We start from the raw sequence: 144,179 nt of genomic DNA on the forward strand, positions 1-144,179 counted from the left end.
CCTATAATCCTTATGTTGCATCTCCTAATTGAGTCGGATAATTCTCGGAGAGTTTCTTCATTTCTTTTTAGTCTTGGTTCTCTCTCGTCCTCTGTCTGCAGCATTTCTATATTCCTATCCTCCAAATTGCTAATTCTGTCCTCCATATTATCGACCCTACTGTTCAGAGAGTCCAGATTTTTCTTAATCTCCTCCATTGTGTTCTTCATCTCCAGTATTTCTAATTGGTTCTTCTTTATAGTGTCAAGCTCTTTTGTGACATAGCTCCTGAACTCATTGAATTGTCTATCTGAATTCTCTTTTAACTCGTTGAGTTTTTTAATAATGGCAGTTTTGAAATCATCGTCATTTAGGTTATAGATTTCATTGTCTTTGGGATTGTTTTCTGGGTACTTATCATTTTCCTTCTGTTCTGGAGATTTAATATATTTTTTCATACTGCTTGATGGCATGGATTTGTGCCTTCGCATAGAGATAGAGTTTAGTCGCTGCTTCCACTTGTTGCGACTGGTGTGTGTGTGGGGGGGGTGGGTAGCTGTTTAGACTGCACCAACCAGGAACCCTGTCAGCTGTTACTGACTGGACCTGGACCCCTCCTCGTAGTCACAGTGGTCCTGTGGGGACCCTCAGCGGTTGTGGGGGCAATCGCAAGGGGGCCTCAGGCTGCTGGTGCCTACTATTGCAGCCCACTTGGACGCGCTCCCTCCTTGTGGTCTGCAGTGGTATTGTGGGCTTTCCCATCAGCCAGTAGCAGGATCACCTATAATCTCCGCTTTGTCCCTAACAGAGCCCACAAGATCACACTTGTCCACTATAGGTCCCAGCAGAGCTATGGGTATCTTCTGCAGTCTGTCGTTAGCTCACCTAGCTGTGCTACTTTTGCCCCAGGGCCTTCCCGCCTTGCGATTGCCAGTCAGGACCTCTCCACTAGTGCTGTGCAGAGGCTTTCACTGAGGCTGATGTAAGAACCTGAAGATCCCCCCTGGGCTATGTAGCTCTTTCACCGGAGCTCCACTCCTCCCCACTCCACTCTCACAGGATCTCTGGGAGCCCCTTCCCTCATCTGGGACACGGCCAGAGTCTGTGGGCCTGGTGGTGGCTTGTAAGCTGCTGCCTTGTGGGGAATTCTGCTCTGGGGAGCTTCCTGGTGTTCCAAATGCTGGGCGGGGGCTCCCTGCTAATGGCGAGCAGAGGCTTCCCCTGCAGGGGGGGTGTGGGATCCCGGAGCCTCCCCCCCCCTGCCGCAGAGCCGGGTGCTGGACCTCCAACCGTGTCCCCAAGCATGTCTACGGGAAGTCTGGGCACCGTCTGCACCGACCCGTGCGCCGGAGACTGTGGGCCCAGCAGCAGCTTGCGGTCTGGTGCTGTGCTGGGGAATCCGCCAGCCGGGAGCTTCCCTTTGTCCTGGATTCTGGGCGTGGCCTCCCTGCTAATGGTGAGCAGAGGCTTTCTCTGCCAGGGAGGTGTGGGACACCAGAGCCTTCCCCTGGGCCACAGAGCCAGGTGCTGGAGCTTCAACCGTGTCCCCAAGCACATCTACGAGAAGTCCGGGTGCCCCCTGCACCGACCCATGCGCCGGAGACCATGAGCCTGGCAGCAGCTTTCGGTCTGGTGCCGTGCCGGGGAATCCGCCCGCTGGGAGCTTCCCTTTGCCCTGGATTCTGGGCATGGCCTCCCTGCTAATGGCGAGCAGAGGCTTTCCCTGCTGGAGAGGTATGGGACCCCGGAGCCTCCCCCTTGGCCGTAGAGCCGGGTGCTGGACCTCCAACCATGTCCCCAAGCACATCTACGGGAAGTCTGGGCACCCCCTGCACTGACCCGTGCGCCAGAGACTGTGAGCCCAGCAGCAGCTTACGGTCTGGTGCCGTGCCGGGGAATCTGCCCGCTGGGAGCTTCCGTTTCTTCTGGATTCTGGGCGGGGCCTCCCTGCTAATGGTGAGCGGAGGCCTTCCCTGCCGGTGGGTGCGGGACCCTGGGGATTCCCCCTGGGCTTAGGTGTAATTGCGGGGGGGCTTGGGTAGGGCTGTTGTCACCTGTTTCCACCGTCGCTCCACTGGTGAGCGCACGCTCCCACCCTTGGTGTGTGGCGATGCTATGGGGGCGTCCACTGGAAGAGAGCCTCCTGCAGGAACTAGGCCGTCCGGGGGTCGGGGGTCAGAGACTTTTCACCTATTTCCACCTCCTCCTGGGGGGAAGTCCATTTGCCTTCCATTGTATAGTAGCACGAGACTTAGGCATCTTGAGATGCTATCTGGATATCCTTTGTTAATCGGTGAATGTCCAATTAATGTCCAATTAGTTGTGGATTCGACGGGGAGAGACAAAGACGACAGCTCACTCTGCCATCTTGGTCCCGCCCCCTGTCATTAAACTTTTAAAATGTATTATTTGCTATTTATTTTAGATGAATTTTCAATTCTAATTGTCAACTTTCACAAAAAACCCTGTTGGAATTTTGATTGGGTTTATGTTAAATTTATAGACTGACTTGGAAAGAACTGACATCTTTACAATATTGAGTCTTCCCATCCAGGGACATAGTACAGGCACTTCTTGCTTTGCATGGTCCTGCAGGACTGTAAAAATGACCGTGCAAGCTAAAACCATGCAAAATGCTATTAATAATCAGTGGGGAAAATTATGATTGTTTTGTGATCTTCAAAAATTTTGGTCAAAATCTTAAAAACTCTTCTATTGTTGGCTATAGATAGATAGGGAAATGAAAAAAATAGTAAAACTAGTATTTATTTAGTACATTGCAATTGAAAACATTAGAAACATTGAGAATTAAAGTGTTTTATTTCTTTGTAAAAATCTTATCAAGAGTAGCTTGAACACTGCTTGCCTTCTTTCGTGTCATATAACTTATAATACAGACCAAGCATCTTTTTCATTAAAACCACAAAAAGCAGGAAAAGAGTGAAAGACAAAAATAGAAACAAAGAATAAGGGCAACCAGTAGAAAACAGTATAATACAGTAGATATTAATCCACCTATATCAATAATCACTTTAAACATCAATGGTCTAAACATACCAGTTAAAAGACAGAGTTAATCAGAGTGAATCAAAAAACAAGAGCCAACTATATGCTATCTAGAGGAAACCCACTTTAAATATAAATATAAGGACACATACAGATTAAAAGTAAAGGGATGGAGAAAAATATACCATGCTAACACTAGGCAAAAGAAAGCTGGAGCAGCTATATTAATTTCAGACAGAGCAAACAACCAAGTGAGGAAAATTATCAGGGATAAAGAAGGGCATTACAGAATGATAAAGAGGCTTACTCTTCAAGAAGACATAATATAATTGGATATAATTATAAAGTAAATATAATTGACATCTATTGGCTATTTTACCCAACAACAACAGAATACACATTCTCCTCAAGCTCACATGGAACATTGAACAAGACAGACCATATTCTGGGCCATAAAACACAAGCAATTTAAAAGAATAGAAGGCATATGTTGTCTGCTCGCAGATCACAGTGTAATTAAACTGGAAATCAATATTTGGAAAATGTCCAAATACTTGGAAATTAAACAACACACTTTTATATAACACACAGGCCAAATAAGGAATCTCAAGAGAAATGAAAAAGTATTTTGAAACAATTAAAATGAAAATACAACTTACCAAAATTTGTAGGATGCAGTGCTTAGAGGGGAAATTTATAGCATTGAGTGCATATAGTAGAAAAGAAGAAAGATCTAAAATCAATAATCTAATCTTCCACCTTAGGAAACTAGAAAAAGAAGAGTAAATTAAATCCAAAGTAAGCAGAAGTAAAGAAATAATAAAAATTAAAGCAGAAATCAATGAAATTGAAAACAGGAAATCAATAGAGAAAATCAACAAAACCAAAAGCTGGTTCTGTGAAAAGAAGTAGTTTATCAATAAATGGATAAGCTTCCAGGCAGTTTAACTAAGAAACAAAGAGGGAAGACACAAATTACTAATATCAGAAATGAAATAGTGGATATCACTCTGATTACATGGACATTAAAAGGATAATAAAGGAATACCATGAACAACTCTATGACTACAAATTCAATAACCTAAATGAAATAGATCAATTCCTTGAAAGACAGCATCTGCCAAAACTCATACAAGAAGACATAATCTCAATAAGCCTATGTCTATTAAAGAGATTGAAACAATAATTAACCACCTTCCAAAATAGAAAGCACCAGACCCAAATGGGTTCACTGGTGAATTCTACAAAACATCTAAGGAAGAAATTATAGCAATTCTCCTACAATCTCTTCTGGAAGCTAGAATCAGAAGGAATACTTCCTAACTCATTCTATGAAGCAAGCATTACCCTCATACCAAAACCAGACAAAGACATTACCAGAAAAGAAAACTACAGACCATTATCTCTCATGAACATAGATGCAAAATTCCTCAATAAAATATTAGCAAATTAAATCCAACAATATATAAAAAGAATTATACACCACTACAAAGTGGGATTTATTCCAGGTACACAAGGTTGGTTCAACATTCAAAAATCAGTTAATGTAATCCATCATATCAACAGGCTAAAGAAGAAAAATCATGATCATATCAATAGATGCAGAAAAAGCATTTGGCAAAATTCCACAGCCATTCACAATAAACACATTGAACAAACAAGGAATAGAGGTGAATTTTCTCAACTTGATAGAGGGCATCTATAAAAAACCTACAGCTAACATTATACTTAATGGTGAGAAAAGAGAAACTATCACTAAGGTCAGGAACAAGGCAAAGATGTCCTATCTCACCACTGCTTTTTATCATTGTACTGGAAGTCCTAGCTAATGGAGTAAGACAAGAAAAGGAAATAGGAGATGTACAGATCGAGAAGGAAAAAATAAAATTGTCTTTATTTGCAGATGGCATGATTGTCTACACAGAAAAATTCAAAGCAATTGAAAAAAAAATCCTGGAACTAATTATCAATTATATTAAGGTTGCAGGATTCAAGGTTAATATAAAAAAGTCAATTGCAATTGCATTCCTATATACCAGCAATGAACAGTTGGAATCTGAAATTAAAAAAGACAATACCATTTGTATTAGCATGCAAAAAATGAAATACTTAGGTATAAGTCTAATAAAATATGTACAAGATATATATGAGGAAAACTACAAAACTCTGATGAAAGAAATCAAAATACTAAATAAATGGAGAAAGAGTCCATGTTCATGGATAGAAAGACTCTGTACTGTCAAGATGTCAGTTCTTTACAACTTGATCTATAGATTCAATGCAATCCCATCAAAATCCCAGTAAGTTATTTCGTGGATATTGACAAATCGATTCTTAAGTTTATATGGAGAGACAAAAGATCTGGAATAGCCAACACGATAATGAAGAACAAAATTGAGGGACTGACTACGTCAAGACTTATTTATTATAAAGCTGTAGTTATTAAGACAGTGTGGTATTGGCAAAAGAATAGACAAACAGATCAATGAAACAGAATGAAGAGCCCAGAAACAGGCTGATATACATACAGTTAGCTAATCTTTGACAAAGGAGCAAAGACAAGACAATGGAGAAAAACAGTCTTCAACAAATGGTAGTGGAACACCTGGATATCCACATGCAAAAAAAGAAAAAAAAGGTATAGACACAGACCTTATATCCTTCACAAAAATTAAGTCAAAATGGACACAGACTGAAACATAAAATGCAAAACCATACAACTCCTAGAAGATGACATAAGAGAAAATTTAGAAGACCTTGGGTTTAGCAGTGACTTTTTAGATACAAAACCAATGGCATGATCCATGAAAGAAAATTGATAAGGTAGACTTCATTAAAATTAAAAACTTCTGGTCTGTGAAAGACAATGTCAAGAGAATGAGAAGACAAGCCACAGATGGGGAGAAAATATTTGCAAAAGACATACTGATAAAGGACTGTTATCCAAAATATATAAAGAATTCTTAAAACTAAACAATAAGAAAATGAACAACCTGATTAAAAAATGGGCAAAAGATCTGAACAGTCACCATACCAAAGAAGATATACAGATGGAAAATAGGCATATGAAAATGTGCTCAACATCATGTGTCATTGGAGAATTGCAAATTAAGACAACAATGAAATACCACTACACACCTATTAGAAAGGCCAAAATCCAGAACAGTGACAACACCAAATGCTGGTGAGAATGTGGAGCAACAGGAACTCTGCTTTCTGCTCAATTTTGCTGTGAACCTAAAATTGCTTTAAAAAATAAAAGCTATTAAAATAAAGAAAAACCCTCAATGCACAGGGCTTAAACACAGATTAGATTGTGCTGAAGAAAGAATTGGTGGGTGGGGATTAAGTCTGATTAGTTTACCCAGAATAGATAAAGAAATGGAAAATATACAAAATTGAGAGGTATGAAGGATAGTTAGAAGGCTTGACATACAGTTAGAGCTCCAGAGATGAAAAAGGAGAGGCAATATTTGAAAACAAAATATATGAAAATTTTTCAGAATAGCAAAATTGCATATTTCTAGATTTAGGAGCCTCAATAAATTCTCCAGCATCTAAATAAAAAGAAACCCACAGTTAGACCCACCATGTGAGAGCATCCAAAACAAAGAAAGGTCTTAAAATCATCCAGCAGAGAAACAAAAGATGACCAAAATGAAATGATAATTTGACAGCCAACTTCTCAACAGCAACAGTGGAAGCTAGAAGACAGTGGGGCCAATCTTCTCCAAGAACTAGGAGTATTTACTGTCAACCCAGAATTTTGTATCTAGTGAAACCATTTTTCAAGAATGAGTGTGAAAGACATTCTAGGGGGAAAAAAACACTTGAGATATAACTCAAAGACTGGACAACAATTAGTTGTGTGAGTGTGAATGTGTGTGTGTGTGACTGAAATTAAAGTATTCTAAAGTCCTTGTATTGTCCAGGTTAAAGCTGTTTATCTTTAGACTTTATTGAGTATGGATGTCTTCAGTTCTAGGTAGCTAGTAAAATAGAAACAGAGCGTATAACTTTCCAGTAAGAAGATTAAAAGATGGAGGAGAAAAATCCTTGATCACATGAAAAGAAGATCAGAAAGGAAGAAAAAACCAGAAAAATGCAGACGAATAGAAAGTAGAAAATAAGATGTTAAAAACACCTACAAATATATAATCACAATAATAATAATAAAAAGGAATAAATTTGCCACTTGAAGGAGAGCAAGTGCTGGACTATAAACACAACAAAACCCACTGACGTGCCACCTACGAGTGGCAAACCTAGAATGCAATGACACAGAAAGTTTGAAAGTAAGTGAACAGAAAGATTTTTTAGGCAAATAACTGAAAAAAGATGGCGTATCTGTATGAATATAAACAAGCAAAAAGCATTACACAGGGATATATGGTTCAACTCACCAGGAAAATATATAAATAAATTTGTTCATGCTTAATAAAGTGACAATATGTAAAGCACAAGTTGCCAGAAAAATTAAAAGATATTGACCGATCTCAAAGGAGATTTTTTTTTCTTTTTCTTTTTCTTTTCTTTTTCTTTTGTTTTGCTGAAGAAGACTCTCCTTGAGCTAACATCTGTGCCAATCTTCCTCTATTTTATCTGTGGGACGCCACCATGGCATGGCTGATGAGTGGCACAGGTGTGAGCCTGGGATCTGAACCCGCAAACCGGGGCTGCCGAAGTGGAACGGCCATACTTAACCACCATGCCACTGGGCTGGCCCCTCGAAAGAGATTTTAACACATCCTTCTTAATAACTGATGACTCAAGCAGACTAGATATTAGATATTAGACTATGGAAGATTTGAGCAACGTGCTTAGCAAGCTTGTTCTAAACAAGTATAGTACATTGTACACAAGCATACATGGGTCGTTTATAAAAACCGACCATGAAACAAGCCATAAAAGAAGTCTCAACAAATGTTAAAGGCTCGATTATCATTGAATTTGATAATTTCAGTATCATAACAGCCATTGTTCCTATGATCAAATAAAATATGTAAAACACATAGTGGAAGCTTAAATGTTCATTTCCCCTTTTGAGATCTGCTGTAAAATCTTCTATCAGATTCCGTCATGTGGCAGGTTAAATGCTGTTTTCTGTAAACTTGATCAGAGCCTGTGGTTTTAATTGCAATTATTCTGTTACCTGGGTCTTTGCCCTGATGGCAACATTATGCAAGAAATTTTGTCGTCTTTATGAATTACAATATAGGATTACTATCTTAATCCCATACTCCTTCTCCCTGACTCCTCCCCAGGGTCTGTACTTCCCCCACATCTGTATTTGTGACTAAACTTTTCATAAAAGGAGAACAAATTCTGGAGCCTTTTCAGGGCTGACGTAAGTAGTGTCGCTCATGTATAGGCAGTGTGCGTGAAGACCTTTCTGCAAGACACGGAGATTCTGTGCCACTTGAGTGAAAATTGCACAGAGCTCCTGATCTGGTGCCTGGGCCTGTTGAAAGCAAACTCTCCCCCCAAGATTAGGCAAAAGCAGCCCAGATTTGTAAGATTCCTGACCAAAGAGGCCTTAATACTGGATTTCCTCTTGGATATTCGTACAAGAGAGATCAAATTGGACCCATCACATAGGCAAACAAGGAATGGAAACAAAGTGCATTCAACCCTTTGCTCCACACTAAAATGGTATCAGTATTCTGACCACAAAATCAGTTAATTTTCTTCGGTAGCTTCCTTCTCTACATAGGGCCAGGAAGTGCCATTAAGGTTTTATACGCAGAAATAAACTCAGCCAAGGGTTGGCTATACCACTATTTGGATTATAGTGGTACTGGGTTCTAAATTATTCTTCTCAAGTACTTAATGCATTTCCTGATCTGCAAATCAAGTGGTAATTTTGATCAAGGTAAGTAAGATCCAGATAATCCTTGTGAGGGATCTTTTGTCCTGAACCCTATATGATTGGTTCACTATCAGAGGTCAGGTTAGAGCAACCTGGACAACCTCGTGTGGCCCCTTTGTTTTACCTCTCCTCCTCAGCCCTAAATGTCCAAATCAGTCTCTAACAAAATTATGCCATTAACACCTTTCCTGTGTTGTCCCAGAGTTCCGCATAACGACCAGGCTTCGGTCAGGTCTCAGAAAAGCTATGTTTTTACTGCATCCGACATCAAAGAACATCATAAAACACAAACAAATGGGAAAGAGTTCCTATGCATGAGAGATTGAATATAAATCATTTACCTTCTATCCTATTTTAGGCACACGCTTAGGAAAAATTTAGAGCACCTTACCAGTTTTAGTTACTAAATATTTTGGTTTTAAAATCTGAATCGACTTTTTTGTTTTAAATGTCAATTTAGGGCTTACTTTTTTCCAAATATTAAAATATCAGATTAATCATCTTCTTTAAGCAGAAAATAATGCATTAGTTATTTATTTTCTACCCACTTTAAGAAGATTTTGAAGTGTTTTACAATTAAAAAGAAGAAAAAACTATGGAAATAAAACTAAGAAAATCTAAAAGGACTCTCAGAAGCCAACTAGAAAGAGAAGAGAGAAGGGTAACAGGAAATTAAGGTAAATTGATTATTAAAATTGAGCATTAAATTTATCTGAGGGAAAACATTGCAGGTTGAAGAATATGTACAATTGCCTTTTCCTATCTCTGACTTTTTATTTATAGCATACTTAGAGCAGTAAAATAGCAGAGACTCCAAAAACTATCTAAATAACTTTCCCCCCCAATTACTATGTTATTCAACCTTTAGAAAAGCAAAAACAGAGCAGCGTTGTGTCCAGGACCTCAACCAATGGAGCGACCATTTTCAAAAAAACTGAATTCCCTCTGCCTCTCCTGTTTTTTTCTTTTTCCTCTCTTGATTTTTCTGAAAATTGTGAAGGTCGTGGAGGTGGAAATGGAAACTATGTCAAGATCAACAAGACTTTAGACGTCGTTGGATTTTGAAACCTATTTTTAAAACGTCAAGTATATTATGAAATAGTGTTGACATCACACTACATACACCGCTATTTCTAAAAATACCGTCTTCAGGAAATTTTTTTGACTTTTATTAATTTGATGCTTCTGAACATCATAAAATGAACATACATCATTTTAGTTAACTTGGGAGGAAAGATAAATTCCATTAAGAGGAAATACATAGGAAAGATATGTCCGTTTAGGCAAATATTCTAAATTCGGCGCTAGGTTAATGGCTATGAATGTACTGCAGCAACAGTGAGCCGTTTTGCATCATTTCTAGTCTGAACACTTCAATATTTTACCGAGAATGAACAAGACGCCACGAAAATAGAGCCGCGGAGACGCACTTGAGGTTAGAGGGGCGCGCGCCCGTTCCCTAGGCCACGTTGCCCCTCTTTTTCTGCAGAGCTTTCATCAGATCCGACATGAAATCCTGCTCGCCGCCCCCTCCCCCGCTGGCCGGCGCTGGGTTCTCCTGCCTCTTTGGGGGAACCGGAGGCCTTTTGGCGACAACGGGGGACGGCTTCGTGGCTTCGGGGGCGAAGGCGGGCGGGGGCGGCGGCGGCGGCGGCAAGGAAGCCCCCGCATCCCACGGCGGCGGGGGAGGCACGAAGTTCGGGGGCGCTTCGTCAAAATCGGGGGGCGGCGGGGGGAGCTCGTCGTCCTCCAGGGGCGGCGGCGGCGGGGGCGGCGGCAGGGAGTCGTCGAGCAGGGGCGGGAGGCCGCCGGCCGCGCCCTTGGCGGGCATCACCGGGCTGCTGCTGGTGTCTGAGGACCGTCGCACCGGAGGCGGCGGGGGCAGGCTGGACTTCGGGAGGTGCTGGGCCCTGGGCGTTCCTGGGTCGTGGTTACTAAGGGCTGGCTTCTTGTCCTTCAAGAAAGCAACAACAGCATTATTCTTGACAACACAGCCACCTTGGGGGTTGACACTTCCACTGATGCATAAGATCTCACTGCTTTAGGCAGCGCCTGCCCCCGGGGGTGGGGGGAGCCCCAATCCCTCAGTCCCTGAGACTGCAGGTGTTCATGAGCTAGGTCATCTTCGCTCTGGGATAGAACGACTCCACGTGGCCTTTAACATTATTGCCAATAATGACATTATTATTTAACGGTATTACCTGGTGCTAATCTCCGACGTCTTCTGTACATGGAAGACTTTGCCCTATTCAACGAGGTGTTTAGGATGTTTAGATTACACGTCTTCCTCCTCGGAACCGCCTTACACAGGCGTTACTGCTGTCGTTGACAGAGCTTTAGTGGTATAGAGCTTAGCTAGTTGTGGGCTTACCTCAGTCTTCACCCACCCTACAGTCAGCCTAAGGCAACTCAAAATGGAAGCAAAATGGCTCTCCTGGCGGTCCCACTCAGGCCTTGGTTCTCAGGACAAGCCACAGGGGCCAGGGCACATGTAGCCCTAACATTTTTCTTGGTCTGAGTTGAGCTGGTTGGGAAGCTCAGTTGTCAGGAGCAGGTGGCCAGTAAAATTGTTATGCTCCTGTACCATACTCTCAGTGGCACAGGGGTGATCCCCAGACCTTCCCCAAATCTCCTGGCTGAAATGTCCTACTTTAACACAAAGAAGATGGAGAGGAAAAAGAAATTGGAAATGGTTTTCTCTAGGCTACAGCTAACCTTTGTGCAAACCTGAGGACAAAGGATCTCCCTCCTGGCAAAGAATCGTCTGCCTTCTCTGGTGTCAGTGCTTCCTTGCTTGCAGGCTGAGAACAAAGGTGCCTTTTCCCAAGACTGTGGGCTCCAGGAAGGCGTAATTATATGCTTCATTCCCTTTGGCTTCACGGGCTTTTAGGGAGGCAGGGGGTGGACCAGGAATCTGCACACCTGGTCTATAGCCTTAGATTTACCTTTGCTTAACTGTGTGAAAGTTGGCTGGCTAATCAGGTATTATACAGACATCATAAGCCCTATTATTATTTATGTCTCAAGGTTATGATGAGATCAAATGAGATAAATGTGTGAGTGGGTTCTGAGGAATAAAATCTGATGCCTGTGTTCTTGGTAGAAACCAGAACGCCAAACTTGGTCAAAGGTTGACAGAAGCACAGTTCTTCTGCCAACAGTGGAACAGATAATAATAAATTATATCTCTATAATGCAACTTCCCCAGGAGTTTCAGGCAGCTGAATTGAATCCCTCTGTTTTAGTGATAATTATCATTGCAATTTACATTTTATCAGGCTTTCATTTTCTTTCTTTCTTTGCTTAATAACCTCTCACCACTAAAGATTAAATTTAGAAGTTTTTTTTCCTAACAAGGTGCCTTATGATTGAGTTTCTATTCTATTTAGTTTATTTGCTTAGCATGATAAGCTAATTAACTGGTGATGTATTTTTTTTTTTTTTTAATTTCTGAACAGGCAGTTTGGGAATTGGTGTTCACACACAGTTAAGTGATTTCTATTCTGGGATCCTTTTATTGCTTTTAGCATTTTAAAAGGTTTCTTTTCAGTTGGCATTATAGAAATCATGGAAATTATAATAGCTGAAAGCATACTGTGTGAGGAGATCATCAGACTTGAGAAGAAAACGAAAATAATAGAGAAACAACTTTTAAAGGTCTGCAATGGTTGTCAAAGATTATAAGAAGTCCAATAAATACAAGACTAAATTGTTTCCACCACTGGCTGATGGACAAAATGAAGGCATGAATGAAGTAAAAAATTACTGAAGGTATAGTTATTTAAAGTTGCTTTGAATCACACATGGGAAATATTAAATGGAACTTGTATAGTCATTTAGATGTTACCTATTGGAACACCAACTAAACGATCCTTTTTAGCTGCAATATTTAGATATATTTAAATGACTCTTCATTAATCTCCTCTAGTGAGAAAAAAGTTATGAGGAATATTATACCAGTTTGATTTTTCTTTTCCTTGTTGAGGAAGACTGGCCCTGAGCTGACATCTGTTGCCAATCTTTCTCTTTTTGCTTGAGGAAGATTGTTGCTGAGCTAACATCTGTGCCAGTCTTCCTCTATTTTATATGTAGGATGCCTCCAGAGCATGGCTTGATGAGTGGTGTGTAGGTCCATGCCCGGGATCTGAACCTATGAACCCTGGGCAACTGAGGCAGAGCACGCAAACTTAACCACTACAGCACTGAGCCAGCCCCTTGGTTATTATTTTAAAAATGTGTTTTCCTTCCCCTTTCCCTGAGGATGTGTGTAGAACAATAACAGAATAATATAAGATGCACATGTTATAATGGAACCCTTTTAGTATCTTCCAATCTGGTTTGGGGCCCAGTTAGCATTTAACATAGGGCTTCCTACTAACTGATTGCTCTTGTTCAGAAAAAATAAGTAAAAATCCCAAGGGCTTAAAACTCAGGTGCCACTTTCAGAGAGTGCTGAAACCACTTGACTCAACCAAGAAAATCACTCCGTCGAAATAAATGTAGCTAGGTTAAAACTATTTACCAATCCACAGCATTAAAAAAAAATTCCTACATTTTCCTGAAGCAGTGTGGTCATAGTTGATTCTAACTTTCCACTCTAGCCTATGTCACCTTAAGACAGAAAAAAAAAATAAAACAATTATCTAAATGAAATTACAGTGCCTTCTTAGTTGTTGGAACTGTATTTTCTTTTTTTAAAAGAGCAGTGATTAGCAGTGTTCCAATGGTTTAGAACGTGGGCTCACAGGTGACAGTCTGACAGAGCCGTGTCAGCTGCTCTCTGTTCTTACCTTAGGCGTGTCAACTTGTCTGTCTGCTTCGTTGAGAACAGTGCTCACAGAATGTGCAGCCTGGGGAATCTGACCATTGGCCTGGGTGGTACCTGTTTTAAGTCCTGAGAGGGAGGAAGAGAGACAAGAAGAGTGGGCAAGGCATGTTTAACGTTCTTGAAAGTTAATCTGAAACTATAGAGCAGTTTATATCTTCAAAGCAAAAGAGGAGGATTCCCAGCTACACAGGCCTTACGGAAAATCTGAGCTTCTACGGCAAATACTTCATGAGATTCAGCAAAACCTTCTGGAAAGGGAATGCCTTATACAGGCTACAAAATCTGCTTTGACGGGGGGCCTAGAGAGGAGTATGTTCTGCTTTGAAAAACTTTTTGGTAATGGGTGACTACACCTTGAAAACTTCTTCCTAAAAAAAATTTCTCTTGTTGAAGATTTTTCTGAAATGTATGTATGGGGTTTCATACCATGCTGAGTACAGGAACGATTTTTGAATATTATCCTCCACAGAAAGTATTCCAGGCACAAAAATGGCAGAGGGCATTGAGCAAAATGTGCAGACCCCCGATATACCCTAGAATTAGATTTTTTCCCAGAAAGTCCTGATATGCACTTTTTTCTTTTTTTCCCTTTCCAACAAAAGTATGACTAACTAAGGTTTCACAGTTTTAAGAGAATCAGATAGAAGAAGCTGTATATTATCTCTCTGGCTCCTCAGAGAACATTCTGGAGAGGATGGTCAGCTCCACACATGGATGCCATTTCTCCAGCAACTGAACTGTCACCCAGCCTATGACATGAGCTCTTCTCCTCCCCCAGTGGACTCCGAGATTGGTTTGGCTATGCTCAGTCCCAGCTAATATGTCAAATATTTATGAAATGACTGTTACTTGCTTCTTCAAATATTTTCCTAATATTTTGAGAACCCCATTAATCTACATAAAGCTCAAAGAAGGCCGTTAAAGACTTCAAGAGATTGGGAAGACGGTAAAGTTTGATGAGGAATAGAATATTTACAGAGTCTCAGAGTAGCTCTCTACAAATTATTAAGTACAAGATCAAAAATCTGTACAGGAGACAAACTGGACAACACCTTAACCAAGTGGTCAAAGTTAATGTTTCCATTGAGGGGGAAACGGACACTGAATGCCTCCGATGGTGACACCCTGAGGAGGACACAACAGCTCTCACGTAGTATTCCTGCCAAAATGCATAACCTGAAATGAATTATGAGGAAACATCAGACACATCCAAATTGAGGGACATTCTATAAAATAAATGGCCCTTATTCTTAAAAACTGTTCATGTCTCGACAGACAAAGAAAGGCTGAGGACACGGTCCAGATGAAAGAGGAATAGAGAGCCATGGAGACTAAATGCAGTATGCATCCTGGATGGAACCCGCGCCAGGAAAAAACATCGCTAGAAAAGGCATTGCTGAGACAACTGGCAAAACTGGGATATGGACTGTGGTTTAGGTAACAATATTCTATTAATATTAAATATTAAATTTCCTGAATTTGATAACCGTGTTATGCTTAGTAAGAGAATAGAGAGAATAGCTTTGTTTTCAGGAAATACACACTGAAGATTTAAGGGGCACGATATAGTCAATCTACTCTCAAATGCTTCACAGAAAAATATACACACGTAGAAGGGGGAGTAGGGACAGAGAATGACAAGGCACATGTGACAGAGTCACTATTGATGATCTGCGTAAAGGGCACACGGGAGTTCTCTGTACTATTCTCGCAACTTTTCAGTAAGTTTGAAAATATTTCAGAATAAAAAAGATAATTCATGTCCATCTATACCGTTAAAAGATTGGAACAGGCTATACCAGCTGTCTCTATTGTCACATTTTTCACTATAAAATCTACGTTCCTCATCCAGCAAGGACAGCTACCTCCTTCTTCAGAGGAGGGCCTCGCTTGACGTCCTCCGCACGCCCCATCCGTGCTGTCAGAACGTACGTGATGTGCCACGTAAACACGAGATCACTCTGTGTCTAAGGCTTATTAAATGTCTCTCTGATTAGCCAAATCTTTGCTCTGGAGGTTGGGAGGTAACAGGTGTAAACATCTTAAGGCCTTAAGGCGTTTATATTTAAGACTTTTCATAAGGCCTGGGCACCGTCCCATACTGTGCCCGGGAGATTTCAACATCTTAGATTGCAAAGTGCTCAATCTTCTCATTTCCTTTGGTCTGTTCTTTTTCTCCTCCTCCCTCTAGTACGTATTCAGAATCCTTTCTTTATATATAATGTAATCACCTTTGTACAAGGTAGACAGAAACTGAAGCTGAATATTGAAAACTATTGGGGATATTTCTTTAAAGGGTACAAATGATATTTTCTTTTTGCTTCCTTTGCCCAAACACATACACAGGCTGATTTCTCAGCAACATAGTGTACATTTTATGTAACTGGGATGTCCTGGTGTTTACCAGTCTGTGAGAACACCTTTATAGTAATCTCCCAAATGCTCCCAGCTGCCATCCTCCCATTTACCAGGAGGTCCAATCTTTTCCATGGGTTCTCTGCCCCATCCTGAGATAACCCATGGGCACCCACAAAACCCATATATTGTGTAGGTGCCAATGATTAGGGATCTAGGTTGTCATAGGTTCTCTGTATTAGTAGTCCCCGCTGTCAAGCAGCAATACAGCCTCTCCCACAATGATGTCTCACTAGGAGTCCTCAAAGGAATCAGGAGTTGGAGGTTTATTAAACATATATGAGCCCCGCATATTTTACAGGACTCAAGTGCATTCTAAGGGGGGACCAACTCCCCCCCATTCTTAACCCACATGGTTTGCGAAGGGCCAATCCCACCACTCAACCTGGCAAATAAGAGGATGGCATCCTCTTGGGCACAGCAAGACGGTTTAGGAATGACCATGAAATGAAGCCCTCTGCTTTTTCAGAAATGGTGCATTCTCTTTATACTAAGATTTCTGACTGTGTGAAAAATGTAAGCCTAGAGAGTCAGTGGCAATCCCTGCCGCCTCATGGACAGTGCCTAAGAAAGAGACAGTATCTTGAGAACATCACTTAACCCCTGGACCCTACTGTGCGTGAAAGCAGCCTACCCCTAGACTTCCTAGTTTTGTGAGTTAATAAATCTCTCCCGCTCACTTTTTGTTACTTAAACTAGATCGAGTTGGATTTCTGTCAGTTGCCATGTAGGGAGTAGCCAGTAGGTCAGAAGAATGGCCTGGGGCCCCTGAAGTGTGGCTGGCATCTGAAGAAAAGGCAGACTTGTTGGGGACTGTGCCATAACCTGTGGGGTCTGAGCTAACCCTGGTGGTCAGCATCAGAGTTATACCTCAGTACCCCCATTGGTGTCAGAATAGGGGACCAGAGCATGCATGGAAGAGTTGGCCCTTAATAGGCGGTAACATAATGGACACAGGCTAGGATGGGTGTAGATGCAGGTAAGTTGTTGGGTTTGGTGGTGGGAAGCTAAAGGAGTTTCCCTTTGATTGGTCCATTTTCTCTGCTGAGAGTAAAGGGGTTAGGGGTTGAAAGTCTGAGGAGAGTGAAGAACATTGGAAACAATTAGAGAAACTAGGAGATTACGTTGACTGGAATAGGTTTTCTCAACATTATTGACATTTTGGAATGGAAAATTCTTTGTTGTACGGGGCTGCCCTGTGCACTGTAGGAGAGGCCGCTTCCCTAGCCTCTACCCATTAGATGATGTGAGCACCTCCCAAGGTGTGACAACCAAAAACGTCTTCAGACATTGCCAAATCTTCCCTGGGGGTCAAAGTCACCCTTGGTTGAGAACCTCCGGTCTAGAGAAACATATTAAGATTGATAGGTAGTATTAGGGGCCCAGGTGTGGTTGGTGGCCACAGATCTGTGGTGGAATCAATGTGTCTATTGTGTGTAGAGCCCTCTGGGAGAAAAGGTTGTCTCAATCCCTTTCTTTACCACTCTCTCCTTTCCTCACTCTCTACATTTACTAGGTTAACAGTGGGCAGAGTCACTGTGGGTAAAGGGCAGGCTCAGTCCTTTTTTTCTCTTCGTTTCTTCCTTCTTCCCTCCCTCCTCTCTTGCTCCCTTTTTCTTCCTCCTTTTATTCAAATCACTGGTGTTACAATTGCATCTGGCTAGTGTTAAGACTGAGACTTAGGCAAGAGAGAGGTCTATTTCAGGCTTCAAGTTTAAACCACATGCTCTAGCATGTTCTTCCGGAGAACCTTGAATTAGCAGTTATGGACACTAGCCCAGCTAATCAAAATGTAGAATTCTGTGTGCCATGGTTCCTTGCATATATATCTCTTTTTCTTGGGAACTTCACAGGAGGTATGCGTGTGGCTGGATATGGGATCTGTGGGTACCCGATCATAATAGCATCTCGTAGCATCCCCAAATCCCCAATGACCTCTGACATATATACATAAATGGTAGAGCGAAGGCCCTGGAAGGAGGGTGCTCTGTTTCCACCCCAAGTGGGTGGACTGCAGTTCCGTTCTGATGCCGACCTGCCAGAGTTAGCATCAGACTCCACAGTTTTAAGGGCTCAACCTCCGCAAGACTGCCTCGACTTCAGGTGCCAGACCCCCGCCACTTCTCACCAGCCCTCTGCAAATTCAGGAGTTCCCATGCCCCAACTCAAGTTCAATAATTCTCCAGAACAACTCACAGAACTCAGGAAAGTGCTATACTTACGATTACAGTTTTATAATAAAGGATACATACAGGGCAAGTTCTGGGAGGGTCCTGAACCTGGAGCTTCCATGCCCTTTCCCTGTGGAGTCAGAGCACATCAGCCTCCTGGTACATTGATTTGTACACCAACCAGGAAGCTCCCCCAAGCCTCGGTGTCTATTTATTGGGGTTTCATTATGAGGCATGATTGAATAAACCCCTGGCCACGTGGCCAACCCCACTCTCCAGCCCCCCGGAGGTCAGGCAGTAGAAAGTTCCAACTCTCTAATTGCCGGCTTGGTCTTTTTGGTGACCAGTCCCCATCCTAAAGCTCTGCAGCAGCCCACCCTGAGCTACCTCATTAGCGTAACAAAGACATTCCTATCACTTAGGAAATTCCATGGGCTGTTGCAGCTGTGCCAGGAACTGAGGCTAAAGACCAGATATATTTTTTACTGAACCACAGAGGCAGTTTGTGATCTGAATGAATACAACTGAATGCCAAGGAGGAGTCCATTGAGAGCCTGATTGGATATGGCTCTTCCTGGTTGCTGACCACAAGCCAAACACTTCCTGACAGATCCTCAGTCAGGCAAGCCAGGCTATGAAACTTGTCTAGGTGAAGTATGATTGTCCGGGCAATACACCAATTGTGTAAGTCTGGGAAAGGGCTGATATCCCAATCAAGGTATCCCAATTGTTCTAAAACAGTCCAGCTCATAATTAAATAGCTGATGTGTCAGCTTGATAAAAGGGAAGGTGATGCTAGTGAGAAATAACTAGAACAATTACAAGGCTTGGTGAGAAACAACTATTTGCTAAAGCAAGGGATCCCAATTTCAGAGAAAAATGCTCAGAAGAAAAAAATTCTTTGGAAAGGAAAGGGATCTTAGAGTTGCCCCCCAAAAAAGAACTTGGAGCCATATGGGCTCACTCTCATTGAGTGAGACTTGAGGCTACAGTATCTGCTCCAGAAAGAGTCCAGGAGTCTTTACTGGAAAGGAGGCCGATGCCCCTGGGAGAGATGCCCCAGATGGTCTCAGGATGCCTTCCCCATCTTGGGAAGGCAAAACTTGATGGTCCAGGAGCTTCAAGTGGTGTTTCCCTCTCAAGCTGAAGACTGATAGAATTAGGATTCCTTCTACAGTCATTGAAACCCAACCTTCAATCAATTTCAGCAACCCTTTACTTATTAACTCAACAAATATTTATTATATAACAGGCTTGTAAATTCTGGGAATGCAATGTGGAACAAGCAGAAAGGACTTTGTCCTTTTGAGACTTAAGAGTGTAGTGGAGAAATAGGCAATAACCAAGTTAACAAATCCATAAAATAATTACAAATTGTGATAAGTGCTCTGCAGAAAACAACCTGGCATAAACACTGCAAGGAAACTCACCTTTCACAGAGCAGCCAGACCGGACACAGCTAAGGAAAATATTTTTAAATGTTGGGTCAAATCTACCTTACTGCAATTTCCACACTTTCAAGCTGGTTTTACACTTTAAGGTAGCAAAGAACACACATCCTGGTCTTTGATATGACCATCCTTTAACACTGGAAAACAATGACCAGGACTCTTCTGCTGTAAATGGTTCCAGGTGTTTCAACCATTATTTATCTTAAAGACAATGTGCTTGAATTACAGCTCAGCCACTGAGAAGATACTAGATACTAGCTTCTCCCAGCTTCAGTTTCCTCCATTGTGGAGTGGGAGTAATGATCTGTACTTTGCTGGGCTATTGTAAGAACCAGAAATAGCAGTATAGGTAAAGCTGTGCATAGTATCTACTCCATCCCTCAGTGTCCTGTCCTCTGTCTTAAAAATACAAACAAGTAGCTGTTACACTACCTGTAAAATGTGATGCTCAGGATTGGGTACAAGGCTCTAGCCATGATATTATGGAAGCAAAACACCAGGAAATGATCTCATCCTTGGGGTAGGCAGTCTGCTGGGTACCAGTGGAGTTTTGGACAAATACAACATTTGTACTGTGATGAGACACAGCTCCCTACTAGCTAAGCCTAAACTGGTGATCGCCATCATATCCACAAGCATATCATGAAAAAAGTGGTTAAAGCTTTGCTAAAAGTCACTAATAAGGAAATAGATACAGGTGTGTGGGGGGAGATGTTGAACCTGACCATCAGAAAAGAAATGTATTCTGTATACTGTCGACAAAGTTCTGTTTCTATAAAATGTGTTGGATACGTCTGAACACAAGCTCTGAGCTTTGAATGGGGGTCAGAATATCTGCTCTGCACAGTACCTGTGGAAGGCGGGGCCAGTGTAGCTGCGTTGCCAGTGCCCATGTTTGTCCACCGGGAGGCGAGCCCAGCCCTTGCCATGGCCCGCTGATAGTTATCATAGAGGGTCTTTCCATACTAGGGAGGGAACACAAGAGAAGCAAGAAAGTAATGCATTTATGCCCAATTCTGCACTCAATTGCAATACAAGTATTGAGAAAAGAAAATACTTCATGACTACTCTTTTTACTATTTCCCCGATAATTGCTTTTAGTATTTCAATAAAAAATTCACAAAAGTTTTTGCATGTATTAAATAATTTTCCCGATTAGTCAGTTAATACTCTTACCTACCCATTAGAGGGGAGCTTTAGCAATGAAATTCTGATTACACTTCTTTATGAAATTCTACCACAGATTACATCTCCTGTTTCTTAATTACACAATACACTTGCAAAGCTCTCTACAGATAAATCTCCGAAAAGTTTCATGTGAAAGTAAACTCTTGATTCTTAGGTCACTGGAGACGCCCATGTTTGTATCATACTCACCTATTTAAAAAACCCAGTGGGCAAATAAGCGAGATAATATCGGCGGCATTGACCCATTAATGGCATTGACCCAGTAAGAATGGATCAGCTGTTTCACAGCAGCACAAAGACTGGACAGAGGTCAGGAAGTTGGTTAGCAAATTCACGATAGGGTGAGTCCATATGCTCTCTCACCTTGGCAATCCTTATTCCGGTAACCCACTGATTTAGAGTTCTTGCGTCGTCACAGCAAAGATATTTGATATACTGGGACTCCTTCTGAATTTGGGGATGCTAGGAAACAAGTCATTTCAAAAAGACCATTTAGAATCTCTTCAATTATTAGCACCTGTCAAAAAATTTTTAAAACTCTAACAATGCATGAGATTTCCTGAGATGGTGGCAAAAATTACCGGTAGCAATTTTAGGATTAGGAAGAGAGGTACTTTTTAAAATGGGCTCAATTTTGAAAAGATTTAAGTCATCTGTGACATGATTGATCATGAGAGCTTTTTACTATATTATCAATAATAATGTTCATTTCTGCTTTTTTAACTCTGAAAACCGTCACACCTGTCATGTCTCTACTCTCACAAGAAATCTGAATCGGTTCATTTATCAGATAAGGGAACTTACCTGATCTAATTCTTATGTCATGGGATTAATGCTTTTGCAACTCCCAGTCAGTCCCAGGGTTATTTCTGTTATCAGGAATGCAGGGTTTCACCTTTTCTTAACTGTCATCTCCTACCCAAATGGGCCATTTTGGCCTCTGGATGGATGGCCTGGAGAAGGAAGGTTTGTCTATTCTCAGGTGGCAATGAGTTGGAGCACTGCACTAGGAGTCATCCAGGATTTCGAGGAGCTCATAGTCAAAGGGAACAGTGATATGGGCAGGCACAAAGGAGAAAGAGACACAGGTCCCTGGTCACACAGAACACCCTGCGCTCCTCTGTCTTAATCCTCATTGCCCTTGTAATTTCTGCTTTATGTCTCTGTCTCTGATAGACTGTGTGCTCCGTGAGGGTGGGAACTATGTTACTCACTGCTGAAGAGTCCCAGGGCTTCGGCCATGGCCTGGCGCATGGTCGGTATTCCAGGCCAGAGGTGAAAGTAATTGTTGAAGGAAACAAAAATCATAAGATTTCCTGTTCAGCCAGAAGTCTTGGGGCCATAAGATGAGGGGCAGGCAACCAAATCTAGGTTCTAAGATGTGTGCCATGTGAATTTTCATGGGTCATTGTAATTTTTAATAAGCTTTACTATATAGAAAAATAATTACCAACCATAACCATCGTGTGTATGTGTGTGACCACCTCTCTCTTCTTCCTCCAGTTCTCAGAGGAGTTTGTTAATCCTGCTAGGATAAGCATAGATCATGGTGGTGCTGACAGTGACGTGGAATGCCAAGAGAGCTGGAAGCCATCCTCAGTGGGCAGGAGAGGATCAAGCTGTCCAGTTCCTCTCTTATGGGATTGCACAGACCTCTCCACTTTGCTTTTGCTTTCAGCCTAATCACTGACCTTCAAGGAAATGGCTATTTTCAAAGTTGATCTAAGCCAAAGGCATTGTGCCTTTGAACTTCAGTTCGAATCTGAGAAGCAGCATCTGGCCTAGTCACCCTGCTGGTCTTTCTTTTTTTTTTTTGAGGAAGATTAGACCTGAGCTAACATCTGCTGCCAATCCTCCTCTTTTTGCTGAGGAAGACTGGCCCTGAGTTAACATCTGTGCCCATCTTCCTCTACTTTATATGTGGGACGCCTGCCACAGCCTGGCTTGATGAGTGGTGTGTAGGTCCACGCCTGGGATCCAAAATGGCAAACCCCAGGCCCCTGAAGTGGAGCGCACAAACTTAACTGCTATACCACGGGGCTGACCCCCTGCTGGTCTTTCTAATGACCCAGCCAGCAGGAGCCAGTGGTATTGCTGTTTTTGCCCAGGGAGGATAAGAAGACCCAGATAGACTAAGAGCTTGATGAGAGGTTAGTAATTTTTGGTTTTACAAATGAGACAACCGAGGCCCAGAGAGGTTACTATATATCTTACCCCATGTTCCTCTAGAACCTTGGAATCTCTTGTTCCATCACCTAGAATTTCTGTATTTATATTAAGCTTTTAAGCCAAAGTTTCAGACTTCAAAGATAACCACAGAAAAATTAAGAAATTATAAAGAATTCCTCGTTTTGGCCATTTGAATCAACTGAGGAAAGTCTACCTTCATACTTTTACCTTTAAATAGACCACTCCCTTTATTTAGGTCCTTCGGCCCCCAGGATTTGCATCATTGTCGCTTGAAGACCAGTCAGTTCCTATTTACTTAGGTACCACATGTTCCCTCGCCTCCCAGGGTGACACCTCCACGGTGGGCTCCCCAATGTTGCCTGTAGTTTTCCATTCTGGCCAGCAGATGGTAGCAAACACTTCTGAATGGCTGCCACACATTGCCTTGTTACTGGGGTTCAATGCTTCCTCATTAATTCTGAATGTTAGATTTTATTTTTGCAAATGTTATCCCAATGATCATCCTCTTTGGAGGCCCTTACAAATCGAAAATCTCTATCAACTCAGATAATGTGGCCCAACAGCAAAAAAAAGATTTGTTACGTTAATTAACTGGAAGCTCATATTGATGAAAAGTATCCTAAACTGAGGATTTCTTCCCTGGGTGGAATGTGACATTCCACACATGCCTGCAGCATTCTCTTCAACAATAAAATTCCCGAAGCCAAAACAAAGTCCTTGTCTTTCAGCACCAGAAACACAGCTCCCTAACTGACAACAGCATTCCCGGTCTGACTGTCATGTAAGGCGCAAACATGGGTCTCTCCAGCAATTTAATGTTTATAATTGTTCTTAGCAAGCAGTTGTTATTATTTTTTTTCTGAGACATTTAAAAAGTTGACATTGTTGCCTTGGGCTTGGTATATTAAAATTTCTTGTTTGTTTCCTTTTTGGTGCATGTCATGTGAGAGCCAGGTTCCCAGGAACAGACTATAAATCGCACTGTGATTGCAATGAAATGCACAAAGCAACGGTCTGTCAGAGGTGTCCACTTAAACAGCTTAATGAACAATTTCTTAAATAAGTTATTTATTCAACTAGGGTAAAATTTAGTTGTTCCCTTACACATAGTGGCTTTGAGCATAAAACAGAGGCAAGACTCTTGAACTTGAGTCCTAACAGTGGCTCCTCCTATGATGATGAGAAACATCTACAGACCTTGGTTCATTCTCTTCAACATTAGTGGAGCGAATCTTATCGATTTCCTTAAACCACATGTGTACTATGAACGCATATGGGAGAGTTAAGCATCAGATGACCTTGAAGGTCTCTTGCAATCCTCAGATTTTATGATTCTAACATGAGCTACCTGGTGGGCAGAAGGCTCCCTTCTGTCTCTCTTGTTAATGCAGAAATCCTCTAAGCTCCCAGGACATCATAGAGCAAGTCACTGTGCTTGTTCTCCTGTCATGTCTTGGGACCTCGCCAAGAGGCTTACGCCCTAGCTGAGCCTTTTGCTGAAAAATTATTTGCAAAGGAGTTTCAGGAAAAATGCTGGTTCAGTGGCATGGCCAGACTCTTCTGCAATTGGTTTGATTGTTCCTGACCATAAAAAGAGAGAAGCTCTCTTAGGACATGCAGCCCAGCACACAAAGGTCAGGGCAATTGCAGAACATTGCTGTGAAAACAGATCTTACAGATGCCCTACACTTACAAATGAGGAAGCTGAGCACCAGGGAAGTGAAGCCATTTGTCCAAGGCCAAAGGCAGTGGTAGAACCACGACTAGAACCAAGGTCCACTTGATTCAACAGATACCTGTGACTGCTAAGAAATATACCAATCCCCAGGTAAATAAAGATGAGTGAGAGAGGCTCACACCATAATCAGGAATTGGTGGCTGGGGGTGTTCCTGGGGGAGACACGTGTAGACAAATATGTGATTACTCTACGACATGGCAAATTTCATGGTAAAAGTTTGAAGACAGCCTGAGAAAGGGTCTTGGGAAGAAGTGGTAGAATGTTGTAATACATTCGAGGAATGTCTAGTTCTGTGTGGCTAAGGCTGGGAGCCGTGGAAAGAAAAGGCAGAAAATAAGCTGGAGAGGAGCCTGAGTTAAGGGCCTTGTGTCAAACTCACATCTGGACTTGTCCTCTAGGCAATGGGGCATCAGCCATTTTAAAACAGCCGAGTAACACAGGCTGCTCTTGGCAGCTGCGTGGAGGGTGGACCTGAGTGAGGAGGAAGAACACACGAAGAGTGGCCGGACGAGAGGCGTCTCTACTGGAAATTCAGAAGAACTTGATGATGGATTAGATGAGAAAAGAGCAGAGGAGGGAAATCAGGGATGATTTCTCTATTTCTAGCTCGAAAAAGTAGGTGAGTATTATATGTTTAATTGTGTCCCCTCGAAAGATATGTGGAAGTTCAAACCCTGGGTCCCTGTAAATGTGACCTTATTTGGAAATGGGATCTTTGTAGATGTAATCAAAGTAAGATGAGATCATACTGGCTGAGGGTGAGCCCTAATCCTGTATGACTGGTGTCCTTGTAAGAAGAGGAGAAGCAGCACAGACACACAGAGCAAAGATGGCCATGTGATGATGGAGGCAGAGACTGGCAAGATGCAGCCGCGATCCAAGGAATGCCAAGGATTGCTGGAAATTGCCAGAAGCTAGGAGAGAGCCGTGGAACAGATTTTCCCTTAGAGCTCTACAGAAGGAACCAACCCTGCTGACACTTGGATTTTGGACTTCCGGCTTCCTGAACTGTGAGAGAATAAATTTCTCTTGTTTTAAACCACCAGGCTTATGGTACTTTGTTATGGCAGCTGCAGGAAACTGAGTGATGGTACCATTCATCTTGAGAGAGAAAGGAGTTTGTGACAGCGGAGAAAGAGTTAAAATCACCGTCTGACAGGTTATGGTGGAAGCGCCCCTTGGATATGTAGTTACCTCACATGTGTGGCACTAGGAGAGAAGGTGAGACCATTCGCTGCAGATTGGGAATTATTAGCATGCAGACGATAGCTGGAGCTGTGGCTGCAAATACGGTCTCTCAGGCAGAGCAGGAGGAGTCTGGTGAGAACCAAACACAGAACCTTGGAGAACATTCCAGTATGTGTGAGAGGAGGAACTAGCATAAATGGAGTAGGCGCAGGTGAAGAGAGAGAAGTGCGGGCTGAGGATGATAAAATGAGGAAGTTGTCACCAATGCAAATAATGCCAGAAGACCAGAAGCCCGAGGACTGGAAAAAGCCATTGTTCATTGGGAAGCTCAGTAGTAACAGTTTCAGCAGAGGCGGGGGAGGGGCCTGCCAGCGTGCAAGCTCCACAAAGCCAGAGGTCTCTGTTTTGTTCACTATGTGTCCCATGGTCTTGAATAGTAGTAGGCTCTAGAGAAATATTTTTAAATGAATGAATTATACTGACAGAATGAAAGCTGAGGACATTCAGGGCATATTGCTTTCTCAAGAAATCTGAGTTGGGGCCGGCCTGGTGGTATAGTGGTTAAGTTTGCATGCTCTGCTTTGGTGGCCTGGGATTTGTGGGTTTGGATCCCTGACACAGACCTAGCAGTGCTTGTCAAGCCACACTGTAATGATGTCCCACATAAAATAGAGGAGGGTGGCACAGATGTTAGCTCAGTGACAATCTTAAGCAAAAAGAGGAAGATTGGCAACAGATATCAACTCAGGGCGAATCTTCCTCAGGAAAAAAAAAAGGAAGTCTGAGTTAAAGGGAAGGCAGAGGCCAAAGGTGTTGCTTGAAGAGGTGGGCAGATCAAACTGAGGAAAATGATTTGGAACCCCAAATCAAGGAACATTTGAACATATTTGTAGCCCAAGGGGAAGAATTCTCTGGAGAGAGGTTGAAGATGCTGAAGCAAAAAGGAGTCCCTGATTGTGTGGTCCCCGGGGAGGGCTGGCTTTAGAGGAGGGAGCCTTTTTCCTCTGACAGACAAAGCTGGAAGGATGATTCCTCTGTTAGATGGGTTTAGAGGTAAAGAGGAAAGAAATTGGGGTGACTCAATCCATTTGTTTTCTATATTCTTTTTTTGTTTTGAGGAAGACTAGCCCTGAGGTAACATCTGCCACCCATCCTTCTCTTTTTGCTGAGGAAGACTGCCCTAAGCTAACATCTGTGCCCATCTTCCTCTACTTTATATGTGAGACTCTTACCACACCATGGCTTGACAAGCAGTGTGTAGGTCCACACCCAGGATTCGAACTGGCAAACCAGGGGCCGCCGAGGTGGAACGTACGAATGTAACCGCTATGCCACCAGGCTAGTCCAGAAGGAGGCAAGCTATGCTGAGTGAGGGGTTTGAATATGAGAGACCCTTTGAGAAGAGTGTAGAAGTTGTCTGGGGATGAGGCAGAGGATTCAGAGGAACAGAAATCAGGGGGAAAGTTGCTGAAATCTTTTGTGAGGGCAGGAGCTGACCTGGAGGTCAACAAAAAGCAGACTGAAGACCCAGAAGGGAATGACTTACTCAAGTGTATAAGCCCAAATGTGACCATTGTTGAGCAGGCTAAAGGGAAGACAAATCTAGTACTAAGAGAATGTGGACCCTAAATCCCAGTTCTAAGAAATTAAAGACACGAAGGGAAGACAGTTTGTTGGCGAGAGAATACACTTGATGTAATGAATAAGTATGAATGACCTTGACCAAGTTCATGAACCTTGGTGAGTTTCTGTTTCCACATCTCCAATACAGGGGTAATAATACCCTCCCTTGAAGGGTTGTTGAAAGATTAAATGAAATAATCTATGAAAAGGACCCAACATGGTGCCTGGAACATGACGGGACACGTTATTATTAATATTAATGATGGAAGCAGGTTTTGAAGGGCACAATGCGGCAGGGGCTTGATGTGCATTTCTGTTCATTGATTCATTCATTGGATGTATATTGAGCATTTACCATGCATCAAATCACTGATCCAGGCTCTAGAACAAAACAGTGGATGCAACAGAAAAAGTCCCTGCACTCAAGACGTTTATATTCTATTAGGAGAGAAAGCCAATAAAAATACAAAACACTAAGTAATGTAATTTCATATTGCGAAAATTCCTATGAAGAAAACACAGCAGATTAAGGGGTAGGGAGCGGGTGAGTGATGGAGCCGAATTCCAGCACTCTTTCCATGATACTCCACCGCCTCGTAGCAGAGCTTGCTAAAAGCGTATTTTCTCCTGGAAGATCTCTTTCACTGCCCCATCACATCTAGCCTCAGAATGGAGTGAGGAAGAATTCACAGGGGCTGGCTCCGTGGCCAGGTGGTTAAGTTTGCGCGCTCCGCTGCAGCGGCCCAGGGTTTGGATCCTGGGCGCGGACATGGCACTGCTCGTCAGGCCACATTGAGGTGGCGTCCCACATCCCACAACTAGAAGGACGTGCAGCTAAGATATACAACTGTGTACAGGGGGATAAAGCAGGAAAAAAAAAAAAAAAGATTGGCAACAGTTGTTAGCCCAGGTGCCAATCTTTAAAAAGAGAAAAAAAAAAACAAAAGAATTCACAAAGGAGCAACTTCATCACAGTCTCAGAATGAGAGCGTGCATCAAAGAAATAGTGCAAGGAAAGAAAGGATTATTGAGGACTGAGTCCTTTCTTCAGATTCTGGTATCTGGTATCTTTCCTGTGAGTACAGACACCTCTTAGGAACAAGTGATGTCTATATTGCCTTCTGGGAGTGTGGTCTTGAATCGAAGCGTCAGCATCACCTGGGAACTTGTTAGAAGAGCAAATTCCTGGGCCTGATCCCAGACCCCCTGAACTTGAAACTCTGGGGGCCCACCAAGCTGTGTTTCAACAAGCCTCCGGGTGATTCTAATCCAGACTGGAGTTTGAGAACCATAATGGTCAATAGAAATATTCCCCTAATACTAGAGTGCAGTAATACTTACTACCATTTATTGAGTGCTGACCATGTTTCCAAGACATATATTGTTTAATGCACACAAGAAGGGTTGGGTATTCTTATTTCTTCCACTTTGTAGAAGAGGGCAGGGAGACTTAGGGAGTCACAATAGTGTGCCAGGTGACCAGACCAGGACTCAAACTCTAGTCTTTCTGACAGCACTCCCCATGGACCATCAAAATCTGTAAACTCGTACTGACTAAGAAACTTCTCAGCTGGACTTCTCAGTCAGTGTGTCCATGGAATCATGCAATCTCTTTTTTTTTTTTCTTTTTGGAGGAAGATTAGCCCTGAGCTAACTACTGCCAATCCTCCTCTTTTTGCTGAGGAAGACTGGCCCTGAGCTAATATCCGTGCCCATCTTCCTCTACTTTATACGTGGGACGCCTGCCACAGCATGGCTTTTGCCAAGCGGTGCCATGTCTGCACCTGGGATCCGAACCTGCGAACCCCGGGCCGCTGAGAAGCGGAGCGTGCACACTTAACTGCTGTGCCACTGGGCCGACCCATCATGCAATCTCTTAATGTGCTTCCCCATATCCTGAATTCCTTCGCAATGTATGTACATATTCTTTGAATTCTGCAAATCTGCTTATCCTAATGAAATATGTGAATATCAAGACTTTTTTTCTTTCATAGTAGAGAGAAAGGGAAGTAAGTGACCAAAATGTTCACAAACAAATTAGGTTCTCCAAACTGTGACAGACCGTTTTGCTCAGCAAATTAATAAATACGCACAACATTTTGGGAAGGAACTGAGAAACATGCTTAAGAGCAAAATGAGCAGAGTGATTGCTCATAAAGAAATTGGCTTGAGAACAGAACTGATCGCCTGAGAAAAAAGGAAATGCACATTCTGCTAGGGCTTGCCCCTGACTCTTGTTCCTTCCCAGATCCATCATGCCGGCTGGCGTCTCCAACGCTGAGCCCTCTTCCCTGGTGGGGTGGCCCCCAACTCTCTCCTGAAGATTAGGTCTTGGAGATGAGGGTTTTAGAAGTTCTAGTCTAATACCCTGGGAGTCAGCCCTGCCATTGGCAGTGCTGCCCAAGATAACCTGAGTCCCAGTCAGATAATTCAGTTCGAGCCATGAGTCTAGGACCTAATCCCAAACTTGTGAGTCAGTGGGACAAACTGAGTTCGTGCCCCGCTCACTGTGTCTAAATCTGCATCCTGGGAACCTCTAGGTCTGACATCTTATCTTTCTCTTGCCAGACATCCCTGCTTCGGCCCCTGGACCCTAGCCTTGGAGTTTGGGCCCTTCATCCCTTCTGCAAACTTTCACCCTATTTGTCCATTCCAAAGGGTATTTCATCACCAGCTGGGCCCTGGCTGTTGATGATTAGAGTTAGAACACGTTCTAATACTCTGAGTGTAAAACTTGACTGTGCCGAGGAAAAACGAAGATTCTTGGGCCCCATCCTTAAACATTTGATTCAGTGGGTCCAGGGCCCTGGAACCTGTATTGCTAACAAGTCTGCAGTTTACTGATCAGCATTTCAGAACCTCTCTCCAAAACCTTCTCCCTACTTAAGAGATGTGGGCAACACTTCAGAGATGAAGTGCACTGGAACGCCTGTATGGAAATAAGGGCCTTCATTTTGGTAATTTCTCAGAGTCTCAGGATTCCAAACAAGGGCCATGGGGTCAGATAGGAACACAAGACACCATTGAAGGGCAGCTAGCAGTGCAGGAGGGGTGGGGCAGAGAAGATATTTCATGTCCTAGCAATCAGTGTCTGAGAGAATGGCCTCCGAGCCACCACCTGGTTTCTCATCCTGACTCGGCCACTCCCTGGCTGGGGAGTCCTGTGCTCAGGTTCCACATAAACTGGAGGGAGTATGGGTCTCACCTCATAAGCTTCATTAAATGAGCTAATATCTGAATTGCATTATAGATGCTGTGTGTTTGCCATTATTCTCATTACCCTTTCAATGCCAGGAACAGACAGGGAGGTGCGGGAACCTGAAGCAGCAGGACGTTCTCCTCATTTCTCTTCCTTCTGACCCGGGCGGGCCCCCACCTCAGGACATCACTTACTGCTCTTGCTCCTGGAATGCTCTTCTCAGGCAATTCTTGCTCCCCCACTTCACTCCCATCTTTTGTCAAATGTCATTCCCTCAGAGAGCCTTTCCCTGACCACCCCATCCAGAGGAGCCCTGGCCCCAGTCCTGGCACACTCTGTCCCCGGCCCTGCTTCATGGTTATCCGCGGCCTTATCATTACCCGCCAGCACATTACACATTTTTCTGTTTATTGCCATCTCCCTCACACTGAATGTAAACTTCACGAGGACAGGGATTACTGTAGGTTTGACTTACTTCTGGATTCCCAGTACCTGGGACAGTGCCTAGCAGACGGCGGGCATCCAATGAATATTGAATAAGTGGATGAATGAATGAATGAATCTAGCTCTCTCCCTTCCCTCCGTCCCTTCACAGCATTATCCTGGGGCTATTCTGTTTACAGCAGGGCTTCTCAATAGTGGCACTGTTGACATTTGTGGGCAGATAATCCTCAGTTGTAGGGGCGGGTGACTACAAAGAAGCCTTGCTAGACGCTGGTCTCCCGGACACCTGCTCCACCAGCTCATCCCCATGGAGAAGGAGGAACCCTGACTCGGCAAGGAGACATTCTGCACGCAGCCTTGCACTGTGCTTTACGGAATTAGATAATCCACACTCTCTGGTGTGAGCCGTGCCGGGGACTGCGAATGGAAAGGAATTTATGGTGTTTGAGACAAGGGCATGTCCAGAACAGCTGGGTAAATTCCTTGAATCCATTTCTAGGAGTCAATTGTCACATCTGGCAGATAAAAGTTAATTCTGCCAAACCTTCCAAAACATGGTGCTAATGTAAACCTTACTGAACACCTGAGAATACATATTGGCCCCCCTCCTTTTTTTTGGTGAGGAAGATTGGCCCTGAGCTAACATCTGTTGCCAATTTTCCTCTTTTTGCTTGAGGAGGATTGTCTCTGAGCTAACATCTGTGCCAATCTTCCTCTATTTTGTATGTGGGATGCTGCCACAGCACAGCTTGATGAGTGGTGTAGGTCCACATGTGGGATCCGAACCTGTGAACACTGGGCCACTGAAGTGGAGCATGCTGAACCCAACCACTGTGCCACCAGGCTGGCCTCTACATATTGCCTTATTTAAAAAAAAATTAATTAATTAACTAATTAAGTTTTTTGAGGGAGATTAGCCCTGAGCTAAGTACTGCCAATCCTCCTCTTTTTACTGAGGAAGACTGGCCCTGGGCTAACATCCATGCCCATCTTCCTCTATTTTATACGTGGGCTGCCTACCACAGCATGGCTTTATGCCAAGCGGCGCCATGTCTGCAACTGGGATCTGAACCGGTGAAGCCCGGGCCGCTGAGAAGTGGAATGTGGGAACTTAACCGCTGCACTACCAGGCTGGCCCCTACATATTGCCTTTTGATAATACACACTTTAAAAAGTTTCAACACTACCCAGTAATGTTATTTTTAGAAAAACATATTTTTTCTATTTTCTATATTTTTTTCTAGGAAATTTTGTCAAGTTCCTAATTTCCAAAAACTTCTTACAATGGAATAAGAATCCAATAAATAGAAAACTGAAAAATTTATTGTATTATCAATAAAATTGTAAATAAAATTTGTTCAAAATGTGGAGCTTTATTTTCGTAAGTGATGAAGAAGCCTGGATGGAGTCACTTTAAAGTCTGCGCTCAGATAACAGGCATTTGGGGGAAGTGATTTGAAGTGGCATAAATGTTTCCCCCTTTCCTATTTTGGTTTAAAATAAAAAGCTTATGATATTATACTTGTGGTTAACTGTATAATATTTAACATTTTTTTTTTCTTAAAAGGAAATATTAACTCAAATTGCTTACAAACCTCAAGTAAGGACTTCTCCCAACATACCTTCAAAACAAAGCAGTAATCAGTGGGTGCTTTATATCTCATTTTACACTGAGTCCCATAGTAAATGTTGACATTTTCAAACTGTATAAAACATGCCAGATCTCGAGAGGTCTGAAAGAGAAGGATAAAAGAAAAGGACCTTAACCAAGTCGACAGTTAATATTTTTCCAGGGTTGTTCTTGATGGCACAACTAAGGATTACATTTTAGTAGAAAAAATACTGAATTTTAGGTAATTTATTTAAGCATCTACCATGTATAGTTTTCTAGAAGCGAAGCCTGCATTTTAAGAGGTAAAAGAATACATCCAAGGCAAATCAGCAGGCCGCAGGCCCAGAAAGGGAGTGAAGATACACGGCTGTTCTGGCATCTGCAAGTGCACTCCCAGGGTCAGAGACAACTGGTTGACCTGAGACATCATTATCGGTGTAGTCAAGACAAGGTGACTGACCACCTAGTCAGAAATTTCATTTTGGCTTTTGCCATTCTAAGTCAATGATGGATTTCATGATCGAACATTTAAAAAAAAGTCACCCTCCAGATGAACAATGAGAGGTAAATGTGATGCTCAGTAAATCAGCACACACTTCATGCACTTCTTCCTGAGGAAAAGAGAGTCCTTTCATGCTTTCTCTTTAGAGCTGGCAGCGTTGCTATGGAAACAGAAACCTCTCCTCCATGTATAATATGCCTTGCGAAGACTGCACCCTCTAATCTACATATTTGCTTACACTTCAATTACAAATATGTTCTATTATTCTGTTTTTCCCTTCACATTCTGTAATTCTTTACCTAATTAGTGAACAAAGAATAAAAGGCAGAATTGCTACACCTCAGCGCACAGTTATTCCTTTATATACGGCTGTACATTTCTTTCTTGTAAGATATTTTCTTCAGGATTTTCAAAGTTTTAATTTTTTTAATTACAAAAATATACATCATAATTTAAAAAACTACATATATATGTATATATTTATATAATAAAATGAAAATCTTCCTCTATCACCCCTTTTTCTAGTTTCACTCTTTTCTCCATATAAGTCTCTTAGTTGATAGTTTGGTAGTATTTTTTCAAATGTTTTTGGGTAAACATTTATACACATATGTAAGTGCAGATATACACACATACATACACATACATACACAATTTTTAAAACATGAATGACATTAAAATATGAATGACACTATAAGTACTGTTCTATGAGCTTGTTCTTTTTCTTAACATTTTATCTTGGGATCTTTCTGTGTCAAGACAATGAATGGATATATGACATTCATTTTACGGCTGCATAACATTCCACTGTATAGCTACAATAATTTATCTAACCATTCCGCTATAGGTGACTAGAGGTTATTTCAATATTTTGCTATTACACAAAATACTGTGCATGTGAACAAATACTTCTGTGGGGCAGACTGCCAAGCGTGGAGCTGACATTTGAAGGGGTATTCCCTTTTATATTTGCATAGATCTTGCTCAACTGTCCCCTGATCTGGCTGGACCAGTTTACATTCCAACCTGCAGGAGAGTCCCCCTTTTTCTTACCCACTCCTGCCGAAATTTGGATATTATCAATATTGTTAATTTCATCAATCTCATGGGAGGAAATATTTCACTAATTCGCATTTCCCTGATTACTAGTAAGATGGAGCAACTTTTAAATTATTCGGTGGCTCCTGATAGTTCTTTTTCTGTGACTTCTCACCTAATAAGCCTTGTTGTTTTTCCATGGTTATCTTTTTCTTGTTGATTTGTTGAAGTCTTTATATTTTATGGCTATTCATAGTAGGATATACATGTTGCAAATATATTCTCTGACTCAAAAGCTAGCCTTTACTTTCTTGTTTGGTATCTTTGGCCATAAGGAATTAAAAACTACTTTATACGGTCAAATTTGTCAATTTTCTCCCTTATAATTTTGAGTTTTTAGTCTTGCTTAAGAAGGGTTCCCCATCTCCAAATTATGAAAATATTAACTTCTAAGATTTTATATATATATTTTCTAAATATATTTAATCAATCTAGGATTTAATTTGGAACGTGGTATGAGGTAGGAAAGCACTCTTCTCAAATGGATAACAATTATCTCAATGCTGTATTGAACACTGCATTCTTTCCCCACCGCTGTAACATGCTCACTTTAATTTCCTTTATACTACAGGCTCTCTGTTGATCTGTTTGTCTCTACCTGTATTGTTGTTACCTAATGTTTTGACATCTGGGAGGAAGAGTTCTCCTCAATGTTCTTCACAATTTTTTTGCTTTATTTTGGAATAATGTCTCTTTCTGATGAATTTTAGAATCAGTCTGTGAACTTCAAGTAAAAAGAATCCTATTGAAATTTTTCTTGGGATTGAATATATAGAAAAAATTGGGTAAGAATTAATATCTTTTCATCTAATAACATGTTACATTTCTATTTATTTAGTTCACTTCCTTTATTAAATTTTATATTTTATGCCATATAAGTCTTGAACATTTCTTCATAAGTCTATTGTTACATATTTTATATTTTTTGTTCCAGTTATGCACAGAATCTTTCCCATTATATTTTAATTTGCATATTTTTTGTGTAAAGGAAAATAGTTTCTTACTTGGCAAATTTATTTGGTCCTAATAATTTTTCAGTTGAGTGTCTTATGTTGTCTGGTAGACAATCATGTCAACTGTGAATAAAGAGAGTTTTTGCCTCTTCTTTTCCAATAATTATACTTCTTATCCTTTTTCTTGACTCACTGGCTAGTTCCTCCATTCCAATGTTAATGGTAGCAGGGAGAGAAAGTACTCTTGTCCAACTCCAATGTGAACACTTCTAATTTTTATCACGAGGTGTGTTGTTTGTGATAGGTTCATTTATATGTAAATGTCAAACACGTAACATTTCTAAAATAAAAAATTATTTGTGTTATGTCCCCAGTGTGGGACTGGACTGAAGATGGCAGACAGGGAAGTATCAGTTCTCAGACTGAGGCTAAGTAGCAGCAGTAGCTGTCCTGGACCAAGCGTTACCCATGATGCCTCTCCTGCACTCCGACAGAGATAGGAGAGCCTTCTAACTGGTGGGAGCAGACATGGATATTCACCAGGACTCCACCTGCACAGGATGTGGGTCAAGAAGAAGAAGCTTGCAATTTGTAAATACACCATTGGGTGCTGCCCTGGATTCAGCAGTGAAGGCAAAAATACTTCAGTGTACCCCAGATCCAGGTAAGAGAGATATCCTAAAGCTTTAAAGGTAAGCAAAAGATGGATATGTCCCAGGCCTCTAAGAAAGGTCTTAGAAAAAGTTAAAGGTCAGAATGAGAGCTCAAATTACATTTCAAAGACGAAGAATTTACTATATGCTTGTAGATTTGTGGCAATAATCCTAAATCACCAAGTAGAAGTTAAATGTCTAAAATACTCTTAAATTAGGCAAGGAAATGCATACAGTATAACTCAGAGAACAACTTAAATGTTCAGAGCATAAGGGTTAAAACCTAAATGAAGATCTGTCACGACTTACACTTCATGATGCCAGATAAAAGAAGTTTGACAATGATGACTATAGAACAAGAGAGTAAAGACAGGGGACAAAAAGTCCTCAGAAATAGATATATAAAGTAACAAATTTATCTCTAGAAAAGCGCTTCTGCCATAATTTTTGAAACCTGACTTTAAAATAGATAAAATTCTTCACTTTCAAGAGAGCTATAGAAAAATTCAGAAGAATTTCCATGATTCTGTCTTAATAGAGTACGTATTTGTATAAACATTAAAGTACCATGACTCTCATAGAGAAAGATTGCATTTAAATTGCCACCTGAGGATTTCTTTAGTTTCACTTTCATGAAATGCCTCTTTGCTAAAATGATTTTTTTTTTCTTTCTGACCTTCGTCTTTCCTTTGGGTACATAATAAATTCCAGAAGCCCGTAGAAGAAAATAGCGCTTTTTCCAGGATTTCTTGCCATCTTCTTTCAAATAAAGAGCTCCTTCAAGTTCTGGTACAATGATGGATGTTCCACAGAAACTTTCCTGAAATTGAGATTCCAATTATTTAAAACATATGAAAGATAAAACACACATTTTGTTCACATTTAAACAAACTGGCAAACTAGGCTTTAACCTAAAAGTCATTTTGTCTACAGCTCTGATTGAATGCATATATTTACACTGCATACCATTTGCCAAAAAAGAGGAAGAAAACCATGGTGGTTGAGTCTCAGCTCCTGAGTTAGACTTCAAGGCTCCTTGACCACAGAAAGCTTAGTTCTGTGACCGCGGGCAAATCACTACAGTTCAGTTCCTTTACTTGCAAGATTGGAGTAATAACAGTAGCCCCAACTTCATAAGGAAGTTTGTGAGTAGTCTTGGTATATTGTAAAAGTAAGCTCTAAAGAAAGTCTATTTCTGTTGTTATAAATTGGTAAATAGAAAAATTATTCCTTTTCCTGTACGTAAAAAATTATTCTTTCACTGCTAGTAAGTAGAAAAATTATAATATATAATTCTATACATAAAATATGTGTATGTTAATCTTTTATTCTTGCGATAATTTTCTCTTTTTTAAATTGACATATAATTGACATGTAATATTGTATTAGTTTTCGGTATACAACCTAATGATTTGATACATGTATACATTGCAAAATTTACCACAATAAGTTTGGTTAACATCTATCACCTTACATAGCTACAAATTTTTGTTCTTGTGATGAGAACTTTTAAGATCTAGTCTTTTTGCGTCTTTCACATCTACAAGACAGTATTGTTCACCAGTCACCATGCTGTACATTACATCTCCATGACTTATTTATCTTATAAGTGGAACTTTATACCTTTTCACTTCCTTCACCCATTTGGCCCCCACCAACACCCCACCTCTGGCACTGATCAATCTGTTCTATGTATCTATAAGTTCAGTTGTTTTTTCTTTTTAGCTTCCACATATAAGTGACATCATACAGTATTTGTCTTTCTCTGTCTGACTTATTTCGCTTAGCATAATGCCCTAAAGGTCCATCCACGTTGTTGCCAATGGCAAGATTTCCTTCTTTTGGGATAGTTTTCCTATCAAAGAATGAAGAAGGCAATTATTAATATTATGGTATCAGAAAAAGACAGTGACAAAGTACATTTTCTAGGTGTGGATTTTCAAATGCCAAAACTTGCCTAGAATTATATAGCTCTTAAATTTCTTTTAAAAAGCAATGCAATAAATTATATATTATTCTATCTTCCAGTTCAAATACTCAAACTTATTTTTTGCTTTATTTTCTGTAACTTTCAACCCCCTTTCATGCAGTCTCATCAATGTAGAATAACTTCTAATTTTGCATCCTTCAAGTAATTTATATGTAGTGGAGCTGGGATACACATTTGTTCACATTTCCCACCAAATTTAGCTAGTATTAGTTGTCTTGTCAATACTCTCTTAAATTCAATCATATTTTTGGGCCAAATTAGCGGCATAACGCTGATTTTTCATAACATAGCATGTTTTATATTTTCTTTCACATCCAGCTTTTAAAGCACAGCTGGAGTCCTATAACAAGAATTATTCAGGCAACTGTGTACATCAAGGCATAACCAGTCCCTGATTCACAGACAGCTGATGCAGAAGCATTGATTAAAAACACATGGCCCTGTCAGGAAACCGTTCACTCCCCTTCCACGTCTGTCAGTCGCCATCCCTGCTAAGAATGCTCAGAACCTGGATCTCCGTGCTGCTGGGGACACCTGGTGCCTCATCTTCCTCAACGCAACCTGAAGTCTGTTTCATAAATGCAGACACAATGTCCCCATTCCCCCTGTTGGGCCTCCCTGGGAATTGCCCACTGTGCTCTTGATCCCAGGAACCAGAACTCATAAAATATTTTTGGGACCTTGATGGTGGCAGCAAGCTTGTGGTGCCTGCTCCATCTCGTACAGGGCGAGGAGGGCCTGGCGAGGACAGAAACCTGTGGAGGCCCTGGGCAGACTTGGTGAACGGGAGAGGGAGCTCTTCAGTGTCAGTAAACTGGCTCCAGGTGGGAATGGGGGGTAACTAGGTCTTCTGATTTTTTTTTTAAACTTTTCAGGTCATCTGATTTTTATGAGACGCCCCAAATCTACTAACTCGAGAAAAGGTCAACACATTGTCAGGGGCGAAGAAAGCCTGTCTGGTGCTCCAGCATGCCCCTTTGGGTCCTGTGATCCAGCACGCATCTGCATTAGTTACTATGTGAAAAATCATTAGAAGTTTCAAAAAAATCAACCATCAAATGAACTTCTGGAACATGTCCCGATAGTGATCATCACAGACATCTGTACAGTAATTGACACCCTGTACTTTCACCACCTCCCTGGATTTCTGTAATAATTCGTTACAATTCAGGAAACCGAGGTTCTTGGACTTGCCCAACAACATATGATCCTTGACGGGCAAAGGCCACCTTGTATCAGGTCTCTAACTCCACATCTCACCCTGCCTACCACACCTGGCTGCTGGAAGAGCATCTTAGAATTCACTGTAAAGACTCAGAAATCCTTATGTCTGACTTCTGCGGGGCACTCAAGTAATGAAATGCATGCAATGTTAGGAGATGAGTTTTATGCAGATTCCTAAGTCTTTTAGGCAAGAATTACTAACACAACTTCCTGAAAAGCAAAATATACTGTCTAAAGCTATAGTTTTTAACTGACTCAAAGAACCAGTTCAATTATCTAAATAGCTATAATTTAGTAATAATTTGATTTTAAAACCCCAGGTTAAAATTTCAGTGTGTCTCAGAGTCTCCCTTTGTTCTGAGAAGCAAATAATTTAAAAATAGATGCAGTTAACATCCTTCCCTTTTCTTCTGCTCTGCAAAACCAAACTTACCTCAAGTAAGGATTCTTTGTTCTTGGCATTCATTTTCCCATTTGTTTCCTTGCTTTCTTTTTTTCCTTTGTTATCCAAGTAAAAATTCTAAATAAAATATTAAAAGATCAGATCAGTAAGTGTTCATCACCATGCCAGCCACTGCAAGGAGCTCGTGGTCTTGCTGGAGAGAGAAGACGTACCTGTATGAAATATACTCGGAACCACAGCATACGCTGTCTGTCAACCAAGGGCTTACCGAGGCCCTTACCGAGTGCTGACTACCACATTACGGGGCAGAAGTAAGACCTTCCCTTCCTCCCATGGTGCACAATCAACCAGGAGACAAATGTAAGACAGAAGGAAGTAGCAATGCATATGACATCGTTTCATTGTTACATTCCATGGTCTAGAACATATGTCAAATGCTGGAAACTGGGAGACCCTGGTGCACTGGGAAGAGCTTGGGACTGGAATGAAGGTGGAGCCCATGTCCCATGCTCCAGCTAGTGGATGCCATGTAGGATCCCAAGGCCCTGTGGACCAGAGATTCTGGTTTATCAAGAGAAGCTAGATATCTGGATTTTTATAAATGTTGGCAACTAATTTTAATTTACAAAAACTACATGAGTCAATCACAACACTTTACTACCACAATTTCATGTCTTCTAAGGACAGACAAAAGTAGAAAGGGCATTTCTGGAAAGCGAGCCAGATTAACAAAGGCAAGGAAGACCATGGTTTCAAAGTGCATCATGAATGGGTGCATGGCCTCTAAGTGGGATCTCTATTAATCTACTATGTATTATATCTTGTTAATACCGAATATCAATGAGGTGGCTGAAACTAAATGTTAAATGCATAAATTTCCTCCTGAAATCAGGAGTATACAAGGACCAAGTTTTACATAACCCGTACAGTTGAAGCATCAATATACGAACTGATTATTATGAGTGACCACTGTCATAGGTAAAGTGTTGAGGACTTCTATGTGAAAATGAAGAGTTTTGTTAAATAATGCATAAGAAATGTATTAAAACTAGAACATATACCTCTGGAGCACAGTGAGTAAATTAAGGACCCTCCTGAATATAGTGACAGATGTTTGTTTACACCATGGGTGTGTTTCTACAAGTGAGATCCCCAGGCTACCTTGATGCTCAGTAAAATGCATGGCCCTCGACTCCCAAACTCTTAAACTGGAATCACTGGGGCGGGGCCTGGCAATCTGCATTCTGACATGCTTCCTGGATAATTTTTATTCACGTTGAAGTTTGAGAATAGGGTGTACTGGACAGAGAATTAGGAATTAAACTGCAGGCAAATAAAATTTGCAGAATTAGGATATCTCCTAGAAATATAATGCATAAAAATGGCGATATGCTAATTTAAATAGGGGAAATACGTTAAGTACAATGCCTTTGATAATTCTTATCAAATTATCTTTTAATATGCTTTTCAAGACTTTTAACTTTTACTTGTTATTTGAGAGAACAGTACATTGTGAATTAGTGTGATGATCATGTAGGGTTCAGAAACTATTTTAATTCTACACATTTGGCTTGAAGACTATGATTAACCACAACAGATAACATATACCATCTGCCAGAACTCTACGTTAAGGCCTTAGAGGTACACTTTTCATTTCATCCTTACAAGAACCCCACCACATAGGTGCTATTGCTACTTTACAGATAAAGAAACAGAAGAATTAAGTTATTTGCCAAAGGCCAACGAGTGCCAGAGCTTTGAGTTGTTCATAATTTTTCTCAGCATTAAAACGCTCTAAATACCGTAGGAGAGAACTCAGCACAAGTGTGGATGTACTTAATGCCACTGAACCGTACACTTAAAAAGGATTAAAAATGGTAAATTCTATGTTACGTATATTTTGCCACAATAAAAAAAGGAGATAACCTAGTCATAAGAGTGAATGCAGAGGTGCTGGTAGGAAGCACATCTTGCTTTAGAGTCCTGGAAACTGGGATTACGTATGAGTTGAAAGAATGACAGAGAACACAAGGAAGACTCCACAGCAAGTGCTTTGATCCTCATCTGGGAAAAGGCGAGCACCTGTCACCGTTGCAGGGACACCAGGGGAAGAGATTTCTAAAGCGTCAAGGGCCTCCTTCTACAAGGATATCCCAAAGGGTCGGGACCTGCAGGCTTTCTCTGTGACCACTCTTCACTTTTTACCCTTCTAAGTGACCGTTCTACGCTGTGTTTTTGTTTTTCTTTTAATGAAAACGCAAAAAACACAAAGTAAATCTGAGCTGCAGATGGGGAAGGGCCGTCCTTCGAGGACTAACTGCCCTTGGGTTGAGACTTCCACCAGCTGTGGGGTCAGCCGACGCAATTTGGGCTGCTCTGTGGCAAGCAGCAGAACTCACAGTTAATTGATTATCCGTTGCAAATGGAAACTGTGGACAATCTGAGCTGCTCAATAAGGGAACTTTAAAATGGGAACTGAAACTTTCAGTCACAGCTTGCTCCCTTTTCTCACAGCTTCTGAAAATGCAAAATTTGGAGACAGCTGGCTAGGAAAGAAACAGCAGATGCATTACTTTTCTAATATCACCTTCTTGGAATAAAAAGTCAATCAAGCATAGAGTTATCAGTCCATGAATAAATATTTGTGAGTACCCTTTACGTGCAAAGTATCCATGTTCTTAAGAAGCTTTCTATCACATTGAGAAGATAAATATAAACAGATGGCCATATATCTATAGATGGGGGAGCTATATAAGGCACTGCAAGAATTCAAAATGAGCCGAATTCCATAGGTTTTTCAGAGAGGAAGAAATCACTGTGGGCCGAGATGGTCAAGGGGGACTTCATGAAGGAGGTCAAAGTTTGAACTAGGCCTAGAAAGATGTTCAACCTTCAGATAGGGAAAGAGGAATAAGGAGAATATTCCAGGCAGGAGGAAAAGCATGTACAAAGGCACAGATGTAGTTAAATATTGGGATCTTTCCTTTAAAATAGCAGCCCATAGTGGAGGCCATAAATGTGATTACTGTATGACTTTCCTTCCAGCTGGGCCTGATCCTGGATGGTCAAAGAGGAACTGTGGCGGGCGAGGAGGTTGCAGAAGAATGGAGGACAGATGCCATGGGTAATTTACTCCCACGGCGGCTGGCATCTTTCCACACCCGAGGGGAAGAACGAAGTTGTGTTTCTCTCTCTGTTCCTCACCTGTGCAGCCAATTAAACCACAACCACTGCCAAATTATGGTTAAGAAACAGAACAAACGATGGAATGAAAATTGCCTAAAATATCAACAGTGATTATTGTCGGAGTGCAGGATTATGGATGATTTAAATTTCCTTTCTTCTATTTTTCAATTTTTTCAATAAATTGATATTACTTTTGAAGTCAGAAAAATAACAGATGTTGTTAAAAGAAATAAAAAGCAATTCAGCAAGTAAGCAACCTCATATTAATTGATGTTACCAAACCTCCTCTGAAAAACAGACTCTTCAGGCTCCTAGCAAGAATGGCGCATGTTAATACCAGGGTGTTTCTCCCTCCTCAGACACAGTCCTTAGTCCTTAGACCTCTCTTTTGGTTTCAGGCAATGTCACCGGACTTTGCACAGCGGGGCTACATGTCAGCATAACTTGGAAAACAAACTCCTTCGGTGACAGCTGACTGCCATTTGAACATCTGGCGCTTGTTTAAGAAGAGCAGACCACCCTGTGACTCCAACCAGCTGGGAAGAGGAACTTTCCTAATGACAACCAGACTGAGAAACCAAGCTGCTTTTTAGATAAAGTTGCTTTTATTAGGATAGTAAGGTTCTGGGGCCGGCCTGGTGGCGCAGTGGTTAAGTGCGCATGTTCTGCTTCTCAGCGGCCCAGGGTTCACCGGTTCGGATCCCGGGTGTGGACATGGCACTGCTTGTCAAGCCATGCTGTGGCAGGTATCCCACATATAAAGTAGAGGAAGATGGGCATGGATGTTAGCTCAGGGCCTGTCTTCCTCAGCAAAAAGAGGAGGATTGGCAGCAGATGTTAGCTCAGGGCTAGTCTTCCTCAAAAAAAAGGACAGTAAGGTTCTACTGGCCCAACCCACTCTACGGAGAAGAGGCAGGACCTCCTGGGCAAGAGAGATCCTCGCCCTGACCCCACGATTGAAAGAGTCCCTGCTCTGACCATCACCCAGCCACTCCCTTACTCACAGGGTGATGGGTCTGTCAGGCCACAGGGATGTGCCTATCTGGGGCCAAAGACCGTCACATTCCAGTCCACCCTCCACCAACCCAGGGCTTTGGAATTTCCTGCCTAAATGGTCCTGAGACTGCCCTGCATCCATCCTCTTGAGGGTGGATGGCACTGCTAGTGTAGGCATCCTACGTCAGAGGGAGTGTACAAGGGGCAGCTGTTTGCAGGGGAGTGATGGGTTGCATGGAGTTTGTTGTCTGGGCTGGAGTGGCCACATGCATGCATGCCAGGCCCCCATGGTGCAGGATGGATGCGATGGGTGGAGGGGGCAGTTCGGGGGCAGGTCATGGGCAGCTCCATGATCCCACCTTTTTGCACAGAAATCAAAGAAGACTAAATTGAAACTTTTAGGTCATTATAGAGGCATTAAAGTAGGACGATAAAACACATTTCATTTAACTGCTTATTAACTTGAGTTAGAACTTTAAATATATAGATACATGGTATATGCGCCTTCAGTTGTACTCTTGCCCCATGTCCCATGAATGTTGGGGGTGTGCCTGCCCACAGGCCTGTCTTCCATTCCCTGAGGGGATTCCACATTGCCCCCACCCCCAATCCTTTTATTCTCTTCTAGTCTTCAGGCCTCATTGAAACGCAAAATAGAAATATAGAAGAATTTCTTTAGACTCTCTCCTTGAGAAAGTGCTTAATTTTCTAGGCTATTTGAAGCCTTGGGAAGCTTTCTCAACTCCAGAGCAGCCAGAACGGTTACTGGATAGAATGTGATGTCTCCCCTTCCTCCTCCTAGATCTTCCTGCCCATCAGCCTACATCCTGTAAGTCTACACCCTGGGCCCTGGGCTGTAACAGATCCCTATCTCTGACAACTCTGTCTTGGTGTTTAGGACACAGGGGTGAACACCCCTCCTCAGCCGACAGTACCCTGGCTGCACTCTACTGGCTGTCTGCCCCCATGCCCCCAGGCACCCAGCCTTGCAGAATATCCCCATGTCACTGCATCTGTCCTCTGCAGGACCTCACTTCCTACAGAATGCTGGTTATTGCTTTTAATTTCACACCATCTCCTAGATGCATCTGCTCCCTCCGCTCATTACTTCTAGCAGACAGCTCCTGGCCCTGCATCTTGTCTACAATCTCCTTGGCTGGCTTTATTCCAGCACAGTGTAGGTGCTCAAGAAACGTTTGATTCTTGAGCAAATGCCCGGCATTATGGGGAATGTAGGGATTAAGGGATTTAATTCCTTACCCCTTTAATTTGTCCTATCCACTTCAGATAGCCTGAGGATAGACTCCTATTCACACTTCTTTGACTCCCTGCCTAAAACTTCAGAGACTATACAACACCACTGTTCCAGAGCAGAGTCTGGCATGGCCCCACATGTCCCACTAGTGAGCACCCTGGTCCAAGAAGACCGCTGACGCCTTCCCGGAGAGTTGCTAACATCCTCCCACCCTGCCTCATTGCTTCCCTTCTCCAGGCTATTCTCCACACGGAGGCAAACAAAAATAATTATAATTATAATAACAATAGTAATTATTATTAAGTGCTTACCCTACACCAGACATTTTGCGTGGCTGATGGCCTTTAATTCTTACAACACACTTTAAAAATAAATTACCTCCATTTTACAGACAAGAAAATAGAGAGTTGGTGAAGTTAAATAATTTGCTCAGGGGCCCACAGCTAAAGAGCAATGGAGCCAGGCCATGATACGGCTTTCGAGAGACAGGCGTTTTTTTAAAAGGCAAATTTGAGAAGAAAACTCCGCTTTATGAAGCTATAACTCAAAACCCTTGGCACAGCGTGGCAGGTCCTCCACATCTGGCCCTGCCCACTGCTGTTCCCACAGCGCTCTCCATGGCGGCCTCATTGGGCCTTTTCTACTCCTTGAACTTGTCACGCGACCTGGATTCTGAGCCTTGATAATCCTGGACTGTGGCGTGATGTCTCTCCTCCTGCCGCTCCCTCATCTCAATTCCCTTTGTGAACATCAGAAACATCACTTCCTCAGGGAGGCTGTCCCCGATCCCCAGGACTGACAGACACCCTCCCGCTGTCAGCTCCCAGAGCTACCTGGTCTATCCTTGTTACAATACATACCTCACTGGCTATTACTTGCCGAGAGTCTTTACTGATTGACAGGAAGTTCAATAGCACCCCCCTCACTGAGCTTACCAACTATTAACGATGAAAATGACATAAATCATTATTTCACAATAGTTGTGATAGCTTCAGAAGCAGAGGACAGTTAACTGCAAGGAACTTGAGCCATTTTCAAAGCCAGGGGTCTTTAAGCTGTTCCTCTTGAAGTGTGTATGTGAAGCCTCTGCGAGGGTATGTGGGCATCAGTTTCTACATCCTCACCGTCTGCGTGTATGCTTTTCTGAAATGGATCTGCCTGAGAGTGGAGGGCCCCTTTCCCACTTCACATAGGAAAGGCCCACCTCACAGCCACACAGCATCTCACTGGTCTGGTGTGTAAAGCTTGAAGGCTCTACACAAAGGCACAACTTGAAACAATGGTGTTGAGAAAGAAAAAGACTCACCACTCTAAATAAATCTCTTTGGAAGTCAAGTAGTTTCTAATTCTTTGCTTTCCAACACAATGGAAGGGACCTAATCATCTTGTCAGCTGATAGATCAAGAGAACCATCATGAATCCCTCAGCGACAGGTAACTTGGACGGAGTTCAAAGAATTGAATGGCACTGTTCTCACAAAGCTCTTCCATTGCCATCTACTAATTTATGTGAACAAGGTTTCTCAGTACTTACACAGTCATGCACTGCATAACGAGGTTTTGCTCGATGACAGACTGCATACACGATGGTGGTCCCATAAGATTAGAACCATATAGCCTAGGTGTGTATTAGGCTACACCACCGAGGTTTGCGTAAGTACACTCTATGATGTTCACATGATGAAATCGCCTAACGACACATCCCTCAGAATGTATCCCCGTCATTCAGCAACGCATGACTATATCTACAAAAAGTACTTAACATCTCTCAAAATGAAAGACAGGAATGTGAACATTCACCCCTTTAACCCGGAACTAATCAGGGGAGAAAAAAGGCTCCATCTCTTTATCACATTAAGAGATGTCCCCCCCCAATTTTTACTTTTTATGCTTATCAATATTTATAATTTGTAATGTTTTAAAAAATGGTTTACAGTCTTTAAATCAACTGTGCAATTTTTTAACACTTAAGTGCCTTATGACAACAGGAAGTAAAAATTTATGTATCAATTTATAAACATAACTTGTTGAATAGAAGTATGAGAGGGAGATCAATGAAAGACTTTCAAGCATAAAAATATATTAGAATAGAATAAATCTTTGTGGAGAAAATAGAATGGGAATAGTTCAAGGGGGGAGGGGAGAAAAAAAGAACAAAGTAAAATTTCCCAAATGTTCAAAAAGCTTATTGTACAGCACGAAGAGTGAACCCTAATGTAAACCATGGACTTGGGTGATAATGTATCAATGTAGGTTCATGGATCGTAAGAAATATGCCGCTGTGGTGTGGGATGTTGACAGTGGTGGAGGCTGTGCATGTGCAGGGGTAGGAGTATGTGGGAAGCCTTTACTTCCTGCTCAATTTTACAATGAACCTAAAACTGCTCTAAAAATAAAGTCTACTTTAAGAAAAGCTTAATCATGTGTTTCTTAAACGGATGCTGGTGTGAATCAAATTTCCACGGCACTGCATTTAGATTCCACTGGATAACTTTCTAAAATGTCAAAATTTATAATATGCTGGACATTGCATTATTTGCATCTATTTATACTTGTGTTGAAAAATTTTGGATGTCAACATACAAATGTATGAGGTGATGCATAGGTTTTCCAAGTTCTTCTATGGGGTATGCAAGCACAAATGTCTAATATCCATTCATAGAGGCAGTTACCATTGGAGGCTGGCCATAAGCGGCTATGTGGGAAGAGAAGAGTGAGCAGAGTAAGGGAGTCTACTGAGAGAGAGAGGAAGGACACAGCTTGTTGAAGGACAGAGTGACAGAGGGAAACAGAGGCCTGAGGGAGGGCTGGGGCCAAGACACTCCGGACTGTGGTCCCCACAACATTGCATTCCCAGCACCAACCCCTGGGAGGCCTGATCATGCTTCTTATCTTTCACTCCATGAGATGCCTCTTCATCCTTTGAATAAACACACTGAAAAAATTCTAGTTAAAGCAATTTCTGTTCTCACGACCAAGTGATCCCCAACACAGTTGTGGGGGATCAGAATTTGCCACCCTAAAATGTGTCTCTTTGGCTTGATTATTTTTAAGAATAAAAGACTCAGGAAGAAATTTTGACCTCCGCCCAACTGCCTTAAAGAATTTAAGATAGAAGCTCTGTTCCAGGAAGGAGCTATAACCATAGACAACTATAATATAATATGAATCAGGTGTGGCAGACAGGGAGGAACCTAGCAAGGCCCATCTAATCAAAGTCCTCCCCATGTCCCATTGTCTCTGCAAGGTATGGCAAACATTTGTTTACCAAACATTTGCTTTTTCACCACCATGTGAATTGGCTTCCTCCCCTTTGAAGTCCCAAATCACTACCCCCAACATCCTCTTTTGTCTTTAGCTGAAAATGGTATTTAAGGTGGTGGCTTCAGCCATTTTGGTGAGTTACTCCGTTTTCCTGGGTTTCTCCCATGTATACATGTTATTAAATTTGTTCGACTGTCTCCTGTTATTCTGTCTCATGTCAATTTAGTTCTTAGACCAGCCGGAAGAACCTAGAGAGTAGAGGAACACATCTTCCTCCCCTACACAGTTTATGGCTGTGTGTGTGCACTCAGACTTCAGCAACGGGTCTGAAGAACCACTGATAGTCTTGGATCCTCACCAGGTTTCAATAGTTAGGCTCATATGTAGTTGCTGCCTCTTGGGAGTGAAGCTAAAGCAATGACTGTCCTGAAGAGACAATAAGTCACTCTCAAATGGAATAGGGCATAAGAGCAACCACTGGGATAATTCATTACCCTGTTTTTCCTTGTTTTAACATGGGTGATCTGTTGTTACTTCCCAAAGTACAGACCAGTCATCCTGGTGGAATTCCTTCCTAATTAAGTGTCTTTTGGTCTACAAATTTGCAGAACATGATTTTTCTCCATAAACTTATTACAGATAAACTTTTGTTAAATTGATTAAACAAGGAGGCCACTAGACTGAGGCGGCTCTAATGCTGTGGCAGCCTATGTAAGCAAACCGAAACCTAAGAATGGAAATGACTCAAGGTTAAGAAGTCAAAACCTAAGGACAACCAACAACACACAACAACTCGGCTTTAAACTATAGCCAATCAGAGAATTTCCTTTCTGTGCTTCCGCACTTTCTCTGTAAAAGCCTCTCTCCTCGCTCCTGCCAGAGGAGCACTCCTGACCTCTTCCGGTTTGGTATTGCCCCATATAAATTGATTTTTGCTCAAATAAACTCTTAAAATTTCTAATATGCCTCAGTTTATCTTTTAACACTTTATCATAGATGACTGCTGAACTTGAGGTGGGATCAAACCACTTCACTTTTACACATAACTTCCCAATGTGGCAAGTGTTTTTCGTGCTGATTTGACCCGGGAGGTGGGAAGTGCAGCAGTGTCACCACTGTACAAATGCAGGAACTGAATTTAAGTCTTGTCAGAAAGCACGCCAGGCCCAGGTGAGCGACATTGCTTTTCCAGTCATCAGTGGAGCCTTGCATTGTGCCTGCATAAGCACACGACTGACGTCCCCAAATCTTCACAGACTGCTGCCTTTGATATTTGAGCTCAAAGCCTCTCTTTGCATCCAGTTTACTGCCTCCTCCCGAGAACCATCCCCAGAGATAATCCTACTAAGTATTAAAGACTTCAGTATTGGGATTTTAAGCATGAAATTTTACATAGTTTTGCATAGTTTAGTAATTTTCCAGAAGAACTGATGCTCTGAGCCAGATAAGCTCTTTCTCAGTCAAGATTCAAATGCTAATCCATCAAACGGTAGCAAGCCTAGAACAGACTGACCTTGAAGTCCTGAATGCAGATTCCAAGGAGAAAGACAGAATCTCAACTCTCAGGCCCTCTAGGGATCTACACCTGCAGACCTAGGAGGATATGCACCAGTTTCCCAAGGGCACAGAGGATGTCACCTACCATTTGAAACAATGTGACTTAGCATACGGTTCTCTAGGAATGGTGGCCTGGGACAGAGAGTAGAATAATAAATTTGGGCTTATTTTGATCTAGGCCTCTTGGAATCATTCTTTTATCTTTGTGAGAAACTGAGCCACTTTAGTAACTTCAGAGGCAACTGATTCCATTTGTGGTATTGTCCTGATAGCTGTATTCAATTTATCTTATCTGAGGACTTCACAGTCATTGTCTACCAATTTCATTCTAGGTTTCTATAGTCTAGACAGCTCTGAACAGAACAATCAATGTATGGAAACACCTCATCAACGTCCTGAATGACAGTCTGAAGATCAAAAAAGGCCTCCTTTCTATCTTTGATCTCAGTATTCTCATCTGTAAAGGAGGAATAGTAATATATCCTTCTTAACCCTCATAGTTGTAAAGATTAAAGATAATATATGCAAGGCATCTATGTAGCATAGAGTAGGTATTAAGTAAACAGCTTCTAGGAATTTCCCTCGATCATCAGTTTATGTTTATTTCTGCTGCCTTTAATAACAAGTAACTTTTGTTAAAAACTTCCATGAAAATAAGTTCTTAGGTTTGATACCTTAAGAACTGGGAACCAATAATATTTAATATAAGCTCCTGTCACTATCCTTATCTCTGGAAGTTTCACTTTGCAATCACAGATGAAAGTCTCTTAACACAAGGAAAGTTTTGGGGAATAATGGGGACAGTGACAATAATCCAGTCAAATCTTTTCCCTTTGTAAATGCCTTGGAGTCTGAGACCAGGTTAGATGGGAATCTCAGCAATGGAGAGATCCCCACCATCTCAAGAGAAAAAGAAAACAACCCAAGGGAAAATTTGGGAGTATGTCTCCAATGACTCTTATAAATAAGAATATTGCCCATCTACGGAACAGAATTGAAAGCCCAGAAATAAAACCACACATCTATGGACAGCTTATCTTCGACAAAGGAGCTGAGTGCATACAATGGAGAAAAGAAAGTCTTTTCAACAAATGGTGCTGGGAAAACTGGAAAGCCACATGGAAAAGAATGAAAATTGACCATTCTTTTTCACCATTCACCAAAATAAACTCAAAATGGATCAAAGACCTAAAGGTGAGACCTGAAACCATAAGGCTTCTAGAAGAAAACGTAGGCAGTACACTCTTTGACATCAGTATTAAAAGGACCTTTTCGGACACCATGTCTTCTCAGAGAAGGGAAACAATAGAAAGAATAAACAAATGGGACTTCATCAGACTAAAGAGCTTCTTCAAGGCAAATGAAAACAGGATTGAAACAAAAAAACAACCCACTAACTGGGAAAAAATAATTGCAAGTCATATATCTGACAAAGGCTTAATATCCATAATATATAAGGAACTCTCACAACTCAACCACAAAAAATCAAACAACCTGATCAAAAAATGGGCTGGAGACATGAACAGACATTTCTCCAAAGAAGATATACGGATGACTAATAGGCACATGAAAAGATGCTCATCATCACTGATCATTAGGGAAATGCAAATCAAAACTACACTAAGATATCACCTTACACCCATTAGAATGACAAAAATATCTAAAACTAATAGTAACAAATGTTGGAGAGGTTGTGGAGAAAAAGGAACCCTCATACACTGCTGGAGGGAATGCAAACTGGTGCAGCCACTAGGGAAAACAGTATGGAGATTCCTCAAAAAATTAAAAATAGAACTACCATACGATCCAGCCATTCCACTACTGGGTATCTATCCAAAGAGCTTGAAGTCAGCAATTCCAAAAGTCCCATGTACCCCAATGTTCATTGCAGCATTATTTACAATAGCCAAGACATGGAAGCAACCGAAGTGCCCATCAACAGACGAATGGATAAAGAAGTTGTGGTACATAATACAATGGAATACTACTCAGCTGCAAAACAGAACAAAATCATTCCATTTGCAACAACATGGATAGACCTTGAGAGAATTATGTTAAGAGAAATAAGCCAGTTAGAGAAGGACAATCTCTGTATGACTCCACTCATATGAGGAAATTAAAACTATGGACCAAGAACAGTTTAGTGGATACCAGGGGAGAGGTGGGGTGGGGGGTGGGCACAAAGGGTGAAATGGTGCACTTACAACACGAATGACAAACATTAATGTACAACTGAAATCACACAAGATTGTAACCTATCATTAACTCAATAAAAAAAATATTGCCCATCTGATAGAAAATATTTAAGTAAAATGCGTAAATTTCATGCTAAATTTATGGAGGATGAAGTGAGATTCTTTTTGAAGGAGAGGGAGAAAGTCAGCATGCTTAAAATCTAGCTCATCATGTTCCTCTCCCAACCTAGTTCTCTTCTCGTGCTTCCTACCTCAGTGAAGGGCGTCAGAATCTATCCAATTCCTAGCCTGAAACCAGAGTGTCAGCTCTGTCTCCTTCTTTGCCTCCCGGTTATACCAGCATCCAACTGACCACCATAGTATGCAAAATTCTACCTCCGAAATCTCTCCCAACACTTCCAGTCCATCATCATCTCTTTTCTGGGCTACTGTAACCACTTCTCCATCACACGGCAGCTTCCACCAAATCCATTCTCCACTGTGCAGCCACAGGGACCCTTGCCCCTCCCAAAACCCTCCCGCAGCTCCCTGCAGGGCTCAGGACACAGTCCAATGTCTTTTACATTGTTCACAAAGCCATGGTCCTCTTGTTCCTGCCTCTCTCCAGTCTAAACGAAGTCTTGCTAGGACCATATGATTTCATTAAAAACAATTTAATCAGGAATAAAATTATAGCAGAAACAACAAACGGGTTAAAATTTCCCCTGCCGCATATTTTTCAGGTCTTAGTGATTCTGACACACTAAGTATACCGACTTAGTTTCTTACGCATCTTTAAGCCTTTTGGGACATTTGTCAAAATTTTTCAAGTTTTTGCTTTTTTATCTCTATTTCATTCTTAGCTAATTTTGCTTGTTTGGCATCTACTCCTAAAGCTTTGGGTTTGTGGTGAGGTACTGCAGAGTGAAGTGGGTGTAAACGGACAGCCTGATGCCACTGGTCGTTGCACTGCCACCAGCCAGGAAGACAAGGACCCATTCCAGGAACTGTGAGTCCTAACCAGCGTCAGGTCTCTACCAGCTTTGACAGGCCCTGAGAGGGTGGGAATAAACACAGGCTGTAGGCTGAATACAATGAGCACTACCCTTGATTACTATCGTTGGCTTCAGAATCCTCCATCTGTCATAACCTTTTGCAGGTGGTATTTCACTTTCACTCATCATCTCTAGTTCCATAAGTCATTTTTCTGCAAGAACGAAGCCTGAACTTCAGCTTCTCCACTCACAAAGAGGAGGGCACACTCTGTGCGACAGCTGCAATTGTGATGGCAAAGTTGAATGAAACAGTGGCATTTTCACAGAAAAGAAATATACAATATAGTTAAATAAGGAAAGCAGGCATTGGTGCTCTATGCAGGATTTTTTAAAATAACAAAATGTTGGAAACTGAGTAAAACTGCCTGAAAATGCATTTTAGATGAATCTGGTACAATTATGACTGCATGAACTGGTGATTGGAAACATTCATTACTGGCCTGGTTTTTTTGTTTTACTTTTGCTGAGGAAGATTCACCCTGAGCTAACATCTGTGCCAACCTTCCTCTATTTTTTAGTACGTGAGCCACCAGCACAGCATGGCCCCTAACAGAGCTGGGTAGGTCCTGCCCGGGGAACCAAATCTGGGTTGCCAAAGCAGAGTGCACTGAACTTAACCACTAAGCCACTGGGGCTGGCCCTACTAACCTGTTTTTATTTTAACCAATATGCTATTTTTTTATTGAGGTATAATTGACATAGAACATTATATTAGTTTCAGGCATATGCCATAATGATTCAATATTTGTATATTTTGTGAAATGATCACCACAATAAGTCTAGTTAACATTTGCAATGTCTATTTTGATCAATTTCTTTTCCACCAATTTATCCTAAGGTGCTGTCACCTCCTGTCCCCACCCCACCTCTCCATGGTCCAGCCCTACAACGATTTCCCATGATCTAAATACACTTCCATTTTTTTTCTTAATCTTTGCACACACCTGCTGCCAAGGATGCTCACTTCTACCCTGCCCTTCACCTGGCTATCTCCCACAAGTTTTTCAGGTGAGTGCTGGGACATAATTTCCTCTGAGTGAACTCTCCTGTTCCCATGCACCCCCACAGCAGCTGCTACCTACCCCATCACAGCACTTTCCAGGTCTGATTCTGATTTCTCACTTCCCTCTTTTCCCTCACATCCTCTTTTCTTTTACTCTTATTTTGTTGCCTTTTCTACTCCTGGTTTATTTGGACCATATCTTACTGCCTTCCACCCAAGATAACAACTTCCTACAATTTTGTTCTAAAGCCTGCAGTTCGTTGATTTTATAGATATGCTGTTTGTAAAGTCTTTCAGATGCTATTTCCCATCAAGTCCCACGGCATTTGTCATAAACACCATGTTCGTTTTTCTTCTTCACTCATCCTAAATCAGGGCATGATTGTTCTAGTCGGTGTCTGTCAACAGGCGAAGTCTGTGGTTTGCCCTCAGCCCCACCCTCCATGCATCTGTGTGGTAGATATTATTTTTCTTTGGGTTAGGGCTCAGGGGTTTATTGATTGCTCAGTTCATGGTTTCACTGCTCTACTAAACTGACATTTTCCTGATCTTGGACATTATAAGCTAATGTAGTAGTTGAAAAACTAAAATTCTCAGCATACACCATCACTAAGCCTCTTCTGTCAATAGCATTTTATGCTTTGGTACTTAATCTTAAGACAGTATCATGCCATAATCTCTGTTCTACACCATTCTCATCCTAAACCTGGAATTTATGCCTTAATGATTTTCACATGACTTTTTTTCCAGCTAGATTATAAATTGCTTGAGGGCAAGGATTTTCTTAATCTTTGTATCCTCCATAGGTAGCACAAGGTTATGCACGTAACAGGTGCTCCGTAAATGTTTGCTAAAGTCAAGAAAATGTCTCTTGGAGTGAATTCCTCTAAAGCCTTCTCATACAAGCCAACATTGGAAAGACATTCAATATGCTGAAACCTTTTATGGAGACCCTACTAAATAAATTATTCAGAGTCTCAGTCTCTTCCTTTTTGATTTCTGATTCTTCATCCACAGTCAGTTTCTAACTAACTCTTCCAACAGCTCCCAGGCAGTCCCATATTCCCAGGAAGATCAGGCCTGTGGGCTCACAGACATAGTGCTGAGTGGGGCATGGAAGCAGGAACCAGCGATGCACTGCTCTATTCTGGGATTTATCACTACAAGGAAATGTTGGCAATTACATTTCAAAAAGAATTAACAACCCAAATGAAACAGAAAATGTATTTGGATTTTTGAGTTAACCACTCAAGACGTTGCTTGAGGAGAAACTCTAAGGCAATTAAACAAAAGAATTTCCAGGTTGTGTTTACATAAGAAACTTCCTCTGGAAATACTCTTCTCTAGGGTTTTTTCTTCTTTTGGTGTAAACTCAGCATAAAAAAATCAAAGTTTATGTTAAAAAGTGTCAAAGGGTGTCAGCTTTTACAAAGGGACAGTGGGTACTTCAGGAGCCATGACTTCCACAAGCAAATGGTCACAGTCCACTTCCCTGACCCTAAGGTCAGCATGCTGAAGCCACGATCCACGCAGAGCACTGATCAGACGATGGATTATTCCAGCAAACACTGAGAAAATGGAAATACTTAAAATTGGCAACTTCAAAAATGCTTCCACTTCAATTTTGGTCTTTAAATGTGATTGTAGATTAAGAGAATCCACTTGCTTGGTTTTTAAGAACATATTATTATCTAGATAGAGTAGCTTCCCTCTATGATAGAGTAGCTTACAGTTAGACCAAAGCACCACAAAAACAGCTAGAAAAGCTAGATTAAAAAAAAAAAATCTGTGTAAAGGCTTTGGAGAGCTGCAGAGGAAGCCAAGACTCAAGGGGCCAAAATCCAAGAGAGAAAGGAACCACCAAGAGGAGCCCAGACATTCTGAGAGCCACCTTTCCCTGCAGGGCACTTGTTGATTCTTGGCCTGAGGTGAGAAGCTGAGGATGGGGCAGAGGACTTGAACCGACACTTAACAAAAATGGGTATTCAAATGGATAATAAACATTTGAGAAGGTACTCAAATCATTGGCAACAGGGAAAGCTGCAAGTAAAACCACGGGAGATACCGCTACACACCTACACAGAATAGCTAAACTTAAAAAAAATGACAACATCAAGGGCTGGCGAGGATCTGGAGCAACAGGAATTCTCATACAACACTAATGGGAGGGCAAATCATAGCATCACTTTGGAAAACTGCTTGGCAGTATCCCCTACAGCTAAATACAGTCATGTGCCACTTGATGATGTCTCAGTCAATGACGGACTGCATATTTGACGGTGGTATCAGAAGGATAGTACCATAGAGCCTAGTTGTGCGGTAGGCTATACTACCTAGGTCTGTGTAAGGACACTCTGTGATGTTCGCACGACAAAATCACCTAACAATGCATCACCCAGGACGTACCCCAGTCATTAAGTGATGCATGACTGCCTATGGATACCCTGTGAGCCAATAACTGCACTTGTAGGTATCTATGCAAGAAAAAAGTCTACATATGTTCAACGAAAGATGTGTGTGAGAATGTTCCCAACAGCATTACTTGTTGAAGCCCCAAACTAGGAACAAATCAAACGTCCATCAATAGTATGACGGATACACATATTTTGGTATAGTCGCACAATGGTATACTAAGCTGAAGTGAAAAAGAATAAACTACTGCTGTATGTAACAACATGAATGAAAGTTGGGTGGAAAAAAAGGCTAAACACAAAAGAGTCCTGCAATATGATTCCATTTTATATAAAGTTCAAAAAGAGGAAAAGGCGATAGAAGTCAGAATTGTAATGCAGTTAACGGCTGGAAAGGGGCATGAGGGAGTCTGCTGGAGGACTGCTAATGCTCTATATCTTGATGCAAGAGGTAGTTAAATGGGTATGTTCACTTTGTGAAAATCCATAGAGTGTACAGTTATGTTTTGTGCACTAATTCATTAGATATGGTGGCAAACTGCAGATATCCACTAATACGCACTCTTCTCTTCCTCCTCTTAGTTATATAATAGTATAGCCATGTTGTACAATTCCCGGGCACCATTTTTATAGACTCAGTGTGAAAGCTGCCTTGTGGAGGAGCTGTACAAAGTGCTGACTCGGAATATAACTACCCCATTTTACCTGTGCCTAAGGTTGTTCAGCTAGAGATTGCATTTCTCAGATTCTCTTGCAGCTCAAAACCACTATGTGACTGAGTTCTGGCCAATGGGATGAAAGCAGAAGCAACAGTGCCATTTCCAGGTCTTTCCTTAAGGAGTCTGGCTGTGCACTGCCCTGGCTCTTTCCTCCCTTCCTTAGGACTGGAAAAATCACCAAGTGGAAAAGCTGCCTTGGATCCAGAGATGGAAGTCACGTGTGGAGGATGGCAGAGCCTACCAGACCTGCAGACCTTAGTATCGATTGGTATGTAAGAAAGAAACAAGCATCTAGCTGGTTTGAGCCACTGATTTAAGGGGTCTCTTTGTTACAGCAGCTTAGATGGTACCCTAACAAATATAGGCATTAAAGCATGATATTGAACGAAGTTATATTTCAAAACTGTACTTTTGTTGCTTGGTATTTGTCACAAACAATAGCATTTAATTGCTTTGTTATCAGTCTGCCACCATACAACCTAGAGAACTCTAGAGAAAAGCACAGTACAGGGGAGAGAGCATTTTCTCGTGAGGAGCTGCTCTAGGGTATCCTTCTAATTCTGCCTCAAGTGATACGGGTTTTGGCTTTTTTTACCTGTCTAATATAAAGGTGTCTGGATGTCCCCAAGGATCCCAGCCGTGTCTAACATTCTGTGACTCTCCTAAAACGATGTAATGACCCTCACACAATGACAGTTGGCTGGAGGCCACAGTGGGAAAAGGTCTACACGTCAGTGCCATCCTTGTACACATGACTTGAAGGAAGCTTTTTCAAATACGGACAGCAATGCCTTTTATTATGTCAACTGTCAGTAAAAGTAAATCACAATAAATTGCACATTTTCCAGGCGCTCCTTTCAGTTGTCCCAGAATCATTAAGCACCCAATGTGAACAGCAAAGAAAAGAGCGTATTTAAAATATGAAGCGTTAGGGACTCACAGTGCATCAAGGTATATTGGCTTACTGTAGCCAAACAGAAATAAGGACTGGATTATTTCAATAGATAGATATGTTTTGGATGCTGAATCAAAAGAAACAACATAGATCCTTTTCTTTCTGAATCCTTCAAGGGGCCCTTAGTTTACATATGGCCTAAGAGTTGAGTTTGTGTTTATTCGAAAGGAATACATTTGTGATATTCTGTGAGATAATAAATAATGTGGTTAGTACCGAAGTGACTTATTAAGACAATCATCCACGCTTTACATGGCTTAACAATATAAAAGTTACCTTACCTGGGGGTTTTTAAATACAGCATATTTTTCCTCTTTCTCCAAAAATACCACTTTATTTTCTGTGTCTCTTGTCCAGTCTGATAAGACTTCAACAACATTTTCATGGTCTTCAAAAAACCTTTCTGATGAAACAAGAAAAAAGCATTCTTTCAGAACCAAGATATCAGGGTTTCCAAAAGAGAAATAGGCTAGTATTGAGTCAAAAACCATGCTTCATACTTCTCATCGGTTTCTAGAAATTCCTAATTCTTATATGATGTCACATTATAACATTCCTATTATGTTGATTCTTCAGTGTCAGGTCTTCAACCTATTTTCCATAAAAAAATATGGCAGATGAACCTACAACATAGTGATAGCGATCAGCCATTGCCCTTTTTTCTTATTGGCTTTTTTTTTTTTTTTTTTCTGAAGATTTGCCCTGAGCTAACATCTGTGCCAATCTTCCTCTATTTTGTATGTGGGTTGCTGCAAAAGCACGGCTGACAAGTGGTGCAGGTCTGCACCTGGGATCTGAACCCAGGAACCCTGGCCGCTGAAGCAGAGCCCGCTGAACTTACCCACTACGCCATGAGGCCAGCCCTTTTATTAGCATTTTTGACTTCAAATAGTCCCTGGTGGGCATAAACATACTACCTGTAAGGAGAATAACTAAGCAATGGTTGGTTAAACAACTTGGAATGAAATCGTGAGAGCTGTGATGAGTAGACTCTAAAAAGCTAAAAACAACATATGAATATCAGAACTAAACCTAAACAGAAAGGAAAGCTTTCATTTCTCTATTTGACTCAGAGAGTTGAAGAAAACTTCAGGAGGTTATTTCATTGTAGATCATTTCCTTTAGAAAAAATTTCCACCGAAAGCTTCTAAAACAGGCAATTCTGTATTCCAGCAAGCTCTCCTGGGAGACAACTGTACTGTGAGAGGTACTAAGAAGGAGATATAACAGAGTACATCTTCAGTTGCTTTTTCTCTTGTTTTTTTATTCCATAAATTTCTACCAACTGTCCTCTGCTCTTTGGGACTGAGCCTCTTCAGCTAGACAAAGTGTCAGACATTAGGCGAGTGGGGAGGAAGGACAGGGAAATGAACATTGATGTGAGGCAGAGTTACACTAGAGTTTAAAGAACTAAATTCTAAACAGATATTAGCTGACAGATACCCAGGCCCTTCCACAATCTGCTCAGATTACTAAACGTGCAGTAGGAAGCATCATCCTGTCACTTTCTTTCCCTTAGGGAACCACTAGAGAAGTGGCAATAACAATGCTTACACCCCCAAGGTCTGGCCACCTGCTACCATCTGACCCTGTTCCCCGCAAAGAAATGAAGAGGCAAACACTGAATCTGACAGAGGGAAATGATGTATGGGAAGTCTTGATAGACTTGAGCCAAACTCTTCCTAATAATAGACCAAAACACATAATAAAGCAAATCCACAGGTTTTCGAAGTACAGCCTGTTGCCGGGGATGGGACTCACCGATTTGCAGTTCTGGGTATATTTCATAAAGACACCAGTCTATGTTGCAGTCACAATGGGTTTTCTCAAAAAGGTTGTCTAGAATGTCTCGAGCCAACTGCCGCTCATCCACCATCAGTGACTTCGTGCTGTTATCATTCATGTGCACCTTCACAACAAGCTGAGGACAAAGCCATGGGCAACCAGTCAATTTCAGCAACTGGAGAAGGCCACTAAGAGGAAACTTTCAAAGCTGCTATTGCTTTTGCAAATTTAAGCAGGAATGTGCCCTGAAACTTACTCAGTATGAATTCACTCATATGCTGAGCACTTGTTCGAGGTGCTAGGAATACAGAGGTGGAGAAACCAATAAACGAAAATGGAAACATACAATGAGCAAAGTCCTTGCCCAGCTTTCAGAGACTCTGCCTTCTGATGGGGGAGACAGAAAACAAACAAACAGAACCAAAGCAGCTCTGACTTCCTGCTTTCCTGACATCAGTCAGTGACTTGTTCTGGTTCACCCAGGAGCCACACCCATAGAAAGCCATGCCTGCATCTTTCTAAGAAATTTTTCTCTTTTGCTTAGCAGGAGTTGGGTCCCATTTCATGCAACTCAAGAGTTCTAAGACACAGGTCAGACCACGTTGGTTCACCGACAATTCTTTGACGGTCTGGAGTGCACAGCAACACAACGTCATGGAGGCGCCTTACTGAGAGGCAGGTTATGTCACAGCAGAACACGTTTGAGATTACAGGTGGATTAAGTGACATGAATGTAGACTGAGAAACACGTATTATGGGGGCATGCAGGCAAATTAGTGATTGAACTGACTTTTCACCCTATCTGTAAAAATCCTACTGCACTGAGTTCACAATCAAATTGGTAGTTATTCCAAATCCGGAGCGTTTGATGGGAGCAGAATTGGCTCATATTCAATCAGGCCATAGGATATTGCCGGCTTTTCCCAGATAAACCTGTCAAAGTTATTAAAGCTTCTGATCCCCCAACAGAGATCATGATTCTGATACAATATAACAGAATGAATTCCTGAAGTAATGCAGCGAGGGTTTGGATTTTCCTTGACACCTGTGCATTTGTAGCATATCTTTAATTACAGTAATTGTTATTTGTGAGTGCTACAGGTTATAGTGGTGTCAGGTAATCAGTCTTCAGAAGGAACAGTGGAAATGTGCCCACTAAGCCCCAATTTATTACATATGTATGATCAAGAGAAGATTTCCCACAACTCCTCTGGGAACATGCGTGGTACTATTTAATTCTTTACCAAGATCACTGATCCTACCCAATTAAGTAAGAATTAGCTCTAGTCACAGTCAACCAAGTTGACAACCAACAGAGTCACCACACACGAAGGAGGTGCTTAGATGAGAGTGATGCTGCCATTCCCTTTCCAGACAATCACCACCTGACCTCCAGCCCGCAGTACCCACTACACGCAACTACTCTGCACCACCAACAGAGAATTCCTGGAAACCACACTGTCAGCCTGACTACCTGATACTCTTGCTTAAATTTCTATTCTAACTTGAGAAGAGAAGTATGAGATAGCTAAAGACAAGTTCTGCCTATTCTCTTTGCCTAGGGTTGGTCCTGGTTACTAACAAATGAGACTTAATCACTATTTAAAAAGAGATTACAAGGGCTGGTCTGGTGGCATAGAGGTTTGGTTTGCGTGCTCCACTTCAGCGGCTCACGGTTTGTGGGTTCGGATCCTGGGCGTGGACCTCACACTGCTCATCAAGCCATGCTGTGGCCGTGTCCCACATGCAAAATAGGAGAAGATTGACACAAATGTTAGCTGGGGGCCAATCTTCCTCAAGCAAAACGAGGAAGGCTGCCAGCAGATGTTAGCTCAGGGAGAATCTTCCTCATCCAAAGAAAAATAGTGATTATTGAGAGAAAGGCCACACAATTGGTAGCATTTCTTCTTTCCCCAAAGTTTGAGTTTGGTTCTGAGCAGCTGGGAAACTGCTGCTCCCACTTCCACCTAATCTGATCTTGAAAACACTCTGTAGTTAGAGTGAAGATGCAGTTCCTGTGGATTGTTATGCAGTTACTGACAGCACCCAGAGGGTGTGGGCGTGATAGAAATCTGGACCACAAGTTGAAGCGCTCGTAGTATCTAGTCTTTTCCAACACAAGCACACTCGAGAGTCAAAATGGAGACATCAGGGCAATAACAGTGCATTTCCTCCTCCTGGGATCATCCAAATTAGACCCTTATTGCAGGCTTGTTTAAAGAATACTTTTTTCCATGAAAACTTGTAGCCTGGAAACCTCTAGTTGGATATTTGCTTTCCTTTTCATGTTTGTCTTTTGATGTATTTAAAATGATAGGCCCAAGTACCACAATGTCAGAGATACGGCCATCTGACCTGAGAAATGAGGCATGGAGGGTTGCATGAAAAAACAGGAATTCCTCAGATAGCAGTCTTCCCTATGACTTATTTTCTGTGGAAGGCTTGCCCGCTGCTCTCTGCTGAGAATTATTGTTATAAAGTAGCTACATGTCCTAAGAAATACTACTAACGTTAGGACCTTGAAAACTTAATCTTCCTGATGGAAAAATTAATGATGTTTGACCACATTTCATTCCTGCTTAGGAATTCTTGAGAAAATAAAACAAACGTTGGTGGTTTCTTTGCTTTCATAGAGGGAATAAAAACCAAACCACATAATTTGACAATCATGAAAGGTTTTTTTGTTTTTGGCAGAAAGTCCAAACTAAATTTAATCCACATGTAGTTATGAGTCTCCACATTTATAACATTTAGAAAATAAAACAACCAAAGGAAGGCTGGTGATTTTTAGCAAGAAGAAATCACATTTACTCGTCTTCACAGTTTCTATCACATTTCCAAGTCGAAGATACTTCTCCACCAACACATAACATGACTAAATTACAGTTATGCGGTTTACCAGTTAAGTACTTTGCATATCTAAACATATGCATAGATTTGCATATCTATATGATATAGGGTAAAAAGATTAAAAAATGAAAAAACTTCCTCTTTCTAATCCATTATAGTAAAGATTTTATAGTTTTTATAGTTCCTTCTTTTTCTTTTGCAAGCTGTTAAATACAAGAATATCCCAGCCCGAAATCATTTATACCGTCTTTTTGCTTCTACAATAAAATTTACAAATGGAATTGCTGTCCTGTGTCACAGAGCTTTAAAACAAGCAAACAAATAAAATTAACAAGTCTAAATCTGTTTTCAGTTCCAAAAGCTTTGTCCTACAATCTGTGTACATCATCCATAATCCAAAATGATGTCCACACCCCATAGAACACTTGAGAGCAAAGGGCATCATCTAGACTTGATTTCCATCTTTTTGAAAAACTTGTTATAGATTACCTATGAGTACTTCTTAGTTACTTTACTAATGTACGGGCATGTCTCAGTTCTTTTCTTAATGTTCTGTGCCACACAGGCTTTTGTTTTAAGACATAATGTTTGGAGTGTCTGAAATCAGAACAAACAACTTGGCTTCTTCATCTTCTTTCCTTTCCCACTGATCAGAGGGCCTTCTGTTTTGCATCTTCTGTCTTGACTCAAGGCAGGCTGTGCTTTGTGTCTACTGTCAGGATTCACCTCAGCTCAATTACAGCAGAGTGCTCTCACTTTCTGATACGCCACAGGAAACAGTTGTCATCTCCACCCGGTGCTCATCATCTCCAGTTGAAGCAAAAAGACTGAATATGCTAGTCATTCTACCTTTTTTGTCTAAGAATCACCTTCTCTTTTTATTTTCCCTCTGAAAATATATCCAATGTGGCCCCCATCTTATAAACAATGCAAGGGTTTAAAATAGTTTAATTATGAATTTAATTTTTACTCATTTTCTTTTGCCTTTTTCTCTCCAGAGGTAAAGTCAGTGGCTCAGTGCAGCCCACCTTCACCGGCCATCCATTTGTAACTCAATTCAACACACACAGTGTATCTGCCTCTGGGTATTATGGGAGTGCGGGCTGCAGACCCCGTCACCTTGCTCTCACTCCTTCCCCTACAAGCCATTTTCCACAAAACAGCCAGTATGATCCTTAAAAACCATGAATTACCCCTTGTTAAAAACCATCAAATGGCTTCCCAATGCACTTTGAATATTTTTCAAACTCCTCCTTCAGCCCGTGAGAACTTGTGGCTGGGCCTGCCTCTCTGACCTCAACCCCTCACATTGTTCCTCTTACTCAATGGCTCACTGAGTGTGGGCCACACAGCCTCTGCCCGGCCTCTCCCCGCTACGCCCACAGACAGCCGGCTTCCTCTTGCCGCTGAGGTGTTTGTTCAAAGGGCTGCCTCCTCAGAGAGGCCTCCCCGATCACAGGCTCAATCTGAGAATCGCTTGGGCCTCTTCTATCAGTTCTCCCTGCTTTATTTTCTTCATAGGCCTTATCTCCCTGTCTAGAATTTAATCCTACACAAGCACGGACCTTATCTGACATGTTCACCTCTGTATATCCCTAACACCTGTTCTACAACATGGGGATGCATCAGTGAAGAAAACACAAAAACCCCTGGAGGAGCTGCTGTGGTGTGTGTGTGTGGGGGGGGGGGGGGAGGTAACAAATACTGTGAACAAGTGAAGTGGACGGTATGTTGGATGGTTACAAAAAGTGAGGAGACAAAGAAAGCAGGGAGGGCTGGGGAGTATCGGGGTGTGTGTGTGTGTACAGTGTCAGATAGGGAAGACTCACCGAGCAGGTGACCAGATCTAGAGGAGGAACAGAGAGAACGCACGGCAATCTGGGGGAAGAGCTTTCAAGGCAGGGGGACTGCAAAACACAAAGGTCCCGAGGCAAGAGCCTGCCTGGAGCGGTGGTGAGACCAGGTAGTTAGAGCGGGGTGAGGGAGGGAGGAAGAGCGGGTAGATAGCGGACAGCCAGATCATATAGGGCTTTAGGCCGTTGTGCGGATTTGGGCTTTACTGTGTGAGATGGGGCGCCACTGGGGGCCTCTGAGCAGAGGAGGGACAAGAAGAGAGGATGGGAACTGGAGCATGCGAGGAGACGCAGGTTACGGGAGAGTGATTGGACTCGGGGCGCTTGGGCTGCACCGAGGGTCCAGGCTGAGTAGGGGGAGGGCTGGATTTAACCAGGGTTTGACAGAGTTGAGTACAAGCAGAGAGAGGGCAAGGCAGCCGAGGACATATGATTTCAATAGTTGACCATGGCATTTAATCACATGTAGAGAACAGGGAAGAATAATGGTAAAGAAGTTCATGCATTTTTGGAATGAATGGAACCAGACTGATCTGGAAAGACTCTCATAGGTGAACCTTAAAAGTCTGGTCCAGGGATAGTCAAGGAATATCTATTGAATATCAATCAACAGGTATCAAACATCCTCATCCAAGGGACCATGGGAGGTGCTGTGGGAACATAAAGTCTAATGCCCTGTATGAAAAGAACAATTCTCCCAATTATATATGAAAAGCTCGTAATGAGTATCAGAGATGGTCTACGCTTCAGGAGTTGAAATAACACTGTTGCATCTTTCCCTTAATCTACCAAGCTAACTATTATTAACAAAACTACATTAGTGTGCACTTCTAATGAGGTTAAATACAGGTGTTTCTGTTATAATACAATATATATGTTTCTGAAAAACCTATGCTCTATAAAAAACACACAATAAAATTACAGGCTTATTGGGAAAACAGAGTTGGGGATGGTCACTCGAAACCTATGCAACTTTGAAACCAGAGCACTAGCCAAACACCATTTGGTACCTCGGGAGATAATCAGGCATCCAGGGCAGGCAATGGGGCTAGAGGCTGCCACAGGGGATATGAAAAACGCACAAAAGCAAGGGTGAAAGTGCTGAGACGGAGGTGAGGCCAATGAAGCTGAGCTCTGACACAGTTAAGACAGGAACAGAAGGTGGTGCCACCTGCTATTAGCCAAGAGCTGAGCAGAGAACAGGAGAAGGAACCCTCAAGGCAGGGAGCCCTGGGGATACAGACTTGTTTTAAAACATCTTAAAATAGAGCTGAAAGGGCCCTGCCTGTGTTGCGGCCAAGCCAGTGGCCTTTTCCTTTGTTGTTGAAGGTTAAAATTCTACTTTCGCTATTCCAGCTCCCAGGAAAAATTATGTGTAAACCAACCAAAAATCATATATAAGCCAAGGAAACTTCCACATTTATACTAACATAGGTCGCCTATTCATCAATCACAAATGAGCTAACTGATGTCACAGAAAGAATAACCACATAATTTATCTTTGTCCTTAAATTTTAAAAAAGTACAACTATTTGGAAAGCATGAGATTTTAATATCCTTAAGTAGAATAAAACGTCATTAATTTAACTTCTCCATGCAAAAGCGATTCCAGTTTACCTTCTTAACCTTGGCCTCCTTCAGTTTTTCCAGCGCTAGCTTAATTTTATCAGCCTTGGCTGCTGCTTCTTGCTCTTCCTGGAAAATGGCAAGACATTCAACACACTCCATTACATATCAGCGAGTAAGTCCTCATGCCATCGCTAGTGTCTTAGTTACTTTGTGTTAACAGAAGGCTCTATTACAGGGCACGAAATTTCACATCGATTTTTCAGAATTTAAGTGACTGTAACAAAAATCTTCAACCCAGAGATAGAGAAGGCGGTCACCCTTTATATTTTTAGCAACAGTAGCTTAAAAGATGAAAACGATGATTCTAACAGAGCTTCACATATTTTGTCCACAAAAATCTCTGCTTGGCTCAAAACTGGGGGCTAACCTGAGGAATCTATAGGTGGATCTTAAGGGATTTGAGCACTTCCTGAAATTTTATGCATTCTTTTGGACCAGCATGCATTTTCTGGGATTCCTAGTCTTTATTCAGTTCCTAAAGGGGTCTTTAACTCCCCAAAGTTAAGGCTTAGACTTGAACTTAAACTTATAATTCACCACAAGCAGGCAGAAAAGAGAGTGAAACATTTTATGAGCCCTTTGAGTTTTGCAAATTAATATTCTGAGAACAGGATGATTAAGGCTCTCCTACCTATTTATATTGATGAGGAAACGAGCTGTTCTAGTTACATTGTGATTACTTGAAAGTGGACATATATCTTCTCATAGCAGTGGTTCTTAAGTTGTTTTTGAGCCACAAACCCTCTAGGAATATGTTGAAGGCGATGAAGCCCATAAAGCTTCACATGGGCGTTCAACTTTCCTTATACTTTCAGGGAATCGTGGCCTCCTTGACATCTCCAAGAACCCTATATTGAGAGCCTCTGCTTGTCAGAATGGCTATCATCCAAAGACAAGAGATAACAAGTGTTGGCATCAAGGGAACCGTGGTGCACTCTTGGTGGGAATGTAAATCGGTGCAGCCACTATGGAAAACAGTATGCAGGTTCTTCAAAAAATTAAAAATAGAATTACCATATGACCCAACAATCCCACTTCTAAGTGTTTATCCAAAGGAAATGAAATCACTATTTTGAAGACATCTGCACTCCTATGTCACTGCAGCATCATTCACAATAGCCAAGATGTGGAACAATCTAAGTGTCCGTTCATGGATGAACGGATAAAGAAAATGTGGTGTATATATAAATATAATGTAATGGAATATTATTTATCTATGAGAAAGAAGGAAATCCTGTCATTGCAACAATATAGATGAACTCTGAGGGTATTATGCTATGTGAGCTAAGTCAGGCAGAGAAGGACAAATACTGTATGATCTCACTTATATGTGGAATCTAAAAAAGCTGAACTCATAGAAATAGAGAGTAGAATGGTGGTTTTCAGGGGCTGAGGGATGGGGCAAATGGGGAGATATTGGTCAAAGGTACAAGCCTCCAGTTATAAGATGAATAAGTTCCAGGGATCTAATGTACAGCACGGTGACTGCAGTTAACAACACCGTAAGTCGCTAAGAGAGTAGATCCTAAAAGTTCTCACCACACACCTAGACAAAAGGTAATTATGTGAGGTGACGGAAGTGTTAACTAACCTTATTGTGATAATCATTTCACAATATACTTGTATCAAATCATACATTTATACCTGAAACTCACACAATATTATACGTCAATTATATTTCAATAAAGCTGGAAAGAAAGAGAGCCTCTGCTCTATATGGATCACCAATTTTCAAATGATGTTACTAGAATATATACACAACAGAGCAATGAGTGTGACCTAATATTTGATTTATATGTAATATTTATTCACTCAAAAGGCATCATAGGAACTTTCAGGGTTACGAGGGTCATTTTTATAAATCCCGATCATCATCATATACCATAAATGTGGAGGCCACAGGAAATGGAGCTGGGTTCTTACTCTAAAATATTTTTTAAATGGCTCATTCTAAGAAAAATCCTTAAAAGTGCTGTTTTTACTTTTAAGAGAGACATAAGTTAACATCCCAAATATTGACCATATGAACTTTCCAGTTGTTTGTTTTCCCAGTATTCAGAAATGTATTAAGATCAATCACTCATCACCTGCCTGACCCAAAACACCCCTCCCCAGCTAGCCCTACTGAACAGGGCTGCCAAATTCAGCAAAGTTCCATGTAGTTGAATTCAGAAATACGTAAGGAATGCCTTCTATTCATTTATGTACCGGGCTAGGACCAGAGACCCAGAAATGTATAAATCAGTTCCCCAGTTCATACCAAATTAATAAAACATTACCCCCAAAAGGTTGAGTATTATCAGAGAGTGCTGCATACAAATACAGATTTCAGCCAAACTATAAAAATTCCTGAAAATGACGTGTTCTTTATACACACTTATGGGCCTTGTTTATGGAGGACTCTGACTTTGCAATGAACATACTTGGTACCCTTGTTTTTTACTATCTCAGAGCTTTGGCTATAAAAACACATGAATATAACTGACCTTTGAAGAAAGTCATAGATCATGGGTAGCAGAGATCAAGGGTCCTGCCTTCTCTGGCCCCACACACTTACCTGAGAGAGAGGTTCAGGAGGCGGTGGTGGCAGAGGCAGGTCTAACATGGGATCAGCTGGTGGAGGCGGTAACTCGTCCCCATATTGGCTAGTACTCGTTACAGCCATATCTGCTCCATAACCAAGAGAGGCTGCACCACTGAAATTTGATTTTTCCAGAGATGCCGAATGAAGCTGATCCTGAGAAGACTCTCTCTGTGCCTGGATTGTCCTCTGCTCAGCTTCACTTATGTCAGCTACCAGATCTGCCATGAGAGCATCTAAATCTTGGTCTTCCAGTGCATTTAAGGACTCTGATGGGGAAAATCACATTAATGATCAAAACAATGATTTGTACCTGGAAAAACTGAAAGAAGATCAATTTTAAGAGTAATATTTGAATACTGTTTGCGAGGGGCTAGGGGTTGCAGGAAATAGGGAGGGGTTGGTAAAAGGGTACAAACTTTCAGTTGTAAGATGAATAAGGTCAAAGGATCTAGTGTATAACATGGAGACAATACTTGATAACACTGCATCATATAATTGACATTTGCTGAGAGAGTAGAGCTTAAACATTCTCACACACAAAAAGGTAAATGTGTGAGGGGATGGATGTGCTAAGTAACTTGACAGGGCGGATCCTTTCACAGTGTGTATGCATATCGAATCATCACCTTGTACCATTTAAATATCTTACAATTTTATTTGTCAATTAAATCTCAATAAAGCTGGAAAAAAATTCCCTCTTCTCCCTCAAAAAAAGAAAAGGAGAAAAACGTGTTTCTTCCATTGAGGGACCTCACAGCCCAGCTATAAAGTCAAATCTGAGCACGTAATAAGCTTCCTAAGTAGGGAATTCTTTTAAATTGTGGTGCAAGATCTTAGAGTTTTAGAAAAATAGAGGAAGCGAGATGATGGAAACAGATGGAAAGTTCTCCCCGGGCCTTTGGAGGGCAAAGAGAGTACCACTGATAAATATATTTGGAAGAAAGTGGGTCTCAACCCACTGGGGTTTTCTAGGCCTTGAGACTTTGGGGTGAGGATAGAGCTTCTGTAGGCACGGCACCCAACTACAGGAGCCCTCACATTCAAAGGAAGAGCAATTAAGGATAAATAACAGGAAGTAAAGCACTAAGGGGGTTGAGGAGTAGAAAGTAATTTGTTAAAATTGGGATTAACTGGTGAAGCCTTCATAAGACAATGAGCTGGGAGTTGACTTTATAGGAAAGGGCTGACATGGATTTTCAGAGTGAGGGTGAGGGAGTGTAGTTCACATGAGAATTTCTTCCATGTCTGAGATTACTGCAGAGATCCGACACGTGGTCCTGAAAGATGATTAGACTGTGTGGCACGAAGGGAGTGGTGTCGGTGAGCAGTGTTAGCAAGGCGCTTGGATGATCAGGCATTCATCAGATGGCGAATGTAATGAACAAAGGATGGGCAGCATGGGCATGACCATGAGGAAGAGAATTCCAGCTGCTATGTGTAGGATGAACTAGACGGAGGAAATGGGAGCAGTGGAAATGGAGCCTATTCAAGTCATAAGCATACAGCTTTGTGAAATATTTTATTGCCAAACATCATCATAATAAACACCACATAGCATATTACATTAATGCTAACAGTCGTAGTGTGTAGCACTTGGACTAAAATTTGCATCTCTTAACTGTTTAAAAAGGGCTTATTTTCTTCTAAACCATTTTGCATATAATTAATTTAAATTAATCTAAAGTTTTTCAGAAAAAAATGTCTGTAGAACAAATGAAGCATGTTTATAATTTCCTAATGTTATCAATGGCATCATGACTGTTGACATATAAGCAAATGCCTTCAATCCTTTATAAAAAATTTTAAGGACAAAATTTCCATAGTGGTACTTATATTAACAATTTCCAAAGCAAATTATAATCCTAAATATTTCAATATGGAATTGAGTAATATGAAACTGGAGAATAAGATATAAATGGATTCTGTCCTGAAGTTTGTCACTAACTCTCTGAATGACTTCGGGTGAAATATTTTTAACTCATTTCAGCAGTGTTTTAGGTACAGACAGAAAAAATCTATTCCTATTCTAATTCTCCATAAATTTAATTTTCAGTACACATCAGTACTTTTTTATGGTCTTGTCTTATTTGCAAATTGTGCCACATGTATACATCTCGTCTCCTTAATGACATGAGTTTCTTGTTGTACTTTAACATTACTAAGTTCATATATTGCTGGGTTTCTTTGTGTCTGTCATCTTCAGCAATCTTTTGATCCTAGGTACTGAGTGCTTAGAAAGCATTAGTTGAGTTGACTACAACTGAAGTACTGATTACGTTTTAATTTTAATTAAATTGATTAAAGCACTCAGCTGTTACAAGTGTGGTGACGCGAATCTCAGTGTTCATACACACAAGCCTCTATTATCTATTAATGTCATAATTTTACAAAAGTGTATTGCTTTTTCGAAACTTCAAGAATGTTAGCATCATTCAACATTACGATGGAAACGACCGAGAGGAACAATATATGTACACGGCAAATAGAAAAGAGGGTGAGAAAAGAGAAAATCAGAAGAGATGTACTATGACTTATAAAGATAGAGGCATTGGCACCTAAGGATTTATCGAAAAAATTACTGAAAATGACAGAAAAAAGGAGACAGTGAATGACAGAAATAAAACTTGGAACTCTGGATTTCAGTAACTAGCCTTCTCTATTATTTTGTTTTCCATTCTTTTGGTAGGCATTGCAAGTTTTTGGGAAATCTTTTTGAAGAGTTGCAATGCATTCTCATTAATTTGGAAGTAATTCATTCAAGATTCATTGTAATGTGAATAGCACATGGGCTAAAGACTGTCTCTGCACTAAATAGAAAGTGAGATTTTTGTTAATAAAATGACGTGACAATCTCAGGAGAATGAAAACATATAAAAATAGAACAAATACATTATATTATATATTAATTATATGTATATAAATACATTGTATTTGGAAGCATCCATCCATATATTATCAATCACCATGAAATGGACAGTTCATTATCATCCTTGAATGGACATTTCCTTATTAATATTTTCTTATACTACTGTACGTTATTACTCTAAGGGCTTAGCAATAAGAAGAAATTCCCTTTACTTCTTTAAAAAATAAGATAGTTTTGAGACTTTACGCAAATGCAGGATAGTGTTCCCTCTCATTATAGGTAAAAACACCTTCTTGTCCTCTCAATTCAGTCCAAACACAACACAATCTGAAATCTAGGAGGTTAAAAATTATACTTATCATGCTGTCCGGGTTCCTTTAATTTTGCTTTCAAATTATAGTTCCATACAGAGTATAGTCATCACTATGATTTCAAACGACTGAAGAAGAGAAATGATGATGCTTACCATTTAAATCCTTAAACCCCACACTAAAGTTAAATTCAGCTCTCGGCGGTTTAGGGTCTGGAGGAGGAAGAGTGTCGACTCCTAAACTCTGTGGAAAGAGATCCCCGTCCCCGAATGTTATTGACGATACAAACGTTTTTGCAGTGCATTTTAATGATTAAGTGAAAAATCGTTTATCATTTACACATTTTCACTCTAAATATGCTCTTTAAAAACTATTCTTACTTAAAAATGTTTCACAGGAGTTTTTTCCCCTACAGGAAATTACAACTTAAAAGTTAATCTAGAAGGTATGTTTGAAACAAAACAGTTCAACTGAGAATGATCAGAATGAGATAGCTAAGTTAATTTTTATAAACAATAGGAAAATTTCCTGTAATGATGCATTTGTGACACATACAGCACACACAGTTCTATGAAGACTTAGGCAATGACATCAAAGAAAAGGAAGGTTTAGTAATTTGGAAGACAAACGTCGTTTCAGGATGCAATCCGCCATTACACAGTGAAATGTTATGCTGTTACTCTTATCTAATAAAACTCTTGAGAAAAGAAATTGACAGAATAAGTTACTAATTTTGTAAATGCTACTTTTTAAATTGAAAGAGTGTTGCATCAACTATGAGTTATATTACATATATAATTTAAATTTTCAGAAATATTTTTATGTCTATAGTTTGAGAAGTGATTTCACCTGGTCCTAAACAAGGATGTTTTCATGACAGTGAGTGCATCCTTTTATGTTGATTTGATTTGGTAGAGAATATCCTGGTTCATGTCTTAAATTTATGAAGGAAACCAATCACTATATGTTTGAGAATAAATTAATGAGATATAATCAGTAATAAATACTAGGGAAAAAGAGACCATTCATCAAGAAGAAGTTACAAAAAATTAACGCAAGCAAGTTAGAATCAAGGATAAAATGTAGGGAAAAGTGACTGCAACCCCAGAATTCATTCTAAAAAACAAATGAGCATGCAGAAATTACCAAGAAAAGGGGAAGTGGGTGAATGAAGTATGGGGAAAATACTAGAACAAAAAATTTAGTGAAAGTATGAAGAAATTTCTTAATGACTTCACTTTTTAACATTACATCTAAGAAGTCTAACATCACAGTTAGGGTAGCCAACTAACTTTTTCTCAGAAATATAACTTACTATGCTACTTGAAATTAGAAGTAGGTCTGTAACAAAATATTAACACATAAATGTGTGATAAAACAGGCTTCTAGTAAAACATAGAAAGAGGGAAAAAAGAGATAGGAAACTGATTAGAGCTCCTTTAATCATAGAAAAGTCATTCAAAGGCCAACATGGAGTGAAGTACATAGCTCTTTTCTTTATATGCTTGGTGTGGCCTGTGAAATGATTTTAGGTGGTACACAAAAACACACAAACAATTAAAACTTAAATTATTGTGTATCTGTTTGGGAGTTTATTAAGAAAAAATTGTGAGAACATCTGACCTACCTGAGATTGAGTTTTTCAAAAATCAATTAAAGACAAATATTAAGAAAGTAATAGGATGGGTGGGTTGTAGACATGGCAAAAATCATTATTTCAAAACAAAAAAGTTAAAAGCACATCATTACATTTTAGTTCCCTTTAATTTTTGCCTACTTTGGAAAATTAGGAAGCCTATGGCTAACCCACCCATCTCAACCACGCCTCAGTTTCAAAGAACAGAATAGGCATAAAATTCACAAATGGATATCAAAATGCCAGCTTTTCTAATGGCTGGGAAAATACCCAATAATCTCAAAGTGCAGTTGACAGTGGTGGAATTGAAGAACAGATTTTAGACCCAAGAACAAAGTGGGGCCTTTTCGGTACCCTGAAATCTTGAGACCAGCTTGTTAGGAGAACTGTATTAGCAGGCAAGCCCTGAGACTACACCCACTTGAGCACAATAAAAAAAAGCAATACCCAGAAGGGCCTTGAGTGAAGGTGGGTCCTATACAGAAGAGCTCCCTTCTTACTCCTGAGTTAGAATAACAATACCCAACTGTGGTTCTATGAAATGCTAGACCAATCAGAACGGTCATTCCTCCTACCAGAGCAGAGGTGAGTGAATGGATGGAGAGACCATAGATGTTCACTCCCCTTCACGGAAGGAAAGAAAATCCTCTCAATTTTAGAGATGTGGTTACCATCTCCACACTGACCTGATCAACGCCCCTTTCATCTAAGCCTATTATCTCATATTTTGTCTCTTCTTTCATAGAATCTAAACTTTCTTGAATTTTATAAGGAATATAGAGCAGATGCTAGCTAAAATTGATTTATTTTTCCTAAAATAAATATTTTTAAAAACACAGATTATTCCTCATTTATTTTAACTTAAAGAAAATTTTAAGATCCTGTCTTATTTAGGAATATTGGATTATTCTTATTTTAATATTTTATGCATAACGTGATGAGCTGACTATGCTCTGAATCAGAGAAGCATTTATGAGAACATGCTAAAGCTCACCTGACTTTGTAACCTGGGTTAGTGGTGCTCAGGTTGGCAGCCCCTGGGCTCACTTGGCCTGACAGCGGGGTGATCTCTGAGTTAATCTGGTCTTGGTGCCAGTGGCTTTTTCGTAGACCTGAAGCCTATGGCTGAGTGGCTTCCAGGCTACTTTGAGAGAACTAAGTTAGCGTGATTTTCTGAATACAAAGGTAACTCCAGGGGAAACTGTTCAGTGGCGGTGGTTGTAGGGGGTTTGTTTGGGGAAAATCCCTCCATTGGCTAAATGTTTGAACACAATGAACATGAGAATTGCTTTAACAGAATGTATGTGGGACAAATGCACTCAATGAACTAAACTCAAGAGTGTATAATCAAGAAAAAAGCTTTCTTTTTTTCCACCCACTATCAAAGTTACATCAGGAATAGATAATGTTGTCAATCTCCAGTCTTTTTTTAAAGATAGCTCTCTCATCATGTTAAAATCAAATTCTGTAATCCCATTTTTTCTAATTTGAAAGTTAAAAAGGGGGATTTACCTTGGTCAGAAGATCCATCTCTCCCAGCAAATGGCTGAACATTTGGTCTATATCTTCATTTGACTCACCCATCTGAAAAAGGAGGAAATCCAGATATAAACAGTCTAATGAAAACCTGATCCCTGGATAACTGTCCCAGCTCTTTCTTGACCCCAAAAGCCCCATCCATGGGCAAGTAAATCGAGAAGAGAAGGCTGCAAGAGAGTAAGGTCTATTGGAGCCTAAAATTCCATGACTGACCTCCTCCAATTCGCTTGGTCCAAGGTTGAACCAAACCCTAGGAACTATCTCAAAGTGACAATTGGACTCTGGTTTTTCAGACTAAACTAGTCTCTTTGTGGCCGAGTGGACAAAGAGTACATAATTCAGGAATTCACATGACCATAGGACACCTTTATTAGAAAAGGAGAAAGCCCAGTGCCACAGGTGACAGGGAGAAGCAGAACTTCACCTCCCCTTAAAAGCTTCCACAGAAATGGTATCTCAGGAGTGAGTAAGCATATTCCCGAAACGATTCCTTGCTTTACAAAGACATTCTGCAACAGCAGCTTGCGGTAGGTTTATTTGAAAGTATTAAGGTGACTAACGCTGAGAACTAAGGTGGCCACACAATCAAGTGATAAGAGATGGAAATAAAACATATGTCACATTATAGCCTTTCTTTGCCTAAACCAAACGAAGAGATTGTCCAAGATGGGAAAAGTGTTTTCATAAAATGGGACGGGGACGCCTTGTGAGGTGTGACTAGTTGCTCTCTTCGTGACATTTTTGGCAAGGCTGGATGAGGAAATCAGGAGACATGGTTACTGGTCCTCCTTCAGCTACTAACCAGTAGCGTGTTGTTTGATAAAGGGAATCGATTGCTTCATCTGTAAGATGACGAGTTTACCGCAGATCATTTCTCAGGGTCCTCAATGCTCTAAAACACTGGAAGATTAATGTTAATTACAGTTCAAGCTAAGCAGTCTGGTGAGTGTATGTATCATTTAAGCCAAACAATATTCACAGGTGTGTATGCATGTATTTGGGTTTTAATAATTTTACATGGAAAATTTTAAATATATACAAAAGTAGAATAATACAGTGATTTTATGTACTCATTATCCAGCTTTAATAATTATCAATTCATGGTTGATCTTTTTTATTTAGATGTCATATCTATATCTTCCCAAAAGATAATTTTGAAGCAAATATTTTTTCATAAATATTTTAGTTTGTAGCTCTAAAAGGTAGGGTTTTTTTTAACCATAATTTTGATATTATTATCTCTGTACACACACACACGTGTGTGTGTGTGTTTGCATTTAAAATAAAATATTTGTCTAAAATAGGCAAAGTCAAGGCAGATTTATCTTTCCCTGCATAAATTATCTTGAAAATATATGGTTGTCCCTTTACCATAACTTCAAGCTAATACTTGAGTAGCAGTACCTTTTCATTTTTAATAGCTTTAGCTAATAAGGCTTTCTCTGTCTCTTTATAAAATATGTATATGAAAAATTTTTGTCATACTGACTCTGCTACTTAAAACTGATCTGAATGATCTTTTTTAAAAAAATCCAATTCTTTTTTTTTGTTTTTAAAGATTGGCACCTGAGCTAACAACTGTTGCCAATCTTTTCCTTCTTTTTTTTTTTAAATTGCTTTTTCTCCCCAAATCCCCCCAGTACATAGTTGTATATTTTAGTTGTGGGTCCTTCTAGTTGTGGCCGGTGGGACACCGCCTCAACATGGCCTGATGAGCGGTGCCATGTCTGCGCCCAGGATCTGAACCTGCGAAACCCTGGGTGCAACTTAACCACTTGCCACGGGGCCGGTCCCCCAATTCTTGAAATTAAAGAAATGTAATGATGATGATGATGATGATCCCGACACTGATCTGGCACTCACCATGTTCCAAGAACTGTTCTATAAGCCGGGTTGATATTAACAGTAAGCACCCAGGATGGCACTGACAGCGGGCAATCAGAAGGAATGATGGCTGTGGAAACCATTCAGAGTGAGTCGGTGCATATCCTCCAAATATCCACCCTGGAAAGCCGGTGCTCAATCTTCCCAAATTATCTTCAGCAATTGTGCTGGGTTTACATCACTTAGGAAACCTTCTTGCTTAAATTCCCCAGGAGACATTTTCCCCTCTCCCAATTTTAAGACGGAAAAATGATTTTTTCCTCACACAACTTTAGCGTCTTCACTGAACAGGGGTGAGAGTATTTTCTAGCTGAATTTCATGCTTCCCACAATAATTCTTTCTTTGCTCTCCTTCTAGGCCCTCCCTCTAGTGAAACACAAAAGCTACTCTGAGTCACAGTTATTGAGCATAGTCAATATTCAAATTTTAAGTTGTGCATGTTTTATATTGGAGGAAGGACATCTCAATTGCTATGACTATTAATCTTCCAGAATACCCTCTCTGGCTTCCAGTGAAGGAGGAGTCTCACAGGAGCATGAGTAGCTACAAAAGTGAGTTGGTCATGAAGGGCCAGGAAGGGGACTTCAGTTAAAACAGGAGAGGACTATGACACCATGGGACAAGTGCATTCCTAAGTAGCAGACACACCTGAAAGAATCAGGCGTACATACGCATAGGACAGGCAGGCACGTGTTGGAATCCAGGGAAGCCCTCCAGTGAATGCTCGGGGTCAGACCACACAAAGCAGGCAAGTTAGCTCTCAGATACAGAAGTGACGGGTTAGGCAGACACTGCAGGTGTGAGTCTGCGTGCAGGTCTAAGAGGTCGGGGAGGACTCAAACACAGCATCACTGAAGAAAGATGGAAGACGTTCATCCTGTTTTATGTGGGTTGTTGGGCACAGTGTTTATCACAGTCAGAGAAGGAAAGAGAGCAGCAGGTGGGCCCTGGCTCTGGTTGGGAAGGGGAGTCAGTGCTAGATCCACTCACATGTGGTTCGAATCCCCTCCCAGTTTCTTACAAAGCGTCTGAATCATACCCTCCCTTCTTCAAATTATCTGCAAAATGGAGGAAAGAAAATGTTTAAGTCAACAAAGTACCCACAGCTTCACAAACTGTCCCCTCAAACAATTAACTGGCACTCAAAATCTTGTAATGGATGATGCATTCATTACTTTAATAAGAGGAAATTAGCAGAATAAACAACAAAATTCCAGAACTGCCCATGAGAATTTATTTTCATTAGAATATTATGCAGTGCACCATGTGACAAAATAAAGGAAATCTTCAGATAATTATTATTAACAGGGGAAGTTAAGAGTAAGTATTAGTGTTAACATATTTCAAATTTTTTATAGAAGTAACCCAGAGGAGAAGGAGGTGGGGGAGGGCGAAAGAGGTAAAGGGGCACATGTGTTTGGTGATGGATGGCAACTAGACTTTTGGTGGTGAACACGATGCAGTCTGTTCAGAAGTTGAAATATAATGATGTACACCTGAAATTTATGTAATGTTATAAACCAATGCGACCTTAACAAAGAGAAGAAAGTAATCCATTCAGAGTGGAAAAAATAAATTTATTTGCTGATCTCAAAACTGCCAATCAGTGTTGCATTAAACTTATACGATCCAAAGATGATGCTCGTAATAAGAATCCTACCATTGATGCTTTCTCTTAAATCACTAAATTTGGAAAACTGCTAAAATGCTGAAGAATAAAGTCTTGAAAGGAAATGTGGCGTCAATGAACCAGAAAAACCCACTGAGCCCAAAGGCCTTGGTTTCTCTGTACACATCACCAATACAGAATGGGTTGAGGACATGCCAGGGTGAATCACACATCTAAGATGGAAATAACTTGAAACAACAGCACATTCTCGTGACCTCTGCTGAAACCCTCCCTGTGTTCATCTGGTAAAAATCTTTCTCTGCCCTTCCATTCCTTTCCCCCAGAGTCTGTTGATGTTAAATTATTAAAAGGAATCAACATCAAAATTGTGCTGTAAGTCCACAATCATAAGTACATCTGTTACTGAATGCATCACAGCTTAAAATAGAGTTACGTCCTTGGTAAAAACACTAAGACATTTAAGTTAGGGGCTATTATTGACATAAATTTGGATTCATCTGTAAATCCAATCATCTTCCATATTTACCCTCTCTGCAGGAAAACCTTGTTTTGGGGATGGACAGAACAAGAGTCACACGGATATATACACAACGGGTACACATACACACACACACAAGCGTGAGAAAATAGGGCTGTGTCTATTTGTACGTGTGGTATTTTCCAAAGGTCAAAATCAAGATTAAAAAGAGAGAGAGAAAGAAAACACTCAGCCCTCAGACAGCTCAGAGTGTTATTGGGTTAACAGTTTAAAAGAGCAGGGTGGAGCAGCCCTAGTGAAGCAATGGATTGCAAAACCAGCAATGTGCACATCACGAATGGGTGGAATTAACATCTTTTTGTGCCTATGTCATTTCTGAGTCCCTTTCGTGTCTTGGGAATGACAACAAACTGTTGACTCAAGGAAAACTGGAATAGTACTTAATCAGATAGATTTTGCTGGCTTTTTTTGCGGGGGTTGGGGGGGTGAGGAGTGGATAGAAGAAGGGTGGGGTCGTTGAGGCTGCATATCCAGGCTGAAATCTTGCCTTAGATTCCCTGAAGGACAAGGGAATTTTCTCTAATGCTCAATATTTCCCTAAGGCTCAAATTTCTAAGCCTCAGTTTTTATCCTCAAATAGTTTCTCTTCTCTCTCTATATAAATCCCATATACAAACTTCAAATATATGTGTTTAAAAAAGTCTATCCACAAGAAAAAAAGATTGTAACTATGTTAGGTGACGGATGTGTTAACTAAACATATTGTGGTAATCATTTCATAATATTACATATATTGCATCAACTTGTTCACCTTAAACCTATATAGTTATATGTCAATTATATCTCAATAAAGCTGGAAAAAATCCATCCTAAGTACTCTGATATATATATACATATATATGTTTAACAAGACATATATTTATGCCTATGGCAAAGTTAACCTCATACATCTGACTCGGTTTGGATGCAGGTTTCATTGCCATTTGGATTAGCAATTCCAGCCATGGCTTCGGACCTAGATCAGGGCAGACCTTATTTTATCTGTCAGAATAGCTTGCCTAAAAGCAGCCCATTCAATATCCCACAGCCATTTCCATCATTATTCCCCCTCTGGTGCATTCTCCTCCCATATGTCCTAATTTGGCTACTGGTCATAATTCACTTATTAGTCCAACTTAGAAAACTTAGCGTAGTCCTTGACTTGTCCCATTTTTCCATCCAATCAGTCAAAAAATCCACTGGTTTTCCCCATGGAGTGTTCTCCTTTCTTGCATCCTCACTATCAAGCCATAGCTGAGACCCTGATCAGCTCATCTAGTCTCCAGCCTCCCAGATACCCCATTCAGCCTCAGTACCATCACCGTGAATTTGAAATACAAATTGAACGTGTCACTCTTCTGTTTCTGTGGCTCATCATGAAGAAGTGGAGAGAGTTCAGGTCTCAGCATGTCTTTCCAAGTCCTTTACAATGTGCCCCAACCTACTCTTCAGGTTTCACCTCTTGCCACACAGGGCCCTTGACATCATCTGAACAGGCTTTTAAAAATTCTTTGTTTTTGTATATGCTACTCCCTTTAAATAATATCCTTGTCTGTCCACTTATCCTGCATAAAATTCTACTTATCATTCAAAATCCAGTTTTCATGTCAACACTTCAATGGTGTCTTCACACTCAGTAGAGAGATTTGCTGTCCATTTTACTTGGTAATCATATCAGTAAATCCTGGCCCCAACAACTTTGATAATGTATTTAATCCCCCTCGGTTTGTTTCCTTGTCTGCAAAATGAGGAGAATAACACGTAATTCATAGGACTATTGTGACAATCAAACAAAACAGCATATGGTACTTGGCATAAGCACTCAATAACAGCATTTACCATACTGAACCATGCTCTTTTTGTTATCGCGTTAGAACCTCTTTCCAGCTTGGGGGCTGTTATTAAGTTAGGATCAGATCTTGTTCATCTTTATGTTTAAAAATGCTTTGATGAAAGCCCAGAGAGATGAAGTAATCTCAGACGGATGGGAAGACGTGAGCTGGAGCACAGATCTCAGGCTGCACAGAAAGCTAGCATGCCATCTCCAATGCCCTAGAGGTGGACCCTGCTGCCCTGCACTCAGAGCTATGACATCCCAGGGCTGGACAGGCACCGAGCTTAACAAATCCCGCCCTTTAACTATCAGGGCAAGTAAACAGAAACTCTGTTTCGAGGCTGTTGCCATAGTTACAAGTTTGTCAACCTCACTCACTATAGCAATAGTTGACTTTTTTCAATGCTTTCCAAGTGAGTAAATACTGATACTTATTCAGCTAAGCTTTGTTGGTAAACACAGAGGTTTCCTTGGGGCTCACATTTATTTAGGCCTGAATCAGTTTTCAAAACCAAAATTTTTGTTGCTTTCAGAAAAATCTAACAGCTACCATGCAACTTGAGTAATGGTTATCAATGGCTTTCCTTCTAATCGAATTCAATCTGAAGTCAGTTAATATTTTAAGTAGTACATTAAGTAACCATTATTTAATAAATAAAAACAAGCTACATCTTCTATCTTAATTATTCTTTTATTCAGGTCACATTTCTAATTAATTTTAACCCTATAAACATAGATTTATACCTTACTTTAGAACAAAAATGTAGCAGCTTAATTATACAGTAATATATCAGGCTATCTGTATCACTTTAATATATAATTAAAATGTATTTGTATACGTTTTGCTATTTACACAGAATTGTACGCCTCTGGCTTGCACTGGGTTTCAAAATAGAGAATAAATTGTGTGTGTGTGTGTGTGTGTGTGTATTTGCCAATGTCACATTTTGGTTTTTCACGTGTTTAAATCTGCTAATCTGTATGAACAAAAATGAACACACACGGACATGTTCAAATATTCCTCTCTTGTAACGTATATCTTTGTTGCTATGAACTGAATTTTGAGCATAATAGTATTATATTAAGGGGTTATTTGATGCACTTAAAACTAAATGATTTACTCATAAAACATACAATTTTGTATATTAAATACAATAAGAAATAATAAACTCACTTATAAAAATTTTTCATAAAACAGAAAATAGTTAAAAAGATTATTTTCACACAGGTTTCAAAAAGTGAGCCTAGCAACTTCTGCATAAAATCAAAAGGTTAAGATTTTCCCCTTGTGATCATCAATTCTTGGCTTTACAGAAATGACACATTCAGTGGCAGCCAGCATCAATACAATGAAGAACCCTGTGTTATTTAAATTTTCATAAGGAGTTAATTTGTCAAAAGTCTGCTTTCTTGAAGCACCAGATTAAGATATTACAAACTGGTGGATGGTCTAATTTGAAGGGTTGCAAAGCTAACCTTTTCAGCTGGGGTCTTAGGTACACATAATTTTACCTGGATTGAGGTATTGATACCAATAACCAAATGAAAATTTTACAGTAATAAGAATTAAAAGAAAAGACAGAATATCTGTTAGTAAAATTTTAAGAATGAAACAAAGGATGTATGAAAATGACTTTCTGATCCTTAAAATGAATCAATTAAGCTCAGACAGGTTAGAACTAGTCTTCAAAATTCTACCAGAACAGACGCCACCTATCTACCAAGAAGAAACTGCCCCTCTGTTACTACCGTGCGTGGCTGTGGGTGGAGAGAGACGACTCTCCCCATTCTCTTTACCTTCCTGATAATAATAAAAATAACTACTAATACACGATCAGGCGTCCTCACTCTGTGCCAGGCACTGTCCTTGTGCTTCACGTGTGCTGACTGATTAAATTCACCCTCACAGCTCCCTAGATCGGACACTTATTTTCCCCATTTACAGAGGAGGAAACTAAAGCACCCAGAGATTAAGTAACTCGCCCGAGGTCACACAATTTCAGTCAGTCCACAAATATTTATTGATCCCAGATACTGTTCTAGGCTTAAACAAACTCCGGAAGATTTTCCTCTATGGCTTTTCCACAACTGTATTTCTCCTCATCAATGTGTCAAGGATTAAATATCTAGACTTTATCTACATACTGTACATGTGGACACACTGTACATATGGGAAGCCATTTTGAAGAGAGTTAAAGGAAAATGCTTGCATCCTTGCATTGAGACTGTTATTTTTGAACCTTACATCCTATCATGTATTTCTTCGTGCAGGTGAGGGTGTTTTGGGTCTATAGTAAGATTGCCAGAGCTGAAATATAACTGGAATCAATGAGAAAAAAGGTTGAAAAATCTGAGACTCTGTTCGTATCAATTTGCTTTGGTATTTTTATTACTTTTAAATTTAAAAAAGAGCTGGCTATGTTTACTTTTTCAAGGAAAAAAAAATCAGCTCACCTATGACAACTACAGACACAAAAGAAGAGAAAAATAAAAAAACATCTGTTCGTGATAGGGATCATACCTAGCCTGGAATATATAGTGCAGAATCCAGACGATCATAAATGCTGGCGGAAATTACGAAGCAGCCAGAGTGCAGTACGATTGGAAAATAACTGACCATATTGAATTTTACCTGATTCCTTCAGTGTAGTTTTTTTTCAAAATGCAATGAAAGCACTTATCAAGAGGAAGTGGTTCACGAAACAACACAGCACATGGTTAAAGGTTCTCGCAATGATTGGGGGAGGGGGGAAGCCAAAGCTTCTGTGTAACATGAAACAGGAAACAGAGCATCTCTAAAATTACACACAACATCAAACAATACTCAACAAAGAACTAAGATGAAGAAATCTCTTGGGCCAACTTAACCGGCTTGGTACGGCACACCTGAGAGGGGTGAAAATTTTAAGAAACGGGCTAACAAACAGTTACTAGGTTAATAGGGTCATCGCTATGGTCCTACGAACAATACAGATCAACGTATCAATCACAACGGAAATTCATGTGGACATCACAGATACGCATATGTACGATTGTGCAAAAGGAATGGCCAAAACGATAGGGTTCTTTGGTAAGCAGTACCGTGATGGCAAAAGTTAGATGGAAAAAGCATTTGTAAATAAAAAAAGTAATCATGAAATGACACATTTCAAAAATTTAAATGCTACTAAGGGGGTGCTTTGAAAAGCCCTAGAATTTGTCACAGTGTAGAAACACATACATGCACGTATAGAAAACGAGACGGGCTATCAACATTTTTTAAAAGTCTGATTTTTAAATGCTCTCATTTCCAAATTGCTTTGCTTTTGAGTGAATGCAGGGTGGAGTGGAATGGAGTAGCGCACTCTGCTAAGTCAGGCACCAGGGTAGGTGAAAAGGGAGATGGCCGAAAAAGACCCAAAAATGGTCAGCAGGACTCGGAAGTAAACAGCATGTGACACAGGGAAACAAAGGTCAGATCTTCTGAACACAACAACATTCTCACTTCCATCTGTCCAGACGGCTTTCTACATTTCTGGGAGACAAACTGTAGGTTAGTTTCACTTGGATATATGTGGGCTGAAAAGAGAGTTTAAAATTTCGAGATTTTCTTAAGTTCTCTTTCTACTCCATTTTGAACATCTATATAAGGAATGGGGAACTGCTTTTGTATTTATGATCTACTGTGACATCAAACCAAAATGACAACATAATTTAGGGTTTTTTGAAGAGACAAAAATATCCACTCATTTGTAAATAAAAACCATGGATACTAATTTTCATACAGAAAACTCCTGTGAATGGTTATCTATAGTCACTGTCCCTACTCGTCTTTTTTCTCTCAAATCTCCCCTGCTATGGCTGAATGTCGTGTCCCCCCCAATTCATATGTTGAAACCTAATCCCCAGTGTGATGGTGTTTGGAGGCGGGGCCTTTGGGAGGTGATTAGGTCAGGAGGGTGGAGCCTTCATGCTGGGATTAGTGTCCTTATAAGAAGGGACACAAGAGCTTGTTTTCCCTCTGCTCTCTGCCATGTGAGGACACAACAAGACGGCCATCCACCAACCAGGAAGTGGGCCCTCACCAGACACCGGATCTGCAGGCGCCTTAGTCTTGGATTCCCAGCCTCCAGAACTGTGAGAAATAAATGTCTGAGGTTTAAGCCACCCAGCTGATGGTATTTTTATGGCAGCCCAAACTAACCAAGACCTACCCCAACTGGACTTCTGTTCCCACCAAACTGTCTGTGTCAAGATTACCAATGACCTCCATGTTGCCAAATCCAATGGTTAATTCTTAGCATCTTAAACAGCATTGAACACTGTTTGCTGATCACTTTCACTCGGAAATACTTTCTTCACTTGGCTTCCATGAAAGCTTTCTCTCCTGCTTTTCCTTCTAACAGAGGCCAACTGACCGTGAAGCTAATGAAGCTTACGCTTCAGGGCTCCTCACTTGCAGGCCCCTTCTAAGACTGCATGTCCCTTCTGGCACCCCAGCAGCGGCATGGAACACTGTTCTCTTGCTGAGAGATCACCCTGGTAAGGATCCCAGGGCTGGGAGTGGAGCTGCTGGGCTGTCAGCACTACTTCTACTTCATCCAGCTAGAGCTGGGTCCATGGTAGATCTCACGGACTGTGGACCCCATCTCCTATTCTGAGGAGAAGAGCTGAAGGGGACACTGGTCTGCTCTGCTTCTTGTATGGAGTCCCCTTGACCCAAGCTTCCTGGCCACCTTACATCACCCCCAGGACCAGCCTAGCAGTTGGGAAGAGGCGGGAACTGATGGCTGCCTGGTCTTGGCTGAGCTGGACCAGCTGCTTCCTGGGCCACTGAGAGCCATGGGGGCCATGCTATAGCTAGTGAGAGCAAATGCCTCAGTTCTCCGAGGCCTTGCTCCTCGGCAAGAAGCGCTGCCAGAGTAAGAAACCACAGAGGAAGTTACAGATGAGGCTTTCCCATAGAGAGCTGTGAGACTAAAGAAAACTTTTTCTAAACTTTCAATAATAAAATTAACTTTGAGCAACTATGCTGAAGGGAAGACTAAATTCTCACTCTATTTCCTCCGCAGAAAACTGGATTTCAACTTCATACTCATGTTGAGAGGTGATCAAAGAATATGCAGCCAAAAGTGTAGGAAAAAATATATCAGGCAGTTAATTAGTAAAAAAAAATAAGTGTTACTTTTTGGATTTTGTGATGTTGGTGGTATGTGTTTCAAAAAATTAGTAATTCTTGGGGCTGGCCCTGTGGCCTAGTGGTTCGGTTCAGTGCACTCTACTTCAGTAGCTTGGATTAGGATCCTGGGCGCAGACCTGCACCACCCATTGGTGGCCATACTGTGGTGGTGATCCACATACAAAATAGAGGAAGACTGGCACAGATGTTAGCTCAGAGCCAATCTTCCTCAAGCAAAAAGAGGAAGATTAGCAACAGATGTTAGCTCAGGGTGAATCTTCCTAAGCAAAAAGAGGAAGATTGGCAATAGATGTTAGCTCAAGGCAAATCTTCCTCAGCAAAAAAAAACAAAACCAAAAAAGTAATTCTTTGTGATTTCCTTTCTCACACAGGCATCTCCCAAAACTGTATAAGATTCAGGCCCCAGGAATCCCGGATCTTCCCTGCCTGTCTCACCAGCCTCTCCTTTTAGCCTCCTTTGTTGGCTCCTCCTCATCTCCCTGATCTCCTACTTTCTGTTCGTCTCTGTCTATACTCTCTCGCTAGGTGGTCTCACACTGTCTCCGGGCTTTAAATACCACATACGTGCTGCCAACCCCTCAATTGTATCTCTAGCCCCAGCTTCCCTCTTATTTCACAGATTCAACTACTACTTAGCGCTGCCGCCCTTGCCTCTCTCATTTTATCCCCTTTAGCTGTCTGCTCACACTGCCTCCCAGCTGTTCCTTGAACGCTGGTAGCATGCAGCTGTGCATGCTTACTCTCTCTCTGGAGCACCTGTTCCCCACTTCCCTAAATGGCTTGCTCTCTCACCGCCTTTGGGTCTTTGCTGAAATGATCCTTATTACTGAGGCTTCTCTGACCTATTTCAAAATCAACTCTTTCCCACAAACTGTTTTCCCTGTTTATATTCTCTCCCTGCTTACCAATTACAATTTGACTGTTGTTGTTTACTCCTAGATTCCCACAAGTAGCGCAATGTAGTAGATACATGATAGATATGGAATGAATATTTATTAAATGGATGGATGAATAAAAAATTAAAATGCAATATATTCATTTAAGCTTCATGAGGGTCATGAGGTCAAGGCTGTCTTATTCACCTTTGTATTCCTAGTGCTAAGCGTAGTGCCTGCCTTGGTCGTGGAAAGCCTTCAAAAGCATCTGCTGAATAAATGAATGACTTACGGGAGAGCAGTGGAGGAGAAATGGAGAGAGGGAGAGAGAGATAAAAAAAGGAAATTGATTTCACAACCACCACAGTGGGTGGCAAGAATAAACAACAGATGTTGACACCAATGGGTGAAAGATGGGTGGGGAACACGATATTCCTCAAAGTATCACCCCACTCTGCTAAGTCAAGCTCCAGGGTAGTTGAGAGGTGAGATGGCTGAATAAGACCCCAAAATACTCAACAGAACTCAGAAGAAAAACAGCAAGCGACACAGAGAAACATATTACTTACCACTTTCAAAGGGAATACTGTTAAATAGAAAAATCTGGTGGATACAATTTTAACCAAATGAAGAAATTTAGGATCATCATTGATGGGACAATCTGACATCTCACTGCCCGGAGAAGATGCAGCGAGGACACAGTGTCACCTCATAACACTGCTGCCAAAGTGTTTAGCCTGAGTCTAGTCAAGAGGAATCCACCACACAAGTCCAAATTGAGGGACATTCTGCAAAACCATCAAAACGAGTGGTCTGGACTCTTCACATAAAAAAAGACATTATTGAGATAATTTGGAAAATTTGAATATAAACTATGTATCAGAAAATTCTTAAATTAATTAAATTTCCTCAGTGTGATCATGGTATTGTGGCTGTGTAAGAGAATGTCTTTGTTCTTAGGAGATAAATGGTGAATAAAAAAATAGAGCAGATGCCTCTAATGTAAAAAAATAGTGAATCTGGGTGAAGGGTATATGGGTGTCCATTGCACTAGTCTTACTTTTTTGTTGTTGTTGAAGTTTTGAAACTTTTCAAAATAAACAAGTTTGGGGAAAAAAGAGCCAATCTTTTAAGTCAGACAGACCTGAGTTTAAAGGAACAAAACAAAAAAGAAAGAGGAAGAGGAAGAAAATTTAAAGTAGAGGCAGGCAAAGACAATGTGAAAGAAAAAAATATTTAATCTATCCTGTTGTAGTGCTGTTATGTTATCTCATCCAGTTCTCATAAAAACCATGGGGGGTAGATAATATGACTCCCATTTTCATAGATGAGGAGCTTGTGGTGGGAAGTTTGACGGGCCCATGATCACACATCTAATACATGGAAGGATGGATTCAAATTCAAGTCCAGTCTTGTTCATTACACTGCTCCTCTCTTACCCAGAAAATGAGCCATGTAGAGAAAGAGTCACAGCAGGAGAGGTGTGTGAAAGAAAAACACAGGTGGAAAATACACTTAGCCACTCATAATGCATCTGCCTAGAGATGACACATATTCAAACAGGCACAAAGCAGCAGCAATGGGAGGAAAAGGCACACACCAGCAAAGAAAGTCAAACAGAAACAGGCTTTCATGTAGTCACATTCCCATCTCAAAGGGAGGATCTTCCACATCACTACTTCTAAAGGGTCTAAAACTGGGCTGTGTCTTCACAGATATGATCATGGATGTTACATCATAGCAAGCCCCCTCTAGAACAGATAACACTAAGTTCAGGACCATATGTGGCCATGGCATTGAGACCCACCCCTAGTCTAGGTAGAAGAGGAGAGGCCAGCATACGCCTGGGGCTAGACGTCTTGCTTGACAAACAGGTTGAAGCAGAAATTATCTGGTAACCACAGGATTTTGACTGATGATTTAAAAAAAATTCATTTTCTCCTCTCTTCTTCCAACTCCAAATTCAAAGAGGAAAAGGATGAAGGGGAGGAGGTTAAAACACTTGGCTTCAATTTTTCATTTTGCTTTGGCAGTAAAGATCAATGGTTTCTAGTGCAGGGAAAAGTTCCCCTGTGTGACTGCTAAAATTTTTAAATATGCAAGCACAGGAATATTAATTCCTGTCAAATGCCTTTTTGCCTTCCAAGAGCACAGAAGGGATACTTGCTAAAGATTCCTAAGAAGTAAAAGTCATGATCTTGGCCATCACTGGAGTAATGAGAACCAGGCATGTCCACCAAGGCTTGAGAATCAGCACTAGGCAGAGTACATATTCCAGGCTTTGCTTAGAAAGCAGTATATAGCCACCCAGAAGCAGAATCCACCACGATATACAGCCACTGAAGGGCTGAAACTACCACAAGACTCTAGGACTGATGTTCAGTTTTGTGAGTTGTTTCTAATTGCAAAATAAATCTATAGGTTGCTACAGAACATCAAAAAAACCAAAACACTGAAACCAAAAGGAAAAGTAAAGGCAACATAGTTCCTCAATTCAAAAACATATCTTTTTACATTTTAATGCTTCTGAAATCATGATTCATATAGCAGAATGTAAAATTTCGCTACCACCAACAGGAATCAGCTATGATGTAGTTTTCCTCAACTACGTATTTGCAAACTGAATGGAGCAGAAAAGGTGTCTATTCATCTAATCGTCATTTCAGTGGAATTGTCTGCCTCGGTAGTAGAATACACAGTTCAATTCTTAATTTAAATTTGGATCCCAAATCATCATTTAAGAAACTCATAAAGATTCAGAATAACGTGGCACTAAAATGCAATGTTACCATTTGGAGAAGACTGCCGTTCACAGGTCAGACCACGCTATGAAGGCAGCAGAAACTGTCAAGGCTCTCAGATTGTAATTTTCAAAGTCAAGAGAGATTGATGTGGCAGATTTATGCATTAGAAAGGATTATCTTTCAGGTACCAAATGCCTACCTATCAAACGATTCTAATTGGAATTCAAGAGAAGTTTTTTAACTTCCAACAATATTTAAGACAATAAAGAAAAATAAATCTTTGTATTTAAACAAGATATATTAAAAAGTTCATGGCATTCTTTGATAAGCCTAAAAATTATTTTGTGGACTGTAAAAGTTGTAAGGAACAAGATTACACATGGGCTTGGGGAATGAACAGCTGAGTGTCCTGGCATGCTCTGCGTGTCTTAGAATCTTTAATTCTCAATTTGAGGAAGCAAAGACTCACATTTTATTTGTAACACTTAGAAGAAATGGTATATAACTCTGTGAACAATTGTATGCTGTTATCTCCCAAAATGTTTCTGAATATCCCATGCAGCGTCTCTCAACTCCAAAAGGATGTTGATGAATTCATCAATGAAATATGATAACAATGTTGAACATTCTCAAGATGAGAACTGAAAAATGGCCTTTGGCTTTAACAGCATAGAAGTCACTGGCTATCTCCAGGGGGCACTGAGGGTGGAAGCCAAACTGAGCACCTTCAGAAGAGAGTGGGAAATAGAGATAACACAGACAGAGATGGTGTGGTCCACATGGTCCATCGCAATTGTAAAATGCTTTCCTCTCTATCACTCAGGATTCTTCCAAAGTCACTTTCACGGCTCCAAGCATCTTTCATGTGGATGTGCTGCAACATCATTTAATCAGTTCTCTATTGCAGGAAATTTATAGTTTGCTCTTCTTTTCAAGATATGCTATGAGCCAGATGTTTTCATTTGCAGAAAAATTTTATGCAGCACGGCTTAAGGATAAAACTGGAAATAACCAATTCTTGCCTTTCTATGGGGTGAGGAATTTTCTGTTTTTGTATCTTGGTCAATGTTCTGCACCTGGATTGAGGCTGTTGGTAAAAATAATGCTCGTGTGTGGTAAACTTTGCATTGATGAGCTCAAGCAGGGTGTGTCCCAATGTGCCGCTTACTTTTCTCTATTTGGATGTATTTATGGCCATTTCTTTTTTTTTTTTATTCAGGTATAAGTGACATATTAGTTTCAAGTGAACAACAGAATGATTCGATATTTGTATATATTGCAAAATAATCACCATGCTAGGTCTAGTTAACATCTGCCACCACGTAGTTACAAATTTTTTTCTTGTGATGAAGACTTTTAAGATCGACTCTCTTAGCAACTTTCAAATATGCAATACAGTATTATTAACTATAGTCACTATATGTACGTTACACTATGCTGTGCGTTACAACTCCATGACTTATTTATTTTATTTTGGCCCCCTTCACTCATTTCGCCCATCCCTCTACCCCCAACCTCTACCAACCACCGATCTATTCTCTGTATCTATAGCTTGATGGGTTTTTTTTTTAGATTCCACATATAAGTAAGATTATTTACAGCCATTTCTGGGACTGCTTGTGTGTCCAAAATACATTAGGATGATACACACCATGGAAAAAATTTATAGCAGAAAAATCTGAAGTACATTTAAGATTTTTCAGTGGCAACCCAGTTTTGATTCTTTTCCTGAGTCTCTTAGTAAGTTTTCTCTCTTCTTCCTCAAAATGCTACTGACGATACTTTTCACTCTCCTATTTTGAAACAAGAAAGGAACTGAATTTTTACTCCTTCACAATCAAGATGATTCACCTCTCAAAATAAAACAAAAAACATCTAGCATTTTTCTCCAAACTCACCTTCCAGAAGGAGCTGGGGTGCAGTGTGTGTGGGGCTTCTATTACGTGCTCATTTTTTTGTGATATGTGGGCCTATCTGGGTGGGCCTCAGGTTGGGGGATCACTGAGCCACACAAGGCAGACAAGACCCTCCCAAAGAAACAAGAACAGAGTCTAGAATCAGGATGCCCTGGTTCAAAACCTAGCACTGCCACTTATTGGCTGTGTAACCTTGGGCAATTCACTTAACCTCTCAGTGTTTTAATTTTCTCACCTTTGAAAAAGTGTGATAATAAGTTACTTTATGAGGTCAAAGTGAGAATTCTCTAAATTAACATATGTAAAGTAGGTACAATAGTCCTGGCTAGATCTGAGAGCTCAGTAAATATAGGTCCTAATCCCACGAAGCAACTGGAACGGCAGCCATCTCTCAGCCTCCTGGAAGCCCGGAGGGCCATGTGCACGGACGCAGGCTGAGGAGGAGCATGGTGACTACAACTGTTAGAGTCAACAGTCTCGCATTGTGGATCCTCCCTCTTGCCCATGCCTCCCCACGAGGGAAACCACCTGGCCCCAGGGAGATTCTTGGTTGTGTTTGGTGGAGATGGGGAGGTCACAAGTTGAAAGAAAAGGAAGAAGGTTAAAAGTAAAAAGAACTATATCTTTTGAGATCCTAAAGGAAACCAAGAACACAGGTCTGTTTTGTGCATTATGTTGGAACTGCCTGGAATGACAGCTGGGGCCACGCTAATTGCACAGAGGTCAAGAGAGAAATGCAGAGCTGCCACTGGGGGAAGGGCGAAGGCGAAGCCACCACAGGAACAATGTGCAGCTTGTAGTGACAGCACTAGTGCCACAGCTGGGGATCCACAGATGGTGCAGTAGGAAAGACTGCAGTCCTTTTCACAGGACAGTCACCTCCCAGAGCTCACATAAGACACACCCAGGATGCCAGGAATGAGCCAGGGAGAGCCTATGAGCTGGGGTCAAGAGATGCCATCCAGGGTGGCTAAAGCAGGGTCTATTACTCAGTCACCGTTAGAATAACCGTATTTCCTGATTGCATATTCCCTTAGGTTGGTAAGACCTAGAGAAATAGGTGACACACGAATAGGTACACGTACTGATCACTTATTTTCACATAAACTCATTTACTTATCCAGTGACAGGTTGCAATTTTATACCATGATTTTTCCCTTCTGAATTCATTCATTCATTAGCTCAAGAAACACTTATGGAATGCAAACTCTCTGCCAGACCCTATAGTAATTGCTAGAATCCATACCTTGAATATTTGTTAAACGGATACAGTTCATAGTCTAAAGAGGATGACAGACACGAAAATAACAACACTGCATAACAGTAATTCGTATAAAAGGCATCAATCAAGCCATAAGGGATCAGAGACGAAAGACCATGAGTTCTCTCGGGGTGAGGGGTTGTTCTCGGCAGCCTGAGGTTGATGGGATGTGCAGATGTTAGGAAACAGCCTTAATAGCTTCAGTTTCTAAATCTATAAAATGGGAACATTTTGCCAGGTTTCTGTAAGGATTAAATAAGATAATGTGTGCAAAGGGCTTACCAAATGCTCAGCAAGTGGTGGGAGTGGTTCTATCATCACTGTCATTGTCTGGTTAGTACACACATCTTAGGAGAAGACAGCCTGACGCTTGAAAGCACATAGCAGGTTGATATTGCTGAGTCATCTAGCGAGGCCAAAGCTCACCTTTGGATCTGGTTCTGCATTTTCTCTGCTACAGTGGTTCTCAAAGTGTGGGCCCCCACATGAACAGCATCGGCATCACCCAGACATGGAAATGCAAATTCTTGGACCCCACTCCAAAATTACTGAATCAGAAACTTGGGGGTGGGGACCAATAATCTGTGTTTTCACCATCCTTTGGTGTGATTCTATTGCACACTAAAGTTTGAGAACCACTGCTCTACAAGTAGATGGCAAAGTCTAAAAAGAATTTTAAAAAAGGCACAGGCAAGTCCAGACCGTGAAGGGATTATGAGAACCAAAACTTTTAGTTAAGACAAAAATGGCTTGTGTTGGGGCTGGCCCCGTGGCCGAGTGGTTAAGTTCGCGCACTCCACTGCAGGTGGCCCAGTGTTTTGTTGGTTTGAGTCCTGGGCGCAGACATGGCACTGCTCATCAAGCCACACTGAGGCAGCATCCCACATGCCACAACTAGAAGGACCCACAACGAAGAACATACAACTATGTACCAGGGGGCTTTGGGGAGAAAAAGGAAAAAAATAAAATCTTAAAAAAAAAATGGCTTGTGTTTTAGGTCAAATACAAGGAAAGAAGGCACTCCTCACACCCTCCATTATCTCAATGTTAAAAATGCATTAGAAACGATCACATCTTTCTATCGCTTAAAGGTACGGAATGAAAAAGAATCTGGTGTTTAACCTGCGTATTGGGGAATCAAGCTCACTCTTACCATTAATGTTCCTGCCCTGGGTAATTGCATAACGTCTTGAAGCAAATATTCACTCAATTCCTACGGATTATGAAGCACTTCCTTTCCTTCTTCATAAACAAGAAGCATATTCACACTATAATACTAATGATGGTGACGGCTGGTGGCTCCAACATGGCCTCCAGTTCTTCACACTTCTCCCATCAAGACATGGGGTCTATGTCCCCTCCTCTTGAATCTGAGCAGGCTTGTGACTGCTTTGATGGAAGAATGATGGAAGTGGCACTATGTGGGTTTGGAGGGTAGGCCATTCAAGGCCATCCCCCTGGGCCTCTCAGAACTCCTTCCAGACATTCCTTCTAGGACTCTAGCGCCACACTGTGAGAAGCAAGAGCCACCTGGAGGGGTCGCAAGAGGCACTCAAGTCACCAGTTCCAACCCAGTCCAGCGGCCAGGCAGCTGAGCGAAAAATCCTCCAGATGAAACCAGTTTGCAGCTGTGTGGGGCACCCTCAGCGGTTCAAGTCTTCCTAGCTGAGGTCACAGACATCATGGAGCTGAGAAAAGCTAGCCCTGCTGTGGCCTTTCTGAATTTCTGACCCACAGAACCCATGACCTTAATAAAATTGTCTGTTTTACAGCACTAAGTTTGGCGGTTTGTTACGCAGCTGTAGCTAAGTGGAACAAATGATCATATCACCTACCATTCCAGCACCTTCTATGTGTCAAGCACTATACTACACTTTATATGCTACACCTCTTATCCTTTCAATGGCTCTGCAAAATATATTATCCTTATTTGAAAGTGAAGAAATGCAGGCTTTGAAAAGATAAATGTCACGTAAGGGTGCATATCTGGTAAATGACTAGTTTACGTTACAATTCAGTGAGTTAAAAAATGCCAAAGTGTCAGTCTTTAGCCACGTAAAGATGAGAACTCAGAGAGGGCAAGCATTAAAAATTAATAATGACACAATTATATTATTTTTTTAAAATTTAAAAATGTTAATGCTTTCTTTCTTTCTTTTTTTCTTCTTCTTCTCCCCAAAGCTCCCCAGTACATTGTTGTATATTCCAATTGTAGGTCCTTCTAGTTGTGTTATGTGGGATGCCACCTCAGCATGGCTTGATGAGCAGTGCTAGGTCCGTGCCCAGGATCCAAACTGGTGAAACCCTGGGCCACTGAAGCGGAGTGTGTGAACTTAACCACTCATCCACAGGGCTGGCCCCTAATGCTTTCTCTACGGAGAATTTAAGCATTGTTATCTACTCATCAGGAGGGACAAAAATCATTAATTTATTATTAATTACAACTAGTAATTATTATGCCATTACAATATATAATATATAATAATGTCAGCATAGATTAATAATTTGACAATTTCTTTTGCCGTAATTATGAGATGTTTGTCATGAAAAATACAGAAATTTGTGTCCCCGAATAAGCCAACTAGACGGAAATTAACCTGCCTACAGAGCATCACTAACAGCAAACTAGTCAAGATCCGAGCACGTCTATGAAGCCAAGAAGGGCACCTATTAGTTCAGTGGACATCTGATAATATTTAATGGCTCTATATGAGTTTCTTCAATTTCTTTGTGAAGGATATTTACACATAGTTTCCTATGGGTGTTATTTTTATATATGGCAAATGAGAACCTTTTAATTTAATTATATTTTTCTCCAAACAGTCTACATAGGATCCCACCCAGTCTACAGCTACCGCATTTTAAATTTCTCTCTTCCAGCTGTGAGAAAGAACAAGCACAGAATGGAAATAATGGACTTGAAAACACAGACTGTTCCAATGTTCTGTCAGTTTTATTCAGACCACTCAGCCAATTCTCTACTTAATTCGTCTGTCAAGAAAATAAAAACAGTGAATAAGGAACTTGAAATTACCCTCGATCATCATTCAAAGGGTACGTGTTGGAGGCCTGCTCTATCCCCAAAAACCTTACTAGGTGGGAATGTAATGACCGGGTGAGTCAAACCTGAGTTCAGTGCTAACTACCGCATGACCTTGAGCAACTTCCTTCACCCTGTTGAGCTTCAGTTTTTTCCTCTGTAAAACAGGGATGAGAAAACCTCATTCATAAGATTGCAGTGAGGATTAAACTAGCATAGGCAGGCCCTGGCACAGCAACTGGCACATAGTGCTGCTTGCATGGAGGCAGGAACGTTGAAAATGCACTGACAACTTCTGGTTCCAAATAGTGGGCAGTTAATATACACTCGCTCCTAAACTTCCAATGAAATGACTCTATAACAGTCCGGAAAGGAAGGCAGGATGGCATTACCAGACCAAAATGTTGAAGAATTTCTAGAAGATATTATGAAGAAGGGACTATATAGACTGACCAACCCGAGTTAGGGAAACAGCAGTCCAATATGAGTCTAGAGATGGCTGCCAAAGACAGAGCCCAGGAAAGTGCCCAAGCTCATGGTCAGCAAGGACAGGAATCCAGGGACAGCCAACTGGAGGAGGACTTATTTAATGGATTGACTGCTATGGGCAATTTGACTTCTCTGTCACAAGGAACAATGAGATGCCTCAATCGCCCCCAGTCTAAAATCAGTAAGAAACTTGCCTTAAATAATGTGGGAGAGTAACGTTTCACTGGTTCTTAAAGTGGGTCTTGAGCCCCCCAAAACAAAGTGCCCAGAAAGTTTGGGCCCCCCAACAGTCAGATCCACCCAGCCAACTATCAATCAATCAGAAGGGAGTGAAAAGAGCAAGGTCCACATTCAGTGACATGCGCTAAGAATGCTCAGGTGCTCCATCTCCAGCACAAAGCTCTGCAGGCCCTGAGTAAAGGGCACTCAAAGAGGGCTTAAGCTTAGAAGTCTGATTGTCATCCAAACCAAAGGGGTCAGCTGCCTGTCTAGCAACTCCCATATTCATCTAGAGGACCTGGAGTCAGTCTCCTAGTGAAGAAAGAGGCTTATTATAGTTGCCTAGGAAACACCACTACGTTCCTACATTATTCAAGCCCTTCAATTAAGATAACAAAGGTTGTTGATAAATCAACAACCAAGGGCCACGAAATATTTGAGGAAAAACAAGAAGCATGGGAGCATGCAGACTAAAACCCAACATCTTAACCCGAGGACACAGAGTTGATGAAAGAAACAGAGGAAAGATTTTTCAAAAATTCCAATTGATGCCTTCAGAGAGACCTATGACATAGTAACAAAAATAAGTTGTTATTAAAAAAAGCAGTCAGAAAATAAGAAAACAACAAATCAACATTATTTACAAATATGGACGCAAAAATCCCAAATAAAATTTGAGAAAACTGAATACAGAAGTATAGTAGAAGTATAATACATAATAACAGGGAATACCAGAACAGCTCAACAGTAAGAAATATATTAGCATAATGCACTAAATTCAAATATTAAATGACAGACCATAGGATCATCTCAATGTATGGTGAACAGGCAGTTGCTAAATTCTAAAACCCATGCCTGAGAGACACCTCTTAGTAAAGTTGAAATGGTCGGCACATTCCTTAACTCAATAAAGGGTATCTACCAGAAACCAATGGCAACCATTATCCTAATTGTAAAACACAGAAAGTCTTCCTATTAAAGTTAGACACAAGTCAAAGAGTCACATCATTATTGTTACTATTTAAATTTGTTTGGGTGGTCTTAGACAATAAAAGTCCGGAAAAAAGATTTCAAATGTCTAGATACTCTGTGGTAGGATTCAGCAAACTTTTTCTATAAAGGGCCAGATAGTAAATGTTTTAGGTTCTGCGGGTCCTATGGTCTCTGTCACACTGCTCAAGCCTGCTGTTGTAGGGAAGAAGTTGCTGGAGACAATAGTAAACAAACAAGCATGGCTAGTATCAATAAAACTTTATTTACAGAAGTACTGCAGTGGATTTGGCACATGGGCAACAGGGAAAGGACAAAATTAGCATAGTAAGTAGGTGATATAACTGCCTACACAGAAAATTCAAGAGAATCAAGTGAAAAGTAGAATTAGGAAGATGGCTGCTGTGAGGTAAATACATACAAAACAATAACATTCCTATCTATGCAGCAATAAATATTAGAAAGTGACACAGAAGACGGATCAAATTTACAACAGGAACAAAAGCTATGACAAATACAGGAGTAAGCAATTTGCCAATTCTAGATAGAGAAAACCATACGGCATAAGAAGACCTGAACAAATGGAGAGAACTACCACGTTACTAGAAGGGAACATTCAATATGGTAAAGATGTCACTTATCCTTAAATGAATATAAAACTTACTGCAATTCCAATTCAACCCCCAAATGGAATAAAAAACAAAACAAAACAAAAGCTGACAAGCTGATTCTAAACTCCATCTAAGAAAAAAAGATTATTCTTAAATAATAACAAAAAATGTATTTTAAAGAAAAAATCTTTGGTACATCAGGATTTACACAAATAAACCAATGGAAAAGAACAGAGATTACAGAATTCAAATTTAATATCTGAAAAAGTAGGTAGTTAATCAGTAGAAAAATAACAGATTATTTAATAATCGGTATAGAAACAATTGGCTACCCATTTGGACAAAATAAAGTCAGATCCCTACCCTGTCACCACACACAAGATAAATTCAACTTGGATTAAGAATTTAAGTCTAATAGTAAAACTGTAAGAGTCGTAGACGAAAAAAGCTTTTCTTTTTTCCCTCCCTCTGTCTTTCTTTCTCTTCCTTCCTCCCTCTCTTCCTCCTTTATAATTTTGTAGCAGATACCACAAACACACTCTCCAAGTGCCTTTTGTGATGTGTTCCCATAATATTGAAGCAAGAGATCTAGAAATGCCATTTCCCATGCTCTCTAGCAGTCAGGGTTCTACCTGTGATCCAGGCAAGCAGAGACACTGAGGTGAGTCTTCGTAGGCAGAAACGTGCAACATGAAGTTAAAGTAAGAGATGGAGAAAGAATCTTCTGGGGGTGGTTGTTCTGTCCCAGTCAACTCAGACTGACTAGTGGGGCTTGGCAGGAGTGAGGTTTTGCCAGAACAGTCCTGACAGTATGATGGGCACTTCTCCCGGCTGTGTTATTCTTGACCATTAATATCAAACAAACTCCCTGCCCCTTCCAGTTTTGTACACAGTCATACTTGTAATATACTCCCTTCTGTTTAATCTAGGGCGGATACTGTTTTCTGATTATTACAAGTAGTGAGGTATTTTCCAGGCAGGACCTAAAATCCAGGAGCTTTAAAGAAGCTCTTTATATTCACTCATTCGTCCACAAGTATTTATTAAATATCTAGATATCATGGAAATGTTCATTCTCTTTGGTTCACTAATTCAACTTTTAGGAATTTAATTCAAGGAAATTTCACAAACTATGAAAGAATTCTATATGCCTGAAGATGAAACGGCAGCATTATTGGAAATTAAAAACAATCTAAATATCCAACAAATATGGGAAGAGTTAATTAATGTAATGTACTCAATGTTGTTCTTTTTGTTACCATTAAAAATGGCTGTGAAGACTGTGACAATACCATTTACCACTAAGTAAAATAAGTAGACTATAAAATAATTTATATTCTAATATTACAATAATGTAAGAAAACCAGGGCATAGAAAGAACCCCACAAGATAATAAATCCACATGTGAAATGACACTCATATTAGGGTGCTGGTCTGTTTTTTTCTATTTTCCACATTTTCTATAATGTTGTACTCATGTCATAATTTAAAATACATTTAAGAATCACAAATGGTTTCAAGTCCATAGAACTTGACTTAAGGCATGTTAGCAAAGAGGTTAATATATATTTTTTATTGAGATATAGTTGACATATAATTGTGTAAGTTTAAGGTGTACAACATGTTGATTTGATACATTTATATATTGCAACATGATTACCACAGTAACTGTATTAGCTAAGACTTCTATCACGTCATATAATTACCATTTCCTTTTTGTGGTGAGAACAATTAAGATCTCATCTCTTGGTAACTTTGAAGTTTATAACACAGTATTGTTGATTCTAATCTCTATGCTGTGTATTAGATCTCTAGGACTTACTTATCGATTAGTTGTAAGTTCAGACCCTAAAACAACATCTCCCCAATTCTCACACCCCTCAACCCGTGACAATCACTATTTTACTCTATTTTTATGAGTTTGGCTCTTTTCGATTCCACATGTGAGTGAGATCATACAGTATTTGTCTGACTTATCCCACTTAGCATAATGCTTTCAAGGTCCATCCACGCCATCACAAATGGCTGGATTTCCTTCTTTCTCAAGGCTGAATAATATTCCATTGTATATATATATACACCGAATCTTCTTTATCCATTCATCTGTTGATTGACACTTAGGTTGTTTTCCATATCTTGGCTATTGTGAATAACGCTGCAATAAACATGAGAGACCTCTCTCTCTCTCTCTCTCGTGAAGACATCTCTTTGATATCCTGTTACCATTTCCTTCGGATCCCAGAAGTGGGACTGCTAGATCATATGGTAGATCTACTTTTAATTTTTTTTTTTTTTCCCCAAAGCCCCCCGGTACATAGTTGTGTATTCTTCATTGTGGGTTCTTCTAGTTGTGGCATGTGGGACGCTGCCTCAGCGTGGTCTGATGAGCAGTGCCATGTCCGCGCCCAGGATTCGAACCAACGAAACACTGGGCCGCCTGATACGGAGTGCGTGAACTTAACCACTCGGCCACGGGGCCAGCCCCCTACTTTTAATTTTTTGAGGAACCTCCATACTATTTTCTGTAGTGGCTGAACCAACTTACATTCCCACCAACAGTGCAAAACAATTCCCTTTTCTCCACATCTTGGACAACACTTGTTATCTCTTGTCTTCTTGATGATAGCCATTCTAACAGGTGTGAGGTGATATCTCATTGTGGTTTGAGTGCATTTCCCTAACAATTAGTGACGCTGAACACTTTTTCATGCAGTTATTGGTCATTTGGATGTCTTCTTTGAAAAAATGTCTATTTACATCCTCTGCCCATTTTTAAAAAATCAGATTATTTATTTTTTTGTTACTGAGTTGGATGAGTTCTTTATATATTTTGGATATTAAGCCCTTATTTGATATATGGTTAAGAAATACTTTCTCCCATTCCACAGGTTGCCTTTTCATTAAATTCCACTGTGAAGATTGCTCACAAAAAGGAGGAGAGGAACGCTTCACCTGCCCGGGTGTGACTTTATTCTCCTAATTATTACTGGGGATCAATTTGAGGAGGACAAGTTGAGGGGAAAGTGCACTGCAAGAGTTTCTTGTCTTTCTTGCCTAGACTCTAAAAATTTTTAGTGAAAAGAATTTAACTAAATTAAAGAATTTAGTTTAGAACTAAAATGCATCCTTCATGTGTTGTTTCTGATTGGTGAATTTTATGATGACTATTTTTTTTTAAGATTTTTATTTTTCCTTTTTCTCCCCAAAGCCCCCCAGTACATAGTTGTATATATATATATTTTCGTTGTGGGTCTTTCTAGTTGTGGCATGTGGGATGCCACCTCAGCATGGCTTGATGAGCGGTGCCATGTCCAGGCCCAGAATTTGAGCCAGCGAAACCCTGGGCCACCGAAGTGGAGTGTGCGAACTTAACCACTCGGCCACGGGGCCGGACCCTATGATGACTATTTTTAAAAAGGGTATTTTATTTGTTTATTTTTTGTTACTATGCTTAATAACTTTCCAGGGAGTGTTTTTCTTGTCATTAGCTTATTTTTTTTTTCCTCTGGAGGCAACAACTGCAATTAAGAACTCAGCACTGTGGTTCAGAAGTGATTCATCATTAAATTTTCAGCCAAGAATATATTCATTTATTTATACAAATTATTTTGAAGACTAAATCAATGTTTTACCAAAAACAAAACTATACACTTGGCTTGCAAAATTATGACCTTAGCAATAGTAACACATTTCCTCTCTCTATTTGACTAATTAACGGGAAAAGTAAAGATATTATAGAGGATTTGAGTAAACATTAAGTTTAGCTTTTAAGATACTTATTGAAAACTAGTCATATACCAGAAAAATCTCAATTAATTCTCCAAAGAAGAAATTGTGCAGACTACATTCTCTGACCAAAATATAATAAAAATAGAAATTAGTAATAAAAGATTAAATAAATTTAAAAATCCTTAAGGAAAAAAGCATTTTCCTAACAACTTAGGGATCAGAGAAAAAAATTTCAGACGGAGAATTTGTAACTATCTAGAAAATAACCAGAGCAAAAGCTACACACACACACACGCACGATGCAATCAGAGTTAAATTCAGAGGAAATTTTGGAGAAAAAATATAATGAAAGACTTCGACAATGACAATAATTAAAGCAGAACAGTTATAGTACAGGAATAAAACAGATAATGTCACATAACAGAATGTAGAAATATTAAGAATATCAAAGAATTTGGTGCTTCATAATCTTAATAGAATCTAAAACATAAAATGAAATACAGTGTTAATTTTTTTGGCTAGTATATTATGGAGTCTTTGTTTTTTTATCTATTTCAGCTCTAATAACTTATTTCAGGACAATGTAACTGTCCAGTGTTGTCTTGCTGTAAAAGACAGATAACGTAGTAAGATACAACTTAGGTTCGTTTGATATGGACAGAGAGAAAAATGTGATACTGTGTTGGTTAATTTCTTCAGTCAGGTGTTCATGGACCTTTCCAGATAAGGTCTCAGTGAAACTTCCAAGACTGTCCATCAAGTGTTCCCACCATCCATTCCATTCACCCTCCTGTTGTCCAAGGGGGCTGGCTTGACAAAGGTATTAGTCAGATAGTAAAAATATCCAGATTTCATATATATGAATAAAGATGCAGCTTGAACGACTTTGTGAAATAAAGGTGGCAACAAATTTGCCATTTCAGAAAAATGACTGAGTCGTTTTAGCTCTGCTCAGATTATCTTTGGGGTGTAACCTCCCGGACTTTTGTTTTCTGTTAGTCTTATTATCTAGTCTCTGTAGATATTGCTGCAAAGGGAAGCAGAAACAGCTTACTTACTATCTGTGTCTCCATCTCTCTCCTGCCTTTAAGCCCTGCATTTACACTTCCGGTTGTCTGCAGGGCATTTCCACCAGGCAGTCCCAACAATGGTGCAACCACAACATGGCTCCCTTCTAGCTTCCTCGTCTCCACCCTGCCCCCAATTCTCCTGGCCTGCCAGTATAGGTGGTGGTGCAGCAAGATCCAAGCCAGAGGTGGTCTTGGGAATTGGGGAGAATGTCAGCACAGAGAGGCTCTGGGTGAAAATGAGATCCTGGGGAAGGAATGGGATGATGTGGGGAAGTGAGGCTGGGACTGGGCATCTGGGCATAAGACACCAAAGTCAAGGGAGAGAGCAATCAGAATTGTGGTCCTGAAACAGAAGCCCCACATTACGAAGTGGAAAAGCAGATGAGACAAAGGCAAGATGAACAGGCTCAGCAAAGAAACACAGGGCGGGCTAACTTAATAGCTGTGGATGTTTGTGAGGACCAGCTTCAGCCTTGCTGTTAAAAGGAGCCACCTACACACGACTATCCCTCTCCGCAGATAATACCCCCACCCCCAGCAAAAAGACCCAGCCTACATTTATCTTGAGCTACAGCTTGATTATCTCCCCTCAGACATCTTCTCGGGAACTTCAGGGGCATTTGTTAGCCTCCTGTTCCTGAGGTCCCCAATCTGATCAGTCAGTGTGGCTTGTCAGTTCAGCCTTCCTAATGCCCTTGAACTTGTCCTAGTCTCTCCATAACTGTCACTCTAGGTCAGCTCCTGCACAAGTCTTAACAGGACTCTGCCATCTGCTTACTGTTTATCTCCCTGCCTCTAGTCTTTCCCTCTTAAATGCCACCGGAGTTTTCTTCCTAAAACCCAGTTCTGTTCATATCCTCTCAATTAGGAAAACTTTTTAGTGGCTCTCTACTGTCCAGACTCATTAATGCGGCTTTTAAATTCTTCTACAGTCCAATCCCCATTGACCTCACCAACTTCATCTTTCAGACATCATCCTGTTCTCCCCGTAAAACCTACTTTGCTGCTAGGACTACTGTTTCCTTTATAATCCGCAGGTACACCAAATGCTTTCACTTCATGGACTGAAGCCAGGGCACAGATTGCTTCTGATGCACCTTTTCATCTTCCCAGTGGTGAGGGCAGCACCTTGAACACAGGCCCTGTGCTCCAGATTTAAGAAAATAGCTTCATTAAGTTATAACTCACATACCTTACAACTCACCTTTTAAAGTGTATAATTCAAAGGTTTTTGGTACATTCATAGGGTTCTGCAACCATAACCACAATCTAATTCTAGAACATTTTCTTCTCCCCTAAAAGAAACCCTATACCCATTAGCAGTCACTTGTCATTCACCCCTTCCCTCCCCAGCCCTAAGAAACCACCAGCTTACTTTCTTTCTATATGAATATGCCTATTCTGGACATTTTATAAAAACAGAATCATAAAAAATGGAATCTTTCGTGTCTGGCTTCTTTCACTTAACATTATGCTTTCAAAGTTCATCCACATTGTAATGTGTACCAGCACTTCATTTCTTTTTATTGCTGAATATTTCATTGTACTGAAACATCACATTTTGATAATGCATTCATCAGTTGATGGGCTTTTTGACTTTTCGGCTATTACGAATTATGCCGCTATGAACATTTGTGTACAAGATTTTGAATGGATATATGCTTTCATTTCTCTTGGGATTCCTTAGAGTAGAACTGCTGGGTTATGGTAATAGTCTATCTCAATTTTTGAGGAGCTGCTAGGTTGTTTCTCCAAAGCTGTGGCACGATGTTACATTCCACCAGCAGTATACGAAGGCTTGGATTTCTACACATCCTTGTCAATACCTGTGTCTATCATTTTGATTATAGCCATCCTAGTGACTATGAAGTTCTCATTGTGGTTTTGATTTGCATTTCCCTTCTGTCTAATGATGCTGTGCATGTTTTCATGTATTTATTGGTCATTTCTATATCTTCTTTTGACAAAAGTCTACTCAGATCCTTTTCCCAGTTTTAAAGTGGATTATACATCTTTTTAATATATTATTATGTTGTCGTAAGAATTCTTTAAATATTCTGGATACAAATCCCTTATCAGATATATGATTTGCAAATCAAATATTTTCTCCCATCCTGTGCATTGTCTTTGTACTTTCTTTCTTTCTTTTTTTTTTGCTGAGGAAGATCTGCCCTGAGCTAACATCTGTGCCAATCTTCCTCTATTTTGTATGTGGGTTGCTGCCAAAACATGGCCGCCAATGACTGGTGTAGGTCTGTGCCTGGGGAACTGAACCCAGGCCACCAAAGTGGAGCATGCTGAACTCAACCAGTAGGCCACAGGGCCAGCCCCTGTCTTTATACTTTCTTGATTGTGTTGTTTGCAGCACAAACGTTTTCTATTTAGATGTAGTCCAACTTATCTATTTTTTCTTTTTTCAACCGTGCTTTTGGTATTATATCTAGACACCATTTCTTCACCCAAGGTCATAAAAATCTACTCCTATATTTTCTTCTCAGAGTTTTATACTTTTACCTCTTCTACTTAGGTCTATGACCCATTTGGAGTTAGTTTTGCATACAGTGTGAGTCATTATTTTTTAACAGATGCTATTGAGAGCAGAGCGTTTGTTGTACCTAAAGAACCAAAAACAAAAGCTCTTTCTCTTTCTCTGTGATTCAATCAAAACATACTCACTGAGTCATTTGCACAAATGTATGTAGCAGTGAACTAGGCTCTATGATAAAAATAAAAATAAAAAGAAACTGTATCAGTGCTATACTACTGTAATCCAGGGCCAATCCAAACCAATTTAGGGCAAATTTATGATTGTTTCTGCACAGAACCAAACTCCAGGAAAACTGGTTTAGATTGAGTCCATTCATAGAAAGATTACTGGTTAGCCTGGCTTGAAAATTAATCCTTGACTTAAAACACATGGGCCATCGTGTTCCCGGAATATTCCAGGCATACTCCTGGCTTTACAGCCTTGGCACTGGCTGTTCCCTCTGCTTGGAACACTGTTCCCTCAGACAGCCTCTTTCTTAGTTAACTCTTTCTTAGTTATCTCCTTCAAACCTTTGCTCAAATCTTATCTTCTCAGTCAGGCCAAGCCTGACCACTTTCTTTCAAACTGCAACTTTACTTTGCTCAACTTGGTCTTTTTATAGCACATTTCACTTACTAATACCTATATTATTTACTTATTTACTGTGCTTATTGATTAGTGTCTGCATCTCTCCACTAGAATATAAGCTCCACACATGCAGAGATCTTTGTCTCTTCTGTTCACCAACAGGTTCCAAGCACCCAGAATAGTGCTTAGGAAACATTTTTTGGGTGACTGAATTGCATATAAAGGGAAAATCTAAGTAATAGGAGAAAATTAGCAGTTCCTAAGTTACATATTTTTTATTACAGTTAAAAATTATAATTATCCACTGATTGGGGCTGGCCCTGCGGTATAGTGGTTAAGTTTTTATGCTCTGCTTCAGCGGCCCAGAGTTTGCAGTTTTGGATCCTGGGCGTGGACCTAGCACAGCTCGTCAAGCCATGCTGTGGCAGCATCCCACATAAAAAAAAAAAAAGAGGAAGTTGAGCACAGATGTTAGCTTCCTCTTTTTGTCTGAGGAAGATTGGCAACAGATGTTAGCTCAGGACCAATCTTCCTCACACACAACACACATACAAAATTATAATTATCCACTGATGAATCTTAGTTACTTGATTAATGACAGACACCACTAACTATTTCTGCGGCACTTACTCTTAAGTAAGGCATCTTGACTTCCTAGCACACTTGCTTAATGACCTTGCCTGGAGTTGGTGGAGACTCTAATTCCAGTTTCCCAACAGCCAATGTCCTCTAAATCCCAGTTTGATATCACTTTGCAAATGCATGCACAAGCTTTCTCAATGTTTTTTTTAAAAAGTAGCACATTCAGAATAACGATTATTGAGAAAAAAGGGGAATGCAATGGGAGGAGGTCAGCAAATGTACTGGTAATATTTTACTGCTTCAGCTGGGAGATTAGGTACCCAGATGTTGGCTTTATTATTATTTGTGTATAACATATATATCATATCATCTTTCTGATATATGAAATATTTCATATATAAAATAGAAAGTGAAAAAAATAAATCCTGCCTAGTATTTACTTGTCCTACTGTCACTCTTCATTTTCTCTCCAGTTTGAAATGATATAGCTCTGTGGACGTGTATCCTCCGGCTGGTTAGTGGAAACATAATTGCTGGGTGTTTAGCATGGATCCCTCCTCCTAGCCCACAGCCATCTCACTCATGAGACTGTGATAGAGACGAAGTCAGAAAGATCTCCAGTAGAATTAGAAAAACACATTATACTCACTGCCTCATTGATTTAATCAACCTAGTAAGCTATTGAGAGGGATCAGAATATAACAAAGATAAAAATGAAAACAGGATTGCTGCCAAAGCAGATTACTTTTTCAAGAGATATATATAAAGATAACAACTTCAACACTGGTGGTAATATCTTGTCGTCGCACTATAACAAGCCCAGCTCTCTGCTTGGTTCCCTTCATTGCATCCTCCCTTCCTTGACCCTAGCGTGGTGTAGGCATCCGATATGGGCTCCCACAGCCCACAACTCTAGGTACTTGGAGAATTCTAGCTGCCTACTTATGTCTCCCTACCAGACTAGGACTTCACTGAGGATAGGCCCCAGGAGTTTTCACCATTTGAGCCCTTGGTCCCGGTACAGCACCTTGAGCACTGGTATCAGACTGGCTCGGTCCAAATGTCAGCTCTGCTGCTTACTCCCAGCATAAGTTTCTTAACCTCTCTGTGCTTTCATTTCCTCAATGATAAAAGGGGGATAATAATAATATAAGCCCAGGATGTGAGGATTAAGGAAATGACACATCTAAACTAGTTAGCACAGGGTCTGGTACAAAATATAAGCTAAATAAAATAATAATTATTATTTACTATGACCATTTGGTGATAACGAGAAAACTGAGTTGACAGAGAAGAAAGAAAACAGCTCTTACAATGTGACTCTTAATGATTCAAGTCCATAGTCAATGTTCAGACAATGTTTGGAAACTGAGTCATGAATTCAAGTTCCAGACTGCAGACTGAGCGGGTGTGGTGCCTTGGAGTGGAGCTACATCTCTGCGCTCAGGCCCCAGGGTTGGTACCAAGGGGGCCAGCTGGGTCTCAGGGGCTGCAGACATCTTGATGGTACAACCCAGAAGTGGATTTGATATATGCCGTACATTTAGCACTTTTTGATTCCTAACTATGGCGTCAGGAATTTGGCTAGGTAAAGGGGATGAGGCGGTAAATCGCCTCCTCTAGTCCCTGGAAGCCGCCCTCAGCCCCTGCCCTGTCATGCTGCACGGAGCATCTCGCCCTTAGACTGATTACAGGTCCTTTGACGCCATTCCTCAGTGCTGCAATTCTCTCTTCTCAAGAGAAATCTGTTCCTTTTCCACATGTATAGCAGTTTCCTCTAAAACTTAGGGTTCTATGATAATTATAATTGTTAGACATATAAACATCACTATACAACCAGTGTATCAATCTGATGCCTTAAATCCTGGCCTTTATTATGTACTTGAATTTATAATAAATGTTTAAACTTTAAGTTACTTGCCACTTAGGATGACAGAACTGACATAAAACACATACACATTTTCATACTGAAAATATTAATTATGTTAATAATAAGAATTGTATTTTGAGGTGAGAATTCCTAAGACCATTTTATTTTCTATAAAATAAACTCATAGGATCCAATACAATTGTAAAGATTTTGGTGTGATAGACTATGAAACACAAACCTAATTTATTATAAGATTTGTGGACTCACCAAGAGGTTTTGGGTATAAAAATAATTAAAATAAAATTGAAGAGGATTAGAAATAAATGAAAATAATAATTCTTTTTGAAAGTAGAATGGTTTAAAGAAAATTCAAAGCGGCATATCAAACACAGACATTTATGGCAATGAATTTCATAAACAGCTTACTTAGTAATAATATGAAAATATCTAGAACTTTTTATTTATAAGTGAAAAAAGACAAAAAACTAGTGGGTGGTTGTATATATTCTTAGGATATAAAAATACAAAAAATTTAATGGACACTATGTAATCTAGTAAGTATTGTGTTTAATATTTAAAGTAACTAAATCATAAGGTAATCCATATTATAAAGTTATATTTCTTTGGAAATAGCAGTCGAAGAATGTTGAAATATTGACCTGCTCAAGCTTGGGGCACACCAACTCCCTATCTTAGTTTTTCAATAAAATGGAAATTTGCCATCTTACATATAGGCCAGAAATTGACTCTGTTTTTAGAGGAACTTCTCAGAAACAAAGGGCCTCAAAAGAATTGATAGGTCAGAATCTAAGAAAATCTGTTATCATTATTATTTTCCCCATTCTTTTTTGTTAATGCGCAGGAATTCTAACTTTGCCAGTATTCTAGAAACGACAAATTCAAAGAATTATAGCAAATCCTCAATTGCTTTTTAATGACAGACATGAGGTAGTCCAATCACCTTGCTCCACCCATGAGTTATCTCAGAATCAGAGAGGTTAGAGCAGCTTAGTCAAGGTCATCCCTGTTTAGTTACAGACAGGTAGGAACTAGAACTCGAGTCTCCCAGATACCTAGAAAGGACACAAATATTGGTTGGTAATAGTGTGAAAACTATGAATAAGATGATAGTAAATTTCTTAGAACTTTCCCAACACATTGAACAGACAGGAAATGCCATCCGGAAGACATTAGAGATTTCTTAGCAGATCCTCTGCTCATTCTGCTAGCCAGCAGTACTGTGAGACTGCCCGCGTGCCCCTCCAGCATTTCAGTGAGGCCAGAGGGACACAGCCCCTGGAGATTTTCAAAGGGACAAAGGCTCTCTTTCTGGTTTCTGTGCAGAGCCCTAAAATTTAAAATTAGTAGTGGCTAGTACACTTGCCTTTGTTTAAACCCCTTTTACCACCAGCAATAATATCCTGGGGAGTAAAAACTCTGTTACTCATTTCTCTTTCTCTAATGATCACAATAAAAGTTCTTTTTGAAACACCTTGCGGTTAGTGGCACTAGGAAACAACACACTTAGCGTTCCACAATGGGAGGAACGATAAGATACCTTCCCTGATGGAAAATTAGAGGTACTCCGGGCAAGATGTTTAGCGGGAGCCGGCGTGAGGTCCTCCTGGGCAGAAGGACATCCTAGTTAGCTGCCTTCATGCTATAAAATGGCATTCGGCACATTCATTTCCAGGCCAACTTACGACACTTTTGCCTGGTGTCTAAATCTTTCCTCTATCTTATTTTAAAATGAAAAGGACAATAATTTGGAGGAAAAGTTATTTTTAAAGAGGAAAAAACAGCCGTCTGAAAGTTATAAAGGAAGGAAACACTCTAAGATGCGTCAGAGACACTCTCAAATTCTCACTCGCCTTGCACTTATCTACGGTGCCCTAAAATGCCCCCACTAGTCCCTTCAGAGTGAGTCAGACTGGGGGCTCCTGGACCCGCCGGCCAGGCGAGGGTTCACACTGGTTCCCCGTTTGAACTTGCAGCAACGTTTTGGGCAGGAAATCAGTTAAAGATGATGAAACAATGCCCGCGGGGCTAGGTCAAGCGCGGAGATCGGCGGAGGGGACCCCGGGGACCCGCTCCCCTCGAGGGCCAAGCGGGGGGCGCGCGTTCACTCGGCCAGCGCCGGGAGCTGGGTCTGGCCTTGGACCCGACGGGCCTGACACATGGTCGGTCCGGTTACAGCCCCGAGGGTCCCGGCTGCCGCTCCCAGCGCTCCCGCGCCGGCCGGCGCCGCTTACCTTGACGGATCTGCAGGGCCTTGGCGGGCACTTGGAGGGCACTTGGCGGGCACTTGGCGGGGCGCGGGTCGGCGTCGGGGCGCCAGCGGGGAAGGCGACGCCGTGCACTCGGCTCCACCCGGGCTCAGGTCCACGGCCTCGGGGAGGAAGTGGTGTCAGCCCTGCCCTTCCACGCAGCGCGCAGACGTGTGGCTCTCGCCGCGCTGCTTTGCATCGAGGTGCAAGAGGGGCGCCTGGTGGGAGACACACCCACGGAGAAATAGACACGGTTGAGACTCAAACTCGGGGCTGCTCTTTCTAACTCAGCCAGTTGTGCCTCATTTCGTCTTACTTCCCCCCTCTACACCACAACCTTGAAGAAAAAAATATAAATTTTTAATTCTGGGAAAAGTTGTGCCTTCATCTTTCATCCCTCCACTACCTGCGCCGCGCGCCCCGTTCTCGCAGGAGCGTCCCTCGCGAATGGACCCTTTTTTGTCGCCTCGATATATGAGTGGCTACGGGATTGGGGCCCGATGATGGTTCCACAAACTGGAAAGCCCGATTTATTTTGCAACGGTCTTCCTAAGCGTTTACTTCAGCCCTTTCTGTGCTTCCTCTTTCGGGCCGGTTATGCAAGGGCCGGTCTTCCCGGGGGCGCGCAGCCCACCCGCAGCGGAAGCGGCGCGGGAGGGGATGAGGAGCGGCCCGCGCGTTCCCCGCCCGCCAGCCCGCAGGCGACCCGCCGCCGGCCGGAGATAAGCGGTGTCTGCTGGAGCTGGGGAGGAGGAGGGGGAGGGGGGGGGGAGAGGAAGGGGGGGGGGGGGGGGGGAGGGGGGGGCGGGGGTGTGGCGGGGCGCGCTCAGCAGAGGCCTTTTCTCAACTATCAGATTGGCAAACCCCCCAAAGCTTACCGACACTCGGTTGGCAGGCGGAGCTGTGGCCTCTCACACGTGGCTGGTGGAAATCCAAACTGAGATGAACCCTGTGGAAGGGAATTTGGCAAGAGCTATTTAACTTGCCTACGCAATTCCCCTTTGACTCAGTGATCCCCCCTTTGAAGAATGCATTACAGAGATAACAGCGATGAAAAGAAGTAATGCATATGCACAAGGCCATTCTTGGCCGCATGATTTTAATAGCAAAGGACTGAGTAGAAATGACCCGTCCTGAAAATACAGAAATTAAGATCAGTTACGATTTGTCCATGTGGTTAAATTAACCCTCTTCCCCAGTACAGCTGTGCCTTCAAGGGTTTACACATGGGGCGGGTGGTGGAGACATAAAGGCATAAATTAATTAGGTAATTTCAGAGAGTTCAGTCATTTATTAAATGAGAAACTTACTCTTCTAAGAACAAGGAAGGCAGTAGTGAAAACAATTCCTGCTTTCATGGGTTGTCCATTCTAGTTGGGAGAAAACAAACAATAAACAAATTAATATTTAACATGTCAAATAATGTAAATATTTTGAGAGAAATTAAAAGGTGAGGGATGGAGAGTGATGAGAGTGGGGATGGAGTTGCTATATTAATTAGGGTCATCCAGAAAGGTCTATCCGATGTGACGCTATCTAAGTGACGCTTGAGCCAGACCTAAATGACACAAGATTAATCTATGTGGATTTTTGGATTAGAATATTCCAGGCAGAAAGAACAGCGCATTCAAAGGCCCCGAGTTAGGAGGGCACCTGAGATGTTGGGAAAACAGCAAGGACGCTAGCTAGTCTGGGTGGAGCAGAGTGAGGGGGTGGCAGACAGGACATGAGATCAAAGAAGAAAGACCCTGATCTTGTGTGGTCTTTCCAGCTATGGCTATGGTAGGGACTTTGCTGTGAGACAGGAAGCCACTGGAAGGTTCTGAAGTCAAGCAATGAAGTGACTTTCATGGGAGAGGAAAAGTGGTCGGGGAATACCTCTTTGCAAAGTAATGAAAAGGGACAGCCATTCAGAAACCTGGAAAAGCATTCTAAGAGAAGGAAGAGCAAGAAAAGTTCTTGAGATAATAACAGAGAATTGTTAGAAAGAAGGCCAGTGTAACTGATAGAAGATGGGGGCAGAGAGGTAGGCAGGGACCAGATCAAGTAGGGCCTTAGGGTCAGCCTGGAGGATTTGGGGTTTTATTCTAATTGCAATGGGGAGCTCTTGGGTGGTTTTTAGCAAGTGACTGCATGATTTGACTTCTGCTATATGCAATCATGCTGGTTGGTGATTAGAAAATGGATTGAATGGGAGAACAGAAAAAGCACGAGAGAATACTCAGCAGGCTGGCACTCGCCCAGGTGAGAGATAATGGTAACTTTGATTAGGAGTCCAATAGTGGGGTTGGTGTGAAAAGTTTGGATTCAAGATACAGTTCCAAAGCAGAACCAACAGCATTTGCTGATGGGCTGCGGTGGGGATTGGGGAGTGGCAGAAGGTATTAGGAACTGAATGTCAAGCAGTGTGGCTGGAGTCCTGGAGCTCTGGTGTGAGGCAAGGCTAGACAGGGAAAGGTCAGTGGAGACAAACTGTGCGAGACTATGTGGACCGTGCCAAGGATTGTTATCTGATCCTAGAAGCAATGAGATTGTGTTAAATAATATTTTAAACTTGCAGGATTTATGTTTTAGAAAAAGCACTCTGGCTATAGTTGGGGAATTGATCAGATGAGGAAAAGAATGGGTGCAGGAAGATTTCTGAGCTAGGCTGGGTGAGAGATGATAGTGGTTTGGACTAGGTTGGTGGCAGTGGAATGGAAAGAAATGGGTAGATAGACCTGAGAGATGTTTGGAAGATAGTTGTCAAGAAATTGTGATGACTGGATATGGAAAGTGAGGCAGAGGGAGGAGCCAAGGATGACACCTAAGAATCAGCCTTGGATGACGATGGATGGCACTGCAGTTCAATGAGATGAGGAACCCTGGAAGAGGACTATTTGGTGGGAGAAGATAATGAGTTTTCTTGTGAGCAAGAAATGCCTTTGAGACGTTCAAGTGGAGACTTCAAGAAGTAGAGAGTTGTGTATAGGTTCTAATGCTCAGAGGAGAATGTGGTTTAGAGTTAGAGACACACAGGTTGAGTAATATACCTATACATGGCCATTGATGTGACTGCTTAGAGAGAAGTGAGTGGGATGAGAAAACAGCCAAAGGCTAAGCCTTGAGGAATGCCATCATGCAAAGTAGAAGCTGAGCCTGCCAAGGAGACAGAGGAAGAGCTCTAATGCATAGGAGGCAAACCAGGAAAAGGTAGTGTTGTGGGAGTCACAAGAGTGGGAGGGAGTGGCCAGCCATGTCGGAAGTTGTTGAGAGGAATACAAGATGAAGACTGAGCCATGCTCATTGCCTTCAGCAATGTAAATAACCTCAGAGAGCTATTTCAATAGCATGATGGGACTGGAGGCCAGAGTGGGTCGAGGAGTGAATAGGGCGTAAAGAAATGAAGATCACAGCAAAATCACGCTTTTGAGTAGTTTGCCTGTGAAGAGAAAAGGGATAGGGAGGTGGTGGGTGGGGTATGTGAAGTTGAGGAAGATTTTATTTATATTTAAAAAATGGTTTTCAAATAGAAAGAATCCAGATGAGTGTGAGTATTGAATATTAAAGAGAGAGTAGAGATAATGGATGGTGAAAACTTCTTGAGACAGAGGAAATGGATAGGGTCCAGGTAAATGAATGGGTCCTTAGATAAGAGAAATGAGACCTTCTCTATTTTACCAGAAAGGAAGAAGGGTGGGCTTAGAGTAGATAAGAATTTTCTTCTCTTTCACAGCCATTAGATAAGGAAGTTCTAATCTAAAGCCTCTATTTTCTTTGTAAAGTAGGAAAAGAAGTAGGATCGTCTGTTGAGAGTGAGATAGGAGGGAGCCAGATCATAGGTTTGGGGAGCTGGAGAAAGTTTGACAAGGTCATTGCAGAAAATGGGAGAGTGAGTTGATCAGGAAAATGTAGTGGGATTTCCAGGCAGCCTGGGAGTCTATTTGAAACTGGTGATGATGGTGGAAGCAATCTTCTCAGTCATGTGACTCTCCTGCGGGGCTGGGTTACTTTTCTTGGGAGAAAGTTTAGCTCTGATGGGAGTGGCTGAACAAGCCAGCTGGAAGGACGGGTTATTGTGGTCAGAAGGTGGGCAGATTGAATTTTGCATCTGGAGATAGCAAGATTATGGGTGCTGACAATGTCCAGGAAGTGACCATGGGCCTGTGTGGCTGAGGTGATCAAGAAAATGAGAGGCCAAGGGGTTATGTGTATCTTCCCAGGTAACTGGTTAAGTCATCTGGGGTTGGGGTGGCTATATAACATTGTTGAGACTCAGACACTTTTGGGAGTACCAAAATGCTAACTGGATGAGAAACCAGGAAACAGGTGTAATTCATGACTCTTCCAGACAAACAGAATGATGACAAGATTTAAGGTCATCTTAAAGGAAGACTGGGTGTCAGATGTCAGTCCTTGAAATGAGAAAGCAAGAGTGACTGGGATTTGGGGAGATGCTAACTATGAAGAGGTGGAGTAGTTTAGCCAAATGGCATGAGTCTCAAGAGAAAAGTTTTTATTTGCTTTTCTTTTTTGTTTTTAATTTTTTTTTTTTTTTTGCGGTGGAAGATTTGCCCTAAGCTAAGATCTGTTGCCAATCTTCTCTTTTTTCTTTCTTTTACCCCACCAAAGCCCAGTACATAGTTGTGTATAGTTGGAAGTTCTTCTGGTTCTTCTATGTGAGCGGCTGCCATAGCATGGCTACTGACAGGCAAATGGTATGGTTGTGTGCCCGGGAACTGAACCCAGGCTGCTGAAGTGGAGCACTCTGAACTTTAACTGCTAGGCCATCAGGGCTGGCTCTCATTTTTTTTTTTTTTTAATAAAAAGAGCCACTAATGGTCTGCAAATAGCAATGGGGAGCATAAAGAAAAGCAAACGTACCTTCTGAACTTAATGTACATGGAGTGTAAGAGAATAAACCACTTTCCTTGGAGAAAACTACAATGGAAATGGCGTCTTCAGGGTAGAGTTAAAGCCCTAGGGTGGAGAAACACTCCGGAAACAGATTTAAGATACAGGAGCGGCAATGACAGAGTTTGGGAGGTGGGGAAGAGAATGGCCGATTGCATGACAGGCTAGGAAGAACAGAATATCATGGGATGAAGGTGTGGGAAAAGATTCCCCAGGTGGCTTCCTCTTTGTGGAGGGACTAATGCAGCCGTCTTCCTGGAATCTCTCCACAGAGGGTGGCTAGCGGCTAGAGAACGCGTGCTACGGAACTATAGAGAAACTCAGTTTAAGTTGAGTGGGATTTTAATTATCTTACTACCTCATTCTTTTGGCATGTCCACCAAGTTCTACGTGTATTTTGGCCCGTTTCCTCCTGGCTAAAGAGCACTTTCACCTTCTGGCAAGTGACCTGGGTTGACTTGAAGTAAGAATCCTGATACACTTTTCTTCGGGGTGGATTTTTTTTTTGGGGGGGTTTAGCATTTTATTAAGTTTTGCCCATTGATTTGGCTTACCCTTAACTGTAGGGAATATTTGTTTCTGATCAAAATATGTAAGTTTTATGCTGTCTGCTGCAGACTGTGTTTTCCAAAGATGGCCACCACCATATCTCCGTTCCCCACCAAGAAGTCGGGGCCGTTTCTCTCCCTTCTCCTTGAATCTAGGAGAGCTCTGTGACTGCTTTGACCAATACAAGACAGCAGGAGTGAAGGTGGACTCAGCTTTTAACTGGTTCCTGCGGTCCTGACCAGTCATCAAGCAGCTACTCAGACAGGAGGCATCAGTCATGAGGTGAAGACGCCATCTTGGACCCCCAGCCCCGGCTCTTACCCAGATGCAGCTGCACCAGCTGAGCCCAATCAACCCGCAGATCCCTGAGAGATAATGATAAATAGCTGTGGTAAGGCTCTAAGTTTTGGGTTGTTCACAGCAATAGATACTCAAGACACCATCTTGGGTACCTCTGCGTTTCATTTTTCTGTTGTAGTAAAGCTTCTGTGTTTTAACTTTTAAAATATAAACTGATAGAAAATAACTCTGCTCATGATTTCAGTTTTAATCATAACATGTATATATAATTAGTATACTAGTAATTATGTTTTATTTTTAGTGTGTATATTTCCTCTTGCCTGTTAACAAAGTTCTCCCTCTGCCTGACCTCTCACCCTCTATTTGTCCTCTAGCCTTTGCTCTCAGCCTACCCCTTCGTGCTCCACACCCCAGTGATAGTGAGAGGAGTACCAGAAACGAAGGGATGGAAGAATAGCAGCTGGAGGAGAAGAATGGAGCAGAAAACAGCGAGTTCAAGAAGGATTGGGAGAGAATTTTTGGTGAGGAGCTGAGAGCAAAGCAAGGAGAAAGATGGTTTGAAGACACTCCAGAATATGAGGGAGGTAGAGAGTGAGAGGAAAAGGAGGAAGGGGGTTTTAAGAAACGATCACTTAGGGGCTGGCCCGGTGGCTGGGTGGTTAAATTCTCGCGCTCTGCTGCTGCGGCCCGGGGTTTTGCCGGTTCAGATCCTGGGCGCAGACACGGCACTGCTCATCAAGCTACGCTGAGGCAGCATCCCACATGCCACACTAGAAGGACCCATAACTAAGAATATACAACTATGTACTGGGGGGCTTTGGGGAGAAAAAGGAAAAAAATAAAATCTTAAAAAAAAAAGAAATGGTGACTTAGTTTAAACTTACATTTGTCTGGTGGTTTCTTTGCACTGACACGGCACAGAGGCTATGCCCATGCGACCCAGCGTTAGGCTGCTTAATAAGCACTAACGTCTGTGGAGTACCGAGACACATATTCATACGCTGTATCCCCCCAGCACATATTTCTGTAAAGCAGTCATCATTGCTACCTATTATCATTGACTAAAAGTAGGAAACAAATGGGGATTGTTTGATTTGCAAGCAGCAAAATCCACTCAAACTGGCTCAAGCCAAAAGGAGAAGTTCTTGGAGAGAAGCTCTGACAGCTCGTTGAACTCAGAGGGGAACTCCAGCAGGGTCTCTTGAGGGAAGACGCTAAGAACTGGAGGACCAACAGGAAGTCTCTCCAGCTCCCTTTTTCTTTTCTTTGTTACAATTTTTAAAATTATGGTAAAATATATGTGATATAAAATTTATCATCTCAACCATTTTTAATTGTACAGTTCAGTGGTATTAAATACTTTCAAAATGTTGTGCGATCATCACCACTGTCCATCTCCATAGCTCTTTTCATCTTGTAAAACTGAAACTCTATACCCGTTGAACACTAACTCCCCATTCTCCTCTCCCCGACTCCCTGGCAACCACTGTTCTGCTTTCTGTCTCTGATTTTAGCTAAGTATCTCATATAAGTGGAATCGTACGGTATTTGTGTTTTTGAAATTGGCTTATTTCACTTAGCATAATGTCCTTATGGTTCATCCATGTTGTAGTGTAAGTCAGAATTTACTTCCTTTGGAAGACTGAATAATATTGCATTGCATGTTTATACACATTTTGCATATTCACATTTTGCTCATCCGTTCTTTCGTCAATGCACACCTGGGCTCCTTCCATGTTTTAGCTGTTGTGAGTAATGCTGCCATGAACATGTGTATCCACATATCTCTTTGAGTCCCTGTTTTCAATACTTCTGTGTGTACACCCAGAAGTGAAACTGCTGGATCATATGGTAATTCTATGATTTTTTTGAGAAACCCCCATATACCATTTTCCACAGCAGCTGCACTATTTTATATTCCCACCAGCGGTGCACAAGAGTTCCAATTTCTCCACATTCTCACCAACAATTGTTATTTTCTATTTTCTTTATAATAGCTGTGTTAATGGGTGTGAGGTGATATCTCATTGTGATTTTGATTTGCATTTCACTCATGATTAGTGGTGTTGAACATCATGTCATGTGCTTATTGACTATTTGTATATCTTCTTTGGAGAAATGTCTATTCAAGTTCTTTGCCCATTTTTGAATTGGTTTATTAGCTTTTCGTTGTTGTTGAATTTAGGAGTTTGCTATATATTCTGGATTTTAATCCCTTATCAGATGGATTATTTGCAAATATTTTCTCCCATTCTATGGGTTGCCTTTTTAATCTGTGGATATTGTCTTTTGATGCATAAAAATTTTAAATTTTCATGAAGTTCAATATATCTTTTTTTTTTTGGTTGCCTTTGCCTTTGCCTGTGTCAAGCTAAGAAATCATTGCCAAATCTTCAATGTCACAAAGATTTAGCCCTGTATTTTCTTCTAAAGTTTCAGTTTTAGGTCTTACATTTAAGTCTTTGATCCATTTTGACTTAATTTTTGTATATGTTTTAGGCAAGGGTCCAAATTCCTTTGCTTATGGAGATCCAGTTTTCCTAGCACCATTTGTTGAAAAGACTGTCCTTTCCTCATTGTGTGGTGCTGGCACCCTTGTCCAAAATCATTTGACCATATATATGAGGGCTTATTTCTGGGCTCTCAGTTCTATTCTATTGGTCTGTAAGTCTGTATTTATGCCAATACTACACTGTTTTGGTTACTGTAGCTTTGTAGTAAGTTTTGAAACCAGGAAGTGTGAGTCCTCCAGCTTTTTTCTTCTTTTTAAAGATTGTTTGGCTATTCAGGGTCCCTTGAGATTCCATATGAATTTTAGGATGAGATTTTCTATTTCTGCAAAAACGTCATTGGAATTTTGATAGGGATTGCATTGAATTTGTAGCTCACTTTGGGTAGTATCAACATCTTAACAATATTAAGTTTTCCAATCCATGACCATGGGCTATATTTCCATTTACTTACATCTTCTTTAATTTCCTCCAGCAACGTTTTCATTGTACGAGTTTTTTATCTCCTTGGTTAAGTTAATTCCTAAGTACTTTATTCTTTTTGATGTTATTGTAAGTGGCATTGTTTTCATAATTTCCTTTTCAGATTGTTCACTGTTGGTGTGTAGAAATGCACCTGAATTTTGCATGTTGACTTTGTATCCTGCTACTTTGCTGAATTCATTTTTCAGTTCCAATAGTTTTACGTGGAATCTTCAGGGTTTTCTACATATAATATCATCTGAAAACAGAGATAATTTTACTTCTTCCTTTCCCATTTGGATGCCTTTTATTTCTTTTTCTTGCCTAATTGTTCTGGCTAGAACTTCTAGTACTATGTTGAAAAGAAGTGGCAAGAATGCACACTTTTGTCTTGTTCTTGATCTTAGAGGAAAAGCTTTCAGTCTTTCACCATTGAGTGTGATGCATGTTGTGGGTTTTTCATATATGGCTTTTATTATGTTAAGGTAGTTTCCTTCTATTCCTAATTTCTTGAGAGTTTTAATCATGATAGGATGTTGAATTTTGTCAAATACTTTTTCTGCATCAGTTGAGATGATCATGTGATTTTTTTTCTTTCATTTTGTTAATATGGTTATAATACATTGATTGGTTTTCATGTGTTGAACCACTCTTGTATTCCAGGAATAAATCCCACTGGGCATGGTGTTTAATCCTTTTAATATATTGCTAAATTTAGTTTACTAATTTTTTTGGATGAGCTCATGTCTCTTTTTGTGATCATATGATTTATATCTAATATTCCCAGCACAACTGTTATTTTCTTCTTTTGAAAATCAGCTTTCAATGTTCTACCTTAAACACAGCTATTGCCTTGGATCAGATCCCCTCGACTCCAGACTCCAGACTCTGAGATGGAAATTTCCATGTAGAAAGTTTATTGGGGATAATCTCAGGAACAACGCCTGAAAAAGAGTGAGGGAAGAAGGATTTGGAGCGAGAAGTTTAACCAAGACATATTGGCAACAGAGGCCTTAACAGATTCTATAGAGAGCTCTAGGCAGGGGAGGCAGGACCTTTGAACTTCTCATATTGACCAGCCATTGGATGCTGGCTGTCCTTGGGGAAGGAGGGCATACCCTTGACAAAGTGGCTCCCTTTGGTCCAGAGCAGTTCCTGGAGAAGGACTCAGCTATGGGTGGTCAGCAGCTACCTCTCCTGCAGAGGGGACATTGACCCTTGGTCATCTGCTTCAGCTCCCAAGTCCGGACTGACCTCATGTCCCATCTCAAACACCTATGGTGTCTGAAGAGAGTCTATCTTCCACTTTTGAGTTCCTAGCAATAAGAATCTGACTGGCCATGTTTGATTTAGGTATATTTGTCTTGTTCTGACCAGCTCGGGCTCTGGAAATGAGGTCACAAGGTATGTTATCTCCTTGATATTGTCTTTGATTGCAAATGCAAATCAGTAAAGATTTGATATTGTCTCTAAAGCAGATATTATTTGACTAACATTTTTGTTCACAGTAGCTACAGTTTTGTTGAAATAGTGGCAGACATTCAGATAAACATGATTTCAAAATTCAGAACGTTTGTGCATGTAGAGTTGGGCAGATGGATGTGTGGGTGGAGAGGTCATGTAAAAATAAAAAAGCAAACCCACATTTATCCAGAAGACAGCCTGAATATTTACCTTTTAACAGCATTTTTGTTTACCATCTCTATAGTTTTGCCTTTTCTAGAATGTCATACAAATGGAACCATACAGTATGTAGCCTTTTCAGATTGACTTCATTGACTTAGCAATATACATTTAAGATTCATACACATCTTTCTGTGGTTTCATAACTCATTCTTTTTTTATCACTAAATAGTATTCTGTTGGATAGATAGACTACTGTTTGTTTGTCCATTCACCAAAGACATCTTGGTTGCTCCCAGTTTCTGGTGGTTATGAAGAAAACTGCTATAAACCTTCACATGCAGGATTTTATATGGACATCAAATTTCAAATCAGTTGTTTAAATTCCTAGGAGCATGATTGCTTGATCAGATAACAAGATTATGTTTAGCTTTGTATGATACTACCAAACAGTCCTCCAAAGTCGCTGTACCATTTTGTATTCCCATCAACAATAGATGAGAGCTCCTGCTGCTCTGCATCCTCACCAGTGATTGGGATGGTCAGTTTCTTGCATTTTAACCATTAAAATAGGTACATAGTGGTGTCTCATTGTCATTTTAATTTGCATTTCCCCAATGACAAAATGATGTTGAGCGTCTCTTCATATGTTTATTTACTTTCTGTACATTACTTTTGATGGGTGTTTCTTCAGATCTTTTGCCCATTTTTTCCTTTTTCTTTTTTTTAAACCATAATTCTTGGTTGGCAAATAATAAACCAGTGAAACATATCACCTTAAGTGACCAAACTGACATTTAGAACCTGTAGTTCATCTCAGGAAATAGTGGGTTTCAGATTTGTATAAGCATTTCTGTGGAGTTTTTATTTTTTTTATTTATTAATTTTTTTTTTTTTGAGGAAGATTAGCTCTGAGCTAACTACTGCCAGTCCTCCTCTTTTTGCTGAGGAAGCCTGGCCCTGAGCTAACATCGTGTCCATCTTCCTCTACTTTATACATGGGGCGCCTACCACAGCATCGCGTGCCATGCAGTGCCATGTCTGCACCTGGGATCCGAACCGGCAAACCCTGGGCCACTGAGAAGCGGAACGTGCGAACTTAACCGCTGCGCCACCGGGCCGGCCCCTCTGTGGAGTTTTTAAAAATTATTTTATTGAGTTCATAATGGTTTATAACATTGTGAAATTTCAAGTGTATGTTATTATTCTATAAACTGCACTGTGCTCACCACCAATAGTCTAATTTTTATCTGTCACCATTTATACGTGCCCCTTTAGCCTTTGCCCATCCCCCAACCCCCTTCCCCTCTGGTAGCCACTGTTCTTTGTCCATGTGTTTGTTTATCTTCCACATATGAGTGAAATCATGCAGCGTTTGTCTTAATCTGTATGACTTATTTTGCTTAACATAATATCTTCAAGGTCCATCCATGTTGTTGTGAATGAGATGAATTTGTCTTTTTCTTATGCCGAGTAGTATTCCATTGTATATATATACTACATCTTCATTATCCAGTCGTCAGTCGATGGGCACTTGGGTTTCTTCCACATCTTGGCTGTTGGGAATAATGCTGCAATGAACATAGCAGTGCGTAAATCTCTTTGAATTGTTGATCTCAATTTCTTTAGATAAATACCCAGTAGTAGGATAGCTGGATTGCATGGTATTTCTATTTTTAATTTTTTGATAAATCTCCATACTGTTTTCCATAGTGGTTGCACCAGTTTGCATTCCCACCAGCAGTGTATGAGGGTTCACTTTTCTCTACATGCTCTTTAACATTTGTTATTTTTTGTCTTGGTAATTACAGTCGTGCTAACAGGTGTAAGGTGATATCTCACTGTAGTTTTGATTTGCATTTCCCTAATGATTAGTGATGTCAAACATCTTTTCATGTGCTTCTTGGTCACCTATTTATCTTCTTTGGAAAAATATCTGTTCATGTCTTCTGCCCACTTTTTGATCGAGTTGTTTTTTGTTGTTGTTGAGTTGTATGAGTTCTTTATATATTTTGGAGATTAACCCCTTGTCAGATATATGATTTGCAAATGTTTTCTCACAGTTGGTGAGTTGTTTTTTCATTTTGTTATTGGTTTCCTTTGACTTGCAGAAGCTCTTTACTCTGATGTAGTCCCATTTGTTTATTTTTTCTTTGGCTTCTTGTGCCTGAGTAGATGTGATATTCGAAATGATGCTGCTAAGACTGATGTCAAAGAGTGTGCTACCTATATTTTCGTCTAGGATTTTTATGGTTTCAGGTGTTACGTTCAAGTCTTTAATCCACTTTGAGTTAATTTTTGTGTATGGTATAAGATAATGGTCTACTCGAATTATTTTGCTTGTGGCTGTCCAGTTTTCCCAACACCATTTATTGAAGAGATTTCCTTTCTCCATTGAATGTTCTTGGCTCTTTTGTCAAAGATCAGCTATCTGTAGATGTGTAATTTTATTTCTTGGCTTTCAATTCTGTTTCATCAATCTGTGTGTCTGTTTTTGTCCCAGTACCATGCTGTTTTGATTACTATAGCTTTGCAGTATACTTTGAAGTCGGGGATTGTGATGCCTCCAGCTTTGTTCTTTTTCCCCAGGATTCCTTTAGCTATTCAGGGTCTTGTGTTGTTCCATATACATTTTAGGATTCTTTGATCTGTTTCCATGAAGAATGTCTTTGAGATTCTGATTGGGATTGCATTGAATCTGTAGATCGCTTTAGGTACTGTGGACATTTTAACTATGTTTATTCTTCCAATCCATGTACATGGAATATCTTTCCATTTCTTTATCTCCTCTTTGATTTCTTTCAATGATGTCTTATGGTTTTCATTGTATAGGTCTTTCACCACATTGGTTTAATTTAGTCTTAGATATTTTATTCTTTGTGTCGCAGTTGAAATTGGGATTGTATTCTTGAGTTCTCTTTCTGCTAGTTTGTTATTAGAGTATAGACATGCAACTGATTTTTGTAGGTTGATTTTGTACCCTGCATCTTTGTTGTAGTTGTTGATTATTTCTTTTTCTTTTTTTTTTCTGCTTTATCTCCCCAAACTCCCCCTGTACACAGTTGTATATCTTAGTTGCTGGTCCTTCTAGTTGTGGAATGTGGGACGCCACCTCAACGGGGCCTGACGAGCGGTGCCATGTCCGCGCTCAGGATCTGAACCCTGGGCCACTGCAGCAGAGTGCGTGAACTTAACCACTTGGCCATGGAGCTGGCCCCCTGTTGATTATTTCTAATAGTTTACTGATGGATTCTTTAGGGTTTTCTATATGTAGAATTTTGTCATCTGCAAAGAGCAAGAGTTTCACTTCTTCATTTCCTATTTGAATTTCTTTTATTCCTTTTTCTTGCCTAATTGCTTTGGCCAAAACCGCCAGTACAATGTTGAATAAGAGTGGTGAGAGTGGACACCCTTATCTTGTTCCTGTTCTCAGAGGGATGACTTTTAGTTTTTCCCTGTTGAGTATGATGTTGGTTGTGGATTTGTCATATATGGCTTTTATTATGTTGATGTACTTTCCTTCTATACCAATTTTATTGAGAGTTTTTATCTCTCAATAAAGCGCTGTTGGATCTTGTCAAATGCTTTCTCTGCATCTATCGAGATGATCATGTGATTTTTTATTCCTCAATTTGTTAATGTGGTCTATCTCATTGATTGACTTACAGATGTTGAACCATCCCTGCATCCCTGGTATAAATCTCACTTGATCATGGTGTATGATCCTTTTAATGTATTGCTGTATTCTGCTTGCCAATATTTTGTTGAGGATTTTTACATCTTTGTTCATCAGTGATATTGGCCTGTAGTTTTTCTTCTTCGTGTTGTCCTTGTTTGGTTTAAGGATCAGGGTGATGCTGGCCTCATAGGATGAGTTAGAAAGCATTCTGTCTTCCTCATTTTTTTGGAATAGTTTGAGAAGGATAGGTATTAAATCTTCTTTGCATGTTTGGTAGAATTCTCCAGAGAAGCCATCTGGTCCTAGACTTTTGTTTTATTGGGAGGTTTTTGATTGCTGTTTCAATCTCTTGTGATTGGTCTATTCAGATTCTCTATTTCTTCTTGATTCAGTTTTGGGAGGTTGTATGAGTCCGAGAATTTATCCATTTCTTCTAGGTTATCCAATTTGTTGGCATATAGTTTTTCATAGTATTGTCTCATAATCCTTTGTGTTTCTGTGGTATCTGTTGTAATTTATCCTTTTTCATTTCTAATTTTATTTATTTGAGCCTTCTTTCTTTTTTTCGTAGTGAGTCTAGCAAAGGGTTTATCAATTTTGTTTATCTTCTCAGACAACCAGCTCCTTGTTTCATTGATCCTTCCTACAGTCTTTTTTGTTTCAATTTCATTTATTTCTGCTCTAATTTTTATTATTTCCCTCCTTCTGTTGACTTTGGGCTTTGTTTGTTCTTTCTTTTCTAGTTCTTTTAGGTGTAGTTTAACATTACTTATTTGAGACTTTTATTGTTTGTTAAAGTGGGTCTGTATTGCTATGAATTTCCCTCTTAGAACTGCTTTTGCTGTATCCCATAAGAGTTGATATGATGCATTTTCATTTGTCTCTAGATATTTTTTGAATTCTCCCTTAATTTCTACAGTGATCTATTTCTTGTTCAGTAGCTTGTTATTTAGTCTCCATATATTTGTCACTTTCCCAGCTTTTTTCTTGTAGTTGACTTCTAGTTTCATAGCATTATGGTTGGAAAAGATGCTTGATATGATTTCAATCTTAAATTTATTGAGCCTTGCCTTGTTTCCCAACATATGGTCTGTCCGTGAGAATGTTCCATGTGCACTTGAGAAGAATGTGTATTCTACTGTTCTGGATGGAATGTTCTCTATATATCTATTAAATCCATCTTGTCTAGTTTTTCACTTAATTCTACTATTTCCATGTTGGCTTTCTGTCTGGATGACTTAGCCATTGATGTAAATGGACTGTTGAGGTCCCCTACTATTATTGTGTTGCTATTAATTTCTCCCTTTAGGTCTGTTAATAGTGGCTTTATATACTTTGATGCTCCCGTGTTGGGTACATATATAAGTGTTATGTCCTTTTGGTGGAGTGTCTCTTTTATCATTATTTACTGCCCCTCTTTGTCTCTCACTGTCTTTTTTATCTTGAAGTATTCTTTGTCTGATATAAGTATGGCAACACCTGCTTTCTTTTGTTTGCCATTTGCTTGGAGTGTTGTCTTCCATCCCTTCACTCTGAGCCTCTGTTTGTCTTTGTGCCGAGATGTGTTTCCTGGAGGCAGCATATTGTTGGGTCTTGTTTTTTAATCCATCCAGCCACTCTGTGTCTTTTGGTTGGAGGATTCAATACATTTACATTTAGAGTGATTATTGATATATGAAGGCTTAATACTGCCATTTTATCTCTTGCTTTCAGGTTGTTCTGTATTTCTCTTGTTTCTCTTCCCATGTATTTCTCACTGCCATTTCAGTTTGGTGATTTTCTACGATGGTTTTCTCAGTTTTCTCTTTATAATTTGTGTCTCTGTTCTGACTTTTTGTTTAGTGGTTACGGTAAAGTTTGTATAAAAGAACTCACAGATGAGATAGTCCATTTTTTGGTATCCTCATCTCTATTAGCCTATTCAGGTTCCACCTCTTTCCTCTTCCCTGCCTAAGTTATTATTGTCACAAATTATTCCATTTTGTTTTGTGAGTTTGTGATTAAAATGAAGTGTTTATAGTTAGTTTTTATGCTTCCCTTCCTTTATCGTTAATGTTATAATTAAGTGTTTGTTAACCTGTTCTGATAGGGGGCTGAAATTTTCTGATTTTTTCTATCTATTTATCTCCTTGCTCAAGGCTTTGTAAAACTTTTCCTTTTTGTTTCAGGTACGAAGGCCTTCTTGATCATTTCTTGTATGGGGGATCTTGTGGCGATGAACTCCCTCAGCTTTTGTTTATCTGGGAACATTTTTATTTCTCCATCATATTTGAAGGATAATTTCTTTGGATAAAGTGTTCTTGGCTGAAAGTTTTTGTCTTTCAGTATTTTGAATATATCATTCCACTTTCTCCTGGCCTGTAAGTTTGTGCTGAGAAGTCTTATAGTCTGCTGAAAGCCTTATAGGGGTCCCTTTGTAGATTATTCTCTTCTACCTTGCTGCCCTTAGTATTTTTCTTTGTCATTAAGTTTTGCCAGTTTTACTACAATATTCTTTGGAGAAGGTCTTTTTGCACTGGCATCATTAGGAGTTCTGTTGTCTTCATTTACTTATCATTCCAGTTTCTACCCAAGGTTTGGGAAGTTCTTCAGCTATTATTTCTTTGAATAAGCTCTCTGCACCTTTCTCCCTCCCTTCTTCCTCTTGAATACTTATAATCCTTATGTTGCATTTGCTAATTGAGTTGGGTATTTCTCAGAGAATTTCTTCCTCTTTTTTAGTCTTAGTTCTCTCTCCTCCTCCACCTGAAGCATTTCTATATTTCTGTCCTCTAAACTACCAGTTCTTTCCTCTGTAATGTCAGCTGTTTTTAAGGTTTCTAGATTGCTTTTTATCTCATTCATTGTATTCTGCATCTCCAGAATTTGTTCATTTTTTAAAGAGTTTTGATGTCTTTTGTGAAGAATTCCTTCTGCTCATTATTTTTTTCCCTGAGTTCATTGAACTGTCTTTCTGAGTTATCTTGTAACTCATTGAGTTTCTTTATCATAACTATTTCAAATTCTCTGTCATTTAGATCGCAAATTTCTGTGACTACAGGATTGGTTTCTGTCTTGTCATTTTCCTTGTGATCTGGAATGTTAGTGTATTTATTCATGGTATTTGATGAAGTGGACCTTTGCTGATGCATAGTGGTAGTCTCTGGTCACAGATTCCACTTGCCACCACGGGGGTGGCAGAAGCTGTGTTTTCTAAACCCGCCACATCCACCGTAAGCTGTGCCTGTCCACTGGAAGCTGTGCTGACAGGGCTTTTCTGCACCTGCCTGATGGCTGGCACTGCCTGGTAGCTCCCACATGCAGGCGCAGGCACTCTGGTAGAGATCTGCTGCCCTGACTGTCCAGCCGAGCTGGTGTGATAGGCAAAAGGGGAAGGGAGAGGCACTTTCTTTCATGAGCATGAACCCACTCTGAACTCACGGGTGTGGCCTGCCTGGGCTGCTGGACTTGGTGCAGGTGCCCACACAGTGGCTGAGCCACCTTGGTGTGGAGCCTTCCCCTGGTCTGGGATGCAAGTCTGTAAGTGAAAGCATTCCTGTAGAGGCTCACCTACTTCCCCATCTCCTCCCAGAATCAAGCACCAGCTGCTGTGCAAGGTCCTATGCCCTAGATTGCTGCCACCAGGCAAGGGGAGGAGATCTACTCACCTCCTTCCACTGCCTCCTGTGGATCCAGTACCCCCATCTTCACATGTATGGCTGCGTGGATCTCCTAGACATCCTATTGTGTTGTGTGCGTGTCCTGTGTTGGCTAGTGAATGTCCCTTTGGTTGTATCTTAGGGAGGAGAGACTAAGAGAATAGCTCACCTCGCCATGATGCTGACATCACTCCACAGTAATTCTGTAGTTTTAAGTGCTATTTCCATTTGTCCCTTTTGCAACCAGCAGACAAGAAAAACCACCCTTTTCCCCTGCTTTTTGACTTTGTTCTCAATAATACTTAATGGGAAATGCATTGTTAAATAAGGTCGAATAGTAAATAGATTCAGAACTGTTTAAAAGTCAGTACCCATTGTTGCATTTCCCACAACAAATTCACACCAGAAAATAATTAGAATTGGTACCAAAATCACTGATGCTGAGTTTTACTCCACAGATTTCTTTTTTTAATTTTTAATGAGGTATAATTACACATAACATTATATTAGTTTTAGGTGTACAACATAATGATTTGATATATGTATATATTGTGAAGTGATCACCACAAGTCTAGTTAAGATCTGTCACCACACATTGTTACAATTTTTTTTTCATGTGATGAGAACTTTAAGATCTTCTGGTCTCTCCCTAGCAACTTTCAAATATACAATGCAGTATAATTACCTCTAGTCACAATGCTGTACATTTTTTTGCCTTTCCAATTTTTATTTGGCTTTATTGTATTATTGTTGAGTTATGAGGTCTTTGTATATTTTGAGAATATTAAATTCTTACTCATTATTAACGCTAATAAGACCTGAAAAACCTCTTCTCTCACACCCATTTCCTTCCACACAGTGGTGGCAACTGGTGACTATCACCAATTAGCCTTTGTATGAAAATTGGTAAAAAGTGGCTTAGTTTTGTCAATGTAAAATACGCAAATATGCAAGCTCTAGAATTAGTACTTAAAATCTTTCCTGTGTTAACAGAAGTCATCCGTTTTAACCAGTGTGATTCTCAAGCCTAAGTGCACTTTAGAACCATTGGAGGAGGCATAAAAAATACTGATGCCTTAGCCAAAATCTTAAAATGATTACTGATATCAAAACTTCCAACCAACTAAAACCATATGAGACACTACTACATACGCACACTAGGATGGCTAAAATTAAAAAGATCACTCATACCAAGTGTTGACAATGGTGTGGAGGAACTGGAACTCTTGTATGCTGCCAGTAGGAATGTAAATGGTACAACAAATTTAAAAAACAGTTTAGTAATTTATTAAAAAGTTAAACATACACTTACCATATGACCTGGCCATTCCACTCCTAGGTAACTACCCAAGAGAAATAAAAGGGTATGTTCACACAAAGACTCATACAAAAATGTTAACAGTAGCTTTATTTGTAACAGTCTTAAATTAGAAACAAACCAAATGTCCATCCTAGGTGAATAGAGAAACAAGTTGTATAATAATCATACCACAGAATACTACTCTGCAATAAAAAGGAATAAACTTCTGATACATACAACAACATAGATGAATGTCAAAATAGTTATGCTGAGTGAAAAAGTCAGGTTAGAAAAAAGAATACATGTTGTATGATCTCATCTATATAGAATTATTGAAAACTCAATTAATCTATAGTGAGAAATGCACTGGAAAGAGGAGGGAGGAAGGAAAATGGGAGGATTATGAAGGGGTACAAGGAAACTTTTAGGAGTGATGATCGTGTCTACTATTGGATTTTGGTGATGGTTTCCATGGGTGTGTACTTATGTCAAAATTGACCACAGAGTACACTTTTAAAATATGCAGTCAATTGTATGTCTAGAGCTCAAAAAGAAGTCTTTGTACCTTGGACTGTTATTCAATCATGATTTCAAAAAACATAATTTAAACAATTTGCATACTAAATTTTTGTTAAAATCTTATTCACTAACAATATGGGAAAATTAATGTCTGTAATATTAATATTTTTAATAAATATCCATAAATAGGAAAGAATCACTGCTTTAGATTTTTCATAACTACACATTTTGTTGTTGGAAGACTTGATCTGAAATATAAACAAGAGAGAGAGAGAGAACTCAAAATTGTATGGGAGGAAATATGAAATCAAATACTACAAATTTTCCAGAAACTCTGTCTAATACCATGGGCTCCATCAAACTATTGGATGTTGCCTTACCACCTTACATGTACTGCAGAAGGTGATGAAATAATGGTAGGTGTGTTTCTACAGCAAAGAGGGTTTGGTACCAGGACTGAAGATACTGAGAAAACCACAGGATTTAAGAATCGCTAGTGTTACATATTTTAAAAGTTTAGAACACAAACTTTATTACAGGTCTTTTTCATCCAAATTAAGTAACTTTATCTCCTTTTTTGCTAGATCCATGTGACTTCTGGTAATAGAGGCCAAAACACATGGACTCCTCAGACTATCTGGTGGAACTAAGAGAGGAACTTCCATTGAGAGGAAGAGAAGAATTCCAACTACTTCTAATTTAAAGAATTAATTTTCTGTATGTGTGTCTGTATGGCAAGATTATAAAAGATTGATTAAAGCAAGAAAAAAATGTGCATGAGAATTTATTGCATTTGACCCTTTTCAATATTTTAGAACCTCAAATTAAGATTTGGCAGCTTTTACTGAGCACAGAGTCACATTTAAATGCTAGCCATAAACATTGCCCAGCTGGATAGAAGATTAGCACAAATTATTTCCCTAAGGCATTTGGGTTACTGACAAGATCTTATTCAACAGAGCCATTTAAATTATGGTTTGCATTACATTAATAATTTTATTTATCTTTCTTAGAGGTGAGAGAAATCTATTTTGACAGAATTTCTGCACTTTAAAATAAATCTCAATTTCAATGAGAGGCTTGTAAAAGAAGTTATTAGCAGATATGTATTGCCCATTTATGGTATGATAGTTTGGGCCCTGCATATAATAGTAACTACTGTTTGATTATTATTTGTTTTCCTTTTATGAACATTAGCTTTTATGCACAATGACTAATTTTTTCACCTTTGCAGCAAGACTTTTTCTTAATTGAGGTATAATTGACATCTAGAGAAATGCACAGAATTTAAGTGAACAACTTAGTGAGATTTTTCCCCCTTTATGGTGTTAACTTTGATGTAGTGTAATATATTGATTTTTCTTTTATGATAAGTGTTTTTTTGTGTCCTATCTATGAAATCTTTGCCTACTGCATGATCACAAATATTTTCTCCTAGAAGTTTTATAGTTTTAGTTATAGTTTATTTATGCATATGATCTCCCGGGAATTAATTTTTATGAGTGGTGTGAGGTAGGGGTTGAGATTCATTTTACTTCCATGCATTTATCTAGTTGTTTAAGCATCGTTTATTGAATAGATTTTCCTCATTGAGCTGTGCCATAACTTGGTAGATTGGACTAATTCTCAGGTTCAGTGACAGGAAGCTCATTTGACTTTCATACTAAGCTACATCCCTCAGTCTAGCCTTTGTCATTATGAAAGTATCATTATGAAAGATATTTTTGTCTCTAATAATTACTCACTTGTCTCATGTTCATTACATTCAGCACTCAGGTAGAGAAAAGAGAAGCTATTTATAAGCTCCTTCCAAGCTCCCAATGAAGGGGTCCAGGTTCAAAGCAAGCAGCTGGCTTGTCCCAAGTCCAGGCTGCATGAACGTTACTAATTCCTTCTTCCTCCATAGATATTGAGTTACATGTAGGCCATAGCCCTAGGTAGTTGTGGGTTGAAGCATTTCTTTTTTCATCTTCTTTTTATTGGAAAATGTCTTGGCTCCTGTAAAAGGATAATTTTTTTAAAAGATAAAAATCATGATTCTCATACAAATATAAAATCAACACTTGTCAAGGATTTTATTTAATTTATTAATTAATGAGGGAACCTGTAAGATGTTACAACTGTTTCAAAGGAAAATTTAAAGAAGTACATGTTTATATGCAATCAAGGAATGCAGAAATGAATTTACGAATAGATAAAAAGCCTTACCTATTCTCAAGGCAATTGTCGATTAGACACTGGTAGTTTGCATTTCTGTGGCCAGGAGTCATTTGTATTATTACAAGTATTCTGCAATTTACAGAGTTGCAAAACAGCTCACAGACAATGAAAGATGGCGATAACCAGGAGTGGTAAGCTAGACAGGATATCCACTAATCTTTCTTGCCCGTTTCAAAGTCTTTCACAATTTTTCCTGACACTTCCCACTTCCACTCTGTTTCACATGATGAGCCTGGTTTTGTCCTCTGCCAAAAGATTCTAACCAGCTTCAGCTACATTTACCTGGTTTTATCTAACTGCCTTCTTGACTTTTCCACTTGAGTATCCAACAGGTACCTTAAACTCAATATGGATAAAACAGAATTTTTGATTTTCCCTTAAACCAATTCTCTTCCCAGTCTTTCTTATGTCTGTAAAAGGGATTCCTTCCTCCTGATACCTCAATCCAAAACCCAGCAGCCATCATTGATTCTATCTTTTATTTCTCCCCCTCATCTAAAGCATTAGCATGTCCTCTTGGCTCTACTCTCTAAATATATACCCTTCTATTTATCTCTATCCTCACCTATGCAGTTCAAGCCCTATGAACTATTCCTTGGGCCACTTCAATAACTTCTCAACTGGCCTTCTTTTTTACCCTCTTGCCCCCAATCCATTCTCCACAAAGAAGCTATCATTATTATTCTTTAAATAAAACAAGTAACATTTACCAGTGCTTACGGTACACCAGACACCATTCTAAGGGCTTTACAATCAATTGTTTCAAAACAGCCCTATCCTGTGCTATTGTTGTCTTTATCTTATAAGTGACGAAACTGACATATGTGGATATTAAATAACGTGTCTTCATTCATACATTTAATAAACGATAGAAATGTTATTTGATTCTATTGGTCTCCTTCTAGAGCTTAGACTGTTGACCACTATATGTCCTGCCTCCCTAAACACATCAGATTTGTCATTCCTTGTTTATATAAACTTTAAACTTACCTTTACACTTAGGATAAAACTTGAACTCCTTGCCATGACCTCCAAGGCTTTACGAGATCTATGGGTTAGAGGTATAGGGTGAGGGAACTCCGGGAGACTTCATTTCTCTAAGCACATCGTCCTAAGTTGGTGCCTTTTCTAAGAGAAGTAGTGTGAAATATTCAACTTAAACACCCGTGATCAGACTGAAACACAGGAGGTCAGAAGATGGCATTATTTGTGTTCTCACCCTACCCTCAACTGTAAAATGAGGTTAATAATAATGTCTTCCTGCCCAAATCACACAGTTGTTGTGTAGATAACATAGGCAAGATTGCTTTGAAAACTGTAAACAGGAACAGATTTTAGTAACTTCAGGCTAATGCGGTCTTCACACTATAGTGGTGCCTTCCCTTGTGAATTCTACTAAGGATGAAGCAGTGAGCTCAACATGCATAAAGCAGAAGCCCTTGGTAGGCATTTCACTGCCTGCTCTGGGGACCTCAAGGGGCTCTGCACTCCATTGCCACTCCTGTAGCAACTTCAGACTCTAAGTTAGTAATAATATGTCTATTTTATTTTTCCCATGAACACAGCAAAGAAATAGATTTTAAGTGGGAAACTTTCCTCTAGTTCATTTTAGTCCAGAATTCCCCCCATTCTTCCCTTCCTTTCTGTCTCAACCTTCCTTCAGCTCTCTCTCCCTTCTTTCCTTCCTCCCCATCTTTGTCAGGACTTAAGAAGGAATCTGGTTAAAGTGGAAAACCCCATATGAACAAATGAATTTCAAGCACAGTAAAGTATGTTGTAGTAGATGTTTTCAATGTTAACTATTAATGATATTAGAGGGGGCTGGTATAATCAAATGACTAAGAGGAGTTGCTAAGACCCCACAAACCTACCTCAACTATCTCTAGTTTGCTTTGCTTTTTTCAGTTTTGTATTTTATGATCTCAGGTAAAAGTATAAAATAATTCATTGCTGGAGATATAAATTTCTAATTAGAACTGTGTCAAAAATATTTTTCCACTTTTTAATTGTAATTTGTTCTCAATGAAGCAAAAAAACATTTAGTCTTTCTTTCCTGGAACCATGCTTACAATCAGCCCGTGAGATCATATTTGGTAAAATCACTGTTTCTATCAACAGTTCTCTTTTATTTCAGTTCCCATCCTTATCTCAACTGACTCTAAGTTATTTTTATTATTATTTTAAAGGGAATCTTTTTCTTATTTTTTTGCTGAGGAAGATTTGCCCTACATCTGTGCCAACCTTCCTCTCTTTTGTTTGTGAGCCACCACCACAGCACAGCCACTGATAGATGACTGGTGTAGGTCTGTGCCCGGGAATCGAACCCAGGCTGTCAAAGTGGAGTTAACTGCTGGGCCACTTGGGCTGGCCCTTAAACAGAATCTTATTCAATTTTTTTTTTCCCAGAATATGTTTCACGATGATATGATTCTCTTTCACTTCAACGTTGTGAAGCTAATCCCAGCAGACTCCCAAGGGCAGGATCATAAGCCTGGGTCCCTTGGCCGTCTTCTCCTTCAGTCTATGGAACCTCTCCTGGTTGAAAGCTCTGTGCCCTGTCTTCACCCTTCTGCGCACACAGGAGAAGCACTTGACCATTCCCCACATTATGCTAGGGCTCGCAACTGTGAGCGGCATTTTTCAGCCCATCTCCTTTAGCTTGCCATGCAGCTGTCTTTATTCTCCCACCTGTGGGTGTGTGGGGGACACTGGCTCCCTCCAAGGGCAACCACATTGGAATAAGGGCATGGATCTATCTGACTGAGACTTGCAGACTTTCGAGGCTTGCAGACTTGGCCAAAAGGATGGACGACCCATTCCAACTCCCCTCTCTGTTCCTCTTCTCTCGGACTTTCTCCTTCAATTCCAAGCTTTGTCTAAATGGAGGCTGGAAGTGCAAGTGGGAAAAATGAATTCTGTTCAATTACATATTTTCTCAAATCTTTTCTTTCTTGTATTTTGTGTTAGAGACCATCACAACCTCCAATATCCAATCTCTTCTATAATACAGAATCTTGGATAACATGTCCAGCTAAAGGGTAAATATTCCAGCTTCCCTTGGAGCTAGTTGCAACTATGTGAATAAATTTTGGCCCATGAGAGATAAGTGAAAGTATTATATGGAACTTTTGGGAAACTCCCTTAAAATGTACCTTTCTTTATATCCTCCTTCCTGCTGCTGGGAATACAAACCTTGGAATGGCCCTCTTAGACCATGAGATGACCTTGAGTATAGAAGCCATGTGCAAAGCAAGGCTGAGCAGCAGAATGGGAGATACCTGGGTGTCTGAAGGTTCTGTGGAGCATCCACATTAGCCCTAGACTACTACTTCTAGATTGTTTTTATGTGAGGGAATAAATGCTTGTGTGATATAGCCCCTAATTTCAAGCTTTCTGTTACATACTGAATTAGTCTGTGTGGGTCGCCATAACAAAATACCATAAGCTGGGGGGCTTAAACAACAGAAATTTATTTTCTCACAGTTTTGGAGGCAAGAAGACTAAGATCAAGGTGCCAGAAAATTCAGTTTATGGTGAAGCCTCTCTTCCTGGCTTGTAGACTTCCATCTTATTCCTGCATCCTCACCTGGAAAGAGAGAGAGAGAGAGAGAGAAATCTGGTGTGTCTTTTTCTTCTTGTAAAGATATCACTTCTATAAGATTAGGGCCCATCTTTGTGACCTCATTTAACCTTTATTACTTCCTTGTAAGCCCTATCTCCAAATATAGGGGGTTAGGGCTTCAAAATGTCAATTTTAGGGGGACACGATTCTGTCCACAACATACACAGACAAACACAGTTCCTATCTAATATGTCCAGGGATCTTTGTTTGTGAAGCTTAAGAGCCAAGACTTTGATGTCTCTATTTTCTGGTTCTTTTTGATTATATATACTTACAGATAATTTCTTTCTGATACTTGGAGCTTGACTTTTGGAATTTCCAAGCTGAGAATGGAACCCTTTGTCCTCCAGATTTCCTGAGACAGCCCTTCCCTACAGCCGCTGTTGCTCATGCTTGGCGATCTGGGTTGAGGAGTGGGTGAGGGTAGGATAGTCTCTAGATACAAGGAAGTACATGTGGAGGGGCAATGATATGGGTCAATTCTGATGGGTATCATCTTGACACACCATCGTGTACTTTTACCTCTCCTCAATGGGACTCCCACATTGCAGGCAGAGTGGCCTCTTTGATACTCTAATCCGACCACACCACTCTTCCTTCAAGATTAGGATACATTTGGCCGCATCTGGATTGACACAGACATTTTGATTTAGGAATATTTTAACATGGCCTAAAAAAGTAATGATTAAAGTTTCAGCCTTTTTATGCCTAAGCAATGTATAAAACAGATATTCTCACCCTATCCTTGAATTTTAAAACTTTAAGATTCCCCATCCCAGAACGGGCATTGAGGATAGCATGGAGAGGGAGAGTTGAGAATGAGGTGGAGTCTTGGATTAGAGAACAGGCTGAGTGGGTGTCAGAGAATGGGTGGCGATGGGGGCAGGGGTTAGGTACCACTTGGAAACAGGGAGCCACAGATACTTCCTCACTCGTTTCACTTATAGCGCTAGCAAAGCATTGGCTTGTTCTCTGAGAATTAGATGCTGGAAGGCCAGCAGACTCTGGGGTTTCTCTGTTAATATTCCAGTGGGTGTAAGCAGTTACTTTTTATTGATATTACACTTACTTGTTTACTAGTGGGACTGCACTTAGTCGAATAGTGTCCCCCCCAAATTCATGTCCACTGGAACCTCAGAATGTGATCTTATTTGGAAATAGGGTTTTTCCAGATGTAATCAAGGTAAAACAAAGTCATATGAGGTTGGGTTGAACCTTAAATCCAATGAGTGGTGTCCTTATGAGAAAAGGGAGACTTGGAGACATACAGAGACACAGAGGACACACAGGGGAGATGGCCGTGTAATGACAAAGGCAGAAATCAGAGTGAGGCAGCCACAAGCCAAGGTGTGTCAAAGATTGCTGAAGGCCAGCAGTAACTAGGAAGAGGCGAGGAAGGAGTCTTCTCTAGAGCCTTCTCAGGGAGCACGGCCCTGCTGCACCCTGAGCTTAGATTGCTAACGTCCAGAACTGTGTGAGAATAAATTTCTTTTTCTTTTTTTTGAGGAAGATTAGCCCTGAGTTAACATCTGTGACCAATCCTCCTCTTTTTGCTGAGGAAGACTGGCCCTGAACTAACATCTGTGCCCATCTTCCTCTACTTCATTTTTGGGATGCCTGCCACAGCATGGCTTGACAAGCAGTGTGTAGATCCGCACCTGGGATCCAAACCGGCAAATCCTGGGCTGCTGAGGTGGAACGTGCACACTTAACTGCTGTGCCACTGGGATGGACCCTACATTTCTATTTTTTTAAGCCACCCAGATTTTGGTCATTTATTACAGCAGCCCTAGGAAGCCAATATGAGCACTTTTTTAAAAAATGTGAAATTCTAGAGAATAAACACTGCCTTTTAAAGTTTTTCTAATTGTGCTAATCTGATTTGACTGGGAATATATTGGACACTAGTCTAATCCATCTGAAACCATCTAACGATAGTTTTGAGAGACCTTGGAGACTAACAAGTCTAATTACAATAGCTTCCCCTTATCTATGGGGGATATGTTCCAAGACCCCCAGTGGATGCCTGAAACCGTGGATGGTACTGAACCCTATATATACTATGTTTTTTCCTACACATATATGCCTGTGATAAAGTTTACTTTATAAATTAGGCACAGTAAGAGATTAACAACAATAATTAATAATAAAATAGAACAATTATGACAATATACTGTAATGAAAGTTACCATAGATCTTAGAAACCTCAGCATGTGATTTTTTTTCTTTCCTCCTTAAGTTGAAAACTTTTACCTTTTCACTTAAAGGAAGCACTTTCACATCTTCTCTTTGGCATGTCTGGATTGCCAGCATCATTACTCTTGTGCTTTGGGGCCAAGATTAAGTAAAACAGGGTTTACTTGTACACTGCAGTACAGGGTCAGTCAATCTGATAATGGCGACAGCTGTGAAGTTACTAACAGGTAGGTAGCGTATACAATGTGGATACACTGGACAAAGGGGTCATTCACATTCCAGGCAGGTCAGAACAGGAGAGTGAGAGATTTTATCACGCTACTCAGAACAGTGCACAACTTAAAACTGACGAATTGTTTACTTTAGGAATTTTCCATTTAATATTTTTGGACTGCTGTTGACTCAGAGTAACTGAAACTGAGGAAAGTAAAAGTGTGGATCTTTGTTTCACTTATTATTCATAAAGGTAATACACGCTCATAAAAATTCAAATAATACAAAAATGAAGGAAGAATAAAGTACAAGTGTGTCATAATTGATGTGGGGATTAATGGTGGGATAAAGGGTTGACTTGATTCAATAATTTAAAAAATCAAGGATTTTATGTTTTGGTAGGACAATTTTATAGTGGCTGCATCACAATGCCTGTTTCAAAACTTCTGTATGTGGTTAGTTTTGATTTGCAAAGTCATCACCTGGAGAGCTGAACCTCAATTCCTGGGCAGATGGGATGACCGGATAATGTATGGTCCAACTGGGACACTTTCGAGAGTGGAGGAGAAGCTTTTATCTGGGAAAGCAGAGATGAATAGGGACTGTCGTGGGCAAACTGAACTGTGCAAACCTTTTCACAAAGTGAGTCCCGTCTTAGTGATCTGAAACCCGTAACTACTGGGCAATTTCCAGAACTGTGTGCCTTCATATGCAAAGTCCTCTGCTTCTACTTATGACGTGAATCTTAATGTAAACGCAATCCAGCCCTGGCTTCCAGATATAGGCAGAAATTTATGAACAAAAGTTCATAAATCCCACAGTGTTTTCTACAAACACTATCTTATTGTATTATATTTCTTTATTTGCATGTCACACAGAATGTAATTTCTTCGAGGACAGACATTTATGTGTCCTGTGTCTAGATTTCCAGTTCTTAGAGTAGTCCTTGGCTCAATAAATATTTGTTGAACTGAATGAGTAAATTATTTATGAGCTAATCTTTGCCTGTTAGGTTGGTAAAAACACAGAATAATTCCAGGCATACTATAATATTAATTAGGATTAGGATAGTAAATAATCTTTCTGAATTAATACAATATAGGTGGATGCTATGACAATGAACCAACAATGAGCAACATTCGTTTATATCTCATACTAACATCAGGCCTGGTCTGGTGACCCTGCTGGACAAGGCTGTTACAGGCCCACAACTTTTTATTTTGTTGTTCTGCTATGTAACCTTTTTCTAGATGTCCACAAGAAATCTTCAGCAAAGACATATTACTTTCCAAGGCTTTTTGGAGTCAGAGTTGTGTTTCTTTTGAATGTGACCTCGTGCTGGGACTTACCTTGAAGCTAGAAAAAGAAGCTCCCATTTATGCAAATTGGAAGTCTTTTCATGGTGAAGCTCAAAGTCTCACTTATTTGTTTATTATTCACTACATTTCTGTGTTTATATGTGTGCTAAAGAATCTTAATTTTTATATCTAAAATGTGTTCTCTCTTTTTTTGGTAAATGAAATTAATGCTTATAGTTTCTAGGTAAAAAAGGAAAACATCTTAAAAAAGAGTCATTCTTGTCAATTTTTTCCTCTCGTGTAGGTAAATGATGAAATAAATGTGAAATTACAGCTTCCTGATACATGCTACTTTGTATCTGAGCAGAACTTTCTACGTTATTTCTTACTGGGATACTGTTTCAATTGAAATAATTTAATCTACTTTGGAAACTGAAACTGAAGAAGATGGAAGTAACATGTGGCTTATATTAGAGTGTTATATTGTTATTTACATTTTAAACATGTGGTTACTATGGTGATTAGTTGAGGTAATGCATATTAAAGCACTTCAGAAGTACCCAAATAGTTGCTAAACAATTCACCACCACCCCAACATACAGTTAAGTCTTTTCCAGAAGGAAAACCTCTTAATTCACAAAACAATTTTTTCTATCCTTTTTTCTTTAACACATATTTCTCATCTCGATCTTTCTCTTTCTCTCTCCTGGGAATCCTCGGGTGTTCTTACTCAGTGTTCATAATGACCTAGAGACTGGAGCTGACAGAAGCCACCAAGGGAGCAGGATTTCAGCAGTGACGTGTCCTAGTGATGATGAGTATGTACGGGCACTAGAGTCCACTAGAGTGGAAGTTATAGCCAGGTTCACTTTCACCAACTTGTAAGAAAGGAGACTATAGATTTTACACTTAAAAAAAAATTTTATTGAGGTCATAAAAGTTGGTAATATTGTGAAATTTCAGTAGTACGTATTATTTGTCAGTCACGCATATATGTGTGCCCCTTTACCCCTTATGCCCAGCCCCCAACCCCCTTCCTCTGTGGTAACCACTAATCTGTTCTCTTTGTCCATGTGTTTATCTTCCACATATGAGTGAAATCATACGGTATTTGTCTTTTTCTGTCTGGCTTATTTCACTTAACATAATACCCTTAAGGTCCATCCGTGTTGTTGCAAATGGGACGATTTTGTCTTGTTTTTGTGGCTGAGTAGTATTCCATCGTGCACACACACACACACACACCAGATCTTCTTTATCCATTCATCAGTCAATGGGCATTTGGGCTGCTTCCACTTCTTGGCTATTGTGAATAATGCTGCAATGAACATAGGGGTGCATGAGTCTTTTTGAATTGTTGATTCCAAGTTCTTTGGATAAATACCCAGTAGTGGGATAGCTGGGTTGTATGACATTTCTATTTTTAATTTTTTGAGAAATATCTATACTGTTTTCCATAGTGGCTGCACCAGTTTGCATTCCCACCAGCGGTGTATGAGGCTTCCCTTTTCTCCACATCTTCTCCAACACTCGTCATTTTTTGTGTTGGTGATTATAGCCATTCTAAGGGGGTGTAAAGTGATATCTTAGTGTTATTTGGATTTGCGTTTCCCTGATGATTAGTGTTGTTGAACATCTTTTCATGTGCCTATTGACCATCTGTATATCTTCTTTGGAAAAATGTCTGTTCATCTCCTCTGCCCATTTTTTGATTTTTTGTTGTTGTTGTTATGTGAATTCATCATCTATTTTGGAAATTCACCCCTTATCAGATGTATGATTTGCAAATATTTTCTCCCAGTTGGTGGGTTGTCTTTTTGTTTTGTTCCTGGTTTCTTTTGCCTTGCAGAAGCTCTTTAGTTTGATAAAGACTCACTTTTTTATTTTTTCTTTTGTTTCCCTTGTCTGAGTAGATATGGTATTAAAAAAAGATCCTTCTAAGACCAATGTCAAAGAGTGTACTGTTTATATTTTATTATAGGAGTTTTATGATTTCAGGTCTTAACTTCAAGTGTTTGATCCATTTTGAGTTAATTTTTGTGTATGGTGTAAGATAATGGTCTACTTTCATTCTTTTGCATGTGGCTGTCCAGTTTTCCCAGCACCATCCATTGAAGAGAGTTTCTTCCCTCCACTGTATGTTCTTAGCTCCTTTGTCAAAGATTAGCTTTCTGTAGATGTGTGGTTTTATTTCTGGGCTTTCAATTCTGTTCCTTGATCTGTGTGTCTGTTTTTGTATCAGTACCATGCTGTTTTGATTACTATAGCTTTGTGGTACATTTTGAAGTCAGGAGTTGTGATGCTTCCAGCTTTGTTCCTTTTTCTCAGGATTGCTTTAGCTATTCGGATCTTTTTTTGCCCCATATGAATTTTAGGATTCTTTGTTCTATTTCCATGAAGAGTGTCATTGGGAATCTGATTGGGATTGCATTGAATCTGTAGATTGCTTTAGGTAGTATGGACATTTTAACCATGTGTGTGTTTCCAATTCATGTGCATAGAATAGCTTTTCGTTTCTTTATGTCATCATTGATTTCTTTCAACAATGTCTTATAGTTTTCATTGTATAGGTCTTTCACCCCTTGGTTAAATTTATTCCTAGATATTTTATTCTTTTGTTGCAATTGTAGATGGGATTGTATTCTAGAGTTCTCTTTCTGTTAGTTCGTTATTAGAGTATAGAAATGCAACTGATTTTTGTAAGTAGATTTTGTATCCTGCAACTTTGCTGTAGTTGTTGATTATTTCTAATAGTTTTCCGATGGATTTTTTAGGGTTTTCTGTATATAAAATCATGCCATCTGCACACAGTGAGAATTTCTCTTCTTCTTTGCCAATTGGAAAAGGTAAAAGTAAAAGGCTTTACTTCTTTTTTTCGCCTAATTGCTCCAGCCAAAACCTCCAGTATTATGTTGAATAAGAGTGCCAAGTGTGGACACCCTTGTCTTGTTCCTGTTCTCAGAGAGATGGTTTTCAGTTTTTCCCTGTTAAGTATGATGTTGACTGTCAGTTTGTCATATATGGCCTTTATTATGTTGAGGTACTTTCCTTCCATACCCATTTTATTGAGAGATTTTATCATAAATGGATATTGGATCTTGTCAAATACTTTCTCTGTGTCTATTGAGATGATCATGTAGTTTTTATTCCTCATTTGGTTAATGTGGTGCCTCACATTGATTGATTTGTGGATATTGACCCATCCCTGCATCCCTGGTATAAATCCCAATTCTTCATGGTGTAGGATCTTTTTAATGTATTGCTGTATTTGGTTTGCCAATATTTTGTTGAGGATTTTTGCATCTATGTTTGTCAGCGATATTGGCCTGTAATTTGTCTTCTTTGTCTTGTCCTTGTCTGGTTTTGGGATCAGGGTGATGCTGGCCTCTTAGAATGAGTTAGGAAGTGTTCTGCCTTCTTGAATGTTTTAGAATAGTTTGAGAAGGATAGGCATTAAATCTTCTTTGAATGTTTGGTAGAATTCTCCAGAGAGGCCGTCTGGTCCTAGACTTTTGTTTCTTGGGAGATTTTTGATTACTGTTTCAATCTCTTTACTTATGATTGGTCTATTCAGAGTCTCTATTTCTTCTTGATTCAGTTTTGGGGGTTGTATGAGTCTGAGGATTTATTCATTTCTTCTAGGTTATCCAATTTGTTGGCGTATAGCTTTTCCTAGTATTCTCTTCTCATCCTTTGTATTTCTATGGTATCTGTTGTAATTTCTCCTCTTTGGTTTTAATCATTTGAGCCTTCTCTTATTTTTTCCTAGTGAGTCTGGCTAAGGTTTTTTCAATTATGTTTATCTTCTCAAAGAACCAGCTCTTAGTTTCATTGATCCTTTCTACTGTTATTTTGGTTTTGATTTCATTTATTTCTGCTCTAATTTTTATTATTTTCCTTTTTCTTCTGAATTTGGGCTTTGTTTGTTCTTCTTTTACTAATTTTGCTAGGTGTAGTTTAAGATTGTTTATTTGAGATTTTT

The 144,179-nt window shown here is 40.4% G+C and overlaps 1 protein-coding gene across 1 annotated transcript; it reads right to left on the reverse strand.

Annotated features, from left to right (window-relative positions):
* Positions 1-7,642: 7,642 nt before the first annotated feature.
* Positions 7,643-111,877, reverse strand: APBB1IP (amyloid beta precursor protein binding family B member 1 interacting protein). The gene is made up of 15 exons (XM_046680122.1): positions 111,582-111,877; positions 111,161-111,393; positions 75,326-75,397; positions 72,333-72,420; positions 68,974-69,266; positions 66,405-66,482; positions 60,061-60,220; positions 58,581-58,702; positions 39,756-39,842; positions 36,785-36,928; positions 32,913-33,023; positions 21,271-21,369; positions 20,570-20,684; positions 13,645-13,748; positions 7,643-10,808 (listed from the first exon to the last, which is right to left on the reverse strand). The coding sequence occupies exons 3-15, from the start codon at positions 75,395-75,397 to the stop codon at positions 10,314-10,316; spliced, it is 1,968 nt and encodes a 655-aa protein (XP_046536078.1). The 5' UTR covers positions 111,161-111,393; positions 111,582-111,877; the 3' UTR covers positions 7,643-10,313.
* Between the last annotated feature and the right edge of the window lie 32,302 nt (positions 111,878-144,179).

The sequence above is a fragment of the Equus quagga genome, chromosome 12 (genome assembly GCF_021613505.1).
Source record: "Equus quagga isolate Etosha38 chromosome 12, UCLA_HA_Equagga_1.0, whole genome shotgun sequence".
NCBI lineage: Eukaryota > Metazoa > Chordata > Mammalia > Perissodactyla > Equidae > Equus > Equus quagga.

Excerpts from the sequence above, each read along its gene's own strand:
- APBB1IP (XM_046680122.1), bottom strand. The coding sequence starts at position 75,397 with ATGGGTGAGTCAAATGAAGATATAGACCAAATGTTCAGCCATTTGCTG. Across the intron at positions 69,267-72,332 it reads GGGGTTTAAGGATTTAAATG|AGTCCTTAAATGCACTGGAA; the intron begins GTAAGCATCATC and ends TTTCCCCATCAG. Across the intron at positions 60,221-66,404 it reads AGGAGGCCAAGGTTAAGAAG|CTTGTTGTGAAGGTGCACAT; the intron begins GTAAACTGGAAT and ends CTTTGTCCTCAG.